This window comes from Melopsittacus undulatus, chromosome Z (assembly GCF_012275295.1).
Source record: "Melopsittacus undulatus isolate bMelUnd1 chromosome Z, bMelUnd1.mat.Z, whole genome shotgun sequence".
In the NCBI taxonomy this organism is placed as follows: domain Eukaryota; kingdom Metazoa; phylum Chordata; class Aves; order Psittaciformes; family Psittaculidae; genus Melopsittacus; species Melopsittacus undulatus.
This window is the reverse complement of record NC_047557.1, coordinates 103,564,834-103,693,381: the sequence shown is the minus strand read 5'-3', so window position 1 is coordinate 103,693,381 and position 128,548 is coordinate 103,564,834. Positions and strand designations below refer to the sequence as shown.

The 128,548-nt window shown below is 41.1% G+C and overlaps 4 protein-coding genes and 1 pseudogene across 4 annotated transcripts; 3 read left to right on the top strand and 2 right to left on the bottom strand.

Moving 5' to 3' along the window:
* The first annotated feature begins 12,868 nt into the window (after window positions 1-12,868).
* On the top strand, window positions 12,869-36,521 carry MYLK3 (myosin light chain kinase 3). Its single transcript, XM_005141673.3, has 14 exons — window positions 12,869-13,381; window positions 16,828-16,918; window positions 18,404-18,538; window positions 18,638-18,830; window positions 21,495-22,009; window positions 23,478-23,583; window positions 24,672-24,765; window positions 25,065-25,174; window positions 25,844-25,985; window positions 26,951-27,021; window positions 31,573-31,701; window positions 33,311-33,463; window positions 34,767-34,899; window positions 35,911-36,521. The coding sequence occupies exons 1-14, from the start codon at window positions 12,869-12,871 to the stop codon at window positions 35,980-35,982; spliced, it is 2,457 nt and encodes an 818-aa protein (XP_005141730.2). The 3' UTR covers window positions 35,983-36,521.
* Window positions 36,522-38,794: 2,273 nt separating this feature from the next.
* ORC6 (origin recognition complex subunit 6) lies at window positions 38,795-46,250 on the bottom strand. Its single transcript, XM_031042439.2, has 7 exons — window positions 46,133-46,250; window positions 45,636-45,765; window positions 44,673-44,836; window positions 43,457-43,546; window positions 41,160-41,272; window positions 39,916-39,987; window positions 38,795-39,505 (listed from the first exon to the last, which is right to left on the bottom strand). Exons 1-7 carry the CDS (start codon window positions 46,195-46,197, stop codon window positions 39,363-39,365), a joined length of 777 nt encoding a protein of 258 aa, XP_030898299.2. The 5' UTR covers window positions 46,198-46,250; the 3' UTR covers window positions 38,795-39,362.
* Window positions 46,251-46,360: 110 nt separating this feature from the next.
* VPS35 (VPS35 retromer complex component) lies at window positions 46,361-74,510 on the top strand. Its single transcript, XM_005141675.3, has 17 exons — window positions 46,361-46,444; window positions 55,330-55,428; window positions 55,797-55,893; window positions 56,658-56,781; window positions 58,273-58,455; window positions 59,659-59,872; window positions 60,626-60,709; window positions 61,189-61,298; window positions 64,343-64,439; window positions 64,530-64,678; window positions 65,194-65,401; window positions 65,893-66,048; window positions 67,786-67,908; window positions 68,858-69,037; window positions 70,242-70,481; window positions 71,128-71,271; window positions 72,548-74,510. Exons 1-17 carry the CDS (start codon window positions 46,442-46,444, stop codon window positions 72,725-72,727), a joined length of 2,391 nt encoding a protein of 796 aa, XP_005141732.1. The 5' UTR covers window positions 46,361-46,441; the 3' UTR covers window positions 72,728-74,510.
* Window positions 74,511-75,839: 1,329 nt separating this feature from the next.
* Window positions 75,840-79,039, bottom strand: LOC101877368 (histamine H3 receptor-like; annotated as a pseudogene).
* Window positions 79,040-91,292: 12,253 nt separating this feature from the next.
* SHCBP1 (SHC binding and spindle associated 1) lies at window positions 91,293-116,930 on the top strand. Its single transcript, XM_005141679.3, has 13 exons — window positions 91,293-91,431; window positions 93,225-93,395; window positions 93,955-94,070; window positions 94,701-94,909; window positions 95,941-96,033; window positions 103,572-103,805; window positions 103,903-104,071; window positions 105,320-105,440; window positions 108,965-109,096; window positions 110,010-110,128; window positions 110,874-110,960; window positions 111,287-111,428; window positions 111,918-116,930. The coding sequence occupies exons 1-13, from the start codon at window positions 91,293-91,295 to the stop codon at window positions 112,250-112,252; spliced, it is 2,067 nt and encodes a 688-aa protein (XP_005141736.2). The 3' UTR covers window positions 112,253-116,930.
* The last annotated feature ends 11,618 nt before the right edge of the window (window positions 116,931-128,548 follow it).

Sequence of the window (128,548 nt, the reverse complement as noted above, 5' to 3'; positions counted from 1 at the left end):
ATTTATGCAGTGAAAACATGGCCCATGCTTAGCCCACATACTGCTGTCTGAGGTGCTTGTACACCTGCTCAGAGGCCTCTGGTCTGTACTGAGTGGCTGTCATTTTGTATACCCATATCTGATGTGATTCATGTTAATGTTAGATCAGTTGTAGCTAGTAATCAAACAGGACTAATTCTACTGCAGCTTGTTGGCAAAGTGGGACAGGAATGCACAACACAGATGAAAAACTGTTTTGCACCTACATCTCCAGAACTTGGTTTCCTTCTTAGGTTGCCCAGCATCTTGGTATCTCTTGTCTTTGTATATTTGTACTCCACTGTCATGGTCGTTTAGGTAAGAACTCAAAGATGATATGTATTTTACACAGGGCAAAATAAAAAGGAATTCATTAGTTGGGGACCAAATGCATGAGGAGGGACATTATTTACAAGCATTATGTCTGCTTAGTAGGTAGAAAAAATTTAAAAGATTCTCAGTGTAGACATATTTGTGAACTCCTGGATGGATTTTGTAGGAGACTTGTGTGAAGACTTCTGTTTGATTGAAAGGTATTTTACAAACTGAAGTAAATGTCTCAGTGTGCGTAGCATCAGGCTGTAGAAAGAGTGCTTCAAGGTATAAATAGGTATGTGACTTCTGGTGGAGGATGAATATTTGTCCTTTTTTGTTCATTGTTTTGGTCCTGCTGTTCCTATGCTGAAGAAATTGGAAATAAAAGGAATGAATAATAATCATGCTATGTTAAGGCAAACATCATGCAGCAGTAGTCAGTGTCACTGGAAAAAAGAGCAAATGAATAAGTCTTGTCAGTGTTTGGCTGAAGCAGACATGCTGTCCTTGAGTTACAGCTAAAGCAAAGTTAAACTGAGCAAAAATAAGCAAAGGAACAGAGAAATGTAAAGAAGGGACTCTTAGTGACTCAAGAGGCTTGGCTGTTGTCTCCCATTGTTTCCATACCTTACAGTAGCTGTTATCACTAGTTCAGGAAGTGAGCTGCTGGGATACAGATAGAGCTTAATACTGCTGATAAGAAAGTGAAATTATTGAAATGCCTGGTGCAGTGTTAGATAAGATGAAATGCCTGGTTTATCACACAAGCAGAATTCTAGCAAAATAGAGGGAGGCTGCGAAGCTTTACTCAGTAAAAGGCTGCAGGGTACCTGGGTGACTGCTGTACAAGCCAAACAGGATGGGAACTTTATATCAAGAATCTTCCCTGCACAGGTCCCTTCGTTTGAGCATGGGAGGATTTTGTGTTTCTGATTACATAAAGAGGTTTACGGTAAGTGACTCCATAGTGTTTTGTTGTGAGCCTAGTTAAGATGTAAAAACCTTCTAGATGGCGCAGTATTGTTTTCTGTGGCTTTTGAAAAGAGCTGTATGTGTCTGACATTCTTGGCCAGGTTGAGTAGTCTCTTGGCTTGCAAAGCACCTGCCTATGTCAGAGGTGCTTCTGCAATGATGAGTGAAGGCTTTACCTTTGTAAAAAAATTTATTTTTTATGAGAGCCTTGGCACATTAAAACTTCTAAGTGGTGTATTTGTAGTATAGGATGCCAGACTGTCATTCAAATTATGTGGAGGTTGATTCTGACAGCTTTTTACTTTAGTTGTCATATGTCTGACAATTTTAAGAAAATGAATTGTTGGGCTGGGTTGATTTAATAAAGAGCAGGGCAATCAACTAGAGCAGTGGGCACTCAGCACCTGAAATGTGTGCTCTTGGCTAAGAATTAAAGTTGTGAGATCAGAAATCCATTCTGCAAGAGTCCGAGGAAACAGAATTAAAGAGAATGAGTCTGAAAGCTTAACCACGGATCAACAGACCACAAACTGTAAGAGGAGAGAGGCATAGAGATGTCACTGGTGGAACAGGAATAGGAATCTACTTTTCTGCTACTGTAAGCTATTCATCAAACCACACTGTGTTTTAAACATGCATTTGGAGTTAAGTTTCAGTTGCTACAGTGGTAGGAAGTCTGGAGAAATGCAATTTCTCTTTTCTTTGATCGTTTGCATTTGCCTACTTCTTGAGTTGCAGAAAAGACAGAAACAGAAAATGGACTAAAGCAACCTTAAAAAGAATGCCATGTGGATATAATAGTGTTCAATTAATAATAAAAAAGGCTGTAGGAACTATATTTTAAATGAGAGTGGATCAGATTGTCGTTTTGAGACCATCCTCTTTCAAAATTTTGAATAAAGTATTTCCATATGTATTTTCTTCAGCAATAGTGTATATTTATAATCGTCTTTGTCCTTTAAAGGGCCAGTGCAGTAGATGAACTAAACCAACAGTAATAAACCCAGTTCTGGCCCAGCTGAAGAAATGACAAAATTTCTACTAATTTCAAGAAACAGTATATTGTTCCAAAGCCTTAAATTCATTTAATGTCATGTCATGTACTGGATTTAAATATACCCAAGAGTAAAACATTATTTTTTGTTATAATTTATCACATAAGAAACAGAATGGCTCAGGAGACTAGCAACATTTCATACCCTTGTGGCCACATAATTTATTGTCAATTTATGGCAGCATAGCAAAAAAATGTTTTGGTCTGTTAATTTTAATATGCTGCTAAACTCTTGTTTGTGCTGAACAGATGATGTGTTCAAATTGTAGATGCTAAGGTTTTCGTTAAAGGTATTAAAGCCAGATTAAAACCTGAAATAGGCTTTTTTGCTCTTTTGCTTTTTGCTGGAGGAGTGCAAATGAAGGATATTTCAAGAAGGACTACTGAAGGTAGCTTTAGCAAATTAGCCAGGTTTTCTTTCCTTTTTTTCTTTTTTTCCTCTAGTCATGTCTCAGTTATCTGACTATACGGTATTCTGTGGCTTGGCTTTGTGAGATCAGTTAGTATTTTGTAGTAATATGAAGGCTATAATGAGATTCAGAGTATCTTGTTTCTCTGTAATTGATCTGCTGGGTGACTGAGTAATTCTGTTATACTCATTGCTTCAATTTCCCTTTCTGTAAAACTAGTAATAATGCTACTTCTCTTCTGACAACACTTTAAGGTCATTCACAGGTAAAAGCTATCTTAGATTTAGTTTGGTTTACTGGCTTTCTTAGTCCTCAGTGAGCTAAGAATCAAAAATAACTTTGTTTTGGGTATCTTGCATTGGATTGCATCACTCTGGCCAGTTTGCCACACCCGTTACATTTATGTCTTGGAAAATCATTCTTTGTTTTGTTCATAAAGTTAGCACTGAAATTCATGGAACATTGTAATAGGAATGGCGCTTTTGCAGGGTAAGACCAGTAGAGAAGCATATAATGATAAATAGTGTCTTGGACCTTGTGTGCAGTTCCTACTAAAATTAATGAGAATTGGTCTAATCTGTAAGTTTGATATTAACACTAATGAGAGCTCCCTTCTCCCATGTGGAGTGGGAGCCTGTAAGGTGGGTTTGAGCCTGTTCCAGCAGGAGCTGATGAGTATATACACTTCTGATGTCAGTGGTTGCAGTGTGGAATGTGTTGTTTGCATGTTTGTTGACCACAGTCTCTTTCCGGTGCAGTACTTGATGATCTGGTTGCTTGTACTCATGTAAGTGGCTGGCTCAGCTGATCCTGGTGTTATGGGAGGACTCCTAAACAGCTCTGTAAACAGTGGCCTGAGTGTTTTTACAAGTCGCTTGGAAGTTTGTTACTGCTCAGATGGTCTGTGAAGGGCGTAGTTCATACCTGTAGCTACAGATGAGGTATTTTGTGGTTTTCATATTAATTGGACTGTTAGGAAAGGCAGTGATAGGACTGTTTTAACATGTGCCTGAAGACCAAGTTGCCTGTACTTCCTTCAAGGTTTTCCTTCCTATGAGCTGAACAGCTTTGGCATTTACCTGGGGATTCACTCCTCTATTCAGAAGACAGATCTGAGATCTCAGGCTCTGGGGCAGGCTGCATACTGCAGAGGCCCAAACTGCCATCTGTGGGTCCAGAGCCTTGGCAGGCTAAGAGCAGACTGCTCTGGAGAGCTAGTAGAAAGGCAGACAATCTGAACAATAAAAAAAATAGATCAATGGAAATAGTAAGCCATTTTAAAGGGTTGGGAGTTTTAATAAAATGCAGGGCTGGAAAGTTTCTGAGCATCTTGATTGTTAAAATTGTCTTCTCAGGCTTTGTGGGAAGATAGAGATGTCATATGCACTGCTTTAAATTTTACACCAGTGTATAGTGGTTTGCGGTATAAATATGTTCTGTTGAGTATACTTTCAGAGAGTTCATACCCCAGAAACTAGAGTAGTAAACTATATATAGTCTCTGACATTACAAACAGGTTTGTTTACACCTTCTCCCCAGGCTGAGTTGTGACAGCAAGAGCTAGCACGTCCTTCTGCTGTTGACTATATTTGTGGTTCACCTTTCACTCTCATTTGTGTCCTCATTTTAGTTTCAGGTTTGAGCAGTATATGTGCTTTCTGGCTCATCAAACTCATGTGTGCCTCTTACTTAGGTTCTGAATGCTTTTCAGGGACCTGATTCTTTTCAGCACTCTCATTGCATGCTCAGTGGCATTGTCTGAGGCTGGGCAGAATTTAAAAGAAATGCCCCTTTTGTGTAAATAGCTTTGTTCTGAATATTTTCTTGGTAGGTTCCTGTTCCCAGTTCCAACTGAAGTCCCCCAGAAGCCTGGTGTGGGGAGCTTCAGCTTCAGGGTCCTGGTTAATTCTCAGCATCACTTTACGGAATTGGTACAGCTTGAATTGCTTTTTCCTTGGCCTCTCTTGCTGTAAAAAGAACAGTTTGCTACAGAATTGATCATGGGCTGGCCTTGTTTGTGGGTTTGTTTTATACAGAATTGTCAGTCTTAAGGCCTGAAAACATTGGTACAAGTTGCCAAATGGCTGACTGGGTCATCCTACTCTGTGAGGAAGTTCTTACTGTGGCTGTCAGCGATTGTTTTGTCTTGGTAAGCCAGGTAGAAACCTGCCATTCACTGCTGGGAGGCACTGAACTTTTTTCAGTGCAGTTTTCAGTGGGTGATGGCCAATGCAGAATTTCATCAGATCTTTTCTTCACTAGATTAATTTTAGAGAAACTTTTGCAAAGTTTTCCTGTTCCTGCTTTTGTGGCTGAACAAGAGCCAGGGAGCTCTTTGCTCTCCCATTTTCATGGACTGTATGTGGATATTCTAGCCAGGTGTATCTTGCTTACCTCTACAGAATATTTCTGCAGTCTTTTCCAGCATTCAGCCCATTTTAACTACTCTCCTAATTTCTCACATTCAGAAGATCTTGATGTACATGTAGCTGGCACTGCCTTACTACTCTTCAGTGACAAGATACCGCTGATTATCACCTGATAAGAAATCCAAACCATGTATATCCTGGCTCTTCTATCGACAGTATTATTTGCTTACTTTTCTCTGAGGCATTTTTGCTTTATGATGCCAAGACTTGGTGCTGGGCGTTTTTAATCTAGTGCTGATAATCAGTGTATCTGGTTTATACTACAGCTGTCTCTACAATGCATCTGGAGATTAATTTATTACTGACAGAATAGCAGAACTGCAAAATTGATGGTTTTGTATTCTTAATTCTGGAGCTTTTTCTGTGTGCAGAGAACCTTCAGTTTGGTTGTTTAAAATTAACACTTTGGAGTCTTTTGGCTGTTGATTTAAGGTAGCAAGGTGGTTCAGAAGCAAAACTGAGTTCTTCTGATAGAGGCTTTGCAGAGAAGCACTAGGAGTTACTCTGTGAGTGGAAATGGCTGCACCAAACATCCCCTAGATTTCTATTTTTACTAGAGATTTGTACTAAGATGCCAACTTCAGATGGAAAAAAGGATCACTGTGCTTAGTCATACCACTGGGGTGCTAATACAAGGCTTCTAATTCACACTCAACTGTTCTTAAACTGTCTGCTTTAGAGACATAAACTTTTAAAAATTGCCTTCTCATTCCTTGTTGTGGAAAGCTTTGTGTCTGTTTTTAGCTGTTTTCTGCAATTCCACTGGCATGTGGTAAAATTTTCTTTTAGACAAGCTTTTTTGGAAATTACATTCTTTTTTTCAGTTCCTGCATCTTTCTTCCAACTTGATAAAAACCATTATAAATAAAGCTGGAGATCTTTTGCACATATGAAGTGGATGCAGTTTTTTGACAGACATTTAAACATTCACCTAAAGAAGTGCAAGTGACTTCTCTGAGTATTTGATTACTGAGAAGAGTTTGCAAAACCATCAGCTCTTGTACACAAACTCTTTTACTCTGAATCCTTTTCAAAGCAGAGTTTGTGTTGAGACTAAGCCTGAATGGTTGAAGTTATTCCTGTGTTTGTGAATGGTCAAAGCAAAATGTCAGAGATCTAAATCAGCAGGTGAACATAGCACAGAACAGGCTTTATTGTAGGACAGATGACTATTTACTTGATCTAGAATTTCCTTGTATAATGTTCTGGTTATTAGTGGGGAATAGCAATGTCAAGGAGTATTGTGGTTTTGTTTTTATTTTTTATGGTCCTGTAAAGACTGTTTACTAGTAGGGAACAGCGAGCACAGCACTTGGTATCTGTTGTGCTGCAATGGCAACTGCCCACTGAAAACGTGAGGGGAAAATAAAAGTCAGTATCTGAGAGTCCAGCTTGCATGAGGCCTGAAATGAAGGCAGTAACTGATTTTGCAATAGAAAAGGTTTCCAAGAGTGTGTAAGTAGATGGAGGCTGCTGCTCATGTGACTGTGAATGCTTCCTTAATTCCAGTGCTATGATTTGAGTTGCTTGTACGTTTTACCTTTCAAACACTTGAATCAATGTAGTGCAAAACTGTAGTGAAAGTGATCATGTTTCAATCAGTGACTGTGAAGGGCAGAAGGGTAGCTGCAGAAATGGTGTTATTGCCTTTTCTTACTGCAGTTGTTATTTGTGGTATTTAGAATGGTGAAATTCTAAACAATGGTTACAAATGAACATGTTAGTACAGCTCTGCATGCTTATTTTTGTGGTGATTTTTCAAACTTGAAGATAAGATTTTCTGAAGCAGGAAGGGAACAAGATACGCAAATCACAGAGCACTTCGGTATTTTCATCTTCTCAAAGCATGTTGTTGGCACAGGAGAGCCTTTTCTGAAGGGTTTGGTTTGAAGCCAGTCCTGTTTCAAGTCAGCAAGGACAATTGTGTTAGTTCCAATGTTTTCTTGGAGCAAACTCTGGATTATGTAAAGTTTGGGGTTTTTCTGAAAAGTAGCCATTTTAGAAATATCCCTTTCTTCTGCAACAGATCTGTATATATTTCTACTGAAAGGCCTATTGCGTCAGTTCAGTGACAAGAGTTTGATTTTACTGATTTCATTCCTATTGGTATTACAACACAGCCAAGGCTACTCTTCTACATTATGGCAGATGCCAAATGACTTACAATTCCTTCTACCTAAGCAAACTGCCATAGGCACAAGAGCTTTTGGCAGGTGCCTTAGTCTTCTCTGCTGAACTCCTAGTAGTAGTGAGAAAGAGTCTTGTAAATGAGGAGCTGGAACTTCTTGAATCCAAGGGTAGCTTTTGTGTCTGACTGTTGAAATCAGGAGGCTTTACAAGGAACTTACTGCATTAGTTGTAAGATCACTGAATTTCAGGAAAAGCAGAGTGAGCAAAATGATTTTTCTGTTCAGTTTCCAGAGGAGCCTTTGTTGGAGGCTGTGGAGGAGTGGGAGAATGCTTGGGTTAAAAACAAACAAAAAAGAACAAAAAAAAAATTAAAAGAGTTAAGATTAAAAGTATTGAGACAGCTTCTTAATGTCATTTCTGTGAGTGACAGACTTGGGGTGGAGTGAATGATTGTGGACGGACAACAGGTGCTCTCTTGGCCTCCTGAGAGGCAAAGTAACCTGGAGGAAGGACTTAAAGGTTCTTGTTAAGCCATGTAGACAAATGGTAAACAGTGTTATCTAGAAATCTCATCACTTTGATGTAAATGAAATGTCACAATTGATCTGTTCAGCTATCTGCTGTCAGCTGCTTGACAGAGATGCATTACGATACTACACATGATCTCAGATTTGTTAATCTATCCTTAGCACAGTGCCACTGCCTGGGAGCATTATCTGTAGAATCAGCTGTTTGGAAAAGAATAAAACAGAAGGGAAGCAAGAAGTCAGCACTTGCTGGAGTGTTTCGTAACTTACTGGGTTTAAGTTTTTTATATTTTATTATTATATTATTAAATATACAGAAAAAGGGGGAGGAAAAGTTTATATAGTGATTGTTAAGATTGAGATGATCTGGTCCTACAGTAATGTTGTGCTGTGTAAGGTAGACAATATTGAAATGTATCATGCCAGGGTCAGTTGGGGAGACTGAGAATACCTTATAGACCGTTTTACTGTACAGATGAGTTTCAACTAAGGTCAAAATGAGTGGTGTGTTAAATGTCAGGTTCTCGTTCTTCTAAAGCAGGCATAGGCCAGTTATCTCAGCAGGAGACCAAACTGTTGGACTGGATAGACTTATCCAGACTGCATGGCATATCTTCCCTTGGAAGTTATTCCTCTAAATTAGAGCCAATATCCATTTCAGTGCTCGCCATTTCTCATTAGAATTCTTCTGTAGCTGCACCATTACTCTGTGGACGTGTTTTATTATGTTTTATGTGTCTAGGAATCATGATTTTTATTAATACTCTTCACTCAGGGCTTAATTTTTCAAAAGTTGAGGTACCCTAAAGAAGTCTAGTTACCCTTTAGTTTGCTGGGGGAAAACTAAAAAGCTCATGTTAATGAGCTGCAGCAACTAGTAGATTTCCAGTGTAATCTGAAAAGGTTGATAGCTGTTTTCTAAATACTTAAAAGATACCTTTTGCTTGAGTAGTGTCCAGCAGGTGCAACCAGATCATTTTGAGCTTATCTGCTGTTCCTTTTTTTTCCTTTGTGTAAGCTCCTGATGTGTTACCACATGGAATCTTTGTCTTCTTAGAACTTCGTGCATTGCAGTCACTGCAAAGTTCTCCCAAAGCCCTCAAGTTTTCTATTAAGCTTTGGGTTTGTTTAGGCCATATGAAAGGTCATTTTTTTACTTACCTACATATTTTTAACCTCTGTGACATTTCTAGTTTAGTACATTAGTATATGCTGTAAATCTTCTTTTTTTTCTTTTCACTTTTTTATTCACCCCAAATCTTTGTATGTCCTTCCTTTGGGTCAGAGGTAGGAGAGAGGGATCAGAACTGAACTGCCGTATCATCAATTCCTTGTGTTGAATGTGAATTTTTCTCTTGTTTTCTGACATCTCTTTTGTGGCTGCGAGAGTATGAATGGCATTGAAGCCAAAGAAGAATAAACTCTCATTTCCTCCTTGAGAATAGAAGTCTCTTTGGCATCACTGATTCAAGGTCACTTGTAGTTCTGGTTCTCCAGGGTTTATGTTCCTTTTCTCTGGCACTCCTGGGATACTTGGTACCTTGGAGATTTTAAAGGTATCCAAGAAATTAATTGCAGTTCATGTCTTCTTGGAATGGAGGCAGTTCCCTACATGCTCCAGATCAAAGTGCTTGCGTTTTTTGTTACCTGAAAGAAACAAGCAAAAATCCACAGGAGACCAATTAGCATCAGAAACTTTAAATTACATCCAGACTATGATGAAGTCTTGTGGATCACCAGTTTGTTTTGCCAGTGATAACACAGGGTGACTGAGCATGGCTCTGCAATCTATAGAGCTCCTGCAAGATTCACTCTATTTGTAGCTCATACAACACTTCACGTTCTTCAGAAGCGATTTCAGGGATGCTGAAGATGAAGCAACATGTGTTTTGCAATATGTAACTGCAAAATGTCATTATAAGCAATAGCTCCTGACAAAAAAAAAAAGTGAAGGTAATAGGCTGTTGCTTTTGCTACTGTATTTCTTTTGATGTCTAAGAGTGGTTATACTATGATCTGTAATACAAAGTCAAGCTATTAAGGATTTTTTTCTCCTATTTTTTTTGTAAGTATTAAAAGGCTTGAGACTGTCAATGGAACTGAATGCTCTCTTCAGACTGCTCAAGCAAGACGCAAACTTTGGGCACCAGATTAATGTTCTGGAAAAAACTGCCTTCTATTGTAATTCTAAGCAAAAAGAATAAAAGATTATTTCTGGTACTGGAGCATATTATCATCCTGAAGACAAAACAATCAGCTAGATCTGTTGGAGCCTTTTTTTCATTGTGTGTTTGCCAGCAGTTCTACAGGGAAGAGAGAGGAGGAGGGAATTAGAAGACAAAAGAAAAAGTGACCTTAACAACTGTGTGACAGATGTTTAAAACTTCCCACTATGGGCCAAATGAGGCCTCTTTCTTTATCCCTCATCCCACCCATAATTTTGCAGCTGCTCGTGGATGCACAGTATCATGTAAATAGTGTTGCAAGTTGAACTGCTGTATCTGAGCAGGAGGCAGTCTCTGCTTTATCTTCCCTATATGTATCAGGCATACTAGCAAGGAATATTTGCTGCATGTAGCAAGAATTCTTCATAGTGCATTATCTTACACATCTCAGTGTAGTGTGTGAGTAGGTATTAGGTGGTGAAAACCTAATTCCATATAGCTGGAATACACTGTGCATGTAGCCAAGTCTGAAGGAGAAGGAGATGGACTGTGCCCTCAAGCTGCAAGCACAATACAAATTCAGAGAGTCCCCCTTTGTTTTGGTTTTGTTTGTTTTTTTTTTACATAGCAATAGCATTTACTATTAGAGTCCATAGTATGTGAATAGAACTAAATCATCAGTTACATGAATTACACACTGGTGGATAACAGTGGGGCAACATTAATGCTTTTTGCTCTCAATTGTTAAATGAATAAGAAGCAGGTTCCAGATTTCCAAAGACTCCCATTTGCCCACAAATACACACGGAGGCCACTAGTGCACTTATATTTGCATTGTTTCACGACCATGCATGCTGTGCCTGTAATAGCACACTGGTGGTGGCAACTGAAGTTCCAGGTATGCAACTGCAGATGACTTTGTTTGGCTAGGTTTCGTTATTGAAATATTTGCTGCAAGTTGCCTGACTTTAAATATAACAATCTAATGAATCTGCCTTCTTTTTTGTCCTAAGAGGGCAACATTCAGCTGATACTCTTGATTTAATAAAAATGTTGGCTGTTTTTTTTTATCATTAGGCATGTCTGTAGACTTGCAATAATTAATTACTTAAAGGCATTTGGCCAAAAACTGATTATTTAAATATATTAGTAGCAATGCAAAGCTTTCATTGTCAATGTCCTATACTTTCAAGATAGAGCTGTATATTTTACTGCATTGTATGCTGATTATTGAAATAAGAATACATGGGATATCATAACACTTATGCCATACTGTCGCAAACCACTGTGAAAATACCAGTGACTTTAAAACATTTTTTGATCAGGGAGCTGACTCTCATCAGCTTTCACAAGCTGAATTTTCTTCTAAAGTCATTGCTTAGTATTCAACCTCTCCCTTCAAGGTGATGAACAGTCCAAGTCTCAAAGATTTTGATATTCTGGAAAAGCAGTTACTGGCCTCTAAATGTCACAGGAGTTAATTACGCTTATTTGTTGGCAGTGGTAGACATAAACACATTACTTTTTTTTGTTGTTGTAAAGGTAAAAAGCTCTTGTCTTACAGAAGTGGCAAGAATTTAACATCTTGAGAGGGTAATTTTAATGTTGCTACTGCTCTGCAGTGTGTAGAGGTAAGATTTTAATTTCTAGAACATCCTATTTCATACAACAAGTTCATTCCAAGAACAGCACTTTCTTCGCATACGTCTGTTCTAAAAAATTAAGAAGGGATTGGAGGCAAAGGGACGTTCTGTATCACAGAGCCCATGGTTTTGGTATGGTATGTTAAGTTGCACCAAGACTGCTGCAGCAGGATTTTCCTAGTGCTTTCCCTGCCTTGCTCCACATTCATACAGCTGTGAAAAGGGAAACTAGTCATTGTTGTGTCTGGAATGGGACAAACTGCTTTATCTCTTAATACCACAGTTCATCCCCTTTGGAAGTGTATGTTATTCTGTTCTGTTTTATGGATGCATTCATTAATGGTTTTGAAGTGACCAGAGCTGGAGCACACAAGGCAGTGCACATGCCTACCCTTCTGTACTGTAGTGACTGACTAATTTCTGTAACAGACATGCTGTAATTCAGAAGTGAAAGCAACTGAGTAACAAAATCCTTTAATATTTATGGTAAAATAATTTTGTGACTAATAGACTAGTTCTGCTGTGCCTTCATGATTTTTTTTTACTCTGTTAATTTTTATAGGCTGGGAGGAATATTTAATTTTAGACGTTTCAGTTGACAAAGAGGTGCTGGTGTTAGATACGTATTTCAGATCCTTGTCATTGTACTCTATTTTTAAATTCAAGTGCCAGCCAACCTAAAGAGCACATTCTGTGTATGTCCTGGTTCCTCTGCATTCATGCTGCAAAGCTGAATTCTTCCAAGCCTTAGCACAAGGTCACCAGATTTACTTTTACATTTTTCCTATTTAATGACAAGAAACATTCTAGCAAGTTCTTTTCACTATCACAGAACTAAAACTGGTCACAAAAACAATCCTCTCCCTCCAGAGGTCTGCTCAGGCACTGGCAGTTGTTAGATACTTGCCTATCAACAGCCTCTTGAGAAAGAATTTTAAATGGTTTTGTGACGTCAAGGAGGCCCAAGAAAATACAGCCTGGTGCCAAATTACCTCCATCTTTGCAAGCATGTGATAAGAAACAGATAACACAGAAATAAATCTTTAGTGCAGTACCTATCTCATGATATGCTCTAGCGACTCCAGTAAGTGAGGATGTCTGGTGTAGGAATAGCTGAAGAAGATGAACTTTCAGATCTTCATTTTCTAATTTATGGTTAATGAAAAGCCAGCCTAATCAATCTGACATCTTGCTGTCTGGACAAAATGTCTGCAGGTAGCTCGGACCTTGCAGAAGGAAATGCCCTGACAAAGTCACAGCCTACAAAAGTGAACAATTTAAGTTTGATGGACAAAAAACTGAACCTCTTGAATGAAAAGATGGACAAACTGTTGCATTTCCAAGAAGATCTGACAGGCAAACTGCAGCGAATTAACAAAGGCATTGATGATGTAGAAAAAGGCATTAACAAGCTAACAGTGTCCCGAGCACCTCCTGATGAGACAGATGCAGTGAAAATAGGTCTAAAGGTATCCGACAGTACTCACCAGACTGACATCCAGAGTGTATGCTCAGAAGTGTTGAAACTGGTGAAAGCTGCTCAGGTAGATGCCTCGAAGCATAAGGAGAGGCTGGCAAAAATAGAGAAAAGGGTTGATACACTGGATAAAGTGATTACATTTGTAGAAGAAGTATTAAAAAATTCTAAAGTAGTGGATTTTATTCTCAAAGGCACTGTGCCCTGGAAGAAGGGGAGTCTGCTGGAAATCCTTGTTGAGGTTAGTTTTGTTTTGCTGTTCTTCCCATTTTTCTTTGTGATGTAGCAGGGCTTTAGGCTCTCCAGCTGGCTCCTTGCACAACATATAGTCAGTTACAGAGTACTGCTGTGACCTGTGAATCGCAAAGCTCTAAAGGCAGAGAAGGCTCAAAGCATGCTTTGATGCTGGGGTTCCCAAACTGCTCCAGGCAATCATGTAACAAATATGAGGAGTAGATTGTTACTGTAAAGGGAAATTCAGCTTCCACCAGTGATTGAAGATCATCAATGTCATTTGAATTAGTGACTTGAATTGCAGCCTTAGTGAAAAGTATAAGTAACATACTGGAAGCATCTTTTGTTGGAATAAGCTTCTATTTGCTTGATTGATCATGAGTTCTGCACATAAGACCAGTTACTAAAACCTGTGCTGACTTATGGTCATGTTACAAAGCTGATTTATATGTCCTTAGACATCCAAGTTGTCTTTAGCTACAACTTCATGATGAAACTCTGACTTTATCAACTCCATTGACATTGTTCACTTCTCAAATCAAATAGCCCTTGTGATTGCAAGTTCCTAGACATCAGTTCCTGAAAGTTTCTTAATTATTGAGGACAGTGAGGGAGGAATAGGCAAGACTGGTACATAGTTGATAACAGTGTTTTGGAATCAGTTAACGTAGTTTTTGAAAGTTACAGACTTCTAGAATTAGATCTAGCTAATGGGAGTTTTCAGTTTTCACAATGGCTTGTATCTTGCAGTGGGAAGAAGGTGAGAGGAAACTGTAAGAGTTGGAATAGGTTTGTTCATTCCAAGAATCTCCTTGTATGTAGGGGTGGGATTTGAGTAAGGACAACTTGGCTTAAATGCAAATGTCCATTTGTATGTTAAGCCAAATATTTTTCACCAAAACTGTAAAATGTTTTGGTGGAAAGTACACCTAAACTTTTACAAAAATAGGGCAATGCTAGATGCTGGCAAATCTTTTCAGGCTCTGAGTGCTGCTTTCCTTGTCTCCCTTTTTAAGGGCCAGAGGCTGACAAGTAAGTTAGACTGTTATGAGACAGAAGAATTTATAGAGTTTCAATTATTGTTGAGAACTATGTATCATACATTGCGTATTTATCTTAATTTTGGATAGCAATGATAGCTTCTACCTGCAGTTCGATTTCAGTTCTACAGATTTTTGAAGATCTGAAAAATTTTGGTATATTTTGGTTAAAGCTGCATTGTTACAAGTCTCTGCCTGGAAACAGAGCGAGCCCTTTGCAGGGTTTACAGCTTGAGCTGAGCTGCCAGTGCCTAGTGTGGCCAGGTGAAGAGGAGCGTAAAGATGACAAACTAATTTTGTTTCCAGAGTGCCAGTTTCTAAGTGAAAAGACCAGTAAGAAGGGATGTAAATGGAAGTGGCATGAGGGATACTAGAGGAATGTTTTACATGGATTTCTAGCATGCTGTCAGGATTAGTTGTCAACCTAGCACTGCCTCTTCATCTGTGTTTGCAAAAAAGGGGGATGAAGGAGGTCAGACATTCATCCAGGCTTTATGGATAGGGGGATAGAGAACCATAGGTGAAATGATAGAGACCCATAGGTGAAAAGACCTGCTGTTGGTGACCTGATCAAGTAGGATGGGCTGGAGGTCTGTGTCCCAGTTTCTAACCAGTGCCTCAGCTGTAGAACAGGCAATCTATATTGGACAAGTGTAGAGTTTTATGGCTAACTCATTTTGTAATATAAGTTACTACTTATATTTCCTTTTTTCCTTTTTCTCCTTTTTTTGTTTCTGGTCATGAACAGTTTCTAAAATTGGAAAATACGATCAGTTATAAGACCTTAAGATATGTCAGGCTGCTGAGTGATATTTGAACTAGGCTTGAATTAATGAAGTAGTGTATGTATGTGACCAAGGTTGAGTAATGTGGAGCAGAGCAATTTAAAAACAAATCAGCTTGCACCAAGCCATGTGCTAACTTTGGTCAGGCTTTTGCAGCCTGTTCTGTGACAGCAATATAGACATGTCCAGAGAGCTCCACAGTTGCATGGTGGTTGCACATAAACAGAATCTGCTACCTGCTTGTTTGTGTGTTTCCAGCCTTTGCTGTTTTGTAACAGTGTGCTGCTTGTCACGGACTTGGCGTCATGCAGCGTTACCCAGTATGGGGATGGGAATGGGTAGGTCATGTTTTCATGGCTGGGTGAAGCTGTTTGTTGATGATGTGACAGCATTCCAGGGATGCCATGGGCATGCTTATGGAAGAAGTTTTGTGGGGTTGGGGTCAAACTGATGAAAGACTATGAGCTGAGCTCACAGGATCCAAACCTCTAACTTTTGACTTGAAAACCAAAGAGACGGAAAAAACCCACCTGCATTAGACATTCAGTTATCCAAGGTTTTTTTTGCATGTAGGATTCTGCAACAATAATGTTGCCCCTCGTTATTGTTGCAGGTTTGCTTAGAGCTGTAATAAAAATGGTAATGATTTTTTTTACTGCTTTTTGGGTGTTCTGTTTTGTGGGAAGGGGATATTGGGGGGGCTCTGTGGGATCTATGTGATTGAAGCATCAGATCCTAAAGCAGTTTTACTAACAAATGAAGGGGTTGCTTTACAGCAGTCTTGTAATCAGTTGTCTGCAGCCTATATTTTAAATGTTACTTATTTTCTTGTACAAATAAGGATATGAAACTGCTTATTACTGGATTTTTAATTATATACCATCCAAGAAATATGTTAAGCCTGTTCCTATTTTCATATTATGTTTTTTTTTTTTTTTGCTAAATACTAATTCTTTACTTCTAACTTCAAGTGTATTGCTGTGTGAGGTGTTTAATGGGGCTATTACAAAATATCCCTCCTCTGTGCTTTCTTAATTGGAGGAAAACATTTGCTTAAAAATCAAAATTGATTTCTGAAAGACAGTAAGTCTGGTTTTAACTGTGTCAGAGGTGAAACATGTAATGTCAATTACATGTACAAGAGTTGCCATAAAGCCAGAGACTCTTTTTTGGTATTATCTCTTTCATAGTTCAAGCCATGTATCTTTAGATGCCTTGAGACAAATACATTGACAATATCTTCAGAGACATTTCTTATATTTTAGTCACTGACGAAAAAGAAACAGGAATAGTGTAAAATTTCTTCTTCTAATCTCTCTTATGTTTTATATATAATGGTTTTTAATGAATATGAGTAAATCTGACAGGAGGGAAAACCTGACAGGCAAAATTTTGGAAAGCAGTGAGCTAATGTAGTTTTCTATGTCTTGTTTCAGAAGTAAGCCTGTATGTGAGAGTGGGGAGAGATTGGAAAAAGGGAGTAAACACAGTAGTAACTAAAAAATCAGAAAATCAGAGGTGTTGATATCCTTTTACAGAGTCTGAATACCTACGTAGCTGAAGGAATGTAGTGGGAAACAAACACTCTTGGCCATAACTGCTATTTTTGTGTTCCCCTGCCTTTTTAGGCCAAAGATAAACCTGAGGAGAGTGGTGCAAAACCTAAGCATGTGCTTAAAAACAGAGGAACCCAAACTGAAAGCAAGAAGCCTCCGGAAGGTATGTATTACTCCAGGCATGCTCAAGTTTTGACTCTTCAATGTGTAGCAGACAACCTGGAAGTTAATAGCCTGCTATTTCCCACTACCTGAATTTCTCAAATATAATTACCTTTGTTGACTAGTACTGGAAAAACAGAATTGTGTGCAGTTCTGGTGTCCTCAACATAAAAAAGACATGGAACTGTTAGAACAAGTCCAGAGGAGGCCACGAGGATGGTCAGGGGACTGGAGCACCTCCCATATGAAGACAGGCTGAGAAAGTTGGGGCTGTTCAGCCTGGAGAAGAGAAGGCTGCGTGGAGACCTCATAGCAGCCTTCCAGTATCTGAAGGGGACTTACAGGGATGCTGGTGAGGGACTATTCATTAGGGACTGTAGTGATAGGACAAGGGGTAATGGGTTGAAACTTAAACAGCAGAGGTTTTGACTGGATAAAAGGAAGAAATTCTTTACTGTGAGGGTGGTGAGGCACTGGAATGGGTTGTCCAGGGAAGGTGCGAATGCTCCATTGCTGGCAGTGTTCAAGGCCAGGTTGGATGAAGCCTTGGGTGACATGGTTTAGTGTGAGGTGTCCCTGCCCATGGCAGGGGGTTGGAACTAGATGACCTTAAGGTCCTTTCCAACCCTAACTATTCTATGATTCTATGATTCTAATTGTTCTCATCTCCTCAGAGATGATTGTCCCCTGGATAAAATGCCACAAAATGCTGGAAAATCAAGACATTAAAAGCAGCATCTTTGGGTGTATAGTTTTGTGGTTGTTTTGCTTTGCAATTACAATGATCCAAACTGAGAGCAGTAGCCATTCAGAGATACCACGAAGGTACTGGCAGTATCATATAGCAAACCTAATAAATTCTTTCACCTTAACAAATCTGAACCAGCCTTCCTTCCTCCACTCTCTGAAAAAGGGGTGTGTTGGCATTGGAATATCTTTTTTTGATCAGCAAGTTTCATTGCCATGTCAGGGCTAGATTCCTCTTTAGGATGCATCTGTCAGGGCACTGCCTTCTTGCCTTTATGAGGAAAACCCAAGAGGCACTGCCTCAGGACATCCTTTGGAGTCTTGCTCACTCTGTCTCTGCCCTCTAAGCAGATAGAGGGTGTATAAGGATGAGGAGGGTCATGGATGGGTCTGCAGCGCCAGAGCTACCCATTGTATTTGCCTGCAGAGTGATTTCAGACTGTAGGTGCAGTGAGCTTGAGCCCTGCAGTTTTTTTGCTTGCTTTATGGAAAACCATGTTCAATCTGTAACAGTGCTGGAAAGACATCAGAGAATTAAACCTGTGATTAAGCCATGAGCATTAATAATGGCTGTCTGAAGCTTGTTGATGTAAGGATTTTAAACCTGTTGGGGGATTTCTTGGTACCTTTTCAGATGTGTAACTGTGTAGGTCATTTTGAGTGGTGAGTTACTTTATTCCCTCTCTGTTCTGTTGTCACTTTTATCAAGGATAGTTTATTAATGGCTTGTTTTATTCAGAGACAAAAAGTAGGAAAAAACTGGATGACAACAAGGCAGCATGTGAGACGGTGAACATTTCTAGTGCTGTAACCCACAAAACTGACTGCAAACTCCAAATTAAGGAGAGAACAGAACAGCAGCAAGTAGTAGAAGGTGCTGGCAAAACACACAGCTCTGAGAGCTGTCAACAGCAAAAGGAACTTGGTGTCAAAGATTTGAATGAACACAACGGTCTTCCCTTCATAAATCAAGATCATGTGGGCAACCAAAATGTTCCTGCTAAAGCACACGATGTGGACCTAGATGAGTGCCACAGACAGCTTGTTCATCAGAAATTTGGAGAGGATGAAAACAGACCTTCACTGTCGAGTGTGGCATCCTTGGAAGCTGTGCCCTCCACATCACAGGCTATATCTGACACAGGGTGTGAAGTGACACATACCAGGTAATGGCCTTGCTGGTAGCTTTGTGTGATCTGAAACCATTTCATGTGCTAGAAGGAAAAAAAGGAAAGCCAGATCATTAAAGAAGGCAGCTCCTCCCGAGACATGATCCAGGGGAAAACCAGCCATGCTAGGATAAGAGTGATGAGACCTTACAAATGGGTAAGGCAAAAAAATCAAAGCAGCAAGGGTCCAGTGTAAATAACCGTGAAGCCAATGAGTGCTTAGGTATATGGGAGATTTTTTTTGTATGATCGATGTTCCTGCCTATTAGAGATAAAGGTGACACCATAGTAGAGCTCAAGTATTTGGACATTCATAAACCAGTCATTGCTTTCCTGTTTCTGTAACCATGGGAGTGAAAGGAATTTGAGGGATTTGCTAGTATGCCAAAACTAAACTACTTGTTTTGTTTGCTGCCCTCATTGTTTTTATGGGTTTTATATGCCTTGGTCACTTAAAGCTATGACGTTTAATGATTGTTCATTTCTTAATGATCTCTATTACCTCAATCTTTTCCTCATAAAGGTGTTTAGTAATATACCTTTTGTAGTCCATTTTATTTTAAACTATTTATTTAGGACTTGATTTTAATTCCATGTATTTAAGTTAACAAGAAAACACAACAAAAACCCCCACAAAACCAAACCAAACCAAAAAACAAATGACATAACAGCAAAAAAAAAAAAAACCCAACACAAAACATCACACCCAAACCCCACAACCAAAAACTCTACCAGCCAGACCCCAACAGATGGAAATTCTGTGGCAAATTTTAACTGCCATGCCTTCTCTGTCTGGGCTAGTGGCTATAGAGCTGTTTATAGATGTGAATGTAGGAGTAGGATGATACACACATACACACATGCACATAAATATATATGTATGCCACTTTGAGTGTGAAATTTCCCCGTTATTCATGTATACAAACTGGTCTCTGAAGCCTAGATAAGAACATGGCATTACTTTTGTCACATGGATATTTTTCTCCTAAGAGGTAGAGTGTCAGGATGTGGCAGTAGAGCATAGAATCCTTCACTATTGTGACTTCTTTGCAAGTGTTCAGGAACAACTTTGTGTGCAGTTTATAGCCAACTTTACCTCCAAACTGGTTGTTATAATGGCACTAAACACAGAGGGACTCTGGGACTCCTTTGTGTTTTCCCGGTGGGATTTATGCTCTGGCTGGTAGTTATAGGTGCTGTGCTCTGGGTCCATCCCAGCTGCCCACAGAGCGCTGCCTTGGAGGCTCTGCCTGTTCTGTGCACTGAGGATGGCCCAAGGTGTATGGGAAGCAGTGGGGGAACAGTTGTTGTTACCGGTGGAAGTCAGTGCTTGTCAGTCGTGGTGGTGCATTTGTGTAGAGACAGCAGGTTCTGAAGCAGCTGGTTGGTTTGGGTAGGATGGGGGGTTTATGAGCCCTGACGACATTGGTCTGGGGAGGGAAGCTGCAGCCTTCCTGCACAGAAAACCTGTTGCTTGTGTGTGTGTGGAGTCACATGAGGGTGATGAATGCCTCTCTAAAATGAATACAACTTTCAGTGAGGTCTGTAAGCCTACACAGAAGTGTCAGAAGGACATTGTGTTCCCCTGCTTGGAGTAATGAGTCCTGCCGAGTTCAGGCTTTACCACATAGCAGTGGAAGTGTTTGCTTGGAGCTGCTTTGATGGCTCATTTGAGTGCAGCTTAGATTCATAGCATAACACAATGGTGTTAGAGGTGCTGAAAATAGGACACTTAAGAATCTTGTGATGTGAAAGCAGTAGCATTTTCTAACATCTTCTGTAACAACATTGCTCCACCAAAAGAAGTAGTAAGTTTTGTGAAAAATTAGATATGTTCTTTCCCAGACATCAGAAATTTTCTTTACTTGCTGTTGTATAAAATCTGCTTTACAACTTCACAATTTTCAATTCAGCCTCAATGAAATCAGACTATGCTCATGACAGTTAGAGCTGTAACAGTTGAATCAAAAATTGTCACATTAATGTCTTTGGGTTTTAGGAACACAGGCAATTGGTTTTAGCCCATACTCTCCTTAGGTAACAGAAGAGGAAAAAAAATATTAAGCTTTTGCAGTAGCTAGAATGGCAAGAAAATAGTACTGATGGAATAAGAGTTTATGGAAGTTACATTTTTAACAGAAGGCAATGAAAAAAATGCTGTCCCATCAGAAAGCACAAACACAGATGTCTGAGTGCACAGGTCAGCCAGATGGAAGAGGACTGGAATGGATGCAAAACTCTGGATTTTTAGAGCCATATGAGCAGTCAGCCATTTAGATGATCAGCCTGTAATTTGTGAAAGGAATCACTACCACCTCTCAGCCCAGACCACTGGCATTTTATTAGACCAACTGTAATAGTCACATAAAGCGGGTAAGCTTTCAAACATGGGATTAACACTTTTCAGTGCAAGGCATTTTGTGTTCAGCAGAAAGCAGACATACACACAGACGAGGACACACACCAGCATACTTTAGGGTGCTTTTCCCTTAGTGTTGTATTTTCTAAAAGGATTGGTACAGTTTGATTTTTTTTAATGCTGTAAAAGTCTGTGATTTGGGAGCTAGATTTTTCTTCCCCTGCTTTGCCTTGCCTCCCCTCCCCCAGGTTACAAAAGCAAGGCTAGTCATCCACATAAAATGTCAACTGTTTGCTCTGCAGGATATCCATCAATGTACATATGACTGAAGTGAAGGAAAAGATTGAGATCAAGGAAGGAAACTTAAATGATCCCGAAGTAAGATCCCCACCCTCCACAACAGCAGAAGTGGAAAGAGTTGAAGAGCTGCCTGACACATTGAAAATTCAACAGAGTCCTAAAAACATTAGCACTGATTCAAATCAAGAAATGATAGTGGTCGATAAGCAAAATGAACCTACACATCAAAATGGAAAGCAACAGCCATTACTGAGCAAACCCAACTCAGGTAAAAACATTGAAGAGGAATCAGAATTAAAATGCAAGCCCATGACCTCACAGAATACCTCTGTAAAGCACTCTGTGGAGGATCTGGGAGTAGGAGTGAAAATCCAGCATGAAACAGCAAAAGCAGAAGAATCCCAAACAGATGACAGTGTTGAGAAGAGAGAATTTAAGTGTGAAGGAATGACACCAGAGAAGACTGAGACACTGCATGCTACCAAAGAGCTGCCCACTCAGGATAAAACAATCATCGGTAAGTTACTCACAGTTACTCTCAGAAATGTCTATACTGAGGATTTAGTGCTACTCTTGTGTTACATGCACAATAATAGCTGGAGCAGTGCTCAGTAGACCACCTGTGTATTACAGTTCAAGAGCATTTTGCCATTGATATCCTTGACTATGTAAATAACTGAATTAACTTTTGTACAAATGCTTGTAACAGTAGTTTCCTTTTAAAGTGTTTGGTTTTTTGGGGAAAAAAAAAGAGGTTCCATTAAGATAAAATTGGGTGAAGTGTACATGTGACCAGAAGTATGAGCCATTTTTTAAAAATCAATTTTCTTTAGATTAAAGCATTAATTCCTTAAGATAGAACATGCAAAACAGGTATGCTTTAGCAGCTGTGGACTGGAGATCCAGGGGGTAGCAAAATATTGCAGGAGTTTCTTGCTGTAGTCTTTGCTGTGTTACTGGCTGTAGATCTCAAGTTACTGTGTGAACACTCAGCTGCATGGTTTCAGGGAGTACTCTCTCCAGGCAGCATACGTATGTCTCAGAATGTACTTTTACTTCAATGTGTAGATGTCCTGACCTGAATCTGACTTTCACAGCAGTTACTGGAGATTAGATGAGTACATGTTGAATTGCAGCCCAAGATATCTGGAGGTTAATTGTAAAATTGTTTTGAATGGGAGACACCAAAAGTGTGTTTATGGAAGCTTCACCCCAGAAAGACTTGGACATTAAGTACATCATGGTTAACTGATTTAGCTTCTGTGTTATAAAACCAGGGTTGAGGTTCAGAAGGTGGGATCCTGTTCTCTGGCACTTTATTCCTCATCTGTAAAAGGGTCTTAGCAGTAAAAGTCCCCCACTTGAAGTAACAGGGTACTTTTGGATCTTTTCAGCACATCCCTTTTTGCAGCTCCTTCAAATGCAATGGTTGATTTACTTCCATGCCACTCTAAAAATAGTGAAGGAATCACGCTTAATGTTATCCAGATACTTCAGTGTGTGTCTGAATTCAAGCAGAAATAATAACACTGGCATAGTGGAGAACACAAAGCAGAAAGAAAAGCTGGGAAAGGGCAGCGCACTTGAGTATAAAGTTGTGTTTTGAGTGTTTGCATTGGCAGTGTATTGGCAGCAGTGGCAGGCTGGCTTGTCTGTCTTTGTGTCAGTATTGGAGTTGCTCTCTTAGAGCCACACAGAAGCACTGAGGGCTGCATCAGCAATGCCAGGCTGACAAACAGGGCTCATCCCCTCAGAAACAGTGATGCCAAGGGTAGGAGGAGCACAAGGTAGAATTTGGTAGAGCTGTGGATACTGAGAAAGCAGCTGAGAATTCTTATTACACTTAGCAAACACAGCAAGGTGATGTGTGTGTCCTGTGGTAGAAATCACTGGTGTGATGAAGATGGAATTGAGTGCAGTGATAGGCACAGATACATCTCAATGTATCTGTGCACATCTCAGTGACCAGCTTGTCTCCTCTCCAGATGACAGTCCTTCTCCTCCAGCTCCTTTTGAACACCGCATAGTGAGTGTCAAGCAAACAGAGGTGACAACATGCTACTCAGTGTGTCGGCATGAAGTACTGGGAGGGTAAGTATCCCTGTCCCTAATGCTGCACTGCTGTTGGATGTTAAGGCATAGAGAAATGCAATGAGCTGCAGAGCTAGACCTTTCTTCTTCAGACATCCCCAAGGTTTGTGGGTCAGGTGCGACAGGGTCACTGCAGCCAGAGCAAGCAGGTTCATCCCTGATACCTATTGGGCAATCACTGTTGCTGTGTTCCTTGTATGAACATTTTATAGTTTGTGGGGAGTATGTGTGGGGTGTCCCTTAGGTGACTGGTTTCTGTTCCAGGTGCTGTTTCAGATTCTTGGGATGACTGGTTTTGCATTTGTCACAACGATCCTGGCCATACCTGGTGTCAGGAAGAAAACCTGTGCCCTTCGGGCAAACACACTCAGAGCATCTGAAATCAGACAGATTCCAAATTTCTCTTACCCTGATGAACTGCACGTTAAAGAAAACTAAGGGAGCAGTTATTATTTTGATCTGATGTTTAATTTTCACTGAAAAGAAGCTTGCAGCTGCTTCAGCCTTTGTGTTCTTGTATCCTTACTTACCTGACAAAGTTTAATTTAAGGGTTGATCTAAGTACAAATAGAGCTTAATAATAAAAGCAATATGATGTCATAGCAGAGAAGATAACATTTAGAAATCATCCCAAGGGCCATTGATGTGTCTGGGTGACATGGGGGAGAATTTACAGTGCATAAGAGATGAAGTCTGTGGAGTGGCTGCAGTTACTGGTCTTAAAATTATTTGAAAAGTTAGGAGATGAGGATAGAAATACCCTTGTTGATATACCCACAAATGCATCACTGAAGGACAGGAAGTGGGTACAGTTACAGAGCAAAAAAAGAATATCATCAGGTCATCATACCACGATGAAATGTGGGAATACAGAAGGGGCATAATATTTTAATGTAAGCACTGAACAACTGGCTGGAAAGATAAAACTAATCCTTCATAAGCTGAGAGAAAAAGGAGGTTCATGCTGCTGGCCACCTGATGCCGTTCACTTTGTACTGTGCTATTTTTAACAGACGATAGGACTAGTTGCATGCGTGATTTCTGGTGAGCTGTATTAAGCTGTGTTCCCATCTCCTTTGTACCCACAGTGGGCGGTTTGGACAAGTTCACAAGTGCACAGAGATATCAACTGGGCTGAACCTGGCAGCCAAAATCATAAAAGTGAAAGGAGCAAGAGAGAAGGTAACTAACTGAGCTGCTGTGAGCTCAAGTGAGCACACTCTAAACCTGCCTCATTGCAGGCACCTTAACACCACTTCCCTCAGTCAGCATTGGGTAGTATCGAATACTGTAAAATCTGTCTTTATAAGTAGAAGCTTGGCCTTTATATTACTGTCATCTCCTGTGTTTGTCATTAAAACATCTCTCCACAGGAGAGCTGTGGTATAGCTGTCATTTGGCTTACAAATTATTGTATTTGAATATATTGGAATTTAAGGGGTGTATTTTGCTAATTTTTTGTTAATTTGCTATTTTTTCAGGAGGACGTAAAAAATGAAATTAATATAATGAATCAAATAAATCATGTGAATCTGATCCAGCTTTATGATGCTTTTGAAGCCAAAAATAGTATCACCTTGATCATGGAATAGTAAGTTTAAATTATCTCAGGAATTGTTATATATTTGGGTTTTTTTCAGGTCACTAGAGGAAATAGGGAATGATGATTATGAGGTGTGAGGAAGACTTGAGTAGTATCCCAGCCAGAGAGTTGAATTCACTTTCAGAAGGAAAAGAAAAAAAACCCCATGTTTTAAAAGTAACTTCTTCAGGTTAAAAATTGTTTGGCAAGACTACAAGATGATTACAAGGTTACAACAAATTATAAGAAAGGAACTGTCCCCAAAAGTATGACCCAAATGACAAGATGAACAGAGCTCTACTATGGTTCACTTTTCTTTTAAGTTAAGCTTAATTCTTAGTTTCATTTAGTAAATTTTATAGATTGAAGACTTATTTTTTTCTAGAACTTCCTATATGTTCTTCAGGTCCCCATCAGATCACCAGGTCATCTGGGTTTGGGTTTGACACATATCTTCCCCAGATATTAGTAACAACTTTTCAATTTTAATTTATATTGATACCTAATTTCACACTCAGAAAGAATTTGCTTGAAGTCATTGAGACTACTGATACACTTTATAGTGGATGTGCTGTTAGGACCCTTGCTAAATTAGGGCACCTAAATTCCCAGCTTGGAAATTAACTGAGCTAATGAGGAATTTCAGGGTTTTAACACTTTTCTATGGCAAAATTTTAGTCTTGATGGTGGTGAATTATTTGACCGGATCACAGATGAAAGCTACAATCTGACTGAGTTGGATGCAATCCTATTTACCAAGCAGATTTGTGAAGGAGTCCATTACCTGCACCAGCATTATATTCTCCATTTGGATCTGAAGGTCAGTAGTTCATACTCTCTGCCCTTTAACAATGCTATGACTTGGACCACCACAGTCTCTAATTACAAGAGTAATCTCCCAGTCTGTGGGGTGTGTCATAAAGGAGTAGACTTACTTAATCCAACAGCCATGATGAATGGAGCTTTAGAGATTCATTGCTTTTTTTTAATGTCTGTTTAGTAGCTTGCTGAGAATAGTGAAACCAACAGGATTCTTTGCCTTTAATTCTGTGTGAAATTAAACAATACCCTTTTGTCATTAATAAAAAATAAAACACACCTCAAATCCTTTTTGGTTAGAAATGCCTTCATTCTTCCCTTCACTTCTGCTTAGCCCCTTGTAGCTCTGTTCATATATCATCTTCTTAGTGTTTTCCTGATGGCCCCTTAATAACTGGCCTTTTTAAACAGAAATGCGAACTGATGTTTTTCTTGCTTGTTTATATAGTGTCTTACACAATGATGTTAGACCTGGTTGGCCTGTAGACAGTGCTGCAGCTGCAATAAGTTTGGACACCATTGTCCTCCACTCCCACCTTGAAAATCATTCTCATTGGAAAAAAACTAGTTTTTGCCTTCATGAGCAAACCAAAGGATGCGTTTGACATGTTTCATGAAGCTTTTTATGGAGATACTCTTACACTTAGGGAATAAATCCAGTGGGTAAGCCTCAACAGTCTGACTGACTCCACCATTTTACACAGAAGGGCCTTTCCCTTTTAAAGTCTGTGTCATCTGTGGAATACTGTTGTACAGGAATAGAAGTTAAACTTCTTTATGGGAGGCTGAAACCCAAACCTCTCACTAACTCTGTATGCCAGTGAAATCCTCTTCTCCTGTGATAGGAATAGAAAGAAAAGTATTATGCTAAAAAGTACCATTACAATCTGACATGTTTATATTGTTTTGCTAGATCTCTCAAACAGTTAGACATTTAACTCAAAATACTCTCTTCTCTTTTTGTAGCCTGAAAATATATTATGTGTAAATCACACAGGAAACCAGATTAAAATTATTGACTTTGGATTAGCAAGGAGGTAAGAGAGTTCAGTTATGAATTTATTAAAAAAAACCCAAAACAACAAAACCAAAACAATCTCACAAACCTCTGATGTGGCTTTGATAGTTTTTAGGGGGGGTTTACGCATTTTGGTAGCTCTAACATAATTTTGCTATGTGAATGAACCAAGCAGTATGTTGCTGTGGGTGTGTTTTCTGCTGTGTGCATTAATTATCTAATTACTTTTTCAAATAACATTTCTGTTGGGTAAAGTTATGTTGCTGTTCTAATTATCTCAGAATGATTCCCCTTGTAAAGCTTTTACTCCAGGGACTCCAGACAGTCTTGACTGCTGGGTTTTACTGTGCAAGTTCTACTTGTGGAGATTTTCTGCAAAACTCTTTACATAGACAAGTTGCTTTTTTCCTTCAATTATGTTTGAGTCATCCCACGTGAAACCCACAAAGAAATATGGACTTGTCTCCATTCTTTTTCTTTGGTCATATGACTGTGTTAGAAGAAAGCTGTCAAAGCATGAGCCAATTCCGATAAAATAAAAAGGAATGACCCCTGTTAGTGTAACAGTAAGAGCAACCGCGTTTCACGATACCTTTTCTAAATCTTTTGAAGCTTTTCTTAAGCCCAGATCTGGTACATTCGTACATACAGCATAGAATCATTAAAAAGTTAGGGTCATAAAAAAGAAAGGACCTTAAAATCATGCAGTTCCAACACCCCTGCCATGGGCAGGGACATCTCACACTAAACCATGCCACCCTAGGCTCTATCCAACCTGGCCTTGAACACTGCCAGGGATGGAGCATTCACAGCTTCCTTGGGGAACCCACCGCCCTCACAGTAAAGACCTTTCTCCTTATATCCAATCTACACTTCCCCTGTTTACGTTTGAGCTCATCACCCGTTGTCCTGTCACTACAGTCCCTAATGAAGAGTCCCATTCCAGCATCCTTAAAGGCCCCCTTCAGATACTGGAAGGCTGCTATGAGGTCTCCACGCAGCCTTCTCTTCTCCAGGCCGAGCAGCCCCAGCTTTCTCAGCCTATCTTCATATGGGAGGTGCTCCAGTCCCCTCATCATCCTCGTGGCCTCCTCTGGACTTGTTCCAACAGTTCCATGTCCTTTTTATGTTGAGGACACCAGAACTGCACACAATGCTCCAAGTGAGGTCTCATGAGAGCAGAATAGAGGGGCAGGATCACCTCCTTCAACCTGCTGGTCATGCTCCTTTTGATGCAGCCAGGATACAGTTGCTCTCTGGTCTGTGAGTGCACACTGAACCCGTCTCATATTCGGTTTCCCATTGACCAGCACCCCCAAGTCCTTATCCACAGGGCTGCTCTGAATCTCTTCTCTGCCCAACATGTAGCTGTGCCTGGGATTGCTCCGACCCAGGTGCAGGACCTTGCATTTGTCATGGTTAAACTTCATGAGGTTGGCATCAGCCCACCTCACAAGTGTGTCAAGGTCCCTCTGGATGGCATTCCTTCTCTCCAGCGTATCAACCGAACCACACAGCTTGGTGTCATTGTCAAACTTGCTGAGGGCACACTCAATCCAACTGTCCATGTCAGCGACAAAGCTGTCCATCAAGACCGGTCCCAACACCAATCCCTGAGGGACACCACTCGTTACTGGTCTTCAGCTGGACATTGAGCCGTTGACCACAACTCTTTGCGTGCAGCCATCCAGCCAGTTCTTTATCCACCGAGTGCTCCACCTATCAAATTGATGTCTCTCCAATTTAGAGACAAAGATGTTGCGTGGGACAGTGTCGAACGCTTTGCACAAGTCCAGGTAGATGATGTCAACTGCTCTACCCCTGTCCATCAGTTCCATAGCCTCATCATAGAAGGCCACCAAATAGGTCAGGCAGGATTTCCCCTTAGTGAAGCCATGCTGGCTGTCACCAAGCACCTTGTTGTTTTTCATGTGCCTTAGCATGCCTTGCAGGAGAATCTGCTCCAAGATTTTGCCAGGCACAGAGGTGACACTGACTGGTCTGTAATTCCTCAGGTAATCCATTTCCCCCTCTTTGAAAATGGGGGTTATATTTCCCTTTTTCCAGTCGTTGGGAACTCACCTGACTGCCATGATTTTTCAAATATGATGGCCAGTGGCTCAGCAACTTAATTCACCAGCTGCTTCAGGGCATGTGGATGGATTTCATCAGGGCCCATGGACTTGTCTACGTTCAGGTTCTTAAGATGATCTGAAATGAGATCCTCTCCTACAGTGGGCCTAAGGTCTTCACTCTCACAGTCCCTGCGTCTGCCTTCCAAGACTCGGGTGGTGCGGTCAGAGCCTTTGCCAGTGAAGACTGAGGCAAAGAAGTCATTAAGAACCCCAGCCTTCTCCAAATCCAGGGTAACCAGTTCTCCTGATAGCTTCCAGGGAGGGCCCACATTGCCCCTTGTCTGTCTTTTATTTGCAATGTACCTACAGAATATCTTCCTGTTAACTTTTAATATCCGTAGCCAAGTTTAATTCTAACTGGGCCTTAGCTTTCCTAACCTGGTCCCTAGCTTCCCAGACAACATCCCTGTATTCATCCCAGGCTGCCTGTCCTTGCTTCCACCTTTTATAAGCTTCTTTTTTCCTTTGAATTTTTCTCAGCAGCTCCTTATCCATCCAAGGAGGTCTCCTGAGCCTCCTGCTGCCCTTCCTTCTAGTCAGGACTAAACACTCCTGAGCTTGGAGCAGGTGATCCTTGAATATCAACCAACAGTCTTGGGCCCCCCTGCCCTCTATGGCTATATCCCATGGAACTTTACTAAGCAGGTTCCTGAAGAGGCCAAAGTCTGCTCTCTTGAAGTCCAGGGCAGTGAGCTTGCTGTGCACTCTCCTCACTGCCTTGAGGATCTCAAACTCGACCATCTTGTGATCGCTGCATCCAAGGCTGCCCTGGAACATCACATTTCCAATGAGCCTTTCCCTGTTGGTGAGCACAAGGTCAAGGATGGCAGCACTCCTTTTGGCTCCTCGATTACTTGCAGGCCGAAGTTGTCTTCCAGGCAAGCGAGGAACCTCCTAGATTGCTTGTGCATACCATCATTGCTTGAACAGATGTCAGGGTGGTTGAAGTCCCCCATGAGGACAAGGGCCTGTGAGCATGAGGTTATGATATGGTTTAGTGTGGGGTGTCCCTGCCCATGGCAGGGGGGATGGAACTAGATGATCTTGAGGTCCTTTCTGGAAATCCTAACTATTCTATGATTCTATGAGATTGTTTCTATCTGTCTATAAAGTGCTTCATCCACAGGTTCCTCTTGATCAGGTGGTCTGTAACAGATCCCCACAGTAATGTCTCCCATTGCTGTTCTCCCTTTAACCTTGACCCTCAAACTCTCTGTTAACTGCTCACCTGTCCCCAGAGAGACTTCCACACTCTCCAGCCTATCCCTAACATAAATAGCAACTCTCCATCCCCGCCTGCTGGGCCTGTCATTTCTAAAGAGCCTGGAACCTTTCATTCCAAAACTCCAGTCACAGGAGCCATCCCACCGTGTTTCTGTGATGCCTGTTGTATCACACCCCCGTAGATGTGCGCACATCTCTAATTCCTCTTGTTTGTTCCCCATGCTATGGGCATTTGTGTAGAGGCTTCAAATGAAGCTGGTTCATTGGCTGAAGCAGCTGGAGTATCTCTACATTTTTCCGAGCATTTATTGTAGATGTTGGCAACTGACTGGGAGTGTTCGGATAGAATGATGCCCCGCTCCCCCAACACAATATATGTACCGATGTGTGTGCATGTATCTGTCCAGGGACTTCTTCAGAAGTATTTTCTAAAAATAAATGGACACATTGAGGGTGGGTTTTGTTTTGTTTTGAGTTTGCTTGGGTTTTGTTAGTTTTCTTTTTAATTGGGAAGTAGAAATACAAACTTTGTTTAAAGCAGTTTTGAAAACCACATCTTCCAGGAAAATGAGATGTAAAAGCAATGCTTTAATGGTTTGTTCTGTCTGTACACAGATATAACTCCAAGTACCATCAGCCACAGTCAACACTGGTTCAGTTTTGTAGTCTTTTCCTTTTAAGCAATAGAACAGAATCATTTTGTCCCTGTATTGCATCACTGTTAAACATGTTACCAAGCCCAAGTAATCCTCTTCAGAGTCCCACCTCAGTGGTTATCTTGCGCTCACATCTGTTATACAGACCTTTACACTGAGCTGTAGCTGGGTACATCCCACTAAAGCAAATGCTTTCCAAACCTGTTTCAATGGAAGCTGCTTTATTTGATTTGTATTGGACAATATCTGCTGAAAAGGGTCCTGTGAATCCTGGCAGAGAGTGAATCTGCCAGCAGTATGCAGACAGGCCTTTGCAGGTTTTATTGCCTTTGGTCTTCCTTCTGGCTTTGCTCTGGCCAAGGGTGTAGCTGATGGTTTATTCACCTGAAGTCGGTTTATTCTTTAAAGACTGTTATGCTGTTCTGATTGCCTGTGGAGTCTGCTATGATTGCTCTGCTGTACTTGCATGGCCAAAAGCCATGCCTTGATTTTTTACAGATGAAATGTGTTTCCCAGCCTGCTCTCAGCACCAATTTCTCTCTCTTTCTGGTAAAGGTACAAACCTCGTGAGAAACTGAAGGTTAATTTTGGAACTCCAGAGTTCTTGGCTCCTGAAGTGGTGAACTATGACTTTGTTTCCTTCCCAACAGACATGTGGAGTGTTGGCGTCATCACATACATGTTGTGAGTAACTGTGGGGGCTCTGCCAAAGGTGGGGGGATCTGCTGAGGAAGAATAGTGCTGCTGTCGTGGTTTAAACCAAATCCTCACAGTACTCTCACTCACTACCCCCTTGATCCCCCAACTCCCGGAGAGTTAGGAAGGAGAATCCAAAGAATGTAGCCCCCACGGGTTGAGATAAGAATGGTTTAATAGCTAAGGCATAACACAAATCACTACTGCCATTACTACTACAAATAATAATGATAAAGCCAATAACAAGCGAAAAGAATACAACACCCCACCAGCCACCGACCCATAACTCACTCCACCCTGCCCGGCCGAGCACCACGTGCTCCCTCCTCCATTTCCCTCCAGAGCTCCACCCCTCCAGCTCTCTCTCCCAGTTGCATCCTGGGCATCACTTGCTATGGTATGGAATACCTCATTGGCTAGCCTGGGTCAGGTGTCCTGTCTCTCCTTCCTCCCGGCCTCCCCTCCTCCCCGGCAGAGCACGTGCTCAGAAAAGGCCTTGAACAAAAACACCCTCAAAACATGCTCTCTATCAGCAACCGTTCCCAGCCCAGAAGTCAAAACACAGCACTGCACCAGCTGCAAGAAGGAGAAAAAATGACTGCTACTGCTCAACCCATGACAGCTGCCCCTGAGCCCATCTGCCTGTGACTCCTCCTAACTCATTCTGTTAAAAACTCAGCCCTCAACGCAAAGGCACCTTGCTTTGCCTACTAGGTCTCTAAACAACAAATAATCCTTTTGATAAATGCGTACATGTTCTTCTCACCACCTTACCCAGTATGGTAAAATGGATCACGTCTCTTTTTACTCAGAAAAGTTGCCACAAGCATGTCAGAGTTGTCATTTTTGATGGTGTTCTTGAGGACATGGATTTGAAAAGATTTGCAATCTGATCATTTCAGTAGCTTGGACTTGGGGTGCATCTGCACAGAGGAATTAGTGTTGGTTGTTATCCTGTGGCTGTAAAAAATGTCATGTCACAAATAGGGCTAAAACTTTTCTTTGGTGTCTGGGTGGTGGCCATGGACAGCTTGTCTGTCCAAATAGTCTGCCATCTGACGAGCTGACTTCGCATCCCAGAATCTTTCACAGATGCTCTCTGTAAACTGGATACATTTCTGGTTTAAATTTTTGTGTGATCCAAAGCCCAACTGAGTGAAGTAGTAAACGACTGAAGCAATAAATCTGGGCTTAGCAGCTGATTGAAAAAAGTACTCTATAGGTCAGAATTGCGTTTAATTCAAGCCATGCAAGGGTATGGGTCTTGATTCATGAAAGCTCTTGAGTCCCCCTAGCTGTCCCACCTGGGAACATAGCTAGATCCCGACAGCATTAATTTCCTTTGGGCTCTCCCTATTAGTAATGCTCTCTGACATAGCTGAGTGAACTACTAGAGAGTAACACTAACATTTACAATGCTGTGTTGTTCCACACTGTTGGCTTATCTTGGTAGGGACTGAGTGGAGCACCCCACAGCTGAGAGTCTTTTCCTCTCCATAAACTAAAAACTGTTGTAAAGCAGAGGATTCACAGAAGGAGAAACACATCTTGCATTTAACAGCTACTGATTCCCCCCCCCCCCCTTTCTTTTTTTAAGGCTTAGTGGCCTGTCCCCATTCCTGGGAGAAACTGATGCAGAGACAATGAATTATGTACTCAATTGCAGCTGGGATTTTGATGCAGAAGCATTTAAACAGCTATCGGAGGAAGCTAAAGACTTTATTTCCAGACTACTCGTGAAGGAGAAAAGGTACTTCTTTGTCCAATTGTGAGGACAGTAGCACCTAATGACATCATTAAATTTCTCCTAGCCAACTGTGTTGATTGCATGCAGCAATGGGAAGTCACTACCTGACACTTTTTATACTGTATCTGTGCTTGGTGAGCAGTTCCTCAGTGATTCAAAAGCCCCTATTTAAAAGGAAAATGTCTATGTACCTTGACTGAAGAAAGTTGCTTTTCACAATAGCCTCAATATAGGCAGATCAGATGAAATCTGGGAGGACTTTCCTGTGTAGAAACATGTCTTTAGTATTCTTTCTCTGAGCAAAAGCTGTTTCTATTGTTGCCTTGGATTCTCACAAGCCTGACACAAATTGCAAAAATGTCTCTGGAATGTCATGGAGGATAAGTGGAAGCTGCAGCTGCTAAAAAGCACACTGTTCTCTTCTAAAGCGCTCTACATGCATTTGGTGGATATTAAGGAGCATTTGGGACTTAACTGCATGTGGCTTCTCAGTCTTGGCTCCACTGAAATAAAAAGTGATTGCACAACGTGAAACAACAGGGGAGAGTGAGGATGACATTGATGTAAGACTGTGGCAATGGGGCTGGGTGAGTGAGTAGAGATATTTTTCTCTTGCTGATAGTGTTATAATACTAATTAAGCCAGGAAATGAGGCATACAGTAAAACAAATTGTATGTCCAAGGGGAATTCAGAGGAATGCTTAGAATACTAGCAACTTCCATACCATTATCTAAATCAGACAAATCAGTTCTAGTACTAATCACATTTGAACAATAAGTGATATGAAAAGCATAAAAAGAACATCAGCAGGGGAATTCAGGTTGGATATAAGGAAGAAGTTCTTTACTGTTAGGGTGGTGAGGCCCTGGCATAGGTTGTCCAGAAAAGTAGTAAATGCTCTATACCTGGCAGTGTTCAAGGCCAGGCTGGACAGAATCTCGAGTGACATGGAGATGACCGTAACCATGACGGGGTTGGAACTAGATGATCTTAAGGTCCCTTCAACCCAAACTCTGTGATTCCATTTTGCCAGCAAGAGAACACAAAGGGATTTTTTCAGACAAGAGAAAAACAAACACACCCAAACCACAAAAAGGCAAAATCGAGCCTATTACCACAGCTCAATCAACCCACTGCAGGCTTTTCACACCACTCACCCCTTGGACTAGAGAGTGCAGGAATTGCCACTCATTTGTTTTGGTCCATTTAAGGCAGTTTCTTATCAGTAATGCTGAGGAGCACAGGGCACTGAGACAATGGCAGCTAGAGCAGCTGGGTTTACATGGCAGATTTCCTCTTCTGCAGCTGCCGGATGAGTGCAACGCAGTGTCTGAAACATGAGTGGTTAAACAACCTACCTGCTAAAGCCAAGAAGTTCAAGCTTCGCCTGAAGTCCCAGTTGTTGCTGCAGAGTTACATGGCTCACAGAAAATGGAAGGTAAATAGATAAACTCTGGTAAATCTACTTCCAGAGGGAAAATCAGCTCAACACAAGCAGAGCCATTCCCTCCTTTGTTTTTTGTACAGTGGCTCGCTGCTGTCCACAGGCTTCTTTCTTGTAAATATGAGTTTGGAAAGTGTATTTTCACTGGTAAACTAAGGGTTTTTCTCCTGCACAGTTATACTGATTCTAGTTTTAGCAAGTTTGGTTTCAATTTTTACTCCTTCTGATAGGTATTTAAAAGTTTTACACCTTTTTTTCTTTACAAGTTCAGAGACTTCAGATACTACTTAGCTTTAAATATTCTTCACTTATATGGGAGGCGTTTTTTCCATGGACAACAGTTTCATTGTTTTGTTGTCACTATGGAGCAGGGACACAACATGAGGCAGTTTTGTCTCTTGTTGCAGCTAGTAGAAATGTGGGAGAGAGAAAAAGTTAGGCTTAAACCCATCCAGAGAACTCTCAGGACCTGCCTGATCACCTCATGTTCCTTCAGAACTAAATGTTATATGAAGAACTGATAGATAGGAATTTTTACTGGAGTCTCTATTGGACTGTGATAGATCCTGAAAGGTGATCACAGTGATCTTTCTTGGTACAAAGAAGCCTGTGGAAATGTGAGGAAAACTCAGTGAGGACCATTTCCTTTTCTTTTGTCACTGGAGAGCTGTAGTTCCTTGCCAAGGAGCTAAACCAGAGACTTACACATTTTCCACTCCTGCAGCCCAGCCATTTGGTTGCAGACTTCTGCACTTGTGTTTTAAAAAATATGTAATCTAAAGACATATCATTATACAATTTGTAATAATGCTGCAGAAGTTCATGGTGCCATCAGTCTCTTTCTGCAGTGGTCATCCCCCAGTACAAAGCTGTTCTGCCCTGCAATCCACACAAGGTGTGTGTCAGTAGTGGTAAATTCATCTATGAGGGAGAAAAATGTCAGCTACAGAAAAGGTCCTTTACCTCAGCTGTACTCACATTTGTACTGTTGTGTTCTGTTCACAGAAACATTTTTATGTAGTGGCTGCTGCTAACAGGCTGAAGAGATTTCAAACTATGTCTGTCAAGCTTGCATAAGCTTGTGTGAAGCACCTACTACTCTCAGAGCCGTGGAAGACATGACATGAAATCATGGAAGAACTCTGTATCTTCAGTGATTTCTACCCCTTTGTTTTCTAATATAAGGTTTCGGGTCTGTCCTCAAATACTGTGTGTGTACTGCAGAGCTTCCAGAAGTGCCTCGAGGAAGAAGTACTGGAATTATTTCTAAAAGCAGAAGTTACCTTGTTTTGTTTGTTGTATGTAGTGATGGAAAAAGATGGCTGTTACTGGGGCTGACTTCTTGCTGAAGGCTTTGATTCTGCAGAATGTTGTTGGGATGTTCATAGCATACAACACCTTGTCAGTCTTCTGTTTCTCACAGTGAATATGGGATCTCTGATGACTTTCTTCATGACTGAACAGCACTGCCACAACAGTGGCACAATTTTCCCCCTGGTGTTTCTTATGTAGAACAAACGATACCAAGTATCCTTTTCTTCTGTAATTTTTTCAAAAATATTATTTTTCCCCTAAAACATGATGATGGTTCAGCGCATCTACACAGAGTTGAATGGTTTGGGTTTGTTGGCTTTTTTTTATTCTACTCTCTTTTGAAAAAAATAGTGTATAACTCCATAGTTAGGAAATAGGAGGAATCCTGGTTTGAAGCAATGTAAGTCAGTTGGCCATTGCTGCTGTTTCTTATGGTGGGTTGAGTTGAGCTGAATGAACTTTTGGAAGGAGATGGGTGAAACTGCCACAAATCAAAATCACCTAATGACCCTTGGGTCTATACAAAAAGATCTCAAATTGTCCAGGAAAGAAGAGACTCCAGATATCCTTTACATGTATTTAAACTTAAAAGTGGCTTCAACTGCAGCCATTAGTTCTATAAGTTTTAGTTTGGGGATTTTATTTTCCTCTCAGACAATCTTAATGAAGTCTGAGAAGTTGACATAGTGTGATGTGCAAAACAGGTTTTACTGCTATTTAGTGCCAGGGGCATGGTGTGCTGATGGAATCTGCCTTCAGCCCAGTTGGGAGGTTGAAGCCCTTTCCCCTCCCACTTTGCTCCTGAGCATTAAATGTTTTCTTCACAATACTTATTTCTTTTGTATTTTAAACTTTTTCCTAATGCATAAAGAGCTGGAGCCACTTGCAGTCTCTCAGCTAAAGGTGTAACATTATTTATTAAGCCTCTGGTTTCCTTTATTCCTATTCTAGATTCTGCAAAACACTGTGTGAGCTGGATGGACTCCCTATCAAAATGAATAACTATAGCACTAAAACCAGCTTTCCAGCAAAGGCGTCAAACCACTGTAAAGTTCCCTTTAATTTTATGGACTTGCATGTCCCTTGAATTAGCAAAAGTACTGGTTGCTAATGAAGAGGTTTTAAAACTGACTTACCCTACTGTAGTTATTTTTTCCACTTCTCACTTTGCGAAGTCCTAAATTCTGGACTTTGGCATTTCCAGAATTGAGACAGATAGTTACTAAAATCAAGTGTAATAATCTTGACAGTGTATCACCTTCTGTGAAGGCCCACTTTTGTCCATGTTTTCCTCCCACAGTGGTTCTGCATGCTAAATAGGACTGTATTAATTGGTTTGTATATTTCTGAATTAATACTAATAAATGTCATTAAGGTGGAACAAGCCTATTCCTCAGTTTTGGTTTAATTCCTCCCACCAAAAAAAACCCAAAAACATCTCTGAGAAGATCTTAATGGCAGAATGCTGATGGTAGTAGGCTGGATTTTGTCCCATCCTGAGGACCCTCTGCTATATATTACATCAGCCTTTCAACACCAGACATTTCACTACAGCTTTTACTCAGTGTGGGTTAATTATCCAGTATTTTCTCTGCACATAGAGAATTAGTTTGGAGTATATTCCCCCAGTAGTTACTGTTACATTTCATAACTCTTCTCTGGAATGAAATTAGCTCTTTCTAGTTAATGCTGGCTTCAAGTGATCTCCTTTTTCATGTATTAGGAGAAGTGAAGAGAGAATGGCAACTTTTAATTTTCCAATTACTGTGTGCTTCCTTCCTGCCTTTCAAAGAGAGTAGCACACAGAAGCTCTCTGCAGTCTTGTGTGTATTTCTTCTCAATTTTCCACAAAACAAAGGTGCATCTGACCAGCAGGATTACTATTTTGTTTATAATAGAAATCCCATTAGACTTGGCAACTATCCGATGGTTCTACAGTACAGGTGAACCGACCTCTGCAGCCTTATAGGATGTTTCACCACATCCTATACATTTTGTTTCAGGGTCTGCAAAAAGCTAAAAGGACAAACACCAGGTGACCTGTGAGTCACTGGAACAGTAACTGTGACAAAAAAAATAGCCCATACACTAACATCTAAAGCAGTTAATGGCATCAACTACTGCAATCCTGGTGTGGTGCCACCCAGGTAAGCAGGAGGATGGCACAGCAGCGAGGCCTTTGGCAAGCCATTAAAATACTGCTAAGAAGAAGCTCAGGTTGGGCAGCGTTTCAAATCTAAATGCTCAGACATGAGATAATATATCTTTCTTCTTATGGACTCTTTGGTTTTCTGGATTGTTTTGAACAACAAAGCAAGAGAAATGGGCTGAAGACTTGATTCATTTCATTATAAAGCATAATTGTACTGCTAAAAGTAATGCTTTTCCTTTAAAACCGTATATTGAGTAGCTGGGATGAATGGGTAGGACCACGGAAGTTGCCTCTAAGGACTACAGCACCTCTTTTCCCTAAGTTTATGACTACTAGATGTGAAAACCTGTATTGTCCAGACAAGATCCTTGTTCCCTGGACACCTCCTGCTTTAAAATGAAGACATCACCTGTTTGTGTTTCATTTTGCATTCTAAGAGGTTTATACATGACAAGTGCCAAGAACCTGATGCCGTAATACAAACCTTTTCCTTCTACTGTTTTTATTGTTTCTTGGAATATCTGGAACCCCTTACAAGCACAAGAGACTTTAGTCCCATATAGGTAATGAAAAATAAATTCAGTGACTAAACAATGTTTCTTCAACAGTACAAAATATAATAAAAATTCATCAGTCAATTCCTTTACTAACAAGGCACTTAGTCCCCTCCCTCTCTTTTTTCCCCCACTACTTCCAGGCAGGGGCCCAGGTGCATATGATTTAGAACTTACAGCATTAAAATGTTACCTGCTTCTTGCAGTGAAAGAATGAGGCTGTTCTCCCACCCAATGCCATAGCTACTCAGGTGGCAAGTAGTCAGGAATGTTCCTTGCAAGATTGCCTCAATTCTGGTGTCATTTACTAAAAATAACATTCTTAAAAACTATCTAATACATAAGCTGGCTACCAGACAGCCATCACTCATATGCTACAGGGTCTCTTGTTAGAGCAGAGGGAGAGTTAGAAATGTATCTTCTGCTTGCTCAGAATTTTAAGTGGCGCTACAGACAGTACTCCTACTTGTCTGTTGTGCCTTAGCAGCATTTTCCAGGATTTTCTTTTTCCATTCTTCATAGTCTTGTTTTTTTTCAGTCTTCTGCCGTTTACATGGCATCTCCTTATCATCTTCAGATCCTACAAGAGAAGGAAAAATTCCATGACAGGCTACTATGGGCAATATGCGTGTTGCTGGGAATAACCATGGCAGTGAGCAAATGTACAGACACAAGCACAGGGTCTGTCACTGTGTTATGTGGATGGTTTGCTGCTCCTCAGCTGACAGAACAGTCACCTCTTCACCTTTGTGTTTGAATGGAATAGTTGTCCTGAATTCTACTAGGACCACTCAGCATAAACACCACTGTCCTTCTGCTGCTTCTCTTTGTCCTTTCATGAGCCAGTGGTCTGCAGAATACAGTAAGCTGCTATGAACTGAGTATTATGGCACAACTTAATTATATTGCACAACTAAAATACTAAGCAGCAATATAGCTCAGAACTGCACTGGTGAGGAGAGTTTTAGTTCACAGCTGAACACAACTTACCATCTTCTTCCTCGCAGTGCTTCAGGTTGGTCTGAAAGCTTTCAGGTGTCTCTGCAACCACTGGAACATCTTCTAAAAAAAATAACAAAGCTGCTTGGTGTCTGGGGCCCCAAGGATAGTGCTCTATATGGATAGTGCTCTATATGGAATTATCTAATAGCAGGGCCACCCTCCAAAAGTACTGTCACCCATTCAGAGCATTCCCTGATCCAGATGGATGCTCAAGCTGTATATGCAGAAGTGCCAACACACTTCAAAGGCTGCACAGACTAATTGGCTGCTCTAGCTAGTATTTCTACTGCATTTGTAACCACAGTGATCCACCATGTTCATATCCCAAATCCACACTACTATCCTTCATTGCTCAGGCAGGATTATTAGTTATTTCTTCTCCTTCTATCCCATTTCCACACTTTGTTTTTCAGATGCCTACAACATGCAGGGGCTGTCCATACACACAGATGCACATTCTTCCCTGAACTGACACACAAATTCCCAGCTGTCATTAGCTGCCTCAGTAGTAGAGTAAGGTTTAGGGGTTTCTGTAGGGCACTGCACTATGGAAATGTCCATGCCTAGGGAGAGAGCAGCAGCTTTCATTTTGGGTTCAGGCAACATTCAAGAAGACTTCACAATATGAAGCATGAAGACAGGGTGAAGCAGGCACACTGCCTGTGGAAGGCAAGTAGGAAGGAGCAGATTCAAGGACAGGAAGATGTGTATCATATTTCAATCTTCCTCCTCCACAAAAAAGGAGTGGAGAGAGCTGCAGGTTCAAATGGTGGTAAGTGACAGTAACAGGTAATGGATGAATTAGTACCAGGAAAGGAAGGCTTAGGTTTGTTAATCCTGCAGTGGGGGAAGTAAAATGTAGAAATGAGTCAAAGCAAGAGAGGCAGCAAGATGCTTACGTTAACATGGCAACATGGCACACAAATTAATAGGATGCAGAAAGCAAGCAACAAGGAGGAATCTAAGAAGGTCAGGTGGTATGGGAGAAGCAGAGAAATAAATTACAACAGAAGAGGACATAAGAAGAACTGAGATTTTTGTAAGAGAGGAAAATACTTATTTCTGGCCTTGTCAGGTGCTAAGCGACATCCCCAGAAGCAATGACTGCACTGGGACTGTGGGAAATTTTGGAATGGCTGGCAGGTTTGGCTGGCAGGGGACAGGCGGGTGATCAGAATGAAACTGCCAGTGGAAATTAGAGAAAGGACTAAGGGATAAGGCTCAAAACTTACTGCTGAGCTGATGGCTCATCTTCTCCAGCTGATTGCAGAGTCGATCAAATATTGCTTTTTTCACCCCAGATATAGCCAACATTTTAGTTTTGTCCACTTTTAGCTTCAAACACCTATAAGAGAAAGCCATCTTTGTAACACCTGCAACTATTACTCAGGTGAGGAGGTATTTACAATACCAACACTGCCTGTGAGAATGGTGAAGATGGGCCTGATTTTTTTTGTCCTATCTAATCCTTGTCTGTCCCAAATTTCTTAAAAAAAAGACCCTTCCACCATGCAATCACTACAGCTCAGGAACTGAGAGTAAGGGTTAGTTGAGGTTACATACAGAAATTCTATTAGGAAAATGACTTTTCAGATTTTGAATAAAATCCTACTACTGCAAAAAGCTGAATGGAACCCCTATTTGTCAGGAGCTGTGCAACTAATAGCTCCTGAATTGCTTCATAAGACTTTTATAAGGTGTAATACTGAAGAGGGAAGACATCTGCATGCAAGAAAACTCTTAAAAAGGATTGTCTGATTTAGGTGCTCCTGACATGTATCTTCCAAGCTAATAAAGGACTACTACACCTATTACATCCACTGCTCAAAGGTTAGAGCACCCTCAGAGTGTGACGCTGTGGGGCTTAGGCTTTTTCTTCCTCAGCTTGGCTGCTTCTTCATGCTATCCTTGCACCATAAGCAGCATCTCAACAAAAGCTGTGCAACCTTTTGCTTTGTGCCCAGCTGAAAATCTATCCTAGCAATGGAAAAACAAAAATCCCACTTTTCCCAGGTTCAGCTGTAACGGGTATTTTTCTCCTTCTTATCTGGTGCAGTGCTGTGTTTGGGATTTAGTCTGAGAACAATGCTGGTAACACACCAATTATTTAGTTGTTGCTCAGCAGCGCTTACTGTGATCAAGGACATTTCAAACTCTCATGTTCTGCCAGTGAAGAGATGTACAGGAAGCTGGGAGAAAGCAGAGACAGGACAACTGACCCAAAATAGCCAAAGCGGTATTCCATACCACAGCATGTCATGCCCAGTAGAGAAACTGGGAGGAGTCATGCAGAAGGCCCAGATCGCTGCTCCGGTCAGCAAGTAGTGAGCAATTGCATTGTGTTTATTGTTTTCTTTTCCTTTTCCCCATTTAGTTTTATATTCTCTCCCCTTGTTATTTCCCTTATGTTGTGGTTTAAACCAAGCCGCAGAGAGCTCGTTCACTCACTCCCCCCCTTGCTCCCCCAACTCCCAGAGAGCTGGGAAGGAGAATCCAAAGAATGTAGCTACCAAGGGTTGAGATAAGAACAGGTTAATAACTAAGGTATAACATAAATCACTACTGCTACTACTACTACTAATGATAAAGGAAATAACAAGTGAAGAGGATACAACACCTCACCAGCCACCGACCCATAACTCACCCCACCCTGCCCAACCGAGCACCGACTGATACCTCCTCCCACCCCCAGAGTCCTAGCCCTTCCAGGTAACTCTCAGTTACATCCTGGGCATGATGTGCTGTGGCATGGAATACCTCTCTGGCTAGCCTAGGTCAGGTGTCCTGTCTCCTTCCTCCCAGCCTCCCCTCCTCCCTGGCAGAGCATGAGGCTCAGAAAGTCCTTGGACAAACTAAAAATTTGAGCAGTAACTCAAAACATATGCTATCAGCAACCATTCCCAACCCAAAAGTCAAACCACAGCACTACACCAGCCACCAAGAAGGAGAAACAATGACTGCTACTGCTGAACCCAGGACACCTTCTCATTATTATTAGCGGTAGTAGTAGTGGTTTGTATTATACTTGAGTTTTTGGACTGTTCTTATCTCAACCCGTGGGTTTAAATTCTTACCATTCTCCTCCCCATCCTGCCAGGAGCTGGAGGGAAGGGGCAGTGAGTGAGCAGCTGCATGGTGCTCAGTTACTGCTGGGCTTAAACCACAAGACCACCAAATCTGAAAAACGTTACTAAGGAATTATGTTATTCTGGTTAGGCTGAGAGGATGAAGAGTGAAGTGCTAAACACTAACAAAAGTTTTTCAGCCACTGCCATGGATACATGCTAACAGAATTAGCATAGCATCAATTACTTCTGCTTTCTCCCGAAGGCAAACACAGTGTGGGCTGGAGACTTCACTGTAAAGGAATGCCTGGTTTGCTACAGCTGTCTCCATTTCCAGGAGGATGGGCTAAGCAAGACCCTTCAGATAGACTGAATGAATCAGCTGCTTACATTTGTAAGTGCTATTTCTGTTTGGTATCTCACTAAGCATTTAAGCCCATAAAGATCCCTCAAGCTCTACTCACCTGCATGCGGTGAATAGTGCAGCCGTTACAAAGAGTGGTTTTGAGAAATCAAGGTCCATTTGCTGTGCTTCAGAGAGGCTGGATTCATACCTAAAGCATAACAATAAGAGTGATAATTGTCTAATGCACTTGCCTCAGATGAAGCTGTTGACATTAATTTGTCATGTGGTACTCAGGAGCTGAACAGGTCTCCTGTTGGAACACTTAGTCCTTTGCAACATAGTGAAGCAGGAACAGCCACTACTGGATGAGAAGAGCAAAAGAGAAGAGCAAAAGAGAAGAGCAAAAATAAGGCCATTGGGATCACCTCCTCTTTTTGAATTAAAGGTACTTTAAATTAGGGATCTGGATCAAGGCATGCCAGTAAAATCTAATTCTTGTACTCCTCATCTACACAGCATCTTTATCTCTACATTACATCTGAAAGTTACAATGAGCTTCTTTGTATTAAACCACCTATAACAGAGGATAGAATTACAGTTTCTTTGATTCCTCTGTGTATTACACATACAATACGTGTGTATGAAGACTTAAATGTGGAAATTTGGAAAAGGACAAAGTGAATGTGCAGCACCGAAGAATTTTTTTATTGTCCATCTGTCTCCGGGCTGTATATTAGTTTCACTTGTATTAAGCACTGACAGGCATACCCAGCCTTTGTTCACTGACCTAACAGCATTTAAACACGTGCAATCGGGATGACAGCACTCCAGACCAGAGCTCTTCAGTGACTGCTCTTGTTAAAGTACACATTACAGAGTGCAAACTTTTAGTTAAATCTGTTGGATCTCTCCTGATGTGTAAGAACCTATTGTTTTTATAGTTATAGTGATGTGCATTTTGAGACATTTGCTTCTCCAGAAGGGAAGATTTGTTTCTACTGAGCATTACTTCTCAACTGTGACATGACTAGAAGTTAAATGGAAGACAGTGTGATGGTATGGACAAATATAGGGTCTAAGAGTCCTGTATTTTTTAAACTATTCCAAATTGAAGAACTGGGATTCACTCAGACAATGCTAAGATTCACAGACTAAGTCTTTCTAACATGCATTCTAAAAAGTGTCCTAGATAAATGGCTGGACTGCCAGTACTAAGAACTCACCTCATCACTCATCAGCGGGAGATACCTGGCCTTTCCAACTATCAAGATCTTTACACATCTAACAAAGAATTTTACTAGTGGTTACCAGTGTGCTCACGAGAGCTTCCTTACCTCTGAAGTATTTTTGTAGCAGTGTTCACTGCCTCTGTGCAACAGAACTGCACAGCCAAGTCTCGCATTCTCAGGCTGGGGCTCACCTCTAGCAAACACTCCAAAGACTTCATGGAGGTCTGGTAGGTAGTCTTGTTCAAGCCAGAGAGTTTAATGAAACAGCTCTTTCAAGAAAACAAACCACAAGAATTAGCAAGATTCTTGCCAACATTTTATTCAGGCAACCAAAATAGATTATGGAGAAACTACACAGTACCATAAAGTTCAATTGCTATGTTAAACAAATTTGTGCAATGAATGATGTAAGTTTGACTGTACACAGAAAGATTAACAACCTTGGAATGCCACATCTCTTAATTCAGTGGTACTTTTAGACTGTTTCCCTGGAAGTAAGGCTTGTCTTCTCCATATATTATGTCATGGCCCTTTATCAAATCTTTTATTTGGTTAAAAACACAGGTAACCAAGATCTGGACAACTTGAAGAGATGAGCAATACTTTCATGCTACTCCTCATTGGTCAGCTTCAATTAAATTCTCCTCTGTCTGTGACTGGACTTTCACAAACAACTTGTACCAGACCATTACCATCTACCTGCAGGTCTGCAGATAGAGGTTTATAGGTACCAATAGAGAAAGAGATTCCTTACAGCCACTCCTTCCCTTCCACAGTAAATGGAACAGATCTTAAATTTAGGACCCTTGCTGTGGATTTATTCAGCTAAAACCTGTGAAATTATAGCAGAGCAAGCTCAGCTTGCAAAGTGACTGGGCTCGATTTGCCCTGTTTCAAAAGCTGAGTAGTGAAGCTCCAGCACTGTCTAGCAGCACGCTACTGGGTCTAGGGTAACGTCAGTTATCATTACTACCCCTTTCCTGCTCTCAACACACACTAAACAGAACAGTGATTTTAGTGCACTTATAAAGAACACACCAGCCAGCCAAGTCACATATTGCAGCTTACTTTGTCAACTGGCTGTTTCATGAAGCTAGCTGCTAGGTCCAGGCATATCACAGCACCACTTGTAGCTGTCATCTGAGCCATCAATCCCGTGCATTTCACCTGGGAAAGCCGCAGGTACTCTTCCGCTTTTCTGCAAAACACCCAGCGTACAAGCCCCTGTTAGCCAAGCCAGCTATAAGACCGTGAGAGCCACAGGACAGGGGCTGATTCCGGGTTTGCCCAGCCCAGAACCGCGGCTGCAGAGAGGGCTCAAGGAAAAGGGCTGCGGCTGAGTTCGGCGATCCCGGCTCACGCCGCCCTTCCCTCATCACTGGCACTCCGGGACCCGCGGCAGCCGCTCCATCGACCGCCACACCCTCAAGCCTGTGGCTTCTCTCACACCGATCGGAGCTCAAAGGAGGCCGCGGTGGCTGCGGCTGCGCGGGGCCGGGACCGAGCCCAGCGGCGCAGCGCTGCCAGACCCGGCAAGCCCCACTCCTGTTATCCCCTCACGGTACCTGATGACGCCGGGCTGGGTGAGGCCCAGCCGCGCGCCCAACCGCCGCACCTCTCCTCGCTCCATACAGCCGCCGCCACCACTCCCGCTCGCCCGCTACAGCGCGGAGACACGTGACGTACAGCAAGGCGCAGCAGCAGACTGGCAGGCTCCGCCGTCAATCATCGGCCCCTCTGCCAATCGCCCTGGAGCGCTCCACTTCCTCGGAGCGAACCAATTGGAAGGGCGGGGCGGGGCGGCGTAGTCACATGACGGTGCGCGGCTCTGCGGGGTGCTGCTGCTGGTGGTGGTCTGTGACGGCGGCGCGACCATGGTGAGGGATGGCAGAGCCGAGCGATGGTGGGGCGGTGGGGGGCACTGGGGGGCACTGGGTGCTGCCCGACCGCTGCCGTGTGTGCGACTGGGAGGGGTCCGGCCCGCACCCGCCGGTGGCCGAAGGGCAGGCCCGTCCGCCCGGGGCCGGGCTGGACCAGGGGGCTTCTGCTAGGGAGGGCCGTCCACGGCCGCGCCCGGTGGCTGTGAGGGCGCTCTTGGCCGGGTACGGGGGCTGGAGTTTAGCTCGGAGGCCGCCAGCCGGCCCGGGCAAGGCTGAGTTGAGGGCTGGGCCTGCGATGCTCGCGGTAGCAGTTCGCGCAGTGGTGACGGCTGCCCGCGGCCCGCCGCTGCCAGGGTCAGACCAGTCACTGCCGTGCTGGGCTGCATCGAGTTCTCTTGTAGGACTGCAGGGGAGGTCGGTGTGTTGGCTGGGGAACCCCTGCTGCACCTGTGGCCCGAGTTGCGTGGTGTAGCATGCTGCTTCTGCCGGCCCCAGGCTGTTTCCTCTCCAGCGCTGGCAGTCTTGTTCCTCTTGTCCGCATCGCACACTCCCTCCGGGGCAGTTCCTCTCCCAGCCCTCCAGGGCTGCTGTTTCAGACTGTCCTAGCGAGCACCCTTTCTGTTCCTGCAGAGAAGGTGGCTTTTTTTTGAAAGTCTGCCTGTTTAGTTTGTCTTCTGCAGCATTTAATAATCTATCAAACTTCTAAGCAGCAGTTGCTGCAACCGTCACAGCATGTTAATTGACCTAAGTGCAGAGTATAAACAGTAGCAATAGTATGTGGACTGTGGGGCAGAAGCTAAGTGCAAGCTTTATAAAACAGGAATTTCACAGTTCTTAGGCTTTTGGAACAGAGTTTCTTCTTCAAGTTATGTATATGTTGTTACCAGTCTAATACTGTATCCTCTAGAGGAAGAGGGGGAAAACCTGAATGTTACTTGAGAGATGAATGGAAAAAAAATAGGTGATGTGAAGTGCTGAATCTACATAGATGTTTAAGTACCTTTAACAAGACTGATTTTAAGAGCACACTGTCTGCTCTTCACCATCCCCTGCATATAAAGTCCAGTCCCTTAATTCTTGTTAATGTGTCTTGGCTTCTTGTGGCAGTAAGTAGCAGTTTAAATATGTGAAAAAATATTTCCTTCTCTCTGGTTCGTTTTTGAGTTCCTATATATAAAGTTCTGGAGTTGCCTCCAGTATTGCAGAGTAATGCTTCCTCTGTGATAAAAATGCTTATGCATTTTTGGTGACTTCCAGGCAGCTCAGTGATTTTTACAGAATTGCCTTGTGTGCACTGAGGTTTCATCTGTAGGCTGGCAGCTGTCCTGATCTGCTTCTGTAGCTAATCCATCTTCTGTCTTGGGTAGTGTTCATTTTAAATATCTCAAGGGTGACTGGTTGGTAGTAGTCCTAATATATCCAGCTAAAAGGAGGCAGAAAAACCTTGGGTAAATCTCATTCATTGTAGAAACATAGAATCATAAAAAAGTTAGGGTTGGAAAGGACCTTAAGATCATCTAGTTTCAATCCCCCTGCCATGAGTAGGAACACCTCTCACTAAACTATGTCATGCAAGACTCCATCCAACCTGGCCTTGAACGCTGCCAGGGATAGAGCATTCACAGCTTCCTTGGGCAACCTATTCCAGTGCCTCAGCACCCTTACAGTAAAGAACTTCTTCCTTATATCTACTTTGAACTTCCCCTGTTTAAATTTGAACCCATCATCTCTGGTCCCATCACTACAGTCACTGATGAAGAGTCGCTTTCCAGCATCCTCTGCTACTCTGAGGTCTCCACGCAGCCTTCTCTTCTCCAGGCTGAACAGCCCCAACTTTCTCAGCCTGTCTTCATATGGGAAGTGCTCCAGTCCCTGATCATCCTCATGGCCCTCCTCTGGACTTGTTCCAACAGTTCCATGTCATTTTTATGTTGAGGACACCAGAACTGTGCACAATACTCCAAGTGAGGTCTCACAAGAGCAGAGTAGATGGGTAGGATCACCTCCTTCGATCTGGTTGAAGCTGGCCATGCTCCTTTTGATGCAGCCCAGCACACAGTTGGTTTCTGGGCTGTGAGCACACTGAAGCTGGCTCATGTTAAGTTTCTCATCAGCCACCACCCCCAAGTCCTCCTCAGGGCTGCTCTGAATCTCTTCTCTGGCAACCTGTAGCTGTTCCTGGGATTGCCCTGACCCAGGTGGAGGACCTTACAGGTATCAGAAGCATGTGAGTAAACAGAAGGAAAAGTCATGTGTGGAGCAGGATGTGAGCATACGAATTACCTAAAGAAAGGTATTTAATCATTTGGAGGTTAGATGAAAATACGCTTTAGAATGGAACAGAAGCAAAACCTTCTGCTTGTTTTATTGGTACTCTGTATCCAATTTAAGGTACCAGTATAGCCAGAATTCAAGCTGTTTGGTAGGCTCGATAAGCTTGCCATGAATTCTGCTGTATTTCAGTACTATGTAATTCTTTCTCTTGAGTACTGAAAGTTACCAGATTTGTAAGTGAAACAAGCATTGTAACTAGTCACACATTGACTCAAAATAATAACCATCTACAGAGTGCAGCTAAATCAAGTGTGAAACTAAGTATGGAGCTTATGAAGTCTTCCCAAGGAGCTATTAGAAAATAACAAAATTCTACACAATAGGTGTAATATTTACTTTGTGTGTTGAAGAATATTATGTATGTTAAAGTTATTATGAAGAAAGACATGGTACAGAATAATGTTTGCTGCTGTGATAATACACTTTCCTAATTGTTATCTGCAAAATAGCTTGTTTTGGCTACTCTGATCAGCCATGCAGTAGACTTCTCCCAGCCTAGTTTTGGTTTAAAAAAAAATAAATCTTGTTTTTGAAGTCCAAGGCAACTTGCAGATCACCAGCCTTTATTAAAAAAAACAAACCAAACAAAAAACCAACCAAACAAGCAAGCAAAGAAACAAAAAAAGAAACAACCCAAAATTAAAACCAAACCACAAACCTAAACAACAAAGAAACAAACCTGAAAGGAACAAAAAACCCCGCACAGCACACACCAAAAACCAGCTCCCCTCAACAGCTGCTGATAGTGCAGCTAAAGAGACAGTTCTCTGTCCTTGGCACTTGTCGTGGTTCAAACCTTTTCTCAGAGGAAAAAAAAGGCTAGAGAGCAAGTAAAGCAGAAAAATGTGTTCACATCAACTCTCCTTTTTTCTTCAATATTTGCAGTATATCTAATAGGGGTAAGGCTCAGGCATTTCTAAAATCCTGTAATTTGCTTATCTTGTGTTCATGCAGGAGTTTATGCCTTATTGTATATGTTGTTGACAAGCCAGAACATTCTGTGATTATGGAGTACTGCTGCTTTTCTCCAGTGTCAAAATCTTCTGCTTTAAAAGCTTATGTTCCAGATTCTTGTTTTTACGTTAGCATAGGACTCCACTGCACAGTTGCACTTTTTGATAAAATAGCACTTGAAAATGCCATGTGTTGTTATTAGGTTCCTAATTTAAAGTGGAAGATAGAGAACGTAAACAGCTTTATTCAACATTGTACCTGACAGAAGAACTAGTTTCTAGTTTGGTGTGTGCCCTGCTAACTGTGGTTGGTAGGCTTTTACTGTGTTCTCTTTCCGTCAGCTGTTTTTTTCCACAAGTTCCTCAAACTTCAGGTGTGTGTTATCAGAGTATGTGTATCTTGATGTGATCTTGTGTGTCAGTTGATAATAACCATGTGTGGAAACCTCTGTCATTCTGAATGTGAAAGTAGCTTGTTTTCTGAAGTAGAAAGAAAAGGGTAAGCTGATAAATACTCAGACTTTAAAACATAAGAGTTAGAACTTGTTCAGTCTTGCTGCTGTTGTTTTCTCTGCATATAGAATCATAGAATAATAGAATAATTAGGGTTGGAAAGGACCTTAAGGTCATCTAGTTCCAACCCCCCTGCCATGGGCAGGGACACCTCACACTAAACCATATCACCCAAGGCTTCATCCAACCTGGCCTTGAACACTACCAGGGATGGAGCATTCACAGCCTCCCTGGACAACCCATTCCAGTACCTCACCACCCTAACAGTAAAGAATTTCTTCCTTTTATCCAGTCTAAACCTCTGCTGTTTAAGTTTCAACCCATTACCCCTTGTCCTGTCACTACAGTCCCTAATGAATAGTCCCTCCCCAGCAACCCTGTATGCCCCCTGCAGATACTGGAAGGCTGCTATGTCTCCACGCAGCCTTCTCTTTTCCAGACTGCACAGCCCCAACTTTCTCAGCCTATCTTCATATGGGAGGTGCTCCAGTCCCCTGATCATCCTCGTGGCCCTTTTTATGTTGAGGACACCAGAACTGCACACAATACTCCAAGTGAGGTCTCACGAGAGCAGAGTAGAGGGGCAGGATCACCTCCTTTGACCTGCTGGTCATGCTCCTTTTGATGCAGCCCAGGATACGGTTGCTTTCTGGGCTGCAAGCACACACTGAAGCTGGCTCATGTTCATTTTCTCATCGACTAACACCTCCAAGTCCTTCTCCGCAGGACTACCATGAATTTCCTTTTTGCCCAACCTGTAACTGTGCCTGGGATTGCTCCTACCCAGGTGTAGGACCTTGCACTTGTCATGGTTAAACTTCATGAGGTTGGCATCAGCCCACCTCACAAGTGTGTCAAGGTCCCTCTGAATGGCATTCCTTCCCTCCAGCATATCAACTGAACCACACAGCTTGGTGTCATGGGCAAACTTGCTGAGGGCACACTCAATCCCACTGTCCATGTCAGCAACAAAGATGTTGAACAAGACCAGTCCCAACACTGATCCCTTAGAGACACCACTCATTACTGGTCTTCAGCTGGACATTGAGCCATTGACCACAACTCTCTGCATGCGACCATCCAGCCAGTTCTTTGTCCACCGAGTGCTCCACCTATCAAATTGATGTCTCTCCAATTTAGAGACAAAGATGTTGCGTGGGAAACTGTCTAACGCTTTGCTCAAGTCCAGGTAGATGCCATCAACTGCTCTACCCCTGTCCATCAGTTCCATAGCCCCATCATAGAAGGCCACCAAATAGGTCAGGCAGGATTTCCTCTTAGTGAAGCCATGCTGGCTGTCACCAAGCACCTTGTTGTTTTTCATGTGCCCTAGCATGCCTTCCAGGAGAATCTGCTTCAAGATGTTGCCAGGCACAGAGGTGAGACTGACTGGTCTGTAATTCCCCAGGTCATCCATTTTCCCCTTCTTGAAAATGGGGTTATATTTCCCTTTTTCCAGTCATCAGGAACTTCACCTGACTGCCATGATCTTTCAAATATGATGGCCAGTGGCTTAGCAACTTCATTTGCCAGCTCCTTCAGGACTCATGGATGGACTTCATCAGGTCCCATGGACTTGTGTACATTCAGGTTCTTAAGATGGTCTCGAACCAGATCCTCTCGTACAATGGGCCCAAGGTCTGGGTTTTTCACAGTCCCTGTGTCTGCCTTCCAAGACTTGGGCAGTGCGGTCAGAGCCTTTGCCAGTGAAGACCGAGGCAAAGAAGCCATTCAGAACCTCAGCCTTCTCCAAGTCCTGTGGAGCCAGTTCTCCTGAAAGTTTCCGGAGGGGGCCTACATTGTCCTTAGTCTGTTTTTTAGCCGCTACATACCTATAAAATCCCTTCCTGTTATCTTTCAACATCCCTTGCCAAGTTTAGCTCCAATTGGGCCTTAGCTTTCCTAACTTGGTCCCTAACTACCAGGACAACATCCCTGTATTCATCCCAGGCTGCCTGTCCTTGCTTCCACCTTTTATAAGCCTCTTTTTTCCTGTGAAGTTTTCTCAGCAGCTCCTTATCCATCCAAGGAGGTCTCCTGGCCCTCCTGCTGCACTTCCTTCTCGTTGGGATGCAACACTCCTGAGCTTGTAGCAGGTGAGCCTTGAATATCAACCAAGAATCTTGGGCCCTCCTACCCTCTAAGGCTGTATCCCATGGAAACCCTAAGCAGGTTCCTGAAGAGGCCGACGTCTGCTCTCTTGAAGTCCAGGGCAGTGAGCTTGCTGTATGCTTTTCTCACCGTCCTGAGGACCTTGAATTCGACCATCTTGTGATCACTGCATCCAAGACTTCCCTGGAGCGTCACATTTTCAATGAGCCTTTCCCTGCTGGTGAGCACAAGGTAAAGGACAGCACCTTTCCTCATCAGCTCCTTACAAACACAGCTTTAGACTGCTTTTTTTGTATGCTGATGGCAGTGGTAGGCTGTCTCACTACCTGTGCGGCTCTACAATGCCAATACCACTTTCTTTAGACATGAAGTACAGTACCCTTGTAGTATTGACATCTTTGTTTAGACCAGTCACCTTCTTAGTCATTATACTGGAACAGACACAAGTGTGATTTTAGTCTTAATCTTCAAGAGGTAAAGAAGAAAAAACTTGATCGCTTGTGGTATTGTGGAAATGCTTGTCAATGAATTCAGTCATGTACTTTGTACAGTCCCAGTGTTGAATGCAGTGTGGAACCTTGCAGCTCAAATTTAGAGTAGAAACGGAAATACTGTCAATGTCTTCTGTTGATGCAGGCAGAATTTGATACAAAGCTGACTGATTTAGTATAAATGTGAAAGCTAGGTCTGAAAACAGGACTCTGACACTCCATTAGTTCCCTAGCTGTTGGTAAAAGGCAGTGGTTAAAGTTGCATAAGAAAGTGTATACCTTCAGTTAGATATTTCTGATGAGATTATTATTGGTATCATGTAAAGCATAATCTCAAACTCATAGTAGCCATTATGCTTTAACCAGTGTTTTTCACACCAAAAGTAAGGAAAGTGATGCATGTGTATTCTGCCAACTACTTCTTGGGGCTGTAGCAAAGAAGTGTTTTGATAAATTAACTTAGTGTTGCTCTCAAAAGGCTGCCTTCTCACAGTCCTACTTGCAATGTTTTATGTGGTTGTAGCATGAATGGTAAACTGTGGGTCAGCTGAACTAGTCTTCTGGCTTATTTGATGCTTTACAGCCTAAACAGCTTTCACAGCACTACTCAGCCCTATGGACAACTAAGGATGGCACAGCAGGACTGGTAACTGTAAGCTTAATGGCAATTAGAAAAAGGGGACGTGGGAAGTTCTGGTTAGTGTCAATGTTATTGTGCTGTTTCTGGCTGTGCTTTAACATAGAGATATCTGATGTGGTTACATCATAAGATACTCAGTTTAGTAGTGATGTATCTTCTCTGAAACATTAGTGTTAGGTTCAGAGGATGGTAGAGTTTGACAGATGTTCTGTCATAGGCATAATTCAGCAAATCTGTTAAAAGATGTTTTGATATTACTGCACACCAGTCCCAGCACTGTCATCTTCTGAAATTCCAGTCTATTGTGGAATAAATAAAGCTTAGGAATTGCAGCAGAGTTTTCTGGCAGAACATTCTTGCTTCACAGATGGAGGTTTTCTAAGAGTTTGTACCTACTGAATGGCCTGTGAAGTAGGGTCATCTAGCCCTGAATGCTACTGTTGCCTTATGCTTAAATTCTTTCTTGAAAGAGCTGCACTTTGTTATTAATTATAGAGAGCTTTGTAAGACATGCAGTCACTCTAATTAGCATAAGTGGCTTTTTCTGTTGACTAAATAGACTTGTTAATTAGTTATTGTGCATGGTTTGAGTATTACTGAGGCACATTGAGTCATGGAAGTGTTGGTTGGAAGGAACCTTTGTCTCCTATAACTTCTTCCTTGAAGGAGGATTATCATGAATGTTGGATCAGCCTTAGTTTTGTCTAGCTGGGTGATAGAAAATCTTCAAGGGCAGTTTCACTGCCTGTTTGGATGTGATGGAGGCAATCTGTATGTGGAAAAGGGTATGGAGAGAACAAGGGGCAAATACTGTCTGTGTCTCCTTAGAGAGATTCCAATTACAGAACAAGAATGTAATTAAGTATAGAGAAAACAGGGGTGTATCCAGACTGCAGTGCTCTATAACCTGGAAGTTCTGACAAGTTAAAATCTCTCAATTTTAATGAAGATCTCAGTTTTAACCTCAGTGCTCAGAAGACATTTATGGGGACTGCACTCATGGGCTGTGTGAAAGGAGTTGGTACTGAGGATACTAGTTTTAAGAATGATAGGATGATGTAGCTCAATAGCCTACTAGCTTGTTACTGAGATATAGTGAAAAAGAGGATGCTCTCTGAATCATAAGGAAATGCAATAGGATCCTTGGAAAGGCAAAAGATGTTGAAGGCCTTTGAGGAGAGTTAAGAGGAGGAGGTCACTGGATTAGTAGCAGACATGAAGAGTTGTTGCTTCTCTTCAGTTTTCTATTGCCTTTTGAAAGTCACTTCTGCCTTCCAGAAAACACTGGCTATACTTTATCCTTTGCTTATCTGAAGCTTGTCCTTAATAGAGTCCTGTGGCTCAGACAGCAGTTAACTGAGAATTGTGAGTACAGGAAAGCATCTGTGCACTTGCAGTGTGTGCAGTCTGGGCTTTGCTTTGAAACTCTGTGTAAAGAAGTAACAGTGCTTCCTCTCAGCTTAAGGATGTCTTTGCATTCTCTTGAAGATTTTTCTTGTCAGATCTTGCACTGGCTTCTTGACCTCTAGATGTTAGAAGGGAAAAGTTGAGCCTGTTCTGTCCCTTTGGCTGTGCACTCCAAGAAGCAATGGTGTTCACAGGCTACTCATAACCAGTCTCACCCCTGACCTGAGGTTTCTGTGAAGTCCTGGGAGCTCTCTCACTTGCATATCACACAGCTATTTGATAACTCTTGAGTGGTTACACTGCAGTGTCACTTGCACTGTATTCTAAACTGCAGGAATCTGGTTTGAATCAAGTCATAAACAGCTTCATAAAAATTATTGAATTCTGTTTGGTTTTGTTTGTTTTATTGTTGTGTTGTTTTTTTTCTTCCAGCCAATAACACAGCAGTCTCCTCAGGATGAACAGGAAAAACTCCTGGATGAAGCCATACAGGCTGTGAAGGTGCAGTCTTTCCAGATGAAGAGATGCTTGGTAAGAGTGTCACTTTAAAATGCAATGAAACTTCTTGTCTGCTATTGGTAAACCAGTAAATCAATACTAATCTTCAGTACAGTGAAGAGAAGTAACCCAAGTATATATAGGTGGTAGATTAGAAGTTTGCCTGGTATCCTGTGGTGCTAGGTGATTATATGCATCATAAGTCTAAGTTATATGAAGCCTAATAAACTGTGGCTTTCAGTAGGGTGGTGGTGTTGGACAAGAAGTAGGAAAAGAAGAATTATAACAGTGGTCTGCTGGCAGTGTGTATTCTCCATCTGCTTTTTTAAAGGCTAAAAGTGTAGCTTTCTAAAATACTGTGGTTGCCTGGTATTACAGAGTATTCTCTCTTTCTTCTACAGGACAAAAACAAACTCATGGATGCTCTGAAGCATGCTTCCAACATGCTTGGTGAGCTGCGGACTTCTATGTTATCTCCAAAGAGCTATTATGAGCTCTGTATCCTTTGAAGAGGAAACAAATAGTTGAAGCATTGAGTGAAATGTTCATCTGCTTTTTTGCTACAATGGCATCTCATCTGTCTCTTATTTACTAGCACTTTTTTCCCTCAGTATTTAGTTACCTGAATATATTGTAAAAGATACACATATTTGCTCAGTGTGTAAATTTGTCTTTTCCCTTTGGTATAAAGCAAGTTTTCCATGTATTTTCTGTCTTTTTTGAGAGCTCTCAGTAGTCTAGGTCCATATAAAATATCAGCTCTGTAAAACGACTCTGTTTGCACTATGCTAGCCCAAAAATCTGTACAACCAACTTATTTTTTGCTCTTTGTTATATTATTAGCTTCTAATCACATATAGTTCCTCAGTGTGTTTACTTGTGCATACTGTGGTATCTGAAGAAGTTTATGCGACTTAGGAACAGAATGTGAATATATTCAAATACTGCTTTCTCTAGGTATGGATGATGTTCTTCTAAAGACATAGTATGCAGTTACTTTAGATATTCTATTCAATCACAATCATTTGCTTGCTCTTTTGACTTAGGGTTTTTTTCTTTTTTCTAATATGCTAAAACTGACAAATGAAGGCTTGGGGTTAGTTGTGCATGTTTATCCCAATAGTGATTATTGTTTCAGAAGTACTGCCTACTTGGGCATGGTTGTATTTGGTACAGCATCTTTCCTTTTTGGTGTGAATGAGAAAATTAGTATGTAAATCTGTTGTAAATGTTTTAAATTAAAATCCTTAACTATGCGAAAGACATGGCAATTTCTGATGAGCTGCACTACTTGGAAGTCTACCTGACAGATGAATTTGCCAAAGGAAGGAAAGTGGCAGACCTTTATGAGCTAGTACAGTATGCTGGAAATATTATTCCAAGACTGTAAGTGTGTGTATGTTACCATTTGTTAAAAGTAGTCAATAGTGGTCAGACTCTGGGTGCAGATAATGATTGACTCTGCATTCTTGCTTTCACAGCAAGAATGCAGTTTGCAATGGTGAGCAGCATTTCTGCATATCTTAAGAGAGGATTGCTGTGAGACTTCTGAGATTTAGGCCAAGAGTGCAACTTTAGAAGGTCAATTCTTTCTGCCAGTGTGTTGTTTTGCACTTGACCAAGATGGAAGCACATTGATACTGGAAAAAAGTTGGCTTTTGAGTAAAGAGCTGGTCAGCGGAAGATGAGCACCACAGTACTAATGGAAGATCAGTACCACATAAGTACCACTTTCTGATCACTGAGATTGATTACACATTTATTAACATTTTCAATTATCTGTTAATGAACTTGTACCTGAGGATCCAAATCTTAAAGTCTCACACAGAGCAGATGCTTCATAACTGTCTGTCTCTTGGAGGGTCAGAAATGTGAGAAGAAAGCTGAAAATTTCTGTGACTTAATTTTAAAAAGCTTTCTGGTTCTGAATATGTGCTCTTGGTGTTAGCATGCTAGAGATGATATTGGAAGGCTTATCTTTAAATATATTACCGTTGGGCTGGAGTAGATCCAGATAGTCAGACCTAGGACTTGGATTTTGCTTGGTAATGCAGTTATTAACTCCTGACATGTTCATGCCAGGAAGAGGCTTTGGAGACACAAGGCTGCATCCTCATGCAGTTTCTGGAGTTTGGCTAATGACTACCATGATGTCTTTACCCCTCTGCATAATCATTTGAGTTGTCTTCTTGCCTGCTTGATGTTGACTCTTACTGTCCCTCATGAACATTTCTGGTGCTTTCATGAAGGTTCCATGCACATCCACGAAGGAGACAGAGGTTTCAGAGGCTTCAGGCCTCTAAACAGAATATGTGGAAGTCCTGAGTGTTGTGAGTTTTTTTCTCTTAAGCTGAAGGGGACTCCAATATACTGGAGCATCAGTCCTTTGTGTCTTGCATGTCCCTTCTACCTTTCACTTAATACAGAGATGCTGAAAGAATGGGTACAGGCCTGGGGATTTCTGAAGAGCATAATAGCTCTCCTGCTAGACTAAAGTGTGAAAGAGGATTAACTGCTTCACCATAGCAGATTACTTATCTATATGTGTTGGAGATGTTTTCCAGTTTAGTGGGGTGCTGGAAGTATAGACAAGCTAATCTGAGAGCATTCAGAACTTGATGTATGCTAAGCACTTAAAGATTCAAAGATCCAATGCATAAAGTGTTGTGATGAGGCCAGGTGGCTATGCAGACTTTCTGTGTTATCTGGTAGAGGAAAACAGGAGTTGAAAGCTAATCTAATATGCAAAATTATGGGACCTAGATGATGTTGTATTTCTTTCTGTGCTTTGATAATACTGCCAGGATGGAAGAAAGAAACTTACTGTTAAGTATGTTGTTATTTATAATTTATTGTTTGATTCTATGCCTTTTGCAGATATCTCCTGATAACAGTGGGTGTTGTCTATGTCAAGTCATTTCCACAGTCCAGGAAAGATATTTTGAAAGACCTAGTGGAGATGTGCCGTGGAGTACAGCATCCTCTTAGAGGCCTCTTTCTTAGGAACTATCTCCTGCAGTGTACCAGGAATATCTTACCAGATGAAGGCGAGCAAGCAGAGTAAGATCATAGAATCCCAGACTGGCTTGGATGGGAAGGGACCCTAAAGCTCATCCAGTTCCAACCCCCTGCCACGGGCAGGGACCCTTTCCACTGGAGCAGCTGCTCCAAGCCCCTGTGTCCAACCTGGCCTTGAGCACTGCCAGGGATGGGGCAGCCACAGCTTCTCTGGGCACCCTGTGCCTCAGCACCCTCCCAGGAAGAATTTTTAAAAAATTGTTTTAAATATAACCTATTTAAATCTTCTGTGTGACTTTCTTTGGGTTTGAGATAGGTTGATCTGTCAAGTCTGTAGAGTTCTGATGGGTATTTTGCTCATTAAGAATTCTCTTTCAAACCTAAGGTTTCTCACAATGCAGGGTATGAACCTCTGTTTAGCTGTAGCAGTTATTTTTCTCCCTCCTAGTAGCTGCTGTAGTGCTGTGTTTTCAGCTCTAGTCTGAGAACAATGCTGATAGCACACCAGTGTTTTTAGTTGTTGTTAAGTGTTGCTTACTCTGATCAAGACTTTTCAGTCTCATGCTCTGCCAGTGAGGAGGGACATGAGAAGCTGGAAGGAAGCAGAGACAGGACACCTGACCCAAAGTAACCAAAAGGGTATTCCATACCACAGCACATCATGCCCAGTATAGAAACTGGGGGGGGCTACCCAGGAGGCCCAGATCACTGCTCGGGTTGGGCTGGGTATTGTTTAGCAGGTGGTGAGCAATTGCACTGTGCATCACTTGTACTTATTGTTTTCCCCTTTTAGTTCTGTATTCTCCCCCCTTGTTATTGCCCTTATCATTATTATTATTGGCGGTAGCAGCAGTGGTTTGTGTTATACCTTAGATACCGGACTGTTCTTGTCTCAGCCTGTGGTGTTTACATTCTATCACTTCTCCTCCCCATTCCTGCTGGAGCCAGTGGGGAGGGAAGAAGAGGGGGAGTGAGCAAGCGGCTGCATGGTTCTGAGTTACTGCCTGGGCTTAAACCACAACAGAATTCTCTTTTAGAACTAAGGTTTCTCACAAGAGAGGGTATGAAACTTTCTTATGAGCCCACTTTATATACATTTATATGTTTATATACATTTATATAGTATATACTTTATATACTTTACTATACACTTCTGTACCCTCTTACCTGCTTAAAATGGGATGTTCACCAGAGGGATGAATACCTCTGACAGACTTCCTGTTCCTAACCTGTCCTCAATTGCAGTGAAGAAACCACTGGAGACATTAGTGATTCAATGGATTTTGTGCTACTGAACTTTGCTGAGATGAACAAACTTTGGGTGCGAATGCAACACCAGGGCCATAGTCGGGACAGAGAGAAAAGGGAGCGAGAAAGGCAGGAACTCAGGATCCTAGTGGGAACAAACCTGGTTCGCCTCAGTCAGTTGGAAGGTGTTAATGTGGAACGATACAAGCAGGTAGGATGTCTGTCAATGCTTTTTGACTTATTTTTCCAAGTGAAACCAGTTTGGACTTTCAGATAGGCAGCTTGAAGTGTTGCAGTTGTGCTGAAAGTTCAGTAATCCTGGTGCTTCTCAAACTCTTCACCTGAGTAAAAGTTCTGAAGGCTAATAAAGTTGTGTTAACGTGTTGTGAGACTGAGGATGACTCATGCATTTTTCCTTTAAGTTTGTGTGTAATGTTGACAGGTTTTAAACTTTGCTTCTTAATTCCCATTTTACCTATGAGTTGATTTGAAGGGATGTGTATTGCATACAAAGTTCTGTGGTAGACTTTATTACTTAAACGAAGCAATGTTTCACAAAGCATTGAAGAGAACTGTTACTGCATGAAATGATAGTCAAGAAAATACATTATTTAGAAGTATGTCCTTTGAAAGTTCTACCATATAGCTGCTGAAAAATATTTTTAAGCAGTGCTGCTGAGACCAAGTAGTAGCATGTGCCAGCAAAGTTAGTAGCACTGATGTTCTAAATCAGTTTGCAGATTGTACAGTGTATGAAAGGGACAGATGTCTGAGACCAGGAGATTTTATTTCTTTTTCTTCTGAAGGATGGAACTTATGAAAACTGGGACTTTTTATCAGAAAAAGTAAGGAAAAATTTGAGAAATGTTAGAAATACTGGTCTGCTTGGATTAAATGTGCAAGTTTGAATATAAACTTAGAAAGTAATTGTCAAATCACTGCAAGACTCTTTCTCCTGTTCCAGATTGTCCTTTCTGGAATATTGGAGCAAGTTGTAAACTGTAGAGATGCTTTAGCTCAGGAGTACCTCATGGAGTGCATCATACAGGTGAGCTGCTTTAAGTTCAATTTCAGTGATGGGACACAGGGACTCTTACTCCTCTTATTTTTAGTCAGATTCAGGCTTCCGCCTCTTCCTCATGAAATGGAAAACTTCATTATTCTTACTCTTACCTAGTGCCTTATCCCATATATTTTAACAGATGAGCAAAGTGGAAATGCATTGATTTTGTGCTCGTTCTGCTGCAGAAGCTTGTAAACATCTGAGCTGCAGTGCCTGCAGTATGAATTATAATAGATAGCTGGTCCCTCAAGTTACACGTTTGTCTTGCACCTCTTGCTTCATGCATTTACCCAGTCATGGTCAGCTTGGGGAACTCTAAAGTACTGGTAGGCCAGTCCATATTTACTGTGTTGCTGTCTGCTTTAGAATTACTCTGTTGCATTTTACTGTTGTGTAACAATTGGCAAATTCAATTTGATGCATTTTTTTGGTAACTAATGATGACTATTAATCTAAAACTTTAGGTTTTTCCAGATGAATTTCACCTCCAAACCCTGAACCCATTTCTCAGAGCCTGTGCTGAGCTGCACCAAAATGTGAATGTGAAAAATATAATTATTGCTTTAATTGACAGGTGAGTGACAGTGGGGGTGGAAACTGGCTCAAAATTAAGTTTGTGTTGTGCATAAGGAGATTATAATTCTTCCAGCATTTCAAAATTTTCCACTTTTGTTATCATGTAACTTCACTGTTTCTATGTATTTCCATCAGGTGTAATTAAGGCTGTGAATAACATAGCTTCTGCCCTCTGAACTCTGCTTTTACAGCTTCCAATGAAACCTGCTTTAAGGCCTGATTAAAACTTATAATCAGATTAAGCCAGAAAACAGCCCTTTTAGTGTTGACCAGTTTCATATTTCTGAGCTGAAGTGGTAGCAGTGTTCTGCTTTGACAGCCATATCAATCATAAGTATCTCTTGAAATCCTGAAAATCCTCATGGCTAAATCACATATCTAGGATACTTTACCTCACAGTTTTGATAAGAGCATAACATAACACCTCTTCATAAAAGAGCTAGTAGGAAATGGAAATACCTTCTTAATTTCTTACTTTACCAAAAACTTCCTTTCTGTTCTCCCAGAAGTGTTTTTCCTGTGGAGGTACAGCTTAAGACTGCTTGCACTGAATTCAGATATTGGCGAGGAATCATAGAATCGTTTAGTTTGGAAAAGACTTTTAAGATCAAACTGAAGTTTTGATCTGTATCCTGAAAGGAAGCAATACAGATTATCAGTGAATGCCTGTACTTCTGTATTGTGGAAAGGACATGCACTTTCCTGGCTTTTTGAAGCCTCAGAAAAGCTTCATCCTGGCATTTGCACACAAATATATATTCCTTTGTGTATTTGGTTCACGTACCAATATACAGACTTTGGTTGCTATAGGGATCTTGAGTCCTACTGGCATTCAACAATGAGCATAGTTGGTGTGGTTTTGTTTCCTTGTCTTCTCTAATGTCTTGAGATGGAGCGTGAGTATATTAAGCATGAATGGTATAACTTTGGATCTTATAGTAAAAACAAATCTGTAGCTTGTTTTCTTCAGGTTACATCAGATCTATTTGTTAAGGACTTCAGTCTTATTGGAGTATCTTTCAGTATTTGTGCACTTGGCAGAGAAACCTTTCTGCCTTCATCCAGAGATGTTTGCAGGAATTATTTGGTTTTCTGCACTTTGCAGCTGTGGTTTTGTGAGGGTTTTCACAATTTAGTTAGCTGAAAAAAACAAACCCAACAAAACAACAAACCCACAACAAAAAAAAACCACCCACAAAACCTCCAAATCCCAAAGGCATTGCCTATAACAACCTAATTTCTGAAACTGCCTTGTGACTGCATTCAACAGAGGTCACAACCTTTTGCTAGCTTCTTACTTACATTAGTGCATAGCAATGTGATTCTTGCAAGGTTTTCCTCAAGTAGCTTTTGCAGTCATGTCTACTTAGAGGACTTAAACAGCTTTGGTATTAGCTCTACAGTAAGTTTTCACTGTTAAAAACAACAGCAAGCAACTGACTTAAAACTGAGCCTCCTGTCCTAGACTTACCACTACTGTGTTTTGTTGGGCCACTAATAGTGTCTTTCGGAGCTTTCTCATTTGGCTATAGGGCAAAGGTAAAAGTGTGGCGGTGTGATGTTCATCATCTTTGTACTATGGCAAGTCGTGCTTCTGACTGTAGTGTTACTACAAGTATTGAAGGATGGATCTGTCCCATGCATGTAAGGAAGATGTTGTTCTTGTGTTTAGATTGGAGTTGTTAGGAGCAATTGTGTGTTTCAATATTGTGTAGTTAAGGTGCAAATCTGCCCCATAGAGGTAGTGCCTGTTGGCATTTCTCATCTTTATCTCAGCTGGTATAAGATAATTGAACATCTGTGACTGCCAAGGGAGTTTGTGAAGATGTAGTCCCTATTCCCATGGGGCTTTCCCGTTATGCAGTCTTTCTGCAAATAGCGTTGCTGCTTTGGGATCTTTCTTGCCTTGCTCAGCCATTCACAGCTTTTAATTATGCTGCTGTATGCCTGCAGTTCATTGTAGCATGCTGGCCTTACCTTCTGGGCTGTTGCCAAGAAAAGCTGCCTTGTTCCTTTGAGAAAAAGCAGTGATTGATCCTGGCTTTAGAAAGTCTTCTTGTTACCACCCTAATGAAATACAATAGTAGTTCAATGTCTGTTTTTAACTGTCAGTGAAGTTCCTTGGCACCTCAGCCTATTCTTGCCTGCTTTTTTGTTTCAGACCCAAAGTTCATTCAAAATTAAAGTTTAATAACTTAAAAATTTTGATCAGGTGCTTTTTCCTAAATACTTTTGTATTTAGTATGTAAGTCTTTCGGTAATTCAGTATAGAATAATCCCTTAGCAATTAGAAGGCAAAGATAGCAATGCTGAGCTTTTTTTATGCTGCAGCCTTGGTAAGTTGTTTGCCTTCCTATAGTGTTTCTTATGTTGTGTCTGATTTTTGCAGAAACGGTGGTTGGGGTGACTTTCTTTTATTACAGATGGAGACAGATCTACAGCATCCTTTGGATGTGTACTGGATAGTGATCTCTTGCTTTGGTTTCCTGCCCCACCCCCCCCAAAAAAAGTATTCTTCTCCACATCAAATTTGCATTATAGTTTGCTCTTTGCAAAAAGTACCAAACATGTTGGTCTGTCTTTGGAGACAAAGCATAGTTAAGTCAGCATCTAGAGCCTGTTTTGCAGAGAGTTAAGTCATTTTCTCTAGAGACTGTTTTACAGAGAGTGCTACTGGATATCTGACTTCAGTAATACCACTGAATAGATGCAGGATATTTGCTCTTCCATCAGCTGAGTAGAATATTTCTTTCTCTACTAGAACAGAATATTTGCTTCTATCTGAAAAACATGGGATTATGAAATGCCCTTCTTGCTCTTTCTTCAGCTTGCCATCTCTGTCAACACACTTTTCCAGGACTGATATTTACCAGGGTCAGTTGCTCTTGAGATTTCTGACTTCCATTAGTTTTCTTTTTGCTTGTAATAGAGCTTGCAAATATACCAAAGGACTTGCTTTGCCTGTCAGTACCTCTTTCTCGCCTGTGTCTGAGAAGTTGAAAGACTTTGCTGACCAAACTTCTTTCCTTTATGTGTTACCAGGTTAGCTTTATTTGCACATCGTGAAGATGGACCTGGTATCCCAGCAGATATCAAACTGTTTGACATATTTTCACAGCAGGTGGCTACTGTTATACAGGTATGCTGGGTATTCTTGCATGCCATTTTGGGATGGTTTTGCAAGTTATGTGCTTTTTTTTAATCCAGTCAGTGCTGTCTTAAATTTCAGTCTCGTCAGGACATGCCCTCAGAGGATGTGGTGTCTTTGCAAGTTTCTCTCATTAACTTGGCTATGAAATGCTACCCAGACCGTGTTGACTATGTTGATAAGGTGTTGGAGACAACCGTGGAAATATTCAACAAACTTAATCTAGAACAGTAAGTAAATATCTCCTGCATTCTCTTTGGCGTGGTGATTAATACTTTAAAATCTTGACTTCTGCATTTCATATTTAGCAAAATAGCAAACATAGTTTGATGTGTGAAATTAGTGCCTTTGGTCCAAGCTATAAAGGATCATGATACACTACTGACTAACCAGGACTTGCTCACCTGTGCATAAATCCTACTGCGCCACTCTACAGTACACAATGTGTGTGCCAAGCAGAGTGTAGTCATTATCTGTTCATCCCTTACAGCAGTTGAGTTCTTCCCTTGCTGAATTTGCAGCCACAATCTCTGCTTCTGCCATCAGCAACTTAAAACTTGCATTTTCCATTGTACATCCTAAAGAGAAAGATAAAAGTTGTTTTGATACCTTTTCCTTTCTCTTTTTCAGCAAGTTGCTTAGATACTGTGCTATACATCAGAATTTGTATTGAGACAGACTTTATATCTGTCTGCATGTGTGGACTATTAATTAATATTGTCTTTTGCATGTATTTTTTTTTTAGTATTGCAACAAGCAGTGCTGTTTCAAAGGAGCTGACTAGACTTTTGAAAATCCCTGTTGATACTTACAACAACATCCTGACAGTTCTGAAACTAAAACATTTTCACCCACTCTTTGAATACTTTGATTATGAGTCCAGGAAGAGCATGAGTTGTTACGTGCTTAGCAATGTATTGGATTATAACACAGAAATTGTATCCCAAGAACAGGTATGACATAAGTTAATTTGAACTGCTGATTGAAGATTTGAAAACAAATACTGAGTGACTTAGAATCATAGGCTTCATGCAAGGCATGCTTTGTTTCCTAGCCTGTGTACCTCTGTCTTCCCATCTTAGTAGCAGAGCTTTATCCCACATGATAATTCGCCCACCCATGTTCTTAAATGTCCTGTCTTTGCACATCTTATCTAACCTCATCCTAGCGACTGTTTCTGTTAAGTTTGAACAAAGACCCTGAACCCCCTTAAAATTACCTGAAGAAGACTGGATAGTAGTTTTGGAATCTGAATTTCCTCTCTACTGCTATGCTGTCCCACTTGTGCTAGGAGGGACCGTACTTCAGGGAGTAAGGCTAATACCTTCTAAAGCATCACCAACTCAGATTTTGCTCATACTTCATCAGCTCTGTGAATGGCTGTAAAGATGCTCCCAGTTCACTTCAGCTTATGCTTATAGGCTGCTATTATTGCCTTTAACAGGTTGATGCTATCATGAATTTGGTATCCACACTGATCCAGGATCAACCAGATCAGCCTGCTGAAGATCCTGACCCTGAGGACTTTGCTGATGAGCAGAGTCTTGTGGGGAGATTTATTCATCTCTTGCGTTCAGATGACCCCGACCAACAGTATCTGGTATGGCCATCAGTGCTTTGAAATCCTTGTGTTCCCTGAGTTGTCAGTTCTTTATTTACTGTACAAGACTTTAGTGTAGCTAGGACATCACTGTAGTGTCTGGGACATCCGTGTGTAGCTGGGACATCACAATGTACTGGGGCATCAGTGCTCTGGTGCTGCATACTTGGTAGAGAACATTGTGTGACACTTTTAATGTTAGTATGAAATGGTTTGTATTTGGAAAAAGCAGATAACAACTTAAAAGCATAAGGTGGCAGTTTTGATGCAACTGTATTAGTTTGCACTTTCTGATAAGCATCACAAATGCTTGTATCAGATTTTCCTGCATTACAGGAACAGTAGGAAAAATCTAGGACTATGGGATTTTCATAACTCTTTCACAGTATTTCTTTAATTTATGAATTTATTTATTTTTTATACTATTATATAATAAAATTATATATTTTTATAATTATATAATATTATATAGACTATATAATATTAACTATTATAATATTTATTCTATTACTTATTCTTAAACTTCTTTAATAACTTTAAATTATGCATTCTCTATAGAAGAGGGCTGAAATGCAAATTCATTCACCTTAGTACATTACAAGCCAAAGTGTCCAATAAAGTGAGTAATGGGTGATGACAGATTTCTATTTACTCATGTTGTTTACATAAATTCTAGTAAGTACAATTCAAGTAAACTAAAAATGTATGTAGGGTTGGACACTGAGCTTCTCTTCTAGTGCTTGTTTCAAAGTGGTAATGGACTGCTTTGACTAGACAGCAAGGTAATAGTACCTGGCTGTAGTAACCTAGCCATCATTGTTCTGACACTTAAAATAAAAAAAAATCTTACTTTCTAACTCTGATCTCTAGTAGAAATTACCTGAAATTAGGTTTCTGAAGTTTTAGTGTGAAATATGGTATATCTGAGTTGTCCCCTTTGAAAGACAGTCAGGTTATTCTAATGTTTAGCTTGCCTTGAATGGATTAAATGATTTCCTACATCTAAGATTCTTGCTATTACCAAGAATTCTGGTTGTGAGAATACATGACTAATTTTATCAATAGATAGAAATAATCCCAAAATAAGGGGAAGGGGGGGGAAGCTTAGAGTGCAAATAAGGAGAGCTCATTAGTCTCTCTCCACTCATTGAGAACACGGGCAAAAGGCAAAGTATCATGTTCATGTTGTATGTGCAGCTTATGCTTAAAACTGAGAAATGCAATAAAAGAAGCATTAATGAGCATAATGAAAACCTAAAAGCAGGGGTAAATGGCAACAGTTGCAGGTGTGGCTATCAGAATGTAGTGCTGTACTCTCTCAGAGTCTGAGATGCCTTACGGACTTGTGTGTTCAGTTTCATGAAATTTTGCTTCTTACTTTTATATTCTTAACAGGCTACTGTAGGGAAAAATAGTCCTTTTGTAGCTTCCATTGCGTTGAGGACATAATGTATCTGATGTTGTTATTAAATGGAAGCTCAGGAAACTTCCATCTTCCTGCACAGTCTGAAATGTACCTGTAGTGAATATAGTACAACAAGAAAAGTTTGTGGAGATGATACAGACTGCACACATTTAATTCAAGTAAAGCAAGTTGTATGTAGTCCTCCCAAAATACTGCAGTCTGTCTGATGCTGCCACCATGTCTTTCTGATTCTATAGAGTGCAGACTAAGTTATAGATATGAATAACACACATTTTCAAGAGTGCTGTAAGCATACAGTGCTTCTATTCTAGATCCTCAACACTGCCCGGAAGCACTTTGGTGCAGGTGGGAACCAGCGTATTCGTTTTACACTGCCACCATTGGTTTTTGCTGCATACCAGCTTGCTTTTCGCTACAAAGAGAACTCCAAAGTGGTAAGCTGACCTCTAGGTACTCTTGTATACTTGCATCTTTTGGGCTTTCTTAAAAACGCATTTTGTCTGGCTGTGTCTATGCTAAAACTTGATGTAGAATGCTAAGGTTTTTGTTTGCTTTTTCTTGAGACAGATTTTTACTAGAGGTAAAAGAGCTTTCTAACTTACAGAGGATTTTTATCAATTCATACTAAACTACCTCAGCACTTGAGGAATGGTGAAGCAGAAATTGGCTAGTTGTTTATTCATGAAGGTGACTGATGTGTTTTTATTTGGGGAGACAAGAGAGTTGGGACACTGCAAGTGCTGGCATAAAACCAATTTAAATCCAGATATTGAAATTTATCAACTTCTAAATCTGTAGTTATGCTATTTTAATGTTTCTAAAAGCAAGTGTTTCTTTATAGTTTAACTCACACAGTAGTTACAAAAGTGCACACTAAAATAATCAGTCGTCCATCTTGGCCCTTTAATGCTTTCTGATTGAAATACTTAGCTAAAATGTTACTTTCCCTTATTTGGAGGATATATTGTGGGGAAATAAGTTAAAATGCTGTTTGTTAAAACACTCCTCAAAATTAATGTTTTAAAATTCTCTTCCCTTCCTGATTGATGCTCCAGACTGAATAGAATTTTTCTCAATTTAACCGAGCAAAAGCCTCATTAGCTGTGTTCTAAGCATAGCTGTGGTAACTGCAATTACTTGTGAGGAAGGTTTCTATGAGCTGGTAGGAAAAATGGGTGTGAAATTTTTGGAAATGGAAGAAACACTTTTATGAACACCCACTGAGGTCAACACAGTACTGCTAGGGCACTCAGTAGTGCTTCAGTAAGTGCCTGGTGTGGCATGCAGAAGAAAACAGAGGAGCATTTGACAGATCTTGTTACAATTTAGATTCTCTTTGTAGCAATAGTCTTGTTCAAGCTTTGGCTTGTTCCTCTTCTCTAGGATGACAAATGGGAAAAGAAATGCCAGAAGATCTTCTCATTTGCTCATCAGACCATCAGTGCTCTCATCAAAGCAGAACTGGCAGAGCTGCCTCTCCGTCTCTTCCTACAAGGAGCATTGGCTGCAGGAGAGATTGGCTTTGAGAATCATGAAACTGTGGCTTATGAATTCATGTCCCAGGTGAGTGTCCAAACTATTACACTCACTGTCCTGTGCTACTTTAAATTTGGCTTGGGTAGGTTTCCTGAACACTAAACTATTCATTGTCATTAAACCATCTTGAAATGATTGACAGCTAGTGCTACTAAGTAGAAACTTCTCATCTTAATTCTTGCTTCCCAGGCTGCTATGGAATTAAGCTCCATTGCTACTGATTTGAATACTCAGTTTGACAGCATGTGGTATGTTGCAATACTGCCTCCTACTCGTGTAGTTGGCTCACTGGAGGAGTGCAGCTTTCTCAACATAAAAATGTGCCTTCATTGCTTCCAAGCCTCTCACAACTCCTGCTGTCAAGCAGGTGTTGTCCTGACCACAAGCCCTCTTTGAAAGTTCTCTAAAATTTGCATTGTTCACACCTGTCATGCTGGGCTTTGCTAATTAAAATCCTTGTATTGAAACCAACTATAAACTAGTGTGAAAATCCACTTCAGCCTGTTTCTTGATCTTAAACCTTACTTGTTCTAAAAACATTGCCATCCTTCCCATCAGATAAAGAACCAATGTATTTAATGTTATCCATGTTGCAAGATTTGTCCTAACATTTCCTCTTATACTGCTAATAATGCTTATTCTTAAACCAAATAGCTGATAACCTCAGCCTTTCCTCACTGTCTTGTATCAGTTGCTTTTATAGCACAATTCTGAAGATGAGAGCAGCATGGCAGTTATGTGCCTTCTATCAGAGATGGTTCATAGATTCATAAGATTTTTAGTCTCATATTTTCTCTCAGGGCTCTTCATCCATGTAGCAGCAGTGCCAATGATTTTTACCTACTCTGGTTACTGATCTACCCCTCAACTTCTGCTCTGCTGTTCTGTGTGTTTCAAAGAATCAAATGCTCTCCAGGGACTACTACTGCTACAGAGGTTCCATATTCAAACAGATGCTTGAAATGAGGGAAAACTCAATCTTCAGGTTATATCAGAATCTCATTTGTTTACTGTGGTCACTTAATAAGTATTTCGTGGAAGATTTATTTCCAGTCTGTGTACTTAATGTAATTTTGATGCTCTCAATGAAAAATTTGTTTTCCTGCCTGAAGCTTTTAACTAATGTAAAACTCGACACTTCACTGCCTTGTCACTGGCATGTGTGATTTGGGTTTTTTTGCTGATGTGTTCTAAAGTAGTGATTAAGAGTCTTGCTTTCTCCTTTGACTAGGCCTTCTCTCTGTATGAAGATGAAATTAGTGATTCAAAAGCACAGCTGGCTGCAATTACCTTGATAATTGGGACATTTGAGAGGATGAAGTGCTTCAGTGAGGAGAACCACGAGCCTTTGAGGACTCAGTGTGCATTGGCAGCCTCTAAGCTCCTTAAGAAGCCAGACCAGTGCCGGGCTGTGAGTACTTGTGCCCATCTGTTTTGGTCTGGCCGAAATACTGACAAGAATGGAGAGGAGGTAAGAATAAAGGGACAGCAGTGTAACACATCCTACCTCTGCCTTGCTTCTGATGTAGATATATCACTTAGTGATGTAGACTTTGTTGAAATGTGTTCTAATGTATAAAGCTTCTAAATAACACTGCAGTGTAAGCTGCATGCATACCAAAATGGAGACAACACAATTTTAAGGGTGGAAGTACCATGCAAACTTTGGAGAGGAGTTGGAGACCAGCTGTTAGAGTCTGCATTTTGCATGTGTCTGCTATTGTAGATGTGTTACATGTGAACCACTAAACTTTAAAATTAAAAATACACATTATTGAAATTAAATGTAAAAAAATAATTGTGTGTTCTTCAGGGCTGGTGACATAAACTGTTGTAATTATGAAAAGCAGTGCTTGAAATCTGTTTCTCAAAGCATGCATTAGTGTACGTATTACAAGATTGAGCTCATTCATCTCATTTTTGAGAGCTGTCAACAACTGTTCATGGTTTTGCCTGATTTAACAGGACTTAAACTGTCAATCTTTCAATTACAGCTTATTTGTGCAGTTTGTATAGTTTTGTGTTTGTAGTGGACCACCAGGAAATGTGCCAAGGGAAGAGATACTGGATAACCCTAAGGTTGTTATATCTTCTAATCTTTGTTTTTTTCCTTCTAGCTTCATGGAGGAAAAAGAGTGATGGAATGCCTAAAGAAGGCTCTAAAGATAGCGAATCAGTGCATGGACCCCTCTCTGCAAGTCCAGCTTTTCATAGAAATTCTGAACAGATACATCTACTTTTATGAAAAGGAAAATGAGGCAGTGAGTAGAACTGCACTCTCTCTATTGCATCTTTTTAAAAGAGGATTTCTTTAAGCTCTTCATTCATGCTTATACCCCAAATCATGTGTCCTCAGCTTGCTTTGTAGTTACAACAGGCACAAGTTCTGGCAGTAAGAGTAGCCAATTCTGGATATGGTAGTAAAATTTGAGATAAAGCTTCATTCTTACATGGGTGAAAACACCAAATGGTTTCCATTTAGTTATGAATTTAAATATTGTGGGACTTAGATACCAGAAATATTTATTAGATTGAAACTTACGAGGACTTGAAATCTTACTACTTGCTCATCTAACTTTACAGGTAAATAACCTAATATGTACATAAGGAAAAGAGAGTCATTCCTTTCAAGTAGTGAATCAAGGTCACTGCTAAGTGCATCAAATGGTTGATGTAAGCTTTAGTTTTGAGAAACAGATAATGACATCTCATGTACCAGTTTAAATTCTGCATCTGCAGTCTTGGATAGTTGCTGCATATACTTGCTGTTTGCAGATAACTAGTAAACTTTTGGAAAAAGTTGTTTGGTCAAGTAGAGATCAACATTCCCCGCCCCCCCCCCCCCCCCCCAATCCATTACTGGGTCAAGAGCAGATGTTGATGAACACCCTGTACTTCTGAAAGAATGTCTAAAGAGATTTTAGGGGTTTGCTGACTTCACAACTACTGAACTGCCTTCCTGCTGTAGTGTGCTAGTATATGAGATGCAGTATCTGATGGAGATGAAAATAAAATCTTGAATTTCAAAACACTTGGCAGATATAAAAACAGTCTTTGGATTCAGTGGTGTTCTGTGTATTGCAGGACTCACTAGGCAAATGTGCTTTCCTAGGCAGTGACTTAGTCACTAAGAACTACTTTAAATCTGGTATTACAATCCTGACTGACTTCTACAAGCAACAGATCATATTAGAGTGCACAGACAATCTGATTATCTGCTTTTTTTGTTTAAAGCTTTTTCAATTTGTGTTGAATAAACTGAAGAGAAATGCTGTAGTAAAAGTCATAAATCTATCAGATTAATGTCTGATTAAACTCTTTGCTGGCATGGAGGCAATTTCCACAGAGCTCTGAAATCAGAGTAGCCCTATGATAAGCAAGAGAAGGCTGTCTCCAAGAGTTTGTCTGCATACAGCCTTGCCCATGTTTCTAAGAACTATCCAAATGCCAATAGTTTAGACACAAGTCTGTTAAAGCCAATGTCAATGCACTTCTATGCGGGTCTTGCTGATGGCTTCTGTTTGTGTTCTCCTGTAGGTGACGATTCAGGTTTTGAATCAGCTGATACAGAAGATAAGAGAAGATCTCCCAAACCTTGAGTCTACCGAAGAAACAGAACAAATTAACAAACACTTTCACAACACACTGGAGCACTTGCGTCTGAGGAGGGAATCACCAGAATCCGAGGGGCCAATTTATGAAGGTCTTGTTCTTTAGGAGTATATACACTGTACTTTTTTCATTTACATACCATATGGTTTATTTGTTTTTCTTTTTAAGGTAGATTCCTAGGTTAAGCCTTTCAGAAATGTCAAGTTAACATTCATTTGTTCAGTCTGGCACTTCAAACACTTGCGTGGCGTACTCTTAACAATTTGAAAGGTTGGACCAGCTACTGCAATTTTGTCAGTTAGCATAGCTGAAACTTTCTTTGAAATCCATGTGACATGGTAAAGCTCTTCAGGTTCTGATTTTTCTTCTGTTTTTTCACTGTTGCTTCTGTAGCACTAGAGTTCTAATTGGCAGTGACTGTCATCTGAAATTGTGTCTGATCCTGTGTCTGATCTTACACAGAGCATCAGATTTTTGGGATTATTGTATGTCAGATTCTGCTTGTGCTTTTCTTTTAATGCAAGTTAAGACTAAGTGTAATATTTTTCCCTAAAAACTAGAATATATTAATGCATGTTTGGAGAATTTTAAAGCACCATGTTCAAAACCAGAAGTTATATTTTGCATATTAAGGCTCTGTGACATTCAGTGAGGGCCAATACTGTGCACAGGGTATATTTATCAAGATTACTTTGTTCCACATAGTATAAAAATAGAGAAATTGCAATCTATATAGATAAGTATAACCTTCATTACTGTAAATTTAGGGGGAAATACATTACACAAGTTTATTCAGTATCATGATTTTGCACCAGTGAAACAATAAAGTTGCTATTAACGCGTGTTGTTTCATGTCTCTTCAGAGCCCACTGTTGAATCCAATGTTAATGTTGAACCTTTTGATAAAACCAAAAGAAGTGTTCTGTAGGGACAGAAAAAGCAAGGCATAGTTAACCTGGACAAGCTGGGAGGATGCTATGTTTCTGATGTGGAAGTTTATCATTCAAACAGTGTTTTTCCAACTGATGCCGAGATGATGTGTGTTCACATTTCAAAATGCTTTTATGACATATCTTGAGAGTGGTAGAAAACCCTACTGGATTCTAGGTCTGTGCTAGAGTAATGAGTGGCAATTATATGAAAAGCCACAGGAAGTAGAGTGGTAGAACAATTGCCAATGGCAACTACTTTGAAAAGTGGTCTTGTCTGTTAGTTAATGCCAGTTGCCGAAAGCTTTGAAATTTTGTGTAACGTTCTAAAGTTTAACTGATTGACCTTGTTTCTTGAGTTGACCCCTTGTGAAAATTGACTTGCCTTGATTAGATAGTGAATGAGACTCCAATCATTTAGTGTAACCTTTTTTTAAAAAAGGCAAATATGATCATAAGAAACAGGAATTAGGGAGTAGACAACAATGAGTTCATTGATCTACTGATGTGTAAGTCTGTCTTGGAGGGGAGGAGGAATGAGTAGATGATCTAACGGCTTTACTTGCTCAAGTGGTGTAATTAATGCTGTTGAAAAACCTTAATGTTGCTCTGTATCTGGATAATGTTCCTCCTAAGAGAACTGTTAAGCTGATTGTTTTATTATGAAGCATCCACAGCAGAACATGATGATCATGTTCGTGTAGATCCACTCATGTAGTAGCAGTATGCCCTCCTATTATACAGTATTTGCTAACCATGTTTGTTTAAAGCTCAAGCTTGGTGCTTGTAACTTAGGAACTGTCTTTGAATAATGGTTTTGTGGTGGTTTCAACTGCAGTAACCCAAATGTAGCTAATGCTTTTTCCCATGTACCACTTGTTAAGGCTACAAAGCTATGACTCGTTCACAGTTATAACTGCTTTTATTGAAATTTTACAAAGTAAATGATTTCAAAATACTGTCTGTATACTTTAAGATTGACTGTACTAATATGCATTTTGGCTGCGGCAACGGACAACTGTAGTTGTTCAATAGCTATCACCTGCCAGTGAAGTGTCTGTTCAGCTATGCAGAAAATGCTTATGGTGGTGGAAACAAACTTGTATCACTAGTGATGTTTAAATTGATACCTCTTATAAGACAACTGTAGTCAAAACTTGCGATCTACCTGTGTAAACTTCTCTAGTGGCAGAGGCAAAATGGCAAGAGCAGTATGTAGTTGTTGGTTCTTGATTTTCAAACACACAATAGAAAGGCTGTAAAGTTTAACAGACTTTTCTAAGTTGTGCTGTTCATGATGCATGACTTTGAAAATGTCTAAACACTTCCCTTTTTTTTTCCCACTGTGACTTGATCCAATGGATGGGGTAGGGGAAGACAACATTTTTTTCAGAAGTAGCCAGAACTAGTAAAAGTCTAATTGGAAATGTATAATTTTATTCCAAGGGAAGTTTACCTAAAGCTGTGTCTATAGCAAAATCTGTTTGACATAGATCTCAGAGTAATCATGCTTACTCAATACTTACAGCAAAAGATAGAAGAGTAATACCTGTCAGTCTTGTGAGGAGGAGCAGAGGCTTGACTTGAGCAGATTCCTGCCAATGCAGGATCCAGACAGGGTGCAGGGAAGAAATCATAGCTGAGGTGGGAAACTCATGGTGAAACTCTTCCAGTGCATGAACTCTCTCAATTCTCATAGCTGCTATCCAGAGGTCAAACCCCCTTTTTATTCCTATTATTGAACTTAGTTATACAATTTCTTAGTCACCTTTTCCAGTGAAATCAGTGCTCTTACCTGTTCCAATTACTCAGCTGCTCTGGTAACCTGACCAGTCTGGTTCCTCTTGTTCCATGCTTTTCCTAAACACCAGTATTTTTTTTTTTGCATTGGTAATGATCTCATCTGGCTTGTCACTAAGTGGAGAGAAAAGCATCCTACATTTAACAGCTGAGACCCTTGGTGTCTTAGAGTGGTTTTGGGGGTAAAATGTAACAGGTCCAAGGTTAAGACTTTATGAAATTCCTTACTAATAGTATTTACAATTATGAAAAGTGAGAGAGCCTGAACTCTTTATTATTGGCCATAAATGTTGTATTCCCTTTTCAGTACTGTAATGCTGGTGCACCATTACCAGAAAATATACTGTTGGCATAATTCCCCAAGAGCTTTGAGAAATTATCTTTCTCTTCAATACTGTGATTTCTCCAGCTGTGTGGATGATTGTAATATTTGCAGATGAATATTAGTCAGTTCATGCTCCCACTGAAAGGAAGATACTTCACACTTTTCACATCGAAAAATAAGGATGAATTTTGGCTTTTCCTGAAAACAGGAGTTTTATAAAGGCTCTCCTGAAGCTCATGTGACACAGAGGGTATAGAACAGGGTTAAAGGCTGAATTCACCCACAGAAGCCAAAATGAGATCTCATAGAGTGAATACTGCACACAGTGGCCAAGGCAAGCTGCTCTGATGATCATCAAAAGTGTATATGGGGCCCAACACAAACGAAACACACATACAATAATTGCTAAAGACTTTGCTACTTACTTATCCCAGGAAAGTCTAAATCTGTTTGCCATGGTGTTAGCCATGTCCACTCTGCTGATAGTGTTGTATATGCCTTTTATAGTTTTGTAGAAACCACTCCTATGAGGCTTGGTCTCGATTTCTACCTGGAGTGGTGGAAGGTCTTGACTGACATTCAAATTTAGTGACTGATTGCCATGCTTATGTTGGCTAACCCTTGAATCCTTCATTGGGGGAGGAAGGCTGCTAGTTCTCATGTTTGTGTCTGTCTGCAGTTGCTACAAAAAATACAGTGTGTTTCTTTCTTTCCCATGGGAAACTCATTTCACAGTCCTCTTGAACAGGTGATAGGTTTTCTTTCCTGAGGGATGTGCGTTTCCTGATGTTGAGGAAAATACTTAAAGTATGTAACAGTGATGAAAGGTGTAAGGAATTCAATAGTAGAGGCAATCATTAGGAAATACCAGTTGTAAAAGAATTCTGCATGACATTCTCTTTCAGGGGGAATGCTCTCTTGGGCAATGTGCTCCCAAATCAGAATGGCTGGACCATAGAGAAGAAAAGCAGCAATCCATACAGTGATTATCTGTAGCACTGCATTTCTGGTCACCCCCTTCTGATCCCGGTAACTGACCTGAGAGAGAGAGAAGTCACAAACATTACTAGTATCTCAAACATGGCTGGCTGGAGATGGCCCCCTCAGTGACTTGTGAAGGTTGATAATATATTGGTTTAGGGGTGAGGGGTTATACTGAGCTTACCAGTACCATGGAAAAGCTGTTTCTGAAATAGGAATTCCAACAAACAGTATCAAGGCGGCTGGATATGTTTTGAGAATGTGCATCAGATCTTAAAAGCTGGAAAACCAAGGCTTTTCCAAGGCAAACAACTGCTGCTGTTCCTAAAAGTGGTTGTCATCAGTTGTTTATGTATTTAGTTGCATTACCTGTGACACCAATTTACATAATGACTAAAAGCAGCACTTCAGAATCCACTTATTTAGATTTTTTTAAATAGTTTAATTTCAGATACATAAGAGGATGTGAATTCATCGAACACCCATGCAAGTTCTTTTCTTTGTGCTTTGTAGAAAGATAGCCTTTTTTTTCCTTAATGTGAAAATAGCACCACAAGAAAATTAATGGGTAACAGCTTTTACTTTTGTTTGATATCCTTAATTTCATTGTTTTATGACTTTCTTTTTTGAAGACTTGAAGAACTCTTCTCTGCAATTAAGATGTACAGATAGAGTGCTGTGGTCCGCAAAGTGCTTTACAGGAAGAGTAACTGATTTCCCTTATTTAGAAAATAAAGAAACTAAGGTATAAAAAAATGTCAGTAAACCATATGAGCAGGAACATTCAGTAGAATCTTAAAATCACAATGATCTCAACAGGCTAATTCCCTGGTGTACTGGACAACACTCATACAGTGAATGGGAATTCATTCTTCACAACTTTAATGTGGCCACACAGTGTTTTGGGTTATGAAGTCCTCAAGCTTGAATTCTGTACAGGATTCATGATTACTGCCCCAGTCTGTGCATCTCACTCTTCAAAGCCAATGCTGTTCTGGTACATTACCCATAAATATGAGGAATCTTTAGTTTGTCTGAATCAGGTCTGATTTTGCAATCGCTAAGAAAGCTATGAATGATTTCAGGGGCAGTCTTGTAGGAAGATTAGCATTTTTATTGATATAGAGAATAATTCAGAACTTCATAAATTCCTGTTTATATGTTCTTACACTATCCTAACCCAACTGGCAACTTCTGTACTCTTGCCTGGGAAGGGATTTTTATATGGGGATAGAAGTATTTAAAAGTGGCTGATTATTATAATTTATTATAACCAGTTTTCCTTGCTGAAACCATCCAGTTTATATTTAATACTATTGGTATCGTCATGAGTTTGTTTTCTGAAAGCAAAAATCACGGCTAATTCAGAACCTAGAAAATAAAGGAATTCTGTGTGTTGACTGCTTATGAAGTAATCTGTTCATTTTTCCCTCTTCAAGAAGAATTTGGTAAGACATGATTGCATATGAATTGTTAAAATTATCTTGCAGCCTCTTTGTGCTGTTTGCCAAAAAGCATAATTGTCTTTTAGAGTGACTCAGAATGATCAGTGAAGCTAAAATAACATTTTAAGGAAATGGGGGAGGAGGGGGCAGTGGGACGAAAAATAACTAAGAATGTATAAGAAGAGTGAAACCTGTCTTGTACTCAGCTGAAACTGCAGCACCTAAGGCTGTGCCTGTTGGTAAAGCAGAGTACCTTTTCCAGTGTGAAAGTGAGAAGCAAGTGTCTTTTGTGCCAAAGCTGATTCCAGGACTGTTTCCAGGAGTGAGGGAAACTGCCTTGATTTCCCCGTCTGCTGGGGGGTTTGACTGAGGTGCGATGGGGCTCAGAGCCCGGTGACTGAAGCAAATCCTCCTGCTTGACAGGGCAGCCCACCTAGCCTCCCAACCCCTGACCAGCCCTTACCGCTCTGATGACCGCGATGAACCTGTCCAAGCTGATGGGGACGATGTTGAAGACTGAGGCGGTGCACACCAGGTAGTCCACCATCAGCCACAGCTTACACAAGCCCCTGCCGAGTCTTCACTCGCCCGTCAGCACGTAGGGGATGTAGAGGGAGATGCAGAAGCCGCCAGCGGACAGTGTTCGGCAGTGACACCGGCAGCCCCGCGGGCCGGTGCCCTCTGCCCCTCCTGGTGCCCCGGAACATACCAACCAGGAGCTCGGCGATGGCCAGGTTAAGGAAGAGTAAGTTCCCCTGTTTAAGGAGGCTCCGGTCCGCCAGGAACGCCAGAATGACCAGGGCATTGCCCAGCACGGTGGCCAGCACCAGCAGCGCGGCGGGGGACAAGGGCCCGCCGCGCTCCCGTCCCCCGTACAAGCCCTGCCCGCCGCCCGTGGGCTGTCGGAGTGGTTGAGCCACGGCAGATCTCGGTCCATGGCTCTCGGCGGAGACCCGCACTGCTCCCCGAGCCCGGCCGCTGCCCAGCTCGGCTCTGCTACTGCCACCGCCCCGCCACAGCCCGCGCCGGCGGAAGGAGGGGCCCGACACGGCGCGGTGGCCTGGGGGCGGCGAGCTGCGGGCGGGGGGGTTCCCTCACGAGCTCGTCTTGCGGAGCTCATGCAGGAGCGGTTCCAACGACAGCCTGCCCCTCCTCATGGCTCCCCAGCCGCCTCCCGCTTGTTTCCTCAACGGCTCTCCCCGTTCCCTCCTCACATGCTGTCGCTGGTGGGGTAGTCTCAGTCGGCAGCCCTGTTTGTGTGGCTCGTGCCCGACACTGTACCTGCTGATCTGTCCTACGGTCCACAGGGCCCTGGGCTGATTGTTGCTTTCCGCCATGCCCCACTAAGGTCTGGGCAGCCATCTTGTCCCTCTGGTGATCAGCCTCGAGACCCCGGCACAGGGCAGACTGCAGCCACCGCAGCCGCTGTGCTCTGTGCTGTGCCTGGCCACTCCTGTCCACAAACCTGGAGGAACGCAGTATTTCTGAGACCTCACTTTCCAAAACTGGCAGTGGATTTAGATGATATTTTAAAGTGTGTTGTAATGAATATGTTGGGGAGCCAGTTTTATCGTAGAAGCCATGTCTATTCCAGAAACCCAACGTGAGCAGCCAGGAACAGGATAAGGCCTCTTCCAGCTTCTGTCAATATGGCTGACAGTGCTGACGGGGGGGAGTGGGACACAGCAACCCCTGAACGAGCTGCCGAGGCTGCCAAAGCCTGTCAAAGCTGAAGAATAATTCAAGAGAGGAAATGCAGCCTACCTTCACTATTATTATTTGGCCCATTGAATCATTAGCTGCCTTAAAATATGTCACCACTGATACACTTTGTCTTCCCTCCTGTGAGAGTTCCCTAGCGACTGTGATAAACACATAAATGTATTGGCTTTCGCAAATCATAGGTATGGTTATGTGGATATAACTATATGAGTTTATAGTAACAAAACCAAAGCTCAATAAAGATATAAGATGAGCGAACCGGAGTTGTATAATAGAAGAATCTGTAAAGTTAAAAAGAAGAAAAGGAGGGGGGTGTGTTTGCATGCTTGATAGAAGAAAAGCTAGTGCCTGCAAAATATAAAGTACTTTTTAGCTTAACTTAGGTTGAAGAAAGAGAACAATGTTTATGTTGTTAGCCTGTGGAATTTAGTGGCCCCACTAAATGTGAGTTAACTGTTTCACACTGGTCCTCTAAAGTATCTTTAGTTGTAAAGAACAATGTTTGTGTTGTAAGTCTGTGGTGAGATAACAAGATTTAGTGACTCCACTAGGCATGAAGGAGTTACTTCACACCATCCTTGTACTTATCAGTTAGTTCAAAGACAGAGCCTCCCAACCATCTGCTCCCTTGGGATGCTCCTGTGGTGCTATCAATGTTGCAGGAAGGTCACACTGTTTCAAATCCTTGTTAGTTATTAGAATAATTACCGATATGGCTGGTGTTAGCCAGTTGTGTGATTACTGGGGGGTCCAACTGTGCCAAAGGTGAAAAGTACACTGTGAGGAAGACTGCTTACTTCATCTTGAAGACCCCTACTCACATGAGGGAGACTGCTTACTTCATCTTGAAGACCCCTACCCACATGAGGAAGACTGCTTACTTCATCCTCAAGACCCCGCCCACAATCATTGAAGAGCAGTGCGCAGACGCCAAGAGGAGGAGACTTACGATAATAAATTACTGGACTTAATGATAATGTTCCCTGCCTATATGAATATGTATGTGACGAATGGAATTGTGAAAGTATATAAACCTGTTAATAAATACTAATGACTTGCGCCTCTGGCTACGGTCACACGCCCAGCGCTGTTTGCTTTTCTTTATTGACTTTGTCCCTTAATAAAACCTTGTTATCTTGTTTAGAGAAGTGGATTCATATTTCACAAGACTAATTGGTTTGAGACTTGCTGTCTTCATTACAGCTCCTTTATCATTGAAAGAAGAACTTGCTCAAAACTTACTGTGGAATGCACATAAACTTCACTTAATTCAGCCAATGTTTCACATATGGTAAAGTCTCTTATAGAAGATTAGTATGAATCTGCAGTTTGAAATAACAAATATAGAGAAAGTTTTGATAGCTTTCTAAAAATCTGTTCAAAGGGACCTCAGGTTAAACAAGTAAGAATGTTAATGTAATTGTCTGTTATGTGGCTGATGGTGAGCATGTATGTATTATGAGGGTAGCAGTGCCATTTCCCCCAAGAGGACTGTGAGAATGAAGACCTTGGGCCCACTGTAGGAGAGGATCTCATTTCACACCATCTTAAGAACCTGAACGTAGACAAGTCCATGGGCCCTGATGAAATCCATCCAAGGGTCCTGAAGGAGCTGGCGAATGAAGTTGCTAAGCCACTGACCATCATATTTGAAAAATCATGGCAGACAGGTGAAGTTCCCAATGAGTGGAAAAAGGGAAATATAACCCCTATTTTCAAGAAGGGGAAAATGGATGAGCTGAGGAATTACAGACCAGTCAGTCTCACCTCTGTGCCTGGCAACATCTGGGAGCAGATTGTCCTGGAAGGCATGCTAGGGCACATGAAAAACAACAAGGTGCTTGGTGACAGCCAGCAGGGCTTCACTAAGGGAAAATCCTGCCTGACCAATTTGGTGGCCTTCTATGATGGGGCTATGGAACTGATGGACAGGGGTGGAGCAGTTGACGTCATCTACCTGGACTTGTGCAAAGCGTTCGACACTGTCCCATGCAACATCTTTGTCTCTAAATTGGAGAGACATCAATTTGATAGGTGGAGCACTCGGTGGATAAAGAACTGGCTGGATGGCTGCACGCAAAGAGTTGTGGTCAACGGCTCAATGTCCGGCTGGAGACCAGTAACGAGTGGTGTCCCTCAGGAATAGGTACTGGGACTGGTCTTGTTTAACATCTTTGTCGGTGACATGGACAGTGGGATTGAGTGTGCCCTCAGCAAGTTTCCTGACGACACCAAGCTGTGTGGTTCGGCTGATACGCTGGAGGAAAGGAATGCCATACAGAGGGACCTGGACACACTTGTGAGGTGGGCTGATGCCAACCTTATGAAGTTCAACCATGACAAGTGCAAGGTCTTACACCTGGGTCGCAGCAATCCCAGGCACAGCTACAGGTTGGGCAGAGAAGAGATTCAGAGCAGCCCTTCAGAGAAGGACTTGAGGGTGTTGGTCAATGAGAAGACGAGCATGAGCCGGCTTCAGTGTGCGCTCGCAGCCCAGAAAGTAAGGGTATTCAGTCATGGGCAAGAGGACATTCTGCTGTCGCTGAAGTAAAAGGCAAGGTCTAGGTATTAACTGAAACTTTCTCATGCTGTAATTGCTAGTGTAAGTATAATGAATTTTGGGATAGAATTATAGAATCATAGAATCATAGAATAGGGTTGGAAAGGACCTCAAGATCATCCAGTTCCAACCCCCCTGCCATGGGCAGGGACACCTCACACTAAACCATACTACCCAAGGCTTCGTCCAACCTGGCCTTGAACACTTCCAGGGATGGAGTGTTCACAACCTCCCTGGGCAACCCATTCCAGTACCTCAGCACACTAACAGTAAAGAATGTCTTTCTTGTATCCAATCTAAACTTCCCCTCTTTAAGTTTTAACCCATTACCCCTTGTCCTGTCACTACAGTCCCTAATGAAGAGTCCCTCACTGTCATCCTTGTAGGCCCCCTTCAGATACTGGAAGGTTGCTATGAGGTTGTGTTAGAAGCATAAGCTCTTAGTGTTCTTCAGTAATACACTGCATTCATTGTATCTTTCATTAAATGGTATTTCTTTGTGTTCTTGTGATTAATTATGTATCATCATAAATTAGGGCTGAAGAACTTGTGGTATGTTCTAACAGTTGAATTGTTGTTTACACACACAGCACCTAGCTGAGCTTCTTATGTTGAGGAGTGGGCCTTTTGTTTCTGCCTGCTTTGGTTCAGCATTGACAGAGAAACAGCTCTGTGTGTATAGTGGCAGATGGGGAAAGAGGAGAAAAACAGTCTTTGGAAAGATATACTTAACGTCACAAGCTGGTTCAACAGAAAGCAAGCACAAACAAGTCTGGAACCTCTTACACATACATCAAGTAGATATGCCTTTTTTTTTCCTTTAAGATGCTTGCAGTCTCAGGTTAAGTTTACCTTCATCTATCACCTTTCAAAGGATGAAAAAGCATTCATATAATGAAAGCGTCTTTCAATACTCTGTTTACAAAACAGCACCTGGGTTGTGGGAAGTAGGGCTGTGCTTCATCAGCTGTCTGCCTGAAGATGAGCTCATTATAACCACTTCATTAGTGACAGATGCTTGCCTATTTCTTCTTAAAAACATCAAACACTGGAAGCTTCTCATCCTGCCCAGGCAATTTCCAAAAGGATGTCAGTATCTTTTTTCCTAATGCCTAACATAAAAGCTCAAGCCATTCACTTGTTTGCATCTGATTTAAACCATTATCTAGGTGCTCTGGATTATAATATAATGGAAATATTGTAAAAGAAGCAATCCTGCTATGGCAAATGTTGTTTGAGTGTCTCAAAGTGCTGTACAATACAGTGATAGCATTTGCCGTTTACTCTGTGGCACTATTTTGTGTTATTAACTGCTTTTTGCCACAAATTATGGTATCCAAACAAAACAGTAACTTTCATCCTGGTCATCTGTTACTAACAACAATGTTAGTATATGTTATATACTAAGATATATGCTATTCTACCTATAAAAAGTAAGATTCAGACAAATCTAGTTTAATAGATTGCAGTTGCTAGCAATCACTGGGTCACATATTCTGTTGGTTTATAAACCATGATCTTAGAATTCACCCCATTATGTGCTGTGCTGAGCAGAAAAATCTGCATTTTGTCTGAAGTATTTTTTCCTGAAAGGCCTTCAATATATTTTTAAAATTCCAAAATATTTTAAGAATTTCGTTAGAAAAATAGTTGAATATATCATTTGAATGTATATGTAATTATATGTTGCATTATTCTTATATATGCATAATTCTGTAGTATGTAGGAAAATTATTGTGATTACGTACAAATAGCTAAGCAGACTGCAGGGCACAGAAACCCAAGTCAAGAACAGGAAAGCAGCTAAAGCCCAGTGTGCCTGTGCTTATAGAATCATAAAATCATAGGATAGTTAGGGCTGGAAAGGACCTTAAGATCATCTAGTTCTAACCCCCCTGAGATGGGCAGGGACACCTCACACTAAACCATGCCACTCAAGGCTCTGTCCAGCCTAGCCTTGAACATCGCCAGGGATGGTGCTTTCACAGCTTCCATGGGCAACCTATTCCAGTGCCTCAGCACCTTCACAGTAAAGAACTTCCTCCTTATATCCAATCTAAACTTCCCCTGTTTAAGTTTGAGCCCATTCCCCCTTGTCCTGTCACTACAGTCCCTAATGAAGAGTCCCTCACCAGCATCCTTACAGGTCCCCTCCAGACTGAACAGCCCCAACTTTCTCAGCCTGTCTTCATATGGGAGGTGCTCCAGTCCCCTGATCATTCTTGTGGCCTCCTCTGGACTTGTTCCAACAGTTCCAAGATGAACTGGCTGCCTTTAACTGTTTCATCAGTCAAAGCAGCACACTTTACATAGCTCCAGCCTTTCAAACTACCATCTGTTAAGATATAATCATAAACCCACTGGCAAGTGTTTGTCAGAAATTACTTTGCGCTAATTGATATCTTTTCCAATATACTATAGCAGTTAATTTTTAAGACCTGAGAGCCATTATTAGCTGACAAGATAACAATGCATCTGTCTTTTGGAAAAAAAAGAACTTTAAATACTTGAACTATCGTGAAATTATAGGAGAATCACTTTTAAAAAGCCATGTTCAAAATTTTCACTGAAATGAGAGAAAGCATCAATCATAAGAATATATTCCATCATCAACAACTGCATTATTTTGTGTCATTAGTAATTTTGTTTTCTTTACTGTGAATGAAACTGTGCAGTCCTCACGTGAAATCACTAGCACAAGCAGTTTTCATTCTTTTCTAGCATGCCTTCCTCCTGCCATTATTATAGCTAATGGCTCATGTTCTGCATCTGCACTAATCATGATTTCATCCTTTGATCACTGCATCTTTACTATTCTTTCAAAGATGTGGTCAGCGGCTCTAGAGGAATAGAAAGTTAAGAAGCCAGTGATGGCCATGATGCCCATTCTTACCAATTCCACTGAAAATTTTGGCAGTAACAGGACAAAATACAGCATTCACTTTGTTACACAATGTTAAATGCCTGATAAATAAATCTCACAGCATTGGTCACAAAGCCTGTTTACAATTTCAGTTTTCCCCATCAACACTCAACTTCCATTTTAACATCTGTTGGAAAATCTGCCAACCTATTGTCTCCAAAGAAAGAAAACATTTTGTAATGGACTATGTTCCAGTTGCATCTCTGCAGTCAGCTGAGGAACACCTTGTGTACGGCTTAGTTTGTTCTTCTAGGGCTCTTGACAAATGTGAAATACATAAAAAAGGGCTGCTTCTTGACTCTTCTAAGGTCTTCTTGCAGAGAGCTGAGTATCTGGAGTAGGGTCCTACCAATACTAATGGAGCTTGATGAGTAGCACTTCTGTTGTAGACATGTTTTAGTCGAGTAATCTGCATAGACTTGAATTTTCCATTATTATGCAGATTCCTTCTGTAAGTCAGCACCTAGATTGAATGTTCCTCGATATGAAAGCATGGCTGACAGGCAGATATATCTCAATATATGTGAAATAAGGAAAAACGTAAAGGAAAACCAAACCAAATACAAAACAAACAAGACCACAAAAACCCCATCTGAGTTAGATCATTTCTCTGTTGGACTCAACTTTCAGTTCTACCCCTACTGAAGCACCTTGCCTGCTCTTCAGTGGAACTTGAAAACAGAACTGCAGTGTCCTCTCCAATGAATGAAAAGGCTAAAATTTGTTTTACCAACTCCTTGATAAGAAGAGCAAAGGGTCAGTTTGCAAGGTCTGTCAGTTGAAACTTGCATTTCTGAAAGTTAAGGAGTTAGCAATACGAGGCATGTTTGTAGGTAAAACCCCCAGTGCTCAGCAGGTAAAGCAGTAAGAATCTTGGAAGCTGTTGAGGTGAATTAAAGAATATCAACAGGAAAAAAACAAATCAGCAATGCTGTTACTGGGATTGTAAAACATAAGGTGGCCATTAGACCAGTTCTGAGGCCACTCAGTACCTTTCTGAAGAAAACAATATTGAGAAGATCCTGAAAGCTACTAAAGTCACAGTACAGAACACTTAAGAAAGCACCATCTGTTAATAAAGAGAGAAGCAGTGATATGAACAGCTGATTTCCAGCTCTTCTTTTTCCAACTTCTAGAAGTCAAATATCTTGATCTCAGTGATATGGCTCTGTCTTTGATAAATGTAGACATTTGGTTGAGAACTCATATGTGAAGCTCCAAAATATCTAATAAAAAATACCAGGATTTGAATTTTTGAGGGAATAGTAGTATACAGGTTTTCAAAAGTTTAATTGCTTTTCTGGGTAGATTCAATGTATTTAGGTTTACATTGGTTTTAGTTTATACAGCTATAAAAAGAAGCCTAAAGACTGATGGAATCTGGTCAAAGAACGTGAGTTACAGCTAGTAACTCAAGTAATTAACAGCTAAGTGGCACCATTCAACCCCAGACATAAAAGTATTTGCAAATGAAGTAACAAAACATGCAGTAAAAAAATATCTCCATTTTATAGGGGCAAATGGAGGCCTAGAGGTACTAGAGTGGTTCCCATGGCAACAAAGAAAATTTGTGACAAGAAAAAGAACAGTACACAATGTTTCACTCTCTTCTGTAGCAGTCTCTTTTAGATTTTTCTTTTGTCTTTTCTGCATATTTGTTGTTTCTTTCCCATCACTATCACATCTCTGCTGGCTTGTCTCAGCTGCTTATTCCCCACATTTGATAAACATTTCCTGATTTGCAAGCCTTAAATTAACTAACATTTTTTTTCATTACATGTAACAAAGTAATTTGATTTTTTTGATTTAATGTGTATTTTAAGGTTGCCTTGTAATAAGACATGACAAAGAAGATCTTATTTTAAGAAATCTTAAAGAGGAAATAGCCTCTGGTCTCAATTTAAAGTCTGTGTATGTCCACAGATATTAAGGGTTTTATCTTGCAGCAGCAAATTAGAATGAAGGTATTTTTTCTTTGGATAGGAAGTCTGTGTGAAACACTCTGCTATTTTTCTTCAAGTTTTTAACTTTGGAATCAAATTCTCAGTTGACATGAACAGACGTTGCTCCAGTGAAATCAATAGCACATAAAGAAGTTCTAGTCCAGAGTTCACCAAGTAAGTTTGTTCTCCTACAAACATTTCTGTAGATGGGTATTTTTTCTTCATAAGCTCACACATAAAAGGAAGGGCTGTCCTGGCCCTGTGAACTGCACACTTTTATCTCTAATAACTGGCAGCCATCTTCCTGGTGCTGAGGAGAGCTGATGCAACAGCTCAGCATAATTTTGCACAGCAATAATTATCTACTGCAGCTCAGCCCTGCTCCACAGGGTTGTAGGCTGGCTTGCACGTCAGCTTCAGCAGCCCTTATGGCTGGCTGCTTCTCTTAGCCAGGCAGTGGGTTTTCACCAGGCTTTGAGCCAAAACACTCTTACTGCTGCCTATGTGACACCTGCATTGGAGCTACGGTAATCTTACTACTTCTGATCAGCCTGTTGTCAGGACACCCAGACTGGCCAAATCCCACATTTGAGTTACGTTTTCCCATCGCGTTCCTTCAGTTAAACTAGTTAAATATCAAAATAAAATGATCTTTTAGTGCCAAGACACAAGTTTCTCTCTGCATTTCCTTATATACTGCACTCGCATCTATTTCTGTAAAGCAGTTAATGGCCTTTTGTGGTTTACACGCTGTATAACTGCCCTGTCATATTTTTGAGTGAAGATATATTTCAGATTTCAAAAGTCAGAGTTGGGCTACCAGCACTCCTCGCTGTTTCAGTATTTCAGGGGAAAGGCAACCTAACTTTAGATAAGGCTAAGCATTTTAGAAGCATCTAGGTGACTGCAGAGCACACATCTCGTTGACCAGATCAGTAGCAGTGAGATTTCATTAGAAAGTATGAGAGCTGATTATAGAGTGTGAGTGCAACCATTTTCTCTTCCTCCTTTCAAATGCAGGAGTGTTAACGTTCCATGTAAAATCCTACCAGTCCTCTGCACTTCATACAGACCTGGTCACTCTTAATAATTCAATAAGCTTTGAGAAAAGTGCAAAGAAGGACAACTAGTGAGATGAGGGAAATGGAGACCCTGATGTGCAAAAGGAGAGACAGACCATGATTTACCAAAAGGGTTTCAGGAAAGCATTAATTCATGCTCAAGAACAAACTGGGTAAATAAATATCAAGGGAGAAAAAGAGCTGTTTAAGCTAGAGAAAATAATGGATGGTCTGCATTATGCATGCACATTCAAGCTGGAAAGTGGAAAATTTCCAACAATAAGAGGACTGAGTTTCCCTTTCCAATATAAACGTAAGGAAACCAACTATAGCAGATTTTTTTCTAATCACAGTGGAGCTTGAGTAGTCCATGACATAGTTGCCTAGAGCAGCAGCAATCCCTGCCAGGACAGTGCCTTTGAAAAAAACCCAACCAGCTCTGCTGTAAGGATTGGGGATGATTAAGTGAACATTACAGAAGTGTTTTACATAGAATTAATTCTGCCACAGCTATGCTGAAAATTGAATAAATAGGGGTAAAAGGATTGTCCTGTTTACAATGTTGTGCCAGTATTTAACCTCAGTGTGAAAAAACTGACCTTCCTGTTGCAAGCCTTGATGAAATTCACTGTATGTATGAGGAGAAAAAAATAAACAATTATACAGGAACCTACATACCTCTAACTTTACAATTATATAGTTACTATGGTTATATAGTTACTCCATGCATACAGTTATATTTACAGGCAAGAGTAACAGCAGACCTCTAAAATATATAATGAAATGAGATTTTTTGCTTGCTCTTTGCTTGCTACCCCTTTTCTTTCCTTCTGTAGCCCCCTCACACTTTATATTGAATCCTTTACTTAGCTCCTGTGTTCAGGAAAAAAGCTTGTTCATGTGCTCCTGTAGTCACAAAACATTTTCTGAATTTTTGAGACTCACTTTGGCTTCTCATACATCTTCCAGGTTATTTTTGGCATTCTGCTTTTCTGCCCTTTTATTTGGCCTTTCTTGGTTTTTGTCTCTGTTGTGTTTGCTGTTTCTGTCCTTTCATTCTGATAGTCTTTGTATTCTAGGTGCTGAAAAAAGTACAATAGAAGGAACATCCCATAAGGCCTAAATGCTGAAAGATAATCTTCTTCATCTTGGTGGAATATCCCTTTTCCATTGCTTTTCTTTCCAAATACTCCCTTCCTCTTGTGAAGGTTCTTATTGCTGCTTCTTCATTATCTTTCCTCTCTGTTAGACTATTACTTAACTTTTTTTTTCTCTTTTTGACCATTACTTTCCTGCTCCTGACTCAGTGTACAGCTGAAATACAATTTTGCTAGTATGTGTTGCTGAGGGTGGATTCAAAACCCTTATTTGTTCTGAGGAGTTTCTTTCATACCAGGGAAATTCCCCTGTGTGAATATACAAATGTGTGTTGCCTATTGCAGAATCTCAATGCTGTGAATGACTGTGTCATTCTGCTCTTTATAAACACTGGGGAGAGCTCACTTCAAATATAACACCAAGTTCCATGGTATTGTAAGTTTAGTAGAGACAAACTTCCTACTTTTAATTACTTAAATCAGTTTAGAGACACTTCATTTATGAACACATTCTGCTTTCAAGGCTGACCTTACCCCAGAAATATGCTTTGTGGGGAAATTTATGTTTTAGTTTACTTTTGGTATCTAATTATCATATGCGAAAACTACATCAGTATTAGACATGCATGGGCAGTGCAATGGTTAAGTTCTGACGCCATACTACAGACAAGGCCTGGGGATTGAGAAACTCTTTTCTCCTGGGGTTATGATCAGCAAGGGTTGATTTCAGTGGACCCGCAGCAACTCAGACTCGTGTGATGTCGGGATGAACAGGGCTGTTGGCTTGCTCCGGACGTGAAAACTGCTGTAAGCACCGCCCTGCTACTGTGGAAGCTGTTAATGTTTGGGAAGTGAACATGAAGAAACTCTAAACTGGGAGCTGTTTAAACCTAAGACAGCCCTCTCGTGGCCGTTTATGTTCTCAAGCAGTTGTTCCAAAAACCGATTAAAAATAGCCATTATTTCGAAGAGAAATAAATATTTCAGGACAATGATCGCCTGGGCACTGAATGCTCCCTGGAGTGGCCTGGGTTTTCCTTTCTATACTTCCCTCCTATCCCGCAGTCACATTTTCTTTGCTAAAGATCTACCAGGTTAAATATATTAAATATGAACCTCTTCAGCTGCTCAACCTTGCTCACATCGCTCTGACTTCAGTCCTTGGCATTTGTATTAACAGCTCAAAACACGAACAGCAGCGGGAAGAGAAGCGTTGGGTTGCGAGACTGGGCGTGAGATGTTAACGCAGAAACGGGCGATGCTGATGCTGGGGTGATAGGAAACAAAATCGAAGGACTGAGAAATGCACCCGGGAGACCCCTGCACGTTGAAACTGCTCTTGAGCCTTCCGCAGGGCAGGTGGGAAGGGCTAGAAGCCAAGCGAGACCGGAGCCAAGCGAGACCGGAGCTAAGCGAGACCGGAGCTAAGCGAGACCGGAGCTAAGCCAGCCTTGCGAGCGACCCGAGCGCGGCTTGCAGGTCTGGGGGAGAACGGCTGTTATTGGATGTTTACCAGCGCGCAGCCCCGCCCTCCCGCTGCTCTTATTGGCTCGCACGCAGCTGCCGCTAGCCAATAAGAGCAGCCGCTGCCGGTGACGTTGAGGAGGGTGAAGTGTCGGCACAGTTTGAATCCCGGCGGGTGCGGCCGCGCGCGCAGCATGGCGGAGCAGGGGCTGGCGAGGAGCGCGGCGGGGCCGCAGCAGGAGGGCCCGGACGGTGCCGCGGGCAGCGCTGCCCGGCAGCTGAACACAGGTGGAGTCTTGCCCGTCCCGCTCGGGGCGAGCCCCGGTCCTGGCGCCGGTTGGGAAGGAGTCGGCGAGCCGCGGGGAAGGCCGCCGGCTCTGCAGCTGCAGTGGGGTCTGCAGCGGAGCGTGAGGCGCAGGCATGGGGCTGCGGAGCCAGAGCAGGCCGCGGAGGGGTTTGCCTCAGCCTCTGCTGTGCTGCTTCCTGCGCTCAGTGTTCCCCGAGCGGGAGGGGGCTGCGGTGCCCTGGGTCGAACTAGGCAGCGGCTCGGCGCTTCCCGGTGCGTGAAGCCGTTGGTGCGTGGGGCGGGGATCGCGCTGGGAGCAGTGCTCTGCGGGGGAACACACAGTGCCTGCGTACGTGAACACAGTGATCTTTTTTTCTGTTGTGAGCTTGGGGCAGGTGTCTCCGGTACAAGCCGCAAACACTTGTGTCGACGTCCAGGAATATCTGTGCGTTTGAAACGCTGACAGGAAAAAGCGGTTTCCTGGAAGAGACCTGCCTTAATAGCACAGCATGGGAATATCGATGCTTTTAGTATCTAGGGAATATCACTGGTCAGTGACAGGTCATTATTGATGCAAAGTTATAGGCTTGCAGTTTGTAAACAAAGTGCAAGCTGAATTAAATGGCTTGTTCTGGAGTGTATTGTAGTTCCTGGATTTGATTATGGGTGTGTAGGAAGAAACCCTTATTTGCAGCGTATGTGTAACACAGCTACAGTTCTACAATAAGCACTTAATATTTCATAAATCACATTCGATTAAAATCAGCTTTTCCTTTATTTATTTCTGCTACAAAGAAAATTTACATTGCATAAACACTTGTAACTGGCTCATGCACTGGTTCTGATTAGGTTTTGCTGTTTGAGTTTTGCCCCAAATATGTAAAATTTTAACAAATTTGAGGTCAAAACTGCTAGCTTTCATGACGCATCCTGAAATGTAAGGAATGAGTTAAAAACAGCTTGTGATTTTTTTTTTTTTACATATGAATGATAAGTGGTAAAGGACAGACTGTAGTTAATAAAAATGCAGAAGCCTAGGAATTGTTAAAGTATCAAATTATGGGCAAAGAGGGTGTCTTGAGCTGTTGCATTAATGAAAAGGGAAAAACCACATCATCATCGCCATTGGTTTACTGCAGTCATTTCCATGCTATTTTCTGAACTTAGGGATGACCATAAGACAACCATGACTGAGTTTGTAATGGGAACACAAGTGGAGACACGTTTTGGGGAACTGCTATCATTGCCTAGTAACCTTCAAAGAACAGATTCAGCCAGTGTCCATTTCAGTGGGCTAAAAATTACAACACTCCCCCTTCTGACTGAATAGGGTTCCTAGAATTTCCCTGTTATTTGTTAGTTTATTAAAATGCAAAATCAATGCCTGCACTGAAGAACAGGAAAAGACTTACGGGGAGCTGTGAAGACACATCTTTAGCTGAGAGTTGTATCTGCTGTTGTATCATGCATCTTGTGTGTGTTTTGCTCTTTGCCCACAGTAATCCTGTGCATTGTTTTGGATCAGTTGTGTGTAGGATGAGCTGGTTCTATACACGTTCCAAAAGCAGTTGGATTATTGACTCATACCATGTCTGGGTGATTCAGGCAATGTGTGATGTACTAACAAGGCATAATATGTACATGCATGGTAACATATTACCTAAAGGATTTTATAGAATCATAGAATAGCAAGGGTTGAGGACCCTAGATCTTAGGATCTAAGATCATCATAAGAACCTTAAGATCATCTAGTTCCAACCCCCCTGCCATAGGCAGGGACACCTCCCACTAAACCATGTCACCAAGTAAGCTAGCATGTAGCCACAGCTCAGCCATGTAGCAGCAAAAAGGGAAATTGTCTTCTCATATGGGATAACCATCCTGAAGAAGAGAACAAGTAACTAAATAAGGCAGTCTTGTAACTAAGGATAATTTAAAACATGTTGTAAAAAGCCGGTTCGTGATAGGTCTTGAGCTGAAAAGGAATTCTGTTGGAATAGAGTGACTGATGATTGCATTGAACTGACAGTGTGTGGGCTTTGCTTTGTTTCAACTCCTCTCCCCAGATCTGGTCCAGCAAGATGATGATTCCAGCAGCGATTATGCCAGCGGTGATAAACCAGGGACTGCTTTAGGAAGGACTATGCCAAATGGGAATGTACTTTTTCCGGATATTTTTCACACTAATCATCTTTTGTTTTATGAACGATTTAAAGCTTACCAGGATTATATCTTGGGTAAGTAATTTCTTAGGAAGAGAATAAGCAGTCAGGTTTCTTGTAGTGACTTATTAAATAATCTAGTTTAAGTGGAGTCAATTCTGTATTATTAAACTGTAAGGTGATCTTAACTGGGCTTAGCAAAGATGTAGTGTGCTGTGATCACTTATGCTGCTGTTGCTGATGGATCAGGAGGCAATGGTTTCAGTATAAGTAAATAAACTCTGAAAGGCAGAGGTGCTAATACTGGATTCTGTGCTTGTCTTAACTGATCTTACTAGTACTTTTTTGTGTGTAGTAAGGCACAGGCTAGCTATTTAATACCACTGTCACTGAAACCTTCAGTACCCGGAAGTTTGAGTACTGAATCTCTTCCTCTAGAGAAGCACAAAAAGATGTCTCTCCAGCTTTCTGAGAGAGACAAACAGCAAAAATGCTGGTGGTTATCATGAACAAAACAGAATGAATTCAAACTTCAGATGTGAAAGAGAAAGACTTCAACAGTGTTGACCTTAATTTTCTGGTGAGCTGAATGACTTTTTTTCTTTGCATAAATTGCTGTCTTCAATTTCTTTAGCTGACTGCAAAGCTTCTGAAGTGAAAGAATTCACAGCCGAGTACCTGATGAAGGTCCTTGAACCATCTGGATGGCAGGCAGTCTGGCGCACTAATGTGTTTGAGGTCCTTGTTGAGGTAAATAGAATGCAGTTGCTCAGTGAGAGACAATGCTCAGGCATTGGCTCTGACGAACATAATTTAACTCTAACAGACAGATCACTTAAAAGTTTAGGAGCTGATAGAAAATAGTAATGTTTTCATATCTAATTGCTAGTGATGGCTAGAGCAATGGGAATTTTTTTAAGGGGCCTTGTTTGAAACTGGAAAGGGAACAACAAGTCAGTGTGAGCAAGCTATGAGGTAGAACTCTGGGCATAGAGGGAATACTTGGTCCAGAGCTGGCTGGTGTAGTGTAATCTTTTCAAATATCAGGCTCTGATAATTTCACAGTTGGTATTTTTTGCTCATTTGTTCATTTTTTTAATCAATTAAATTCTTCCTTTTAGCCCACTTTGGTACTGACAATTGCTCTTCCACATTGTGCTCCTGTCACAGACCCAATGAGGATTGCTGGTTTGGGATATTTCTTTTCTAGGTATCTCAGTCTCCAAGTCGTACATCTTTTTGCAAACCTTGGATGTTCAAACTGGCAGTTCCATTACATATTTAATGAGTACAGGCTGCTGACATATGCATGTCATGTTAGCCCTCCTCACCTGTATCTAAGGTTCTGAGAAATCTTATAAGAACTATTTGTTCTAACAGGTTGTTGATGTGGAGTATTCAGCTCTGAAAGCGGTTGTGCAACTCAGTGAACCTTTCCTTTGTGAGTCGCGGCACAGCAACTTTACCTTGGAGTGCGTGCAGGAGCTCTTGGAGCTGAAGGAGCGTAAGATACACCTGCAGGAGCTGTGGGTTGTGTATGACAAGTCAGGAGAGTTTGACAGCACAGCACTAGCTGTAGAGCATGTCAGGTAGGAAAACACCCAAAATTTAACTTTTGTCTTGAACAATGGCACTCTGATAGTATCCAGTGGGTGGTGCCCTGAGTTCTTGTGGTCATGCTGGCAGCTCCACAAGCTAAGCTTTCCAAAGTAAAACTGGTGACTGGTATTGTGCAAAGACTACTTGCAAAGAAAAATCTTTCGTGTCCTCTGCAGCTGCAGGTAATCACGCAATAACCAGGTATGTTTGGCTGTAGCTTATTGTCAGTCTGCTTGCTGTGTCAAAAGCTTGGAAGAAAATAATTTGTGTTTTCCTTCTTTTCACCCAGATTTCCTTGGGCTGTGTCACCTTGCTGGCTGTAGTGCAGCGTTCCTTTCTTTTGTATAACATTTTGGTTGATTTTTTCTTTTCTGTTCTATTCTTTCTCTCTTTTTGCTTTTTTGCCTCCTCCCCTGAATTTTCTCTTTATTTTTCAAGTGTTCATGTCTTCTGTTTTATTTTCCTTTCTTTATCACCTCAGTCTCTTTTCCATATCCCTTGCTTTCATATTCTAAATACTGCGTACAAATAGGCAGTAGATGGATGAAATGGCTGAAATAGGGGGAATGACCTTCCTGTCTAGAAAATGGGCCATTTCAGAAGTGGTGGGTGAAAAAGCGGGAAGAGACACATTCTGCTGAGAGGTACTCCATATTAGAGATCTAAGCTTGAATGATGAAGGTGACAAGCTCATTGCCAAAAAGAAAATTTAGCTGAAGGATGCCTCCCCAAAAACAAGCAACTTCCAAATCCAGCTTTTAGCTGTTCACTGTCTTGATGAAAATGGAACTTGGGCTTTTTAGGGATTTTCAACTCTAATGCACAAAATAAAACTCCTTATGCAGATAGACAACAGAGAACTTGTGTGTGCTAAATATTTCTACAGTAACATAGAATTGGAGAAAGGTAACGCTTTGAGATGTATTCTCAAACTGGTATATTTGTATTTTCAGTGCTGTTCTCCCTGCTCAGGTAAATGTGGTCTCCTTTGTGTGATTAAATGCTTACTTTGCTTCAAAAGGTTCTTCTATGAATGCATCTGGAGGACCTGGGATGAGGAGGAGGAGGATGATTTTGATTACTTTGTGCGATGCGTTGAGCCTCGACTGAAATTGTAAGTGCAAAACCTTTGATATTATTTGGATAGAACCACAGGGAAGGGTTGTGTAGGAATAGTGACACAGCTAGACTTTCTTAATGGTTAATTTGAGCAAATTTATTCTGACAGTCAAAACCTTTCATGGAGAAAGGGTGCAGCTGAGACTAACACTTGATTTCTGAACCCTCTGTTTTTCCCTATAATCTTTGACCTTCCATCAGATGGCACTCCAGACCCAGCTATAGCCTCTTTCATATGGATGTGAACTCTAATACGAGGAGGGGATGCTCTGATGCCTCTGGGTGTAGAGAAAGAACTGGAATGGAATTAAATGTAAACAAAAATTGTGAATCAGTTATGGTGAAGGAGGAATGTGTGCATTGCTTTCCCTAGTGATATTAGCATTAGGTTTTCTGTAGGTGGGTTTTAAATGCTGTCCTGTCATGCAGAGCTAAAGCAATGCATAAGGACATGATCTGGTTATAGTTTCGAGGGTACCAAATAATCAAAACATAAAATATACCTGGAAAGAATACTTGCAAGAGATTTTTACTGTAGGTTTTCTCACGAGATTTGATGCTGTATCTTTCTTTCGTGAGTTACTTTTTCTTTTCTTATCATAACTTAGCACCATGAGTATCTGGAAGTTTTTGTGTCATTCAGATACAGGTTTGGTACTACTATGATGCTGGGGAACTAAATCAGTGAATATTTACAACCTACCCTGAAATGCTATTTAGAATATAGCATATAGCATGTACTTAACAAAGAAAATGAGTACAATTCTCCACATTAGAAAGGTGTCTGGAGGCCTTTCTTTAAAACAGGACACAATGTGACTCTTTCAAATAGGACTGGGATGTGCCTGTATTTTTCTGAGATCATGCAAATGAGGAGGAAGTGTTATACATAGGAACTATACATGTTTCTGAAGTTTTCTCCAGCAAATAGCTATTCTGTTGTTGAGTTTTGCCAGCCTCATGGAGATCTGCCATGGCATGAAACTAGAATAGAATGATGTGCCATGGGATAATGTTTTATTATTAAGACTGTGTGGCCTTACAGCTGTTTTAGCAAGAATCTAAAATGTTTAAAAAAATGTCTTCAAGAAGAAAAGTGAATGTTATACTTTCTTATCCTCTGATGCTTCAGCTCAGGAGTAACATTGACCTGCAGTGCATGGAAACATAGTATGCTTTAAACTTTTTGTGTGTCTGGTGTGTGCTGTTTTAATGAGGACAGTAGCTTTACATTGCACTTTAGTGTCCTGGGTTCAGCAGTAGCAGTCATTTTTTTTTCTCCTTCTTAGCAGCTGTGCAGTGCTGTGGTTTTGATTTTCAGCCGGGGAAGAGCTCTGGTAACACTAATGTTTTTAGTTACTGCTCAAATGTTTAGTCTGACCAAGGACTTTGTGAGTCTCATGCTATGCAGGGAGGGGGGGAAGCTGGGAGGAACAGAGACAGGACACCTGACCCAAACTAGCCAAAGACGTATTCCATACCACCGCACGTCATGCCTGGGATGTAGAACTGGGGGCAGTTCCCCAGAAGGGCTGTCTCACTTGTTGGGTCAGGCTTGGTATCGACAGGTGATGTTGTATTCTCTTTCCTTATTATTCCCCTTATTATTATTATTATTGGTGGTAGCAGTAGTGATTTGTGTTATACCTTAGTTACTGGACTGTTCTTATCTCAACCCATGGGAGTTACGTTCTTTGGATTCTCCTCCCTGTCCCTCCTGGAGCCAGGGAGGTGGGGGGGAGAAAAGGGGGGTGGCTGGGGGAGTGTGAGTAAGGGCTGCATGGTTCTGATTTACAGCCTGGGCTTAAACCACGACAGTTAGTTAAGTAAAGGTGTATGAACTGTATAACTAAAGCTTGAAAAATCAAGCTAGTTTTATGCACTTTCATAGTGCGTGCTCTAAAATGTAGAGCGAATTGTGTACAAAATTTTTTCCTTCAGATATTTTATATTTCTATATTGCTATAAAATCATCTGTTAATCATGCTGCATTGACTTACTCTAATAATCCCATTGCCAAAATTTTGTGAGGCTCTGTATTTTTGTTCACCCTGTACAGATACTGACTGCTGTGACTACAGATTTTCTTGCTCTTTCGTGCTTTAAGTGCACCCTTTAAAGAATCTCTGAAAGTTGAGGGAACATCTTTGCCCCTGTTTCACACAGCCTCTCAAATAGAGTTATATATACTGTGTTCAGCTGGTTCCCTGCAAAAATGGTGAGGGATCACAGAATTACAGAATCCCAAGGGTTGGAAGGGACCTTGAAAGATCATCTAGTCCAACCCCCTCAGCAAGAGCAGGGAAACCTAGAGTACATCACACAGGAACTTGTCCAGGCGGGCCTTGAATATCTCCAACGTAGGAGACTCCACAACCTCCCTGGGCAACCTGTTCCAGTGCTCTGTCACTCTTACAGTAAAGAAGTTCTTCCTGATGTTAACGTGGAACCTCCTATGCTCCAGTTTACACCCATTGCCCCTTGTCCTACCACTGGATATCACTGAAAAAAGCCTAGCTCCATCATCCTGACACCCACCCTTTACATATTTGTAAACACTGATGAGGTCACCCCTCAGTCTCCTCTTTACCAAGCTAAAGAGACCCAGCTCCCTCAGCCTCTCCTCATAAGGGAGGTGTTCCACTCCCTTCATCATCTTTGTGGCTCTGCACTGGACTCTTTCAAGCAATTCCCTGTCCTTCTTGAACTGAGGGGCCCAGAACTGGATGCAATACTCCAGATGCGGCCTCACCAAGGCAGAGTAGAGGGGGAGGAGAACCTCTCTTGCCCTACTAACCACAGCCTTTCTAATGCACCCTAGGATGCCATTTGCCTTCTTGGCCACAAGGGCACATTGCTGGCTCATGGTCATCCTCCTGTCCACCAGGACCCCCAGGTCCCTTTCCCCTTCACTCCTTTCCAGCAGGTCAACCCCCAACCTGTACTGGTACATGGGGTTGTTCTTCCCCAGATGCAAGACTCTACCCTTGCTCTTGTTGAATTTCATCAAGTTTCTCCAACTTTTCATCAAGTTGCCCAACTCTCCAGCCTGTCCAGGTCTTGCTGAATGGCAACACAGCCTTCTGGTGTGTCAGCCACTGCTCCCAGTTTAGTGTCATCAGCGAACTTGCTGAGGGTACACTCAGTTCCCTCATCCTGGTTGTTGATGAAAATATTAAACAGCACTGGTCCCAGCACCGACCCCTGAGGGACTCCACTAGCCACAGACCTCCAGCTAGATTCTGCCCCACTGACCACAGCTCTCTGCCTTCTTCCTTTCAACCAGTTCTTCATCCATCTCACTACCTGATCATCAAGCCCACACTTCCTTAGCTTATCTATGAGGATGCTGTGGGAGACAGTGTCAAATGCCTTACTGAAATCAAGAAAAAACCACATCTACTGCTCTGCCATAATTCCTCCACCTAGTTACTTCCTCATAGAAGTCTGTAAGGTTGGTCAAATATGACTTCCCCCTCATAAAACCATGTTGGCTGTTCTGAATGACCCCCTCATCCTTGATATGCCTAGAGATGGAGTCAAGAATAAGTTGTTCCATCACCTTTCCAGGGACGGAGGTAAGGCTGACAGGTCTATAATTTTCCGGATCCTCCTTCTTGCCCTTCTTTATAGACTGGTGTGACATTTGCCATCTTACAATCCTCAGGCACCTCTCCCGTTTCCCATGACTTACCAAAGATGATGGAGAGTGGCCTAGCAATGACCTCCGCCAGCTCCCTCAGCACCCGTGGGTGTATTCCATCCAGACCTATCAATTTATAGATGTTGAGATTGCCTAGTTGATCCCTAACCCAGTCCTCATCTACCAAAGCAAACTCCTCCTTTGTCCTGACTCCTTCTGGGGCTATAGGAATCTGGGGCCCTCGGGGAGAGTCTGCAGGAGTAAAGACAGAGGCAAAGAAAGCATTCAGCACCTCTTCCTTCTTTATATCCTCTGACTCCAGGGCACCCACCTTGTTCAGCAGTGGGCCTATATTGCCTCTTGTTTTAGTTTTATTTGCTATGTATTTGAAGAAGCCCTTTCTATTGTCCTTAATCTGACTAGCAAGATTAATTTCCAAGGAGGCCTTAGCTGTCCTAATTGCCTCCCTACATCCTCTAACAACTGTCCTGTGCTTCTCCCAAGTGGCCAGCCCCTCCTTCCATAATCCATAGATTCTCTTTTTCCACTTGAGTTTTCCCAGCAGCTCCTTGTTTAACCATGCTGGTCTCCTAGATCCTTTACTTGATTTCCTACCCATTGGGACACTCTGATCCTGAGCTTGGAAGAAGTGGTCCTTGAATGCTGTCCAACTATCATGAGCTCCTTTACCACCTAGTACCCTTTCCCATGAGACTTCCCTTAGCAGTTGATTGAAGAGGCCAAAGTTGGCCCTTCGGGAATCCAGAACTGTGGCCTTGCTAGGTATTCTGTTCCTCCCACACAGGATCCTAAACTCCACCATCTCATGGTCACTGCAGCCAAGGCTGCCATTGACCATCACCACTTCAACCAAACCCTCCTTGTTGGTGAGTACTAAATCTAGCAGCGCTCCTCTCCTAGTTGGTTTGTCCACCATTTGCATTAAGAAGTTATCATCAATGCACTGGAGGAACCTCCTAGACTGTGAACGATTGGCTGTGTGAGTCTTCCAGCAAATATTGGGGTAGTTAAAATACCCCATGAGGACCAAGGCATGTGGTTGCGATGCTGCTTTCAGTTGCCTGTAGAAAGCCTCATCAACTCCTTCGTCCTGATCAGGAGGTCTATAATAGATCCCCACAACTGTATCACCCATACCAGCCTGTCCCTTAATTTATACCCACAGACATTCCACTTGCTCCTCATCTTCCCCCGGACAGAACTCAATAGATTCTAGTCACTCTCTCACATAAAGAGCCACTCCACCACCTCGCTTTGCTGACCTGTCTTTCCTAAAAAGGACATAGCCATCCATGAGCACATTCCAGTCATGTGAGCTGTCCCACCATGTCTCTGTAACTGCCACCAGATCATAACCTTTAGACCGCACACAGACTTCTAACTCCTCCTGTTTATTCCCCATGCTGTGTGCATTGGTGTACAGGCATTTCAGGGAGCGAGCAGAGCATGCTGATGGCACCCTTGGGAGGCAGGAGGCCTTCTGGTCTTCATTAATACTAGAGCAATGCCCCACTAGTTCAAACCCAGCTACAACCCCCTCACACTTTGAATCTAACCTGAAGCTCTGCGAGTGAGCTGTGCTAACTCTTGTCTTAGTACCCTTTTTCCCCTGCGGGACAGGGTCTAAACTATCCTTTCCCACAAATGAAACAGTAGATTGATAGTCCTCCCTAGTCTGCCATCCTTCAAGCCCTAGCATGTTTCTCTTGGTCTTGTCCCTAACAGGCTCAGTTAAATCCCCTCCCCCCTTCATATCTAGTTTAAAGCTCTGCCAATAAGCCCTGCTAACTCCTGCCCCAAAAACCTTTTCCCCCTCTGGGACTGGTGTATCCCACCTGCCACTAGCAAACCAGGTGTCTCATACAGCAGCCCATGATTGAAAAACCCAAAACCCTGCCTTTGGCACCAGTCACGTAGCCATACATTAATCTGCAGACTCTTCCTATTTATCTCTTCAACCTTGCTTGTAACAGGTATGGAGGTGCAAACACCACTTGCACTCCAGACCCTTTAACCAGCCGTCCCAGGGCCCTGAAGTCTCTCTTCATTGCCCTTGCCCTCCTTGTAATAATTTCATCACTGCCAACCTGAAAAACAAGCAGCGGATAGTAGTCAGAGGGCTGCACCAGATCAGAGTTTCCTTTTAACATCTCTAATCCGAGCCACAGGTAGGCAGCAGACTTCCCTGTGAGATGGATCTGGTCAACAAGTGGGCCCGTCTATCCCCCTCAGAAGGGAGTCACCCACCACCATTACTCTTCTTTTTGGTTGGGCAAGTTCTGGGACATGGGGGTGAGTGACAAGCCCTAGGTGACTCACTAGATAGATGTACCTCTCCATCTCCGTTTACCTGGCCCTGTAGTTCCAAGACCTCATACCTGTTATTGAAGGGCAAGTGGGAGGGAGGAAGGGATTGCGAGGGTTTTTGCTTACCTCTCCGAGGAGGGACCTCCCTCCATACATCCGTGTCCCTTAAGTTCGCTCCTTCTGTCTGATGGTAGAAGGAAAGGGGATCCATCACTTGTTCAACCGCTTCCCTCTGCCCTTGCCTTAGGGTGTGGCTCCACCAATCTATTTCACTTTCACGTTCTCTGATGGCTCTAAATCTTGTTTTATATGTGTCATTAATTTATGTCCAGCTTTTTTTTAGGAACTGTGATTGGTCCTACATGATTGGCCCCAAAGCTCTTGGCACTGTCTAACAAGCAGATGTTCTTGTGTTTTGACCTTGGCAATGCAACTATGGGCTGGCATTTTCTGGTTTGCAGTTTCATTTGTAGAGGTGTAGATTGTAGAGGTGTACACTCTTGGGATGGTGTAGATTTTGCCATGCAGTTCCTTCCCATCTTCATCTGGTGCTGATAAAGCCTTTCTTATTCTCATTCTGCACTTTTGTTCAGGTAGTTTAGATTCCTGCTAATAGAGACTTTACATTATAGGATTTTCTTTAATTTCAGATATCTTTTTTTTTTCAGTTTTTTTCTATTAAATGCTTAAAAGACAAATTTTTATATATAAAAATCCTGGGTTCAGCAGTAGCAGTCATTTTTCTCAGTCTTAGTAGCTGGTGCAGTGCTCTGTTTTTGACTTTCAGGCTGGGAACAGCGCTGATAACACCGATGTTTTTAGTTACTGCTCAAATGTTTAGTCTGACCAAGGACTTTGTGAGTCTCATGTTCTGCCAGGGAGGAGGGGAAGCTGGGAGGAACAGAGGCAGGACACCTGACCCAAACTAGCCAAAGATGTATTCCATACCACAGCACATCATGCCCAGGATGTAACTGAGAGTTACCCAGAAGGGCTGTTTCACTGCTCGGTCAGGCTGGGTATCAATGGGTGGTATCTTATTCTCTTCCCTTGTTATTTCTGTTATCATTATTATTATTGGTGGTAGCAGTAGTGATTTGTGTTATACCTTAGTTACTGGACTGTTCTTATCTCAACCTATAGGAGTTACGTTCTTTCGATTCTCCTCCCCATCCCTCCTGGAGCCAGGGGGGTGAAAGAAAGAGGGAGAATGAGCAAGACGGCTCCATGGCTGATTTACAGCCTGGACTTAAATCACGACATTATAAGTACTTACCATTTTTTAGAGCTGTGCTTATGCCTTTGTTTTACTGTGACTTTCTAATATTTGCGTATAATCTTCCAAGGTGGATGGCCAACTCTTTAGGAAGTAATTTATTTGTGTCTGTTAATATTTTTAGTTTTGCTGCTTTCAGAAACTATTTAACAGTGTTGATATAGACTGCAAAGAATCTAGACTGAAGTACTAATGTACTTAAAAATGATGTGTTTAAAAATTGTTATCATGTTCTGTGTTTGAAAATTGTTAAAGTGAAATAATTGACTGTTGCTCTGAACTGCAGGCATTATGACATCCTTGAGAACCGTGTGCCTTCTGGACTTGTAGCCAATTACCAGAACTACTTGTCTCAATGTGAAGAGCTTTACAGCAAGTTTTTAGATGTGAGGAGCCGCCTATCAAGCAGTGATTTGGACTCGGAAGTAGAAAATGTCTCCTTGGTGGAAGGACTAAAATTGTATGAGAATATAGAGCACTTAAAACAAAAGCTAAAACTAATTGAGAATCCTCTGCTGAGGTACTTGGTGGGTTTAAGCAAGGAGGAGGGCTGTATGGGAAACTGTACATGGACAGACTCTAATAAAACAATGATGGTTTCACTCCTCTTGTTTTAGGTACGTGTGTGGTTACCAAAAACACAGCGGTCTCCAAGCTAAAGGATTGAGACCAACGGGTGACAAGATCATTCACATTGTGTCCTCAACCATGGTGGCAAGTATGCTGCAGTCATTGATAAGGGACAAACTTTGCCCTGAATCTTGTGGTGAAGAACAAGAAATACAGGTACAGCAGCAGGACTTTTCTGACTGCTAATAGGTTTTTTTTCTGCTTGGGAAAGAATAAGGAAAACTTAAGTTAATTTATCGTGTGCAGGATACTACATTTGTAGTGTTGTTTTTTGTCAGTTCAAAAAAAGCAGTAGAATTTTAACCGTAAGTGGTAAGACTGGATGATACAAATCATTTCTTTTAATTCATTTGTCTGCTGAGTACTCTATACAAGCAATTCCCTTCGTGTGTGTACGAAATGAGATAAACCTGTAATAATTCTACAATGAAACATGATAAGCTGTAATACTTATATATAATTCTGATATACTGGTTTCTTTTGATGTAGCTGATAATGAACTAGAATTGCAAGGAAGAAATGTCATTCTGTTATTTTAGTTCTGAGTATGAGATATATTTATTTTAGAGCAGTCTAGTTGTAGTGAATTCAGACAGGACTTACCACTTTACTGGTTAACAGTTTGGATTCCTTGGGCCCAAATGAAATTGCTTGCTGTATTGTGATCAAGTTCATGACTTACAGATGGCTGCAGTGGAGCCACAGGGAAGGTCCTAGATTAACTTTTGGGCTATAAATCAGATTTTATGACTTGACAATTGAAAGTGCTCTTCTTATGCTTACCCTGAAATTTGTTGGGAAACAATAAATGTGTACTTTTTCTGTGCTGTTTGTAATCCTTCAGTACAGAATCCACAATAATATTTGTGAAGGGTACCAGCCTGCCCTCTCTGGGCAAGAAAAAAGATTATCTGGTCCCCATATTTACTACTGTAATATCTGAACTCTATTTTGAGGTGACTTGCAGCAGGAGTAAAGGGTTATGTCAGTGTTCAAACCAGGTCAAATCTAGTGGCTGAATTTTCTTTACCTTCTGTTGTCTGTTTCTTTAGTAATTTATGGTAAGTCACTTAAGGCACAATTCAAAAGATGGCTTCAAATCAAGGCCATATTGAGGTTTGCTTTCTGATGCATATGCTCCTCAATCTGTGTCTTTGTCCCAGTTTTCTCATGGGGGAATGGACATGACGCAAATATTGAAGGAATGTTTTAAGCCTGTTTTTGTCCAGAATGTGATATGACTCTTAAATTCAAAGTAGAAATTCTGTATTATTGGTGCATTAAAGGGGGTTTCTTTTAAGCAAAGGCAGTAACTTTTAATTGAAAAGCAAGCTTTTTAAGGGCATAAATGCATCCATTTTTATAGCATTTTCAGGAGATGATTATGTTGTTTGTCTTTTACAGTTTCACAAGGATCCACTGGCAGCTATAAATGCCTGTTATGAAGGAGACAGAGTCATCATCTGTCCTGGTCATTATGTTGTAGATGATGTGTTCTGCATTGCTGATTCAGTTGAACTAGAAGGTAGAAGGTTTGATAGCATAAAGGTCCTTAAAGTAAACAATGTTTTGAACAAGCTTTGCGGAAAGATTTACTTTCTGTGGAGACTGGTGGGAGCATTTATTTTTTGTTGTTTTTTTTTTCTTCAAAGTGTTCCTATTTATGTTTGTAGAGCCATGTCTAATGCAGGATGGAGTAAGCTGTTTCATTAGCTGTAGTTACTTCTGCGAATAAACTGCCAATTTTGCTGATTAATAGCTAATTAATAATTTTCTGCTAACCATTTGTCCAGATAAATCCTATTTATATATATAATACAGAAGATTCAAAAGAAACATAGGGGATTTGATGTTTTCTCTTTTAATCTCAGCAGCAGAAAAGTCATGCTGAGAGGCTTCAGTTTTTAGAGCCAGTAACTTAAAAGTACTTCTTTTCATGTCTTAATGTGCTTAAGAGGTGTAGTCTGAGACTCCCTGACAGTATAGTACTGGTGAATACAGAGGGCAAGAGCCAAGTGCTATTTATGGTACTTACTGCCTGTCAATGATGTGTGTGTGGGACTGCAAATTTGAATCTACATTTTGTGAAGCACATGGGTAGAAGAGGGAGCTGTGGATTTATTTTTGCTGTTCAAACAGACACAGCATATGTGATCACATTTTTCTTGCAAAATATTTGGTTTAAATACTTCTGTCTGATAAGTTGCATCTCTTTTTCAAAGTTCCTGATTTCTCAGTATAATTTTTCTGCTTTAGGCATGCATAATCTGCAGTGGAATACTCAGTGTATCACAGGGGCTTCTGCAGCTGTTCAGATACTTAACTGCATTTTTGTTTTGTCAAAAGTTCTTAATGAGAAGAAGGCCGGGAGTTTAATTTCCTGCTGTTCTGGATTTGATTTTTCTTGCCCTCCTTGTTTTATGGGTGTCATTTTCTTTCTTGTCCTCTTGTGTATGTTTGATTTATATAGGTGTGCATGCTGATAGACTATGCACTTGTAGGATAAAAGGTTGCACTAAAGTGCTTTATTCATCTGCAAGAATGACATTGTTCTAAAATTGCTGGGTGGTATTCACTGCTTTTCTTGCTCTGAGAAAGCAGTAATACAAATGCTGCAATAACACACCTATTGAAGAATATGCTGCTCTGTTTTAAAGAGCAAGGCATATGCATATGTACCTTCAGTATGAATCACTCTGAATAATGAGTACTTGCCAGGGTATTTAGTCTTACATGTACTTGTGTTAGAGAAGTTTTGATAGGAATAGGAGAAGCCAAAACTGTTTGTAGTAGGAGCATGAAGAATAATGCTGCTGACACTAATCTGAGCAGCTGGCCATTTGGGTAGCTTTCTGGGGATAAGAGTGACTCATCAAAGATACAACGTCCGTTTGCTTAGTGGAGTTTTTTTTCCCCAGCTACTGTGCAAGTCAGTTGTAAGGTTGAAAGGTAACAGCAGTAGCAACTGCAGGAAATCATAGTTAAGTTAACTGTAATGCTTGATAAAAGTGTGTAGCAAAGGCACCTAAGGACTTCTGCTTGTGTAGTAGTTCAAGCTGGATGGAAACCTGCAGCATCAGCCCATCTAACACTTGTGGTCAGTGTTACTGGATGATTATTGCTGTTAGCCCCTGGGCAGTCACTGAGCTTACAGCACACAGCCATAACCACCCTGTGTATTGAGCACCACTGACAGCAGGTGACTCTTTCCTCCTCTATGCCTTATCTTCTCACAGTTTCCTTTTTACAACTAGAGCTGCTACTTCAGAGGTGAAGTGTAAAGCGAGCCAAAACATGGCCAGGTGTCCTGGGTTCAGCTGTGGCAATTATTTTTCTCCTTAGTAGATGGTGCAGTGTTTTTTACTTTCATTATGAGAACAGTGTTGGTAACACATGGATGGTTTTAGTTATGCTTACCCCAATCAAGGACTTTTCAGTCTCGTGCTCTGCCAGTGAGTAGGGGCACAAGAAGCCGGGAGGAAGCAGAGACATGACACCTGACCCAAACTAGCCAAAGAGGTATTCCATACCACAGCATGTCATGCCCAGTAGAGAAACTAGGGGCAGTTACCCAGAAGGGCTAGGTCACTGCTTGGGTCGAGCTGGGTATTGGTCAGAGAGTGGTGAGCAATTGTTTGTGCATCAGTTGTGTTTATTGTTTGGTTGGGTTTTTTTTCTTCCCTTTTCCCTCTTAGTTTTATGTTTTTCCCTTGTCATGTCCCTTGTTAGCAGTAGTATTAGTGGTTTGTGTTACACCTTGTACCTTAACTGTTATACCAGATTGTTCTTATCTCAACCCATGGGACTTGCATTCTTTTGATTCTCCTCCCCATTCCCCTGGCAGTGGGGGTGGGGATGAAAGGAGTGGGAGTGAGCTAGCAGTTGCATGGTTTGGAGTTACCTGCTGGGCTTAAACCATGACATTATGAAAAACTGCAAGTAGTCTGTAGGACAATTATTCCCCAAACTCTTTCCCTGGATAATAACCTCCTTCTGTGTGAAGTTAAACTATATGTGCTATTTGCTGTCCTGTAGTGTTTTCTATTTGCGTACTGGAAGTAAACTGCACCATGCCACCTCCCCAGCGGTGACCATAAATCAGTAGCAGTAGGAAAAGATTTCTTAGTAGTACAGTGTAGGTCAGTCACTTAAATTTGCATTAAATCTGCTGTCTTTAAAACATTCTGCCAACTCTTGTTCAAAGGCATTTCTTTCGAAGCTTTCTACTTGCACATTACAGTATTTATTTATGTACTTGGTTAAAAGCTAGCATTCTGCTCAGGCACTTCTTACCTGACTTTGTGTGTGCTCTCAGAAAATTACAGGACTTATGCTGCTTTAATAAATGTTGCATTATTGCTTTCCCTATCATGATTCCTGTCAGTGACAAGCAATAAGAGCTTTACATGCTCATACATTTCCCTGTAAGTGGTTGAATGCTGACAACTGTAGATGGTTTTGTAAATCAATGTTGGCATGTTTGAAAGTTTCTTTTCTGATCTGAATTAATCTGGAAGCCCACTAACACAGGAACATTAAATTTTGACCCAAGTTTCATTTAAATATGAAAGTTCAGTGAAGCTTACTAACAATATCAAGTCCTTTGCACTTGCCTGCCTTGTGTCATGATGGTGACTGCTTTTTACCCCCTTGCTCTTTGGAACTTCTGCCTGCTCTTCTGAACTTCTGCACTTTGCAAGTGGACTGCAGGTGTCAGTGTCCTTGGCTACTGCATTGCCCTGTTCAGCTGTAAATATTGGGAGTGAGAACTTTGGCTTTGGCAAATTTGAGCTCACTTACCCTTTTGTTCACCTGTCTAAAATAACTTTACATTTTATAGCTTGTCATTCAAGTAAGGTAACTCTTGAGTTCTGAGTACCTGTACTTCGGTTCAGCGGGGATGTATGGTGCAGCCTGGCCACTAGGTGGAAAATCATATTCAAGATATTAGACCTCAATGCTGTAAGCCCCATATTTAAATGTCTGTAATTTAGCACCTGACTATTACCAATTATTCATCAAACTTCAATCTTTCACCTCTGCTTCAAGGATATGGCCTGCCAGATGATATTGTGATAGAAAAAAGAGGGAAAGGAGACAACTTTGTTGACTGTACAGGAAACAATGTAAGGATCTCCAGTTTGAAGTTAGTGCAACATGATGCTGTGGAGGGGATTTTAAGTAAGTATAGAAGTATCTCGATCTCTTTGTCACTCTTTCATAATTTGCTCTTAGAATTAAAGCTGGGACACAGTGTTGAAATTTACTAGTTTTAGCAAAATACTGTAGACAGGAGCCCTACAAGTATAAATATCCAGGCTTCCCCCCCCCCCCTTTTTTTTTTAATTTGCTCGTAATGTGGAGTTCAAAATAACATCTACTTTTTGCATTTTTAAGCTATTGTGGTTCTTGTGTTTTATTCTTGGATAAGTTCATTTAACTGTATCATTTTTTTCTGCTGTTAAGTCTGCCTGGCTCTGACTGATGCACAGCCTCTGTCAGGCAACCTAGAAGAGGAAGTAATTTCTCTTTCCACAAAAGAACGCTCTTCATTGAGGAACGGCATATGCTGTAGAAGTAGTGTAGAACTGTGCTAACAGCACGGTCAGACTGAGGCTCAAATAATCCTAAGTATCCTGTTAATAATCCTATATCCAGTTAATTTATTGGCCATGGTCCTTCTGTCTTTGCAGAAGATGCCAATTAAAATTTTGCTTCCACAGACATTTGGTTTTAAAGGTGTTAAAATGTCTTTTTTTGTCACCTGTATGCATGTATTCAGTATCTTATTAAATCAGAAAAGAATAGTTGCTGCCACTTTCTACAGCAACAACAACAAAAACCACACACACACACAAAAAAAAAAGCCAAAGAGCCCCTAAGAAATTCTTGACTCGTGCTCCCTTGCAACAGGGGTCTGGCTTATACTAAAAAAATAGCATGAGCTCACACCATGCATGTGCACCTGAAGTGGGTAAGATTAAAATAGTAATTTTATCACACTGCAAAAATGCTACAAGTCCATCTATGTGTAGGAAGGGTTTGGTTTTGCATAACTGATTAATTTAACAATATTTCTTTTTTGTGTATGTAGGTGTCCATCAGGGGAAAACAACCCTGGAGAATTGTGTGTTGCAATGTGAAACTGCAGGTGTAATAGTACGAACTTCAGCTGAGCTGTTAATGAAAAACTCAGATCTGTATGGTGCCAAGGTACAAAATTCTTAACTGTGATTGGTTTCCCAAATTAAAGTAAAGGTTTCTGCTTGGAAATAATTGGCTATAGCGGGGTGACTTGTGTTGTTCTTGAGAGAACCTTTACAAAGTCATTTGGGACAACTACACATTACTGAGTTTAAGGAGATTGGTCCCAGGGATCTTGTAGCCTCCAAGTGTATCTAGTTAAGGGTCTCATGCTGATTTGTGTTTGGTGATATGAAAATTATGTAATAACAGGGTATATCTGTGACATAATCATTGCTGCATTGCTGGATTGATTAATGTCATTGAATGAAGTGATCTTTTGTTTTCTCTGCCCACAAATTTTCTCATTAAACTTTTCATTTGTTCTGCAAATGAAATGCTCTTTTTGGAAACCTTGTCCATTGATTCTTACAGAAGGATGGTGGAGAACAGACATGAGCTCTGATTAGGACATTTCAAAGAACACTGGGGCTTTGAGTGTTGAGGTGCATAAGTGAAGAACACGAGTGTAATGCACAGCTATGCAGTTACTCTTTACCAGAGCTTTTATGGACTGATAGCTATAACGTTATGCATAAGGCCTCAAACTTGAGTATGGTGCTTAAGTTGGTTAGCAAAGCTGTGAAGCTGGAGTGGCAACACAATTTTGCATTGCAGAAATTGCTAGATGAACAAAGAGATCTGCAATTGAGCTGTCTAGTTAAATTGGAAATGTCCGAACTACTTGTAAACTGCTACCAATTTCATCTTGTAGAGTGCTGGTGTGACAATATATCCAGGTAGTACATGCATCCTATTGGGCAATGGCATACACCACTGCAAGGAAGGAATACTCATAAAGGTAAGTTCAAGGCAGAATGTACTACTTCTTCTAAAGCTTATAGCTGCTAAAGTTAATGCAAATAATTTGTGTTTAGGCTGGCTTTTTAACCTTGCTGTCTTATGTTAGAACTTTTATATGTCGTACATGATGATAATGGTACTTGTCCACCAAAGCAGTATACTTATTTTCTTATTTGCAGAAAGAAAATGCCTTTTACAATATCACCTGCATAGGGAAATAATAGAATTCTAGCCAATGCATAGAACTTATTCTACCTAAAACTTGAAAATTTTGCATTACTTTAGCTGTACATGACGTGTTGGATTTCCATTTCTTTGCAATAGAACTTTTTAGGTGAACACCATGACATCCCCAAGATAACCATGGTCAATAATATGATCCATAATAACGAAGGATGTGGTGTGGTGCTGGTTAGACCAACAATGCCCTCTGATGTGAAGGATGCTTCAGCAGAGAGAGCAAAAGGTATTTTTTTTCTCCCTATAAGAAACTCCAAGCAGAGCCTGTATGACTGATGGAGCTCCTCAGGTCATGTGGAAACAAGAGTGTGAGCAGCCAGCAAGCAGAAATGGCTTCTTTTACAGTCCTCCTGGTTCATGATAATTCTCTGCTCTTTTTTTTTTTTTGGTGCATTAGAGCTAAGTTGTGCTTCCAGCACAGTTTTTTGGGTGTTTGGTTTTTTTTTTTTTTTTTTCTTGGCAGGAAATAGAATGTGGCCACTGTATTTTTCATACTATCTTATGTCTTCTATCACTTGGCAACTTGATGTCATCAACCTTTTCTTCAAGCATCTTACACTATGTGGAATAGGTGGTTGTCACTAACTAGCTATCCAAAAAGTGAGTGGGATGAGGTGAAAATGTGAAGACTGAAGAAAACTTAATTCCAGGAGCTTTAAATTATTTTGCAGTTTTGCATGATTGTTGATGACATTCTTATTGTTTCCTGACTTAGGGAATACTCAGCCTATCCAGTCAGGCAATGGGACAGCAAGTGTAGAGGACTTCAGGCAAGAACTGCCACCTGAATTATTAACTGGTGAGTTGGAGCTTTATGAGCAAACTGAGACTTCTGAACAAACTGAAAGCAATTACAAAATTGCACATGAACTCATGGTTAGTTCTGCAAAGAAGAGCCAGATGGAGAAGAGAAGACCGAGTGAACTGGGAATTACACAAGCTGATGACAACTTAATATCACAGGAAATGTTTGTTTCTATTGTGGGCAATCAGTTCAAATGGAATGGAAAAGGAAGTTTTGGTACCTTTCCTTTCTGTCCTGACTCCTAATGGCATTGCAATAAGAGATTAGCATAAGCTCTTGTTTTCACTGCTGCTTTCCAAGGAGTTAATCTGTTCCATTAGCCTTCCATAATGTTACTAAAATATCGCAAGTATTTATTAATAGTATATGTGTATAGTATGTGGGAACTTTGCTTCCTTGCTGCAAATATGGATAACATGGTAGAATACAGAACTCTAGCATGGAGACTGTGCATGTATTCTGCTAATCTATAGATGCTGCTGCTTTGCTGGCTCTGATTAATTTGTTTGATGTATTTAAGTTCTCATTGTACAAAAAAATCCCCCCATACCCAATCAAAACCTGCAAAGAAAGAAAATATAGATAAGGTATAGATAGGGTTCATCATGGAAGAGTGGACAACAAATGCGCAGCATTATTGATATGTCTTCATATTTTTTTAAAGCAACACTTTAAAGCTGACTCCTGTGAGATACGGACATACTCTTGAATTTTTTGCATTGAACAGAAGCTAGTGAAATGGTCTTCCTTAGGACTGTAATGGTTGGCTTCATACTTGAAGGACTACCTAGAAAAAACTAGAATCTGGAAGGGTAACATCATTCAGTCTTCCACATCTTCCTGTGCTCATCTGTTTACTTTCAACAGCTACCAATGCTTGTGCATCTTTTCTTTAGGAAAAACAGCATCTAATTGAACTCCATTAATCTGAACAGGGAGAAATCGAAGTGGATGTCTCTTAGTGGTATACATACTGTACTTTTGCATTCTGAAACTTTTAAAACCATATGCAGCTTGTAGCAGCTGAGGTTTTGGAAATGAATGGGAACTTTTTAAAGTGACTTTCCACTGCAGCCTTACTAGGCCAGAGCTGTGGAACATTCCGTAAAACAAAGACACTTCACTGGCTTGCTGTTGCACATTATTAGCTCTTACTTGAGGGAAAAAATGGAAGGACTCTGACTGAGAGCTCTCCCTTTTCAGGGCCTGTCTGAGTTTTAATTGCAAATTTACATGCCTTCTTCAAAAGTTCATTTCTGTCTTCAGGAGTTGTAGGGCAGGGTTTGAATTGGTGTGTAAAATGTATGTAGGAAAACATACATCATAAATAACTCCCAAGTGATTCATGATGTCTTATGAAACAGAATCAGATACAGTGTTAAGATGGTGAAAAGCATCTTGGCAGTGCATTGGCTTTGGAATATCTTGTGCAAGCAGCTTAGCAGGTTTATGCTTTCACTGGAAAGGAAGGAATGCGTTGCCTGGAAATGGATAAGAGCCTGATCCAGATTCTTCACTCTAGCCATTCTTAAATAGAGATAACAATCAGAATTCTCTTCAGTACGTGCCTTTTAGTGTGAGAAGCTGATAGAAAGGGAAAGAGGAGTAACTCATAGGCATTTTTTTTCCACTGTGTGAAGCACAGAATTTGTTGCAGATTTCCCGATCCACTACTGCTGGATTTGTCCTTGGGAAACTTGACTTCAGCACTTAGCTTTGCATTTTGATGAACATAAATGCCATTGCAGTATCTCAACATGTAGAAACCATAAATGTTTGCCACTTAGTTAGTATGAAGAAATACTTGAGTCAAGTGAAAGTCAAATGCCAATGCCTGTAGTAGTTTAGTATCTTAAGCTATTCATCAAGTCACTTGCCATGTTTCATGCCTTGATGTTTTGCCTATATTTCCTGAGTAAAATCCTTATTAAAGAACTGGGGCTAAAAACGTTGTTCTCTCATATTTTCAAAACTAATTCTCCTGAGTGAGCAGCCTTTGTGGTGTGTAGGTAGCATTTCTTTCCCTTGCACTGTGTTTTAGGCTTGGTTTATCTCTTGATGGCCTCTGATCTCAATGTTTTAAAATTCAACTTTATGTTTATGAAGACAGAGATAAAAATATAACCCTTACGCTTCTATTACCACCATTTTTATTACTATTTTGCCTCTTCCTGTGCCAGATGCCAACAGTGATTCTTCTGTGCAGGTTGTCAATAGGTCAAGGAGTAGAATGTGAAAAGATGAGGCTGCTACTACAACTTCCAGTCATTTCCTTTATGCAGAAACTGCATATAAAATTGTGCTTAAACTCTTGAGGAGACTTGATTCTCAAGGAACTAAGCTCTGAATGACACAGAAGGAGGAGAAATGGAGGAAATAGAAATGAATGTATGTGTCCAGTAGATATCACTTGGTTGTAACTCATAACATCACTGTCCAAATACTTTTAATACTACACATGCCTTGGAAGACAATGCTCATGTAATTGAAATGTGTAGCAGGCCACTTTTTTAATAGATACTGATGCAACTCAGCAATTCACGTTTTGATGTCGTGTGCAGGGGAATAGGCTGGAGGTGTTGGACTTCTCTGAGATTAACTTTCAAACAGCTCTTTGATTCAGTTCCTCCTTATGCCCACAGGCAGATATCTTACTTTACTTAGTGAAATGGTCATCCAAATCTAGCACTAGTAGTTACCCATCCCTCCTATTTTACAAATGCTTTTATTCCTGTGGCTCATTCAGGAACATTAGTGTTTAGACTAATTTCAGCTTTTGTCATGCTTGTTCATAGTTGATCTTGACTGACTCCTGTGATTGCTGCTCTAGTAGGTTCACTAGCATGTCATGATTTGCAGGTTGGGTCACTTGTACTGTATGATGCACTTGTGTAATATTTGGTACGTAAGTGGTTATTCTCAACCCGCTTGAGTAAGACCTTAAATCTCACAGCTGAAAATTAAACTTGAAAGCAGTAGCCTAACAGAAATACCACTTTATTTGAGAGTCCTCAAAGTCTTTTAGATCTTTCCTTCAAAAGCTTAAAACATGCCGTTTTGTTCAAACACTTCTCCCCAGGTGTGGTGAGCTTATTTAATAGTGTGAAGCATGTTTGTCAGAAGTTATTAATTAATTATATGTAATTTATCACATTAGCACATTCTTAGTCCTCATGAAGTGACCATATGGAGCTATTTTTAAAGGAAGTGCTATTCACCAATGTGCTACTGCAGTTTGGAAAAAAAGCACTGCAGGTTAAAGTTCATGTTTGGCTGGCAGTGTACCTTTCTCTGAAATGAGGTGGCCTAATGCTCAGTGCTTCTAAGGTTTTCCAACCCTGTTTGGTTCTGAAGCAAGTAAGATTGTGACTGGAATATTGATATCATAATGATATTTAAGCTATCAGTGGTGTTTCATGACTCCAGGAAGGTATTTCCAATACCTGAGTGTTTCCTCCTTACACCTCTGTCAGTGTGGATGTGGTGTAACTGCATGTCAAGCTGTCTGCGCCATAAGACCCTCTTGCAGCCTGCAAATACTTTTTTATTCTACTCTCTGATATAATGATGTAGTGGTGTTGCCTTACTCTTCTGTTCAAAGATGTCTTCCATTTTTTCTTGGTTTCCACACTTCATAATAGGAGCAGATTAATGTCCTTAGTGTCCTTAGGACCTGGGAGCAGATTATAGAAACAGAAATTAGTATTTGAAAGCACAACGCATGTACATAAGAAGGAGGCTTGACGTGTTTTTTTTTTCACTGTATGAGATGAAGATGTTGCAATGCTAGCATCTCCCCTTTTCCTGGAGTTAATATTCTTCTACCTAAAAGCTTCTGGTTTTTTTTGGACTTGGTTATTTTGAGACAAGTACTTCTAGAAATACTTTAAAAAATGAGATTCAAATTCTGTTTTCTTCCAGGATGTTTCAAAAGCTTTTTTTTAATGTTAGAACACATCTGCAATTACTTTTTGCTACAGTTTGTACTATGTGGATATCCTATAGGGGGGAAAATATATTTTCATGTGTGAATTTTTTGTATGTTTGACTGTGGGGGCAGACAGAACTCCTGATTATTTTTGTCTTTTTTTTTTTAAAGATCTTTCTGTTTAGACTGACTGAAATATGGGGATAAAAAGAATCTTTTGGGCTTAAAATGGGATAACAGGAGGTGTGAAGGCATTTGCCTTGCATCTTATTGTTTTCCTGGTCTTCTAAGTCCTTCATTTGTGCTACCTGATTAAGTAGAAACATGCTGTAAAGCATCTGACTGCCTCGTGTACCCAGCGTTTCACTGTGGTTGTCTTGTATTCCAGTAATCCGTCTCTGTTCTTGGGGGGTTCATAAAACAGTCATGCTTTTAATTTCTTTTTTGGTGCTGTATCCTGTAGCAACAGATTGTTTTTCAGTTGTGAAGCTTCGCGTTTTTGTTTGGATATGAAGAAAGAAGCCTGTAATCATCTCACAGTAGATGCTTTATGACTTTAGTTAGAATAGTTAAATTCAAGGAGAGCAGTTGAATTAACCAGATTTAGGTTGTTATTTCAGTGTATCTGTTTATGTATGGGCATTCTGTTACGACAATTTTTTCTCTTTGGCTGTGCACACCAGGCTTACTCCTGCTGTCTGCTGAATAGTAGTTAAGTGATTCAGTCAATTAATCTCTTTGAATTTTTAAACTGCAATTTATTTCAAATCAATAAACAATTTGCCAAAACTCTCCCACATAGATGAACATTGATTTTGTTTTTTCCCATTAGGTATGTGAGCTACTTGTATTTTTACTCCTAATGACAAATCAATTTCAATGTTTCAATGCAATGTAACTTTGATCTTCTTCCTTCACTGTCTGGGAGTAATTTGAACAAACCAGTAACTATTTTGCCAGTGCTGTATAGAATTTTCTTTGTCTGCATTGCTATATTATCGGGAAAAGTTGTCTGAGATTGATGTTTCAGGGAAATCATAGTACAGGCATAGAGGAAATTCTTTTTCAGTCCAATAAATGTATATTATAGTACATAAGTGCTGTGACAGAACCCTTGATGAGACCAATATCATGTATAAGGGCCCTATGTTATGGTGAAATTCACCATTTTTCTTCCCAACCAAATTCCAGAAATAGCTAATGGGGAACGCATTCTCAGAATCCACTTTCTTTCTTGTGGTGTTTGGATTCTTTCTAGGATATAATTACATTATAAGCTGGATAACCAGCTTGGTTTAAGGTGTATCTGTTAGCAGGGAAATATACTCTTAGTTTTGCAATTGCAATAATGCTGTTTCTATGAAACTTCATATAAAATTGCTAATTGTTTTTCTCTATGCTTCTGCTCTTGGTCATTATGGGAAACAGCAGTCTGGCCTCCATCATATTGCTTTTCTTAAATGTGTGTCCTGGGTTCAGCAGTAGCAGTCATTTTTCTCAGTCTTAAGTAGTTGGTGCAATGCTGTGTTTTTGACTTTCGGCCTGGGAACAGCGCTGATAACACCGATGGTTTTAGTTGTTACTCAGCAATTTTTACTCTGACCGAGGACTTTCTGACTCTCATGCTCTGTTAGGGAGGAAGGGAAGTCAAGAGGAAGCACAGACAGGACACCTGACCCAAACTAACCAAAGAGGTGTTCCATACCACAGCATGTCATGCCCAGTATATAAACTGGGGGCAGTTACCCCAGAGGGCTGGATCACTGCTCAGGTCAGGCTGGGTATCGACAGGTGGTGAGCAGTTGTATTCCCTTGTTATTTCCCTTATCATTATTGTTATTGGTGGTAGCAGCAGTGGTTTGTGTTATACCTTAGTTACTGGACTGCTCTTATCTCAACCCGTGTGAGTTACATTCTTTCCATTCTCCTCCCTGTCCCTCTGGAGAGGGGGGGAGAAAATGGGGGAGTGAACGAGTGAGGTGCATGGGTTACTGACTGCACTTAAACCACAACAATGTGATTGCATTGGAGTCAGGTGCCAGAATTTATTTAGGAGCACAGGTTTCAGATAAAGCCAGTAAAGCATTTCAGAAATTACATCTGAAGGTGGTCAGCCTTAGGCCCAGCAAGTAACTTAGAACTACGCAGCTGCTTGCAGACTTTGCCCTTCTTCCCTCCTGCTCCTGGTGGGATGGGGAGGAGGAGAATTGAAAGAATGTACCTCGCAGGGGTTGAGATAAGAGCAGTCCAGTAACTAAGGTGTAACACAAAACCGCTACTGCTACCACCAATAACGATAAGGGAAATAACAAGGGAAGAGAATATAAAACTGAAAAGAGAAGGGGAAAAAACAATAAACACAAGTGATGCACAATGCAACTGCTCAGCACCCACTGACTGATACCTAGCCCTACCTGAGCAGTGATCTGCCCTTCTGGGCAACTTCCCCCAGTTTCTATACTGGCCATGATGTGCTGTGGTATGGAATACCCCTCTGGCTACTTCGGGTCAGGTGTCCTGTCTCTGCTTCCTCCCTTCTTGTGCCCTTCCTAACTGGCAAAGCATGAGACTGAAAATTCCTTGATCAGGGAGCTACTGAGCAACAACTGAAATATCTGTTGGTTAGCAGCAATATTCTCAGACTGAATCTCAAACACAGCACTGTGCCAGATACTAAGAAGGAGGAAAGTAACTGTTACAGCCGAACCCAGGACAGAAGGATAGAGTGAACGATTATTTAATTTTTAAATCAATTTAATAAATAACTTAATGGGGAAAAAACTGATACAGTCACATGAAGATAAAAACCTTAGATTTTTAAATTAGAATTTAGTAAATAGGCAGAAAAGAGCAAATTTAAAAACTGAAAAGAACAAATACTCTTTAAAGGTTAGAAATAAAAAACCTGCCTTAAAGGTGAAGTTTAAATTACAATAAATCCATAGTAAAGAGTTGTCAGATTGCTCCATTTGGAAGACAAGAAAATTAAATCCTACTTCAGAAAGGAAACTGAGAAACAAAAGGGCGGAGTTTAAACCCAGTATGTTGAAGGATCTTGCAGTAAATATTCAGTAGAAACACTAGGAGAAGGTGGCAAGTATTTTCATCTAGATTAGTTGCAAAGCAGAAAAGGAGAATAATAGAATACAAGGAAAACATTTTTCTTCTCTGGAGAGGAACAACCAGGATGCAAAAATCAGAAGTAAAAAAAACCCTCACATGTGTTACAATAATGTGATCTCCAATCTCCAAGCCTTCATAGTCAGTTCTAAGCATGCACCAGTTTGCTAAGTGGAGGATGGTGCCATGTGATCAGAAACATGCTACTGATAACAACACTTCATGAGTAACCCTTGACTGGATTTGGAAACACTGTGCCAAGCTGCCTTAGAAAGCTGTTGTAGAATGTGGTTACAAGATGTTCCAGTATTTGTCAGTGTTTCCTCCCTACCTGTTATGCATTAACAATCCTGCCGTAGGGTGAATGCTGATGACCCTTTTGCTTAGGTTTAAATTGTGTAGTCTTTGTCTTCACAGCTTCTTCCGCAAGTATGTCAGGCCTGTTTCTAGCTCATAATTTCAAAGTACCATAATACGGGGTGCTAGAAACAGCCACATACAATGTGTTGAGGACGAAGAGCGCCTGGTAAGGAATTGGCAAAAGAATATATACTTGTAAAGATTTTGTTTTCTTAGGAGGGATGAAACATCCCCAGATCTTTTAACAGAAATACATGCAAACAGCCTCTAAAAGTATTTTAGAAGGTACAAATGCAATGGGACATAGTAGAAAAAGCCGGGGGGGAGCGGGGTGCGGGGAGGGTTTGTTTGGGTATTTTGGTTTTTTGTTGTTTTTTTTTCCCCCCTAGCAATGTTCATCTCTTAGTGACATAGACTGGGGGAAAGAATTGGTTCTTTCAAAAAGAATAGAAGAAAACAGATTTGAAGAGAATCCCCATAGCACCTCACTAAAGAGAGAGGCAGAAGAGTCAGACCAGAATAACAAACAACTGGGAGGAAGTTTAATCAGCAGAAATCATGGTGGTTTGCTTCCTCAAATATGGACATAATCAAAGCATGCTACTGTGTTCATCAATGGATGTTGGGTGTGACTCAATCGATGAAATTGGAAACAGAGTCAGCTAGTGAACTGTGACAAGTTCAAGAAGCAAGAACACCTCCTGACCTGTGCAGTAGTCTAATTTCAGTAAACTTCTCACCTGGGGAGTATGTCAGCAGGGGTGGGGGGAAGGAAGAGTGGAAGAAAAGCCATAGAAACAAAGTTATGCCACCAAATCAACAAAAGTAATTTGAAAACTCATGGCAGTCAGGTGAAGTTCCCAACAACTGGAAAAAGGGAAATGTGAGACCATTTTCAAGAAGGGGAAATTACAGACCAGTTAGTCTCACCTCTGTGCCTGGCAAAATCGGAGCAGATTCTCCTAGAAGGCATGCTAGGGCACATGAAAAACAACAAGGTGCTTGGTGACAGCCAGCAGGGCTTTACTAGGGGAAAATCCTGCCTGACCAATTTGGTGGCCTTCTATGATGGGGCTATGGAACTGATGGACAGGGGTAGAGCAGTTGATATCATCTACCTTGACTTGTGTGAAGCGTTCAACACTGTCCCACGTGACATCCTTGTCTCTAAATTGAAAAGACATCAATTTCATAGGCGGACCACTCAGTGGATAAGGAACTGGCTGGATGGCTGCATGCAAAGAGTTGTGGTCAATGGCTCAATGTCCGGATGGAAACCAGTAACGAGGGGTGTCCCTCAGGGACCGGTGTTGGGACTGGTCTTGTTCAACATCTTTGTCGCAGACATGGACAGTGGGATTGAGTGTGCCCTCAGCAAGTTTGCCAATGACACCAAGCTGTGTGGTTCAGCTGATACACTGGAGGGAAGGAATGCCACCCAGAGGGACCTTGACACACTTGTGAGGTGGGCGGATGCCAACCTCATGAAGCTTAACCATTACAAGTGCAAGGTCCTAAACCTGTGTTGGAGCAATCCCAGCTACAGGTTGGGCAGAGAAGAGATTCAGAGCAGCCCTTTGAAGAAGGACTTCGGGGTACTGGTTGATGAGAAAATGAACATGAGCCAGCTCGCAGCCCAGAAAGCCAACTGTATCCTGGGCTGCATCAAAAGGAGCGTGACCAGCAGGTCGAAGGAGGTGATCCTGCCCCTCTACTCTGTTCTTGTGAGACCTCACTTGGAGTATTGTGTGCAGTTCTGGTGTCCTCAACATAAAAAGGACATGGAACTGTTGGAACAAGTCCAGAGGAGGCCACGAGGATGATCAGGGGACTGGAGCACCTCCCATATGAAGACAGGCTGAGAAAGTTGGGGCTGTTCAGCCTGGAGAAGGGAAGGCTGCATGGAGACCTCACATCAGCCTTCTAGTCCCTGAAAGGGGGCTATAGATATGCTGGGGATGGACTCTTCATTAGGGACTGTAGTGTCAGGACAAGCGGTAACGGGTTAAAACTTAAACAGGGGAAGTTTAGGTTGGATATAAGGAAGAAGTTCTTTATTGTAATGGTGGTGAGGCACTGGAATGGGTTGCCCAGGGAGGTTGTGAATGCTCCATCCCTGGTGGTGTTCAAGGCCAAGTTGGACAGAGACTTGGGTGACATGATTTTGTGTGAGGTGTCCCTGCCTATGGCAGGGGGGTTGGAACAAGATGATCTTCAGGTCCTTTCCAACCCTAACTATTCTATGATCCTATTAAATGTGCAGAGAATCAAAATAGAGTGAATTATCTCAAAAGCAAAGTGTTTGAAGAGAGTTTCATTTAAATTTATATTAAAACTATAATGCCATATTATGTCAAGACTTAGGCTGGTATGAATAAATCTCTAGTCTAAATTTTATCCTGCAATGCCTCTGCCAAAGTAGTGAAAAATGAACATTAAATCACTGTGACGTATCTTGCTAAAATTCTCTAGGTGTTTCCTCTCTTTGTGCTTGCTATCCATGTATTTTTATGAGGCTGTATGTTTAGACGAATCAATAAGGTACCCAGAATTAAAATCGACTAGAATAATAACTTGCTGAAATGCTAACAAAATCCTTAAGTAAATAGTATTTTGGACGGTATTAATCACATCTGGCGTGAAAGGCTGTAAAACGCTAGGCTTGTGTGAAATTAAGGCTTTCACTAGATGCTTTACTTTGTAATGTGCATTGTTTTAAGTCTCAGTGCTGACAGGAGGTTAACACTGCATTTGAAGTTAAGGGAAATACTTATGACTTTCCTATTTTGCATCTTGAATTTAGGCAGGAGGGTCTAGAACTTTTGAGTACATCCCGTTTTACAAGCAATCCAACTTTTTCAAAAGGGAAATATAGCATCTTCTGGGACTTCAGATTTCAAATTCCCTCAACAGACACACGTTATTTCTGATTGAATACTATATATCTTGAGGACATTCCTGAGGTTTTACTTGAGATTGCAGATGTCCCTCTAATGGGCTTTTATTTTCTTTAAACTCTACAATAAAAATATTTTTAGTTTTGAATAGTATTTACTGTATGAGGGAGAATACATCTGTTTTACAGGCAAATTTAATGCTGACTGATGTGCTTGACTGTCAGCCCTAAAGACAGAATGATGTATCTCATGTCCTAGAACAGGTATGTCATAGAGTAATGATGTTCCGTAACAGTTAAAAATTCATAGTCTCTTGCTTTATTCATAGTGGAGTCATGTATTGTGGCTGCTCTGGTAATACAACCAGCCAGAGCACACATCTCCCTTATGATACAGTGACTTATTTTTATGAAGGCAGAGATCTGTCTGCCTATAAAATGTGATTACACAAACAATTTGAATAGCCTGGGCCTGAGATTTCTGCAAAGCACTTAGAGCTGGAAGCTATGGCAACAGGCAAAAGAGGGTGGTTTAGATTTGTTCAGTATGGCAGAGGCCTTCTGGGACACATGCTGCTGCAACACCTCTACACAAACAATGTAAACCAGCCCCTGGGTCCCTTGTGTAAATCACTCCTGAATGCCCTGCTGAAGGGCTTTCTCTGCTGAATGGCTTCCTCAGCCATTTTTATGTGTAAGGCTAGGGATAATGTCACAAGCACTGGTGCTTTATTTGTGCTCCTTTCCTCCTGTAACATGCTTCTTAAACTTATTTTTTTTAGACATGCCCTAAATCAAGGTGAAAACATCAGGAAAATGTGTAGACATACAAAGTACCATCACCTGTAAAGCTAGACAGTCTCATACATTACAACACAATTAGGCCTTTCAAATCATGGCAAAGAAGAGAAAAGCATATCATTACACTGTCACTGTCGCTAACTGAAACAATGCCTCCATCAATGACTATACAGCAAAGTGTGGGGCAGGTTCCAATAGAGGGAAAGAATGAGAGTGAATGAAGGACAACTACACTTATTACTGATGTTCATTAAGCCTTCTTCCTTGGAAAATATTTATCTACTGGAAAACACCAATTCACTTCAAGAGGAAGAACTTCACCACCAACTTTGCAAAGCTATTAATGGCTTTCCACCAAATCTGGTAGTCCGGGACATGTAAATGGGACAGTCCTTTATAGCCTGAACAGTTCCTACAAAATAGGGGAGGACATGATGAATGCAGATGTTTTTCTTGTCTGTAGGTTAGCTTTGCATAAGGACCCAGTTGGAATTAGCCACATACCTATGGCTCAGTGACTAAAGTCTCTACTTGGGAAAGATTTCCTAGTAACAGTAGAACTGAACAAGCCATGTCTTGTGCTGTGCAATGCTGCTGTTCATCCACTAGAGCAAAACATCTTGTAAAACACCTAACAGATGCTCTCAAAAGTGGTAATTTCCTTAGGTATCTCATCTGCATACAGTGCAATGCAAAGTGGCTTACCCTTATGTAGTTAAAAGCTACATTTACTGCACACAAATGCATATCTGATCTTTCTGATATTCCAAGATTCTGTGGAAAGCTTCAAATTCTTCCCATCCATAACATGAGCATCCTTCTGTACTCACAACAGAGAAGGGATGCTGCAGAAGCACTGAGGTCTGTTATGGTCTTTCTTACCTTAATTTTCTCTTTCATTTAATCATAGCATTTAATCATAGTACATTAGGATGATTTAAAATTGCTATAGCTATCTGCTTAGAAAAAAACCCAACCCATTTCATAATGACAATACAGAATGTTAATCCAAAGATTATTCTGCAGTATTTGTGCTGCAGCAGATATTTCTCTGTAAGTTCTGCAATCAGTACAGAGAATAGACAGCTGTGCAGCTTTCATGCTGAAATGTGCATGGAAAGTTTCTTATTAAAAAAAAAAATCCAAACCCAAACCCTCCAAATCTGTGGCCCTCAAATAAATCCACCTCAACACTGAGATTCAGAAGCCAAACAGCAAGTGAAAGAAGCCTCCTGATTGACCTTACTTATTCACAAAAAGAACAGTAATAATTTTCATCAGTAGAAAATCTAATGTTTGCCTACAATCCATCTTGTGATTATGATAAATTAGCTATACCTATCTGAACCATAGAAGTATAGAATAGTTAGGGTTGGAAAGGACCTTAAGGTCATCTAGCTCCAAGCCCCCTGCTATGGGCAGGAACACCTCACACTGGATCATGTCACATATTGCCTTTATTAGGAGATAAGGTGTATAAACTTGCGAGGGAGCTGGCATGCTTGCAGTTTGGTAGCAGAATTAGCTGTGTTAGCCATGGCCACTGAAGAAAGCCTATCAGGATCTCCAGCAAGAGTGGTCTAATTCCACACCAAGGGAGCAAGGTCCCTTGTGCCTCTTAAGGGTCAGGCCTAACAGTTTTTCCGTGCATAGGACATGGTCTAATCTACCTAACAAAACCACAAACCCCTGTTTCTGGACGTTTCTTGCAACTCTATTCCAGATGATGCATTTGGTTTTGTTTTCTTAAGCAAGTTGGCCAAATATCACAAACTTTCATGTTTTCTGTCATACTGCTTTAGAAAACAGTCCTGTACAGATTCTTGTTATTCAGCCCTTGTGATAGTAGACCAGTGATTCCTGTTTTAATTTCTATCCCCTAGGCAGTTTCTGGTTCTGAGCAAGTATTTTGCTTTTTATCCTATGGCTCTTTGGGTTTTTCAGCAGGCTCTCGCTGCAGGAATCTGTCAAAGGCTGTTTGTGACCTGAGTGGATTCTGCCAGCTGGATTTTGTATGGTTACTGTGATACAGTTCCCGTGGCTGATGGTGGCCTGAAGGGAGTGTGGCTCATCCCTGCTGCTTGTCTCTGTTACCAAAGAGTCATTGTTTTGGTTTGAGTTATTTAACTGATTTCCTGGAAGCTGGATAACCGAGATCTCAAAGGAGAACATGCACAAGAAATCTTGTCCTCCATGCTAGGACATGAAGAACTAGTTTAGCCAGCAGCTCAGCCCTTTTATTTCTGAGCAGCTTTAAGTGTAATACTATCATCTTCTAGTTTCTACTGTGTACCACATTTCCTGTTGGAAAGGACCAATTTGGGGCACCTGTTATTCTTACTGGAAGCTGAGACAATGTCAGCTTTTCATTGTTTTAATTACTGAACTATTCTGTGAATTCTGGAATAATAAAACTGTCTCATGTTTCATTTGCCCTGTTGCCTTCCCCTATGAAAATGTATTCTGCTTTTCAGGGATGTTATCCAAAGTATTTCATGAATGTTAAAGCAATTAACTCCTTCACACCTTCAGCAGCATCAGCTTCATCTGTCCCTATTAATGTATTCTTATGGCTTAATAATCCTGTTTGTTTATGGGTTTTTGTTTGTTTGTTTGTTTTTTCCCTGGCTGCTTGCTTCTTTTAAATGTTTATTAATTTTGAAAAATACATTTTTATTTGCATTTTGATGAATATTCCTATAATATGTAAAGCAGCCACTGAGCAGTGACCAGCATTAGCATTAACTGATTTTAATTTGGGTATGTTTAGAAACCAGAATGACGATTGAAAAAGAGTTCAGAAATTTCAAATATATGGCTCTGTGGCCAGCCCAAGGATTACTTCTTGCTATGATCTGAACTGTCACTCAGTGAGACAACACTTACGAAATGCAAGTGAGAGAGTTAAAACTTCAGTCTTTTTGCATTGACATATATTTTTATTTTTATTACATTGTCAAACAGTACATGTTAAATGATGACAATGATACATGGTGATGCCACTGCTAATGTTTAACACAAGATTTCTCTTGCACTGGATACTTAAAACTTTTTTCTATGGACAGGTTATCTGCATTAGCTCTACTTAAGAAAAGATGATCAGTTAAAGAACCATCTTTTTTAAATGTAATCAATGGCTCAGAGTGCCATGTGGGGGCAGGACACCATCATAATCCAAGCTGTACACACGTAAAGGAAGGATGAGCTAACACTAAAAAATCAGAGAAATGTCCTCTTCTGCAGAAGAATATAGTATAAACATCATTCAGAAAGAACAGCCTTGGGTTAAAGCTTTGGTATCTAGCCAGGCTTAGTGCATGACAGAAGACTAACGCTGCCCAGTGCTTCTTGCATGTTTTGCTCATGTGGTACAACACCAGTGGTAAATATTCCCACCTCTTCCTTGGAGCTCCTGTAGTGTTGTGGCAATCATGGAGAAAATCTCCATTACTTGCTCTATTACACTGTGATGTGCCAAAGGTGGTACAGGAAGAATATGTACCATTATAACTGCAACACACCAAAAAGGATGTGAGAGTAGTAATGGTACAAATTCCTTCTTGAACTCCTACTGCCTGGGGCTCTTGGTGCATCTTTTCCCTTTCTTTGTCAGGGAAACACCCTGGAATCGCTATTGGAGTATATTGTGAAGTCACTGGTGGAGAGAGTCCTGTTTAGTTTTCACTTTGAAAAAATTTTAGACCCCAAAAGCCCTATGGCTCCCCTGAGGCTTGTGTTGTCTCATTTGTAAGTGAACAGTTGTTTTAAGGAATTCTACATATTCCTCTGCCTTAGAGAACCCATGCCTTGTTCCTAGGTCAAATGCCAGCTGTATTATATTCATTTATAATTGCAGAGACAATGCCTTGTAGAGCAAGAGCTGGTGAATGCTGTTATACCAGATTTTAATAGTGTTTGTGTTCTGCATGCATAAAATTTATCCACTGTGGCTCTGTTCCAGGTTGGGTAAGGACAGAAGAAGGCTGATTTGCACTCAATAGTCTTGTGCATTATTTGAGAGTCCCTTTTAAAGAGCCCTTCTGCTTTGTAAGTGTTTCCTTTGGGAAGCACTAGTGCTTCCTTTTAAAAATACTCTTCCACCCCCCTTGGCAGTTGACCCATCTTTTGCAGTAACCTGTTCATTCTCAGTACAGGTTTTCACCATATATAGTGAAATGTGTACACTCACATATTTGCATCATGGTCTAATGAAGAGAGAACTTCCATATTAGACCAGTGGGTGTTTTACATTGAACCTGGAGATGAAGATAAACATGTGTTCCTAATAAAATAACTTTGTGAGCTTAAAATCTGCAACTGTGTCTAGGGTTTGAGAGCACAAAAATAAAGCAGTGAACTGTATTTTCTCTGTGCAAGTAGGAATACATCTGATTCACTCTGCATCGTTTACCTCAGGGACAATCCAAATGAAGAAGGCTGACAGGTATCCTGTTCTTATTTGTTAAGGCTCTCTGGTTTTATGCATAATCATCTCTGCTAGGTCTTTGCTACGTGGAGTCTGTGGAGTAACGTGTAATGTGGGAGTTAGTTGTGCTTTACTGAGAAATCGTTTTCCCCTTTGGTAATGTGACATTAATTACTGGAGACACACAGATGATTAGTTTGTATATGCAGGGGATTATGAAAGCATGAATAAATAACATCTTTAGTGATAACCGACAGAATGACAAATGTGCTGGTGTTACACTGAACAGATGGATCCTCTGCCAGTCATGAGGAATTCTACAGGGTAAGGTGTGGTTTATGCTATTTCCTCATCCAGGGATGTCTTCCTGCTTCCCTTAAGCAGTGAATGCAGAGTAAAGCAATTCTGACAGTGTCTTTTCTTTCATCTCTATTCCTGGGCTTTGGAGCTGAACAACATTTTACTGCTCTTAGGGGTTGCTGAAAGTTTAAAAATTGTGAAAACTCATCCAGGCAAAAAAAAAAAAAATCCCCCCACTTTCTTCCAAAAGGAAAACAGAAAAGCTGCAGGTTGAGTAACCTGAAAATCTATTTGAAGGGCAATTATTTGCTTTACAGTAAGTGTAGCAAGACATGGTGTCTAGGATTTCTGTGTTCCTTCTGAGAACAGCAATAACTGAAAACTTGAAGGAATTAGCAAAATCATTCTGTGCCAGTTGCTTGTTTGCCATTTTTTTTATTCTGTTACATTTGATAAAGAGCTGCAGTGAAAAAACTCAGTGAGGCTTTTATTGAATGGTCTAGCTGCAGGAGTGCCTGATGATGTGGAGTTCCATACAGCTTGATGCTGTAAAGCTTTTGCTTTACAGCTGACTGCATCTAACTGTATTGGTTGCCTGTCGCTACAAGGTTTCGCTGCATGAGTTAGGGCTGTGGTCAGCAGTCTGACGTATGGGTCAGTGGAGATAAATTGCGATCAGAAATTCATAACTGAAGATACTGTACTTCAGC

What these genes read in the sequence shown, in the direction of transcription:
- MYLK3 (XM_005141673.3), top strand. Translation starts at nt 12,869, where the DNA reads ATGTCTGCAGGTAGCTCGGACCTTGCAGAAGGAAATGCCCTGACAAAG. An exon ending in CGGCATGAAGTACTGGGAGG is followed by an intron (nt 23,584 to 24,671) that starts GTAAGTATCCCT and finishes TTGTACCCACAG; the next exon opens with TGGGCGGTTTGGACAAGTTC. An exon ending in TGAAAGGAGCAAGAGAGAAG is followed by an intron (nt 24,766 to 25,064) that starts GTAACTAACTGA and finishes CTATTTTTTCAG; the next exon opens with GAGGACGTAAAAAATGAAAT.
- ORC6 (XM_031042439.2), bottom strand. Translation starts at nt 46,197, where the DNA reads ATGGAGCGAGGAGAGGTGCGGCGGTTGGGCGCGCGGCTGGGCCTCACC. An exon ending in ACCCAGCCCGGCGTCATCAG is followed by an intron (nt 45,766 to 46,132) that starts GTACCGTGAGGG and finishes GGTGTTTTGCAG; the next exon opens with AAAAGCGGAAGAGTACCTGC. An exon ending in GCACTATTCACCGCATGCAG is followed by an intron (nt 41,273 to 43,456) that starts GTGAGTAGAGCT and finishes TTTCTCTTATAG; the next exon opens with GTGTTTGAAGCTAAAAGTGG.
- VPS35 (XM_005141675.3), top strand. An exon ending in GATGAAGGCGAGCAAGCAGA is followed by an intron (nt 58,456 to 59,658) that starts GTAAGATCATAG and finishes CCTCAATTGCAG; the next exon opens with TGAAGAAACCACTGGAGACA. An exon ending in ATTATTGCTTTAATTGACAG is followed by an intron (nt 61,299 to 64,342) that starts GTGAGTGACAGT and finishes ATGTGTTACCAG; the next exon opens with GTTAGCTTTATTTGCACATC.
- SHCBP1 (XM_005141679.3), top strand. Translation starts at nt 91,293, where the DNA reads ATGGGGCTGCGGAGCCAGAGCAGGCCGCGGAGGGGTTTGCCTCAGCCT. An exon ending in CAGCGGCTCGGCGCTTCCCG is followed by an intron (nt 91,432 to 93,224) that starts GTGCGTGAAGCC and finishes TCCTCTCCCCAG; the next exon opens with ATCTGGTCCAGCAAGATGAT. An exon ending in TGCTGTGGAGGGGATTTTAA is followed by an intron (nt 109,097 to 110,009) that starts GTAAGTATAGAA and finishes TTGTGTATGTAG; the next exon opens with GTGTCCATCAGGGGAAAACA.